Here is a 144,179-nt window from a genome sequence, read left to right on the forward strand (position 1 = left end):
AGGAGTAAATGTCAGTTGGCTTTTCATAGCCGATCATTAAGAGTATCTCTTCCGCTCCTGCTGTCTCTAAAGAGTTGAAAACAGCAGGTCTGGGACAGGTAGCACATCCGGTGAACAGGGTCAGGGTTCCAAAGCCGCAGGCAGAACAGTTGAAACTGGAGCAGCAGCACGACCAGGTGGACTGGGGACAGCAAGGAGTCATCATGCCAGGTAGTCCTGAGGCATGGTCCTATACAAATTGATGGTAAATGGTGTTGGGGGAAAAACATACAACATTATAAAATCCATGTACACAAACAACAAGTGTGCGATTAAAATTGGCAAAAAACACACATTTCTTTCCACAGGGCCGTGCAGTGAGATGGGATAAAGCTTAAACTCCAGCCTCTTCAACATATACATCAACGAATTGGCGCGGGCACTAGAACAGTCTGCAACACCTGGCCTACTAGAATCTGAAGTCAAATGTCTACTGTTTTCTGAAGATCTGGTACTTCTGTCCCCAACCAAGGAGGGCCTATAGCAACACCTATATCTTCTGCACAGATTCTGTCAGACCTGGGCCCTGACAGTAAATCTCAGTAAGACAAAAAATAATGGTCTTCCAAAAAATGTCCAGTTCCCAGGACCATGACACCATGACATCTAGACACCGTTGCCCGAGAAAACTATATGTTGCACAGAAAACTATACATATCTCGGCCTAAACATCAGCACCACAGGTCACTTCCACAAAGCTGTGAACGATCTGAGAGACAAGGCAAGAAGAGCCTTCTATGCCATCAAAACGACCATACAATTCGACATACCAATTAGGATCTGGCTAAAAATACTTGAATCAGTTATAGAACCCATTGCCCTTCATGGTTGTGAGGTCTGGGGTCCGCTCATCAACCAAGAATGGGACAAACACCAAATTGAGACTCTGTATGCAGATTTTTGCAAAAAATATCCTCTGTTACAACGTAAAACACCAAGTAACGCATGCAGAGCAGAATTAGGCCGATACCCCATAATTATTGAAATACAGAAAAGAGCCGTTAAATTCTACAACCACCTAAATTGAAGTGATTCCCAAAACTTCCATAACAAAGCCATCACCTACAGAGAGATGAACCTGGAGAAGAGTCCCCTAATCAAGCTGGTCCTGGGGCTCTGTTCACAAACACACCCAAAAGAGCCCCAGGACAGCAACACAATTAACAAATCATGAGAAAAACTAAAAGATAATTACTTGACACATTGGAAAGAATTAACAAAAAAACAGAGCAAACTAGAATGCTATTTGGCCATAAACAGAGAGTACACAGTGGCAGAATACCTGACCACTGTGACTGACCCAAACTTAAGGAAAGCTTTGACTATGTACAGACTCAGTGAGCATAGCCTTGCTATTGAGAAAGGCCGCCGTAGGCAGACATGGCTCTCAAGAGAAGACAGGCTGTGTGCACACTGCCCACAAAATGAGCTGGAAACTGAGCTGTACTTCCTAACCTCCTGCCAAATGTATGACCATATTAGAGACACATATTTCCCTCAGATTACACAGATCCACAAAGAATTAAAAAACAAACCTGATTTTGACACACTCCCATATCTACTGGGTGAAATACCACAGACCACAGTGTTCCATCACAGCAGCCAGATTTGTGACCTGTTGCCATGAGAAAAGGTCAACCAGTGAAGAACAAACACCATAGTAAATATAACTCAAATTCGTGTTTATTTATTTTCCATTTTGTACTTTAATTTTTGTACATCATTACAACACTGTACATATATATAATATGACATTTGAAATGTCCCTATTATTTTGGAACTTCTGTCAGTGTAATATTTACTATAATTTGTTTTGTTCACTTCACTTTTGTTTGTGATCTACTTCACTTGCTTTGGCAATGTTAACAAATGTTTTCCATGCCAATAAAGCCCTTAAATTGATATGATTTACTAAGGCATGACTATAGAGTATTCATAATGTATGAAGGCTTAAATAGTTGATTCATCATTTATTAAGGAATAACTATAGTTTATTCATCATTTATTCAATTATTAAGGCATAACTATAGTTTATTCATAATTTATTAAGGCATAACTATAGTTTATTCATCATTTCCCAAGACATGAGTATAGTTTATTAATCATTTACTAAGGCATGACAATACAATGGCATTTCAATTGCTATAACAATAAAACAGAACAAGTTTCCCGACACAAAAACACTCCAGATTAGTTTAAAATCTAAATCACAGTCGTAAGAATAGTTGATTAAACGTTGCTGTAGAGAAAGTTCTCCCCACTGGAGAAGAGGGATGTGGTCTCTGTAAAGGCTCTCTGTCCCAGTGAATGATCCCAAGCCCTGCCCATTCCTAGGTTCAGATCACATGAGTCAGAGTCGGATGTCCTGCCTGGAGTGTAGAACCAAGTCAGCTTCAACTTTACAACAGTGAGAAGGCAATGATTTACAATGCGCGCTGTCACTCCTGTTTCATGGCAAAATCGGTCAACTCTCGAAAGTTAATCTGTGCAGTTATTTGAGTTTCGCTCAAGATAAGTTTTTAGCTGTTCTCTTTTTGGAAAAGTTACAGACACAGTTGGGTAGATATGCACGTTGTTATATTAGCTAGTGTGTCTTTCCCGAAACAGCAGAAAGAAGAGTACACTTTTCGGAGATTACAATAGTTATATTGTAATAGTTATAGCCATATTGTTGGGAGAAAATACATTCACAATAATTTAACAACTTCTTCGAAGTTACTTTTGGAAGAATTTACTTTTGGAAGTTGGATGATTTGAGGTTTCAAGTTTCGTTCTGAAGAAAACTTTGCATTGATTTTGGCTCTTTGAATCTTTTATAGACATTTTTTCTCGAGCAAATACGTTTTGTATCGTTTTTGGAATAACCATGGATCCCAGCCAGCACAACCCTCCAGCCGGTCACCAGATAGTCCATGTCCGGGGAGACTCGGAGACGGATCTGGAGGCCCTTTTCAACGCTGTTATGAACCCGAAAAACACAATCGTCCCTGCCTCCGTCCCCATGAGGATGAGAAAGCTCCCCGATTCCTTCTTCAAACCGCCTGAGCCAAAGTCCCACTCCAGACAAGTAGGACGTTAGAGACCACCCTCACACACACAACCCACCTACTAGGCCCCCGACGCTTTACTGACTAGTAGAGGAAAACCTTTTGTGTCGTTTTACTCTTACGCACACATGTTACTACTCGGGAGTGTCCTACAACTCCAGACAAAAGCGGGAGGTTTAAAACGTATTTAATAGTCGCCAAAGTTCAGGAGCATGTCTTTAACTAATTCAACTGATTGAGAAGTTATCTTCTATTTCCTAAATACCGACCAATCAACAACTGAGCATGGTAACCTTTGAGGGAGTTGTTGATTAACGTTTAAAGTGTTATTACTATATTAATATACAGTACCACTATAAAAGATACATGATTCATTTTAAGATTGATTAAAGGTGTAACTTTTGATGTTTGTAAATTTGAACGAAATGTCTGTGATCAAAAAGGGACTGTAGGCTTATATTTACTTCGATAGCAACAGATACGTTTGTGTAGAAGTGGATGCTGCCAGCGCGGTTTGTTAAACAATGTAGCATATTTATCTAGGAATACGGTTACAAAATCATATGCTGGTTTTTGAATCACTCAATCCTATTGACAATTTCTTCTTTTTAGTTTCTGATCTTTAGTCAAAGAGTTGAGCTAACAGTGTGCATTCGCGGTTTGACGGTGTGCATTCGGGGTTTGACTTGCAGACTTGTCGGGGAATGGCTGTCGGGACTCTACAGTTGTTTTTCCTGATTCGCTGTAGCAGCATGTGGCAGCACCCCTCTCCTCCTATGCCTTTATGAGTAGTACCATCAAACGTCTCCTACTTGTTATTCATGTTTATTCAAGCTCATGACCTAACATGTTTATTCTTATTGCATGGAACAACTGCTTCTTTATTAAACTATTTACTATTTAGAAAACTTGGCTATAATTCATTAAAATAATGACTTTGAAGTGAGTAGTGACCTACTTTTAACTATAAATGTAACTACATTTCGCAGTAGCTTGGTGGTAGTTCACTAGTTAATAGCCTTTTTGTTGCCATGGAGTGGTAGAGCTAACTACTGGAACTACAAAACACTTTTTCTTCTCCAAAAATATACCAAAATATTAAAAATATGGGTGAAGTAGGCAGTCATGTCCTTTATTTTCTGTCATCAGACCTGCATAATTCTCACTTGAAACATCCTTGTTGTGTTTAATAAACGACATTATACATTCTGTTAAAAAATAAACCCAAAAGTGATCTCTTCTTTTCAGTTTTTGTCAGTTTTTGTCTAACATGTGCCATGTTAGATCTATATATGATAATAGTGGACTACTTTTCCAAAGTAACTATAGTTCAGTAAACTGTATTCTTGTTATTGGCTTTAGGGGCGGCAGGTTGCCGTGAGGTTAGATTATTGGGCCAGTAATCAAAAGGCTGCTGGTTCGAATACCTGAGCTGACAAGGTGAAACATCTGTCCATGTTCCCGTGAGCAAGGCACTTAACCCTAATTGCTCCAGGGGCACTGTACAATGGTGACCGTGGCTGTGACCCCACTCCCTGTGGATGTCTCAGGGGGAGTTGGGATATGGTGACCGTGGCTGTGACCCCACTCCCTGTGGATGTCTCAGGGGGAGTTGGGATATGGTGACCGTGGCTGTGACCCCACTCCCTGTGGATGTCTCAGGGGGAGTTGGGATATGGTGACCGTGGCTGTGACCCCACTCCCTGTGGATGTCTCAGGGGGAGTTGGGATATGGTGACCGTGGCTGTGACCCCACTCCCTGTGGATGTCTCAGGGGGAGTTGGGATATGGTGACCGTGGCTGTGACCCCACTCCCTGTGGATGTCTCAGGGGGAGTTGGGATATGGTGACCGTGGCTGTGACCCCACTCCCTGTTGATGTCTCAGGGGGAGTTGGGATATGCAAGAAACACATTTCCATTACACACTGTGTGTAACAAGACAATATTAAAGTATATTTATAGTAACTTCTTCCAGTGTGAAGGAACTGGTAGCTTGGTAAACTGTATTCAGAGTAGCTTTGCCAACACTGGTAGCTTGGTAAACTGTATTCTCTTCTCTCCCCCTCCTGTCCTCTCTTCCTCTCCTCTCTCCCCCTCCTCTCTCCCCTCTTCCCCTCCTCTCCCCCTCCTCATCCCCTCTCATCTCCTCTCCTTCCTACCTCCACCCAGGCTAGCACAGATGCAGTTACGGCTGGTGCCCTCGCCCCCCACCATGTGCGTGCCCACTCATCTCCGGCCTCTTTACAGCTAGGGGCAGTGTCACCCCTGTTGGGCATGGTCCCCGCGGGCGCGCCTCCATCAAACCTCCGACAGTCGTCCTATGAGATCCCAGATGACATGCCCTTGCCCCCGGGTTGGGAGGTGGCTCAGACCCCCTCTGGACAGAGATACTTCCTCAAGTAAGTTTAAAAAACACTTTAATAACACACTATGTAGGCTGCATCCTTTCTGGCTGTATCACCGCCTGGTGCGGCAACTGCACTGCCCACAACCACAAGGCTCTCCAGGGGGTGGTGTGGTCTGCCCAACGCATCACTGGGGGCACATTGCCTGCCCTGCAGGACACCTATAGCACCTGATGTCACAGGAAGGCCAAAAGGATCATCAAGGACAACAACCACCCGAGCCACTGCCTGTTCACCCTGCTATCATCCAGAAGGCGAGGTCAGTACAGGTGCATCAAAGCTGGGACCGAGAGACTGAAAAACAGCTACTATCTCAAGGCCATCAGACTGTAAATTAGCCATCACTAGCCGGCCTCCACCCGGTTACTCAACCCTGCACCTTAGAGGCTGCTGCCCCATATCCATAGACATGGAATCACTGGTCACTTTAATAAAGTTAATATGCTGCTTTGCTCATCTCATATGTAAATACTGTCTTCTGTTCAACTGTATTTAGTCAATGCCACTCCAACATGGCTCCTCCTAATATTTATATTTCTTAGCTCCATTATTTTACTTTAGATTTGTGTGTGTTGTTGTGAATTGTTAGATATTACTGCACTGTTGGAGCTAGGAACACACGCATTTAGTTAGATACTACTGCACTGTTGGAACTAGGAACACACGCATTTAGTTAGATACTACTGCACTGTTGGAGCTAGAAACACACGCATTTAGTTAGATACTACTGCACTGTTGGAACTAGGAACACAAGCATCTAGTTAGATATTACTGCACTGTTGGAGCTAGGAACACAAGCATTTAGTTAGATACTACTGCACTGTTGGAGCTAGGAACACACGCATTTAGTTAGATATTACTGCACTGTTGGAACTAGGAACACAAGCATCTAGTTAGATATTACTGCACTGTTGGAGCTAGAAACACACGCATTTAGTTAGATACTACTGCACTGTTGGAACTAGGAACACAAGCATCTAGTTAGATATTACTGCACTGTTGGAGCTAGGAACACAAGCATTTAGTTAGATACTACTGCACTGTTGGAGCTAGGAACACACGCATTTAGTTAGATACTACTGCACTGTTGGAGCTAGGAACACAAGCATTTAGTTAGATATTACTGCACTGTTGGAGCTAGAAACACACGCATTTAGTTAGATATTACTGCACTGTTGGAGCTAGGAACACACGCATTTAGTTAGATATTACTGCACTGTTGGAGCTAGGAACACACGCATTTAGTTAGATACTACTGCACTGTTGGAGCTAGGAACACACGCATTTAGTTAGATATTACTGCACTGTTGGAGCTAGGAACACACGCATTTAGTTAGATATTACTGCACTGTTGGAGCTAGGAACACACGCATTTAGTTAGATATTACTGCACTGTTGGAGCTAGGAACACACGCATTTAGTTAGATATTACTGCACTGTTGGAGCTAGGAACACAAGCATTTAGTTAGATACTACTGCACTGTTGGGAGCTAGGAACACAAGCATTTAGTTAGATATTACTGCACTGTTGGAGTTAGGAACACAAGCATTTAGTTAGATATTACTGCACTGTTGGAGCTAGGAACACAAGCATTTAGTTAGATATTACTGCACTGTTGGAACTAGGAACACAAGCATTTAGTTAGATACTACTGCACTGTTGGGAGCTAGGAACACAAGCATTTAGTTAGATATTACTGCACTGTTGGAGTTAGGAACACACGCATTTAGTTAGATACTACTGCACTGTTGGAACTAGGAACACAAGCATTTAGTTAGATACTACTGCACTGTTGGAGCTATAAACACAAGCATTTAGTTAGATACTACTGCACTGTTGGAGCTGGGAACACAAGCATTTAGTTAGATACTACTGCACTGTTGGAGCTAGGAACACACGCATTTAGTTAGATACTACTGTTAGAACTAGGAACACAAGCATTTAGTTAGATACTACTGCACTGTTGGAGCTAGAAACACAAGCATTTAGTTAGATACTACTGCACTGTTGGAGCTAGAAACACAAGCATTTAGTTAGATACTACTGCACTGTTGGAGCTAGGAACACACGCATTTAGTTAGATACTACTGCACTGTTGGAGCTAGGAACACACGCATTTAGTTAGATACTACTGCACTGTTGGAGCTAGGAACACACGCATTTAGTTAGATATTACTGCACTGTTGGAGCTAGGAACACAAGCATTTAGTTAGATACTACTGCACTGTTGGAGCTAGGAACACACGCATTTAGTTAGATATTACTGCACTGTTGGAGTTAGGAACACACGCATTTAGTTAGATATTACTGCACTGTTGGAGTTAGGAACACACGCATTTAGTTAGATATTACTGCACTGTTGGAGTTAGGAACACAAGCATTTAGTTAGATATTACTGTTGGAGCTAGGAACACAAGCATTTAGTTAGATATTACTGCACTGTTGGAGCTAGGAACACAAGCATTTAGTTAGATATTACTGCACTGTTGGAGCTAGAAACACAAGCATTTAGTTAGATATTACTGCACTGTTGGAGCTAGGAACACAAGCATTTAGTTAGATATTACTGTTGCAGCTAGGAACACAAGCATTTAGTTAGATATTACTGTTGGAGCTAGGAACACAAGCATTTAGTTAGATACTACTGCACTGTTGGAGTTAGAAGCACAAGCATTTAGTTAGATATTACTGTACTGTTGGAGCTAGGAACACAAGCATTTAGTTAGATACTACTGTTGGAGCTAGGAACACAAGCATTTAGTTAGATATTACTGTTGGAGCTAGGAACACAAGCATTTAGTTAGATACTACTGCACTGTTGGAGTTAGAAGCACAAGAATTTAGTTAGATACTCCTGTTGGAGCTAGGAACACAAGCATCTAGTTAGATATTACTGTTGGAGCTAGGAACACAAGCATTTAGTTAGATATTACTGTTGCAGCTAGGAACACAAGCATTTAGTTAGATACTACTGCACTGTTGGAGTTAGAAGCACAAGCATTTAGTTAGATACTACTGTTGGAGCTAGGAACACAAGCATCTAGTTAGATATTACTGTACTGTTGGAGCTAGGAACACAAGCATTTAGTTAGATATTACTGTACTGTTGGAGCTAGGAACACAAGCATTTAGTTAGATATTACTGTTGCAGCTAGGAACACAAGCATTTAGTTAGATAATATGCAAGTAGAGATACTGGGGTGCAAAGGAGCAAGATAAATAAATAAATACAGTATGGGGATGAGGTAGATAGATGGGCTGTTTACAGGTGGGCTATGTACAGGTGCAGTGATCTGTGAGCTGCTCTGACAGCTGGTGCTTAAAGCTAGTGAGGGAGATGTGAGTCTCCAGCTTCAGATATTTTTGCAGTTTGTTCCAGTCATTAGCAGCAGAGAACTGGAAGGAAAGGCGACCAAAGTAGGAATTGGCTTTGGGGGTGACCAGTGAGATATACCTGCTGGAGCGCGTGCTACGAGTGGGTGCTGCTATGTTGACCAGTGAGCTGAGATAAGGCGGGGCTTTACCTAGCAGAGACTTGTAGATGACCTGGAGCCAGTGGGTTTGGCGACGAGTATGAAGAGAGGGCCAACCAACGAGAGTGTACAGGTCGCAATGGTGGGTAGTGTATGGGGCTTTGGTGACAAAACGGATGGCACTGTGATAGACTGCATCCATTTTGTTGAGTAGGGTGTTGGAGGCTATTTTATAGATGACATCGCCGAAGTCGAGGATTGGTAAGATGGTCAGTTTTACGAGGGTTGTTTGGCAGCATGAGTGAAGGATGCTTTGTTGCGATATAGAAAGCCTATTCTAGATTTAATTTTGGATTGGAGATGCTTAATGTGAGTCTGGTAGGAGAGTTTACAGTCTAACCAGACACCCAGGTATTTGTATTTGTAAGACAATGATAGGTTGCTTTAACTTTTATTTACCATGTAGAAGTGTAAAAAGTGTCAAACCTCTTGCATTAGTTTAAAGGTGCAGAAATCGCTGCACCATATCCTGGTTGATTAAATTATAATAGTTCATCATAAGTTCAGTTTGTGTGACTAAACCAGCAAGTAGAGAGTCATTGTACCGTCTAAACCGCTGTGAAATATATTTTCCATTAACACAAATATTGTATTTTCAAGTGTTAAAATCTGATTTAGAAAACTGAAAGTAAAAGATGCAAAAACAACACTTAAGCATAGAAACAGAGCACATAGAACAGACATACCACTTCTTAGACTGGCTTTCAATGAGAGTGACAGATCTATAACAAAACATTTCTATGTGAATTTGGTCGGGTCACCCAGAATGTAGCATATTGCAAATAAATAACAATAGAAATGTGACAATTCTTTCAAAACTTCCTGTTGGTTGTGATGTGTATTGTTGTGATGTACTTTGTTAGAGCCTTCCAGAGAGGGCCCAAGCCATAAACAAAGGATCTTTAAATGGATCGGAAAGAAAGAGAGAACTAGAGAATAGCAGCAGGGTATTCGGTCGTAGCTCAGACAGAGCCTTTGTCCAGCAGGTGAAGCCTTTGTAAATGTGGAACACATGTTGTTGAGGTCTGGGACTGACCTTCCCACCCGCCCTGTGTGTGTGTGTGTGTGTGCGTGTGTGTGTGTGTGTGTGTGTGTGTGTGCGTATGCGCGTGTGCGTCTACAGACACGGCCCGGCCCTGTAAGAAGAGACCAGCACCCTTCATCTGAATCAGCCAACAAATACCAACAACGCTGTAATTATCAATGGCTTCACAATTTGACCTCCCCAACCCAGCCAGTCAGTCAGTCCCCTATCCCCTCACTAGACCAGCCAGTCAGTCAGTCCCCTATCCCCTCACTAGACCAGCTAGTCAGTCAGTCCCCTATCCCCTCACTAGACCAGCCAGTCAGTCAGTCCCCTATCCCCTCACTAGACCAGCCAGTCAGTCAGTCCCCTATCCCCTCCCCAACCCAGCCAGTCAGTCAGTCCCCTATCCCCTCACTAGACCAGCCAGTCAGTCAGTCCCCTATCCCCTCACTAGACCAGCCAGTCAGTCAGTCCCCTATCCCCTCCCCAACCCAGCCAGTCAGTCAGTCCCCTATCCCCTCACTAGACCAGCCAGTCAGTCAGTCCCCTATCCCCTCCCCAACCCAGCCTGTCAGTCAGTCCCCTATCCCCTCACTAGACCAGCCAGTCAGCCAGTCCCCTATCCCCTCACTAGACCAGCTAGTCAGTCAGTCCCCTATCCCCTCACTAGACCAGCCAGTCAGTCAGTCCCCTATCCCCTCACTAGACCAGCCAGTCAGTCAGTCCCCTATCCCCTCCCCAACCCAGCCAGTCAGTCAGTCCCCTATCCCCTCACTAGACCAGCCAGTCAGTCAGTCCCCTATCCCCTCACTAGACCAGCCAGTCAGTCAGTCCCCTATCCCCTCCCCAACCCAGCCAGTCAGTCAGTCCCCTATCCCCTCACTAGACCAGCCAGTCAGTCAGTCCCCTATCCCCTCCCCAACCCAGCCTGTCAGTCAGTCCCCTATCCCCTCACTGGACCAGCCAGTCAGTCAGTCCCCTATCCCCTCCCTGACCCAAATTCAATTTACGTCATTTAGCAGACGCTGTTCAAGAGCACATCGGCAGATTTTTCAATTAGTCAGCTTGGGGATTTAAACCAGTGACCTTTTGGGTACTGGACCAATGCTCTTAACCGCTAGGCTACCTGCCAACGACACTGATGTGTCTTGACATAGAGATCTGTAATTTACATAAGGACACTGATTGGTTCAAGGCAGGCGCTATAGTAATCAACTAAAATGTGTTAATCCATATCTCAATTGGTCCAATTGGTCTGCGTAATTCCTGGGGGACGACATGTTTACTGTTGCCTCGTTTCCCACTGTAAGAGGTATGATATGGCTGGTTGAATTTACACTATTTACAGTTGTGATTATCTGTCTTGAGTTTTAGAGTAAATGAACCAGTATGTTGTAGTTCAGATACACAGGACGGGAGGAGCAGGCAGGAAGGGAGGAGAAGACAGGAAGGGAGGAGAAGACAGGAAGGGAGGAGCAGACAGGAAGGGAGGAGCAGACAGGAAGGGAGGAGCAGGCAGGAAGGGAGGAGCAGGCAGGAAGGGAGGAGCAGACAGGAAGGGAGGAGAAGACAGGAAGGGAGGAGCAGACAGGAAGGGAGGAGCAGACAGGAAGGGAGGAGCAGACAGGAAGGGAGGAGCAGGCAGGAAGGGAGGAGAAGACAGGAAGGGAGGAGAATACAGGAAGGGAGGAGCAGGAAGGAAGGGAGGAGAATACAGGAAGGGAGGAGCAGACAGGAAGGGAGGAGCAGACAGGAAGGGAGGAGCAGGCAGGAAGGGAGGAGCAGACAGGAAGGGAGGAGAATACAGGAAGGGAGGAGCAGACAGGAAGGGAGGAGCAGGAAGGAAGGGAGGAGCAGACAGGAAAGGATGAGCAGACAGGAAGGGAGGGGCAGGAAGGAAGGGAGGAGCAGGGAGCTGTATTGTGATCCTGTCTCTACTCTATAAAAGCTCAGACACACCTGTAGGATTGTCAAATGTTTGCCTGCCAACAGTACTTTGCACCCTTGAACAGTGTCGGCATTCAACCAATCTTTTTTGTGTTCACACAGCAAAGACCTTGAAGTAGTCAGCCTTGTTAAAATACTCCAAACAAGATGGTGAAAGTAGCATTGATTGGCAGTGTTGACCATGTGTGTTGCTTAGTCATGCTATTTTAAAGAAGGCCTTAGTTGATACTAGCCAGATGGCTACAGCTAGATAACTACCTAGCAAGATGACGAAGAAACGATTTAATTCACTTTCTATAATCCCATACTGCCAGTGCCAGACCATAGACAAATGTTTAGCTAGCTAGCTAACATTACCATATTCACCAGCTAGCACAGCATCCTAGCTAGCTAAGTATGGTGCTCGGCAACTAACACAGGAAGCTGTTTCATGGAAACTAATCCATTGTGATTTAATTATGTCAATACTAGCTACAGTGGTTAGCTAGCTTGGAGGAAGTATTTAGTGTTGTGTGCATTGCATCTATGTACTTAGCTAGCTACCATCCCATAGCCTACATTGAATATGAATTGTGACTGGCTCATGACATTTAGCCAAAGACAGTACAGTTTGTTAGATAGGTAGAAACTGATCACACTTGTAGGCAATGTCATGGCGACGTTCGCTAGCTAAGCTAATGCCCGGAAACACGCCATCAGAGGTACGTTCAGTTCGCTTTAATGTTTGCTATGTTCCCCAAAATGTTCTTGTGTGTTCTTGAACAGGGGGTCTGTTTGCTACCGTTTGGTGAGGCGAGGTGTGACTTGATGCAATGAGTGTCGTATTTAAAGGGATTGGCCATGCTGACAGCGTTCCCCAACCCACAACCCAACTCCTCCCAGTTTTTCAACTGGTCATTCATTCCAGAATAAAATAAAGTACTGAACGCATCCCTGATCTAACGGTTGTCTCGCGCTGTTCAATCAAAGGCACTCCTTTGATAAGAAGTTGTTTTTGACGAAAACGTGTCAGTTTGTCATCTTCAAGAGGTTGGATTACTAAAATGTTCAACTAGATAATGACTCTAATCTATAGTCGATTGTATTTAACAACTAAGGAAGACCTTTCCCTTCTCTCATTGACTCCCCAAACCTCGGGCCTGGTCCGCCTGGTCCGCCTGGTCCGCCTGGTCCGCCTGGTCTGCCTGGTTCGCTTGGTCCGCCTGGTCCGCTTGGTCCGCCTGGTTCGCCTGGTCCGCTTGGTCCGCCTGGTCTGCCTGGTTCGCTTGGTCCGCCTGGTCCGCTTGGTCCGCCTGGTTCGCTTGGTCCGCCTGGTCCGCTTGGTCAGCCTGGTCCGCTTGGTCCGCCTGGTCCGCCTGGTCCGCTTGGTCCGCCTGGTTCGCTTGGTCCGCTTGGTCCGCCTGGTCCGCTTGGTCCGCCTGGTCCGCTTGGTCCGCCTGGTTCGCTTGGTCCGCCTGGTCCGCTTGGTCCGCCTGGTCCGCCTGGTCCGCTTGGTCCGCCTGGTCCGCTTGGGCCGCCTGGTCCGCTTGGTCCGCCTGGTTCGCTTGGTCCGCCTGGTTCGCTTGGTCCGCCTGGTCCGCCTGGTCCGCTTGGTCCGCCTGGTCCGCTTGGTCCGCCTGGTCCGCCTGGTCCGCTTGGTCCGCTTGGTCCGCCTGGTCCGCTTGGTCCGCCTGGTTCGCTTGGTCCGCCTGGTCCGCCTGGTCCGCTTGGTCCGCCTGGTCCGCTTTGACGCGTTCCTAGAAGTCTGGTGATGTTGCGCCTCTGGGCTTAGAAACTCTGTGATTTAACCTTCGATTAGTGGAGAAAATGCCCTCTTTTTCCTTTTTGTTGTCACTCCTGTTGGTTCCCCACGTCGGGGTTCATGCTCTCTGATTGGCTCAAAGTCAAGTTGTTGGCTACCAGGATCGAAAACGATGTCACGGGTGAAGACATATTGGTCGCGGGTGACAGGTTTTTGGGCTACTATTAAATTGCACCATGGCCCACGTAAAAATAGAGATATTTAACTGTAACCTGCTGCTGCTGACTATCAGACAGTGAACAGCTTGTTACTGAGTGAGTGAGTGTGAGACTCCTGTTTACCAGCAGACTATTTAGATTGGTCATCATGGAGACTCCTGTTTACCAGTAGACTATTTAGATTGGTCACTATGGAGACTACTGTTTACCAGTAGACTATTTAGATTGGTCACTATGGAGACTCCTGTTTACCAGTAGACTATTTAGATTGGTCACTATGGAGACTCCTGTTTACCAGTAGACTATTTAGATTGGTCACTATGGAGACTCCTGTTTACCAGTAGACTATTTAGATTGGTCACTATGGAGACTACTGTTTACCAGTAGACTATTTAGATTGGTCACTATGGAGACTCCTGTTTACCAGTAGACTATTTAGATTGGTCACTATGGAGACTACTGTTTACCAGTAGACTATTTAGATTGGTCACTATGGAGACTCCTGTTTACCAGTAGACTATTTAGATTGGTCACTATGGAGACTCCTGTTTACCAGTAGACTATTTAGATTGGTCACTATGGAGACTCCTGTTTACCAGTAGACTATTTAGATTGGTCACTATGGAGACTCCTGTTTACCAGTAGACTATTTAGATTGGTCACTATGGAGACTCCTGTTTACCAGTAGACTATTTAGATTGGTCACTATGGAGACTCCTGTTTACCAGTAGACTATTTAGATTGGTCACTATGGAGACTACTGTTTACCAGTAGACTATTTAGATTGGTCACTATGGAGACTCCTGTTTACCAGTAGACTATTTAGATTGGTCACTATGGAGACTCCTGTTTACCAGTAGACTATTTAGATTGGTCACTATGGAGACTCCTGTTTACCAGTAGACTATTTAGATTGGTCACTATGGAGACTCCTGTTTACCAGTAGACTATTTAGATTGGTCACTATGGAGACTCCTGTTTACCAGTTGTAGGTAGACTATTTAGATTGGTCATCATGGAGACTACTGTTTACCAGTAGACTATTTAGATTGGTCACTATGGAGACTCCTGTTTACCAGTAGACTATTTAGATTGGTCACTATGGAGACTACTGTTTACCAGTAGACTATTTAGATTGGTCACTATGGAGACTCCTGTTTACCAGTAGACTATTTAGATTGGTCATCATGGAGACTCCTGTTTACCAGTAGACTATTTAGATTGGTCACTATGGAGACTCCTGTTTACCAGTAGACTATTTAGATTGGTCACTATGGAGACTCCTGTTTACCAGTTGACTATTTAGATTGGTCACTATGGAGACTCCTGTTTACCAGTAGACTATTTAGATTGGTCACTATGGAGACTCCTGTTTACCAGTAGACTATTTAGATTGGTCATCATGGAGACTCCTGTTTACCAGTAGACTATTTAGATTGGTCACTATGGAGACTCCTGTTTACCAGTAGACTATTTAGATTGGTCACTATGGAGACTCCTGTTTACCAGTAGACTATTTAGATTGGTCACTATGGAGACTCCTGTTTACCAGTAGACTATTTAGATTGGTCATCATGGAGACTCCTGTTTACCAGTAGACTATTTAGATTGGTCACTATGGAGACTCCTGTTTACCAGTTGACTATTTAGATTGGTCACTATGGAGACTCCTGTTTACCAGTAGACTATTTAGATTGGTCACTATGGAGACTCCTGTTTACCAGTTGACTATTTAGATTGGTCACTATGGAGACTACTGTTTACCAGTAGACTATTTAGATTGGTCATCATGGAGACTCCTGTTTACCAGTAGACTATTTAGATTGGTCACTATGGAGACTCCTGTTTACCAGTAGACTATTTAGATTGGTCACTATGGAGACTACTGTTTACCAGTAGACTATTTAGATTGGTCACTATGGAGACTCCTGTTTACCAGTAGACTATTTAGATTGGTCACTATGGAGACTCCTGTTTACCAGTAGACTATTTAGATTGGTCACTATGGAGACTCCTGTTTACCAGTAGACTATTTAGATTGGTCACTATGGAGACTCCTGTTTACCAGTAGACTATTTAGATTGGTCACTATGGAGACTCCTGTTTACCAGTAGACTATTTAGATTGGTCACTATGGAGACTCCTGTTTACCAGTAGACTATTTAGATTGGTCATCATGGAGACCCCTGTTTACCAGTAGACTATTTAGATTGGTCACTATGGAGACTCCTGTTTACCAGTAGACTATTTAGATTGGTCACTATGGAGACTGCTGTTTACCAGTAGACTATTTAGATTGGTCACTATGGAGACTCCTGTTTACCAGTAGACTATTTAGATTGGTCACTATGGAGACTCCTGTTTACCAGTAGACTATTTAGATTGGTCACTATGGAGACTCCTGTTTACCAGTAGACTATTTAGATTGGTCACTATGGAGACTCCTGTTTACCAGTGGACTATTTAGATTGGTCACTATGGAGACTCCTGTTTACCAGTAGACTATTTAGATTGGTCACTATGGAGACTGCTGTTTACCAGTTGTAGGTAGACTATTTAGATTGGTCACTATGGAGACTACTGTTTACCAGCAGACTATTTAGATTGGTCATCATGGAGACTCCTGTTTACCAGTAGACTATTTAGATTGGTCACTATGGAGACTCCTGTTTACCAGTAGACTATTTAGATTGGTCACTATGGAGACTCCTGTTTACCAGTAGACTATTTAGATTGGTCACTATGGAGACTCCTGTTTACCAGTAGACTATTTAGATTGGTCATCATGGAGACTCCTGTTTACCAGCAGACTATTTAGATTGGTCATCATGGAGACTCCTGTTTACCAGTAGACTATTTAGATTGGTCACTATGGAGACTCCTGTTTACCAGTAGACTATTTAGATTGGTCACTATGGAGACTCCTGTTTACCAGTAGACTATTTAGATTGGTCATCATGGAGACTCCTGTTTACCAGTAGACTATTTAGATTGGTCACTATGGAGACTCCTGTTTACCAGTAGACTATTTAGATTGGTCACTATGGAGACTACTGTTTACCAGTAGACTATTTAGATTGGTCATCATGGAGACTCCTGTTTACCAGTAGACTATTTAGATTGGTCACTATGGAGACTCCTGTTTACCAGTAGACTATTTAGATTGGTCATCATGGAGACTCCTGTTTACCAGTAGACTATTTAGATTGGTCACTATGGAGACTCCTGTTTACCAGTAGACTATTTAGATTGGTCATCATGGAGACTCCTGTTTACCAGCAGACTATTTAGATTGGTCATCATGGAGACTGCTGTTTACCAGTAGACTATTTAGATTGGTCACTATGGAGACTACTGTTTACCAGTTGACTATTTAGATTGGTCATCATGGAGACTCCTGTTTACCAGTAGACTATTTAGATTGGTCACTATGGAGACTCCTGTTTACCAGTAGACTATTTAGATTGGTCACTATGGAGACTCCTGTTTACCAGTAGACTATTTAGATTGGTCATCATGGAGACTACTGTTTACCAGCAGACTATTTAGATTGGTCATCATGGAGACTGCTGTTTACCAGTAGACTATTTAGATTGGTCACTATGGAGACTCCTGTTTACCAGCAGACTATTTAGATTGGTCACTATGGAGACTCCTGTTTACCAGTAGACTATTTAGATTGGTCACTATGGAGACTCCTGTTTACCAGTAGACTATTTAGATTGGTCACTATGGAGACTCCTGTTTACCAGTAGACTATTTAGATTGGTCACTATGGAGACTCCTGTTTACCAGCAGACTATTTAGATTGGTCATCATGGAGACTCCTGTTTACCAGTAGACTATTTAGATTGGTCACTATGGAGACTCCTGTTTACCAGTAGACTATTTAGATTGGTCATCATGGAGACTCCTGTTTACCAGTAGACTATTTAGATTGGTCATCATGGAGACTCCTGTTTACCAGTAGACTATTTAGATTGGTCACTATGGAGACTCCTGTTTACCAGTAGACTATTTAGATTGGTCACTATGGAGACTCCTGTTTACCAGTAGACTATTTAGATTGGTCACTATGGAGACTCCTGTTTACCAGTAGACTATTTAGATTGGTCACTATGGAGACTCCTGTTTACCAGTAGACTATTTAGATTGGTCACTATGGAGACTCCTGTTTACCAGCAGACTATTTAGATTGGTCATCATGGAGACTCCTGTTTACCAGTAGACTATTTAGATTGGTCACTATGGAGACTCCTGTTTACCAGCAGACTATTTAGATTGGTCACTATGGAGACTCCTGTTTACCAGTAGACTATTTAGATTGGTCACTATGGAGACTCCTGTTTACCAGTAGACTATTTAGATTGGTCACTATGGAGACTCCTGTTTACCAGTAGACTATTTAGATTGGTCATCATGGAGACTCCTGTTTACCAGTAGACTATTTAGATTGGTCACTATGGAGACTCCTGTTTACCAGTAGACTATTTAGATTGGTCATCATGGAGACTCCTGTTTACCAGTAGACTATTTAGATTGGTCACTATGGAGACTCCTGTTTACCAGTAGACTATTTAGATTGGTCATCATGGAGACTCCTGTTTACCAGCAGACTATTTAGATTGGTCACTATGGAGACTCCTGTTTACCAGTAGACTATTTAGATTGGTCATCATGGAGACTACTGTTTACCAGTAGACTATTTAGATTGGTCACTATGGAGACTCCTGTTTACCAGTGGACTATTTAGATTGGTCACTATGGAGACTACTGTTTACCAGCAGACTATTTAGATTGGTCATCATGGAGACTGCTGTTTACCAGTAGACTATTTAGATTGGTCACTATGGAGACTCCTGTTTACCAGTAGACTATTTAGATTGGTCACTATGGAGACTCCTGTTTACCAGTAGACTATTTAGATTGGTCACTATGGAGACTCCTGTTTACCAGTAGACTATTTAGATTGGTCACTATGGAGACTCCTGTTTACCAGCAGACTATTTAGATTGGTCACTATGGAGACTCCTGTTTACCAGTAGACTATTTAGATTGGTCATCATGGAGACTACTGTTTACCAGTAGACTATTTAGATTGGTCACTATGGAGACTCCTGTTTACCAGTGGACTATTTAGATTGGTCACTATGGAGACTACTGTTTACCAGCAGACTATTTAGATTGGTCATCATGGAGACTCCTGTTTACCAGTAGACTATTTAGATTGGTCATCATGGAGACTACTGTTTACCAGTAGACTATTTAGATTGGTCATCATGGAGACTCCTGTTTACCAGTAGACTATTTAGATTGGTTACTATGGAGACTCCTGTTTACCAGTAGACTATTTAGATTGGTCACTATGGAGACTCCTGTTTACCAGTAGACTATTTAGATTGGTCACTATGGAGACTCCTGTTTACCAGCAGACTATTTAGATTGGTCATCATGGAGACTCCTGTTTACCAGTAGACTATTTAGATTGGTCACTATGGAGACTCCTGTTTACCAGCAGACTATTTAGATTGGTCATCATGGAGACTGCTGTTTACCAGTAGACTATTTAGATTGGTCACTATGGAGACTCCTGTTTACCAGTAGACTATTTAGATTGGTCATCATGGAGACTCCTGTTTACCAGTAGACTATTTAGATTGGTCACTATGGAGACTCCTGTTTACCAGTAGACTATTTAGATTGGTCACTATGGAGACTCCTGTTTACCAGCAGACTATTTAGATTGGTCATCATGGAGACTACTGTTTACCAGTAGACTATTTAGATTGGTCACTATGGAGACTCCTGTTTACCAGTAGACTATTTAGATTGGTCACTATGGAGACTCCTGTTTACCAGTAGACTATTTAGATTGGTCATTATGGAGACTCCTGTTTACCAGTAGACTATTTAGATTGGTCACTATGGAGACTCCTGTTTACCAGTAGACTATTTAGATTGGTCACTATGGAGACTCCTGTTTACCAGTAGACTATTTAGATTGGTCATTATGGAGACTCCTGTTTACCAGTAGACTATTTAGATTGGTCACTATGGAGACTCCTGTTTACCAGTAGACTATTTAGATTGGTCACTATGGAGACTGCTGTTTACCAGTAGACTATTTAGATTGGTCATCATGGAGACTCCTGTTTACCAGTAGACTATTTAGATTGGTCACTATGGAGACTCCTGTTTACCAGTAGACTATTTAGATTGGTCACTATGGAGACTCCTGTTTACCAGCAGACTATTTAGATTGGTCACTATGGAGACTCCTGTTTACCAGTAGACTATTTAGATTGGTCACTATGGAGACTCCTGTTTACCAGTTGTAGGTAGACTATTTAGATTGGTCACTATGGAGACTACTGTTTACCAGTAGACTATTTAGATTGGTCACTATGGAGACTCCTGTTTACCAGTAGACTATTTAGATTGGTCACTATGGAGACTCCTGTTTACCAGCAGACTATTTAGATTGGTCATCATGGAGACTCCTGTTTACCAGTAGACTATTTAGATTGGTCACTATGGAGACTCCTGTTTACCAGTAGACTATTTAGATTGGTCATCATGGAGACTCCTGTTTACCAGTAGACTATTTAGATTGGTCACTATGGAGACTCCTGTTTACCAGTAGACTATTTAGATTGGTCACTATGGAGACTCCTGTTTACCAGTAGACTATTTAGATTGGTCACTATGGAGACTCCTGTTTACCAGTAGACTATTTAGATTGGTCACTATGGAGACTCCTGTTTACCAGTAGACTATTTAGATTGGTCACTATGGAGACTCCTGTTTACCAGTAGACTATTTAGATTGGTCACTATGGAGACTACTGTTTACCAGTAGACTATTTAGATTGGTCATCATGGAGACTACTGTTTACCAGTTGTAGGTAGACTATTTAGATTGGTCACTATGGAGACTACTGTTTACCAGTTGTAGGTAGACTATTTAGATTGGTCACTATGGAGACTACTGTTTACCAGTAGACTATTTAGATTGGTCACTATGGAGACTCCTGTTTACCAGTTGACTATTTAGATTGGTCATCATGGAGACTCCTGTTTACCAGTAGACTATTTAGATTGGTCACTATGGAGACTCCTGTTTACCAGTAGACTATTTAGATTGGTCATCATGGAGACTCCTGTTTACCAGTAGACTATTTAGATTGGTCACTATGGAGACTCCTGTTTACCAGTAGACTATTTAGATTGGTCACTATGGAGACTCCTGTTTACCAGTAGACTATTTAGATTGGTCATTATGGAGACTCCTGTTTACCAGTAGACTATTTAGATTGGTCACTATGGAGACTGCTGTTTACCAGTAGACTATTTAGATTGGTCACTATGGAGACTCCTGTTTACCAGTAGACTATTTAGATTGGTCACTATGGAGACTGCTGTTTACCAGTAGACTATTTAGATTGGTCACTATGGAGACTCCTGTTTACCAGTAGACTATTTAGATTGGTCATTATGGAGACTCCTGTTTACCAGTAGACTATTTAGATTGGTCACTATGGAGACTGCTGTTTACCAGTAGACTATTTAGATTGGTCACTATGGAGACTCCTGTTTACCAGTAGACTATTTAGATTGGTCACTATGGAGACTCCTGTTTACCAGCAGACTATTTAGATTGGTCACTATGGAGACTCCTGTTTACCAGTAGACTATTTAGATTGGTCACTATGGAGACTCCTGTTTACCAGTAGACTATTTAGATTGGTCACTATGGAGACTCCTGTTTACCAGTAGACTATTTAGATTGGTCACTATGGAGACTCCTGTTTACCAGCAGACTATTTAGATTGGTCACTATGGAGACTCCTGTTTACCAGTAGACTATTTAGATTGGTCACTATGGAGACTGCTGTTTACCAGTAGACTATTTAGATTGGTCATCATGGAGACTCCTGTTTACCAGTTGACTATTTAGATTGGTCACTATGGAGACTCCTGTTTACCAGTAGACTATTTAGATTGGTCATCATGGAGACTCCTGTTTACCAGTAGACTATTTAGATTGGTTACTATGGAGACTCCTGTTTACCAGTAGACTATTTAGATTGGTCACTATGGAGACTCCTGTTTACCAGCAGACTATTTAGATTGGTCACTATGGAGACTACTGTTTACCAGTGGACTATTTAGATTGGTCACTATGGAGACTACTGTTTACCAGTAGACTATTTAGATTGGTCACTATGGAGACTACTGTTTACCAGTGGACTATTTAGATTGGTCACTATGGAGACTACTGTTTACCAGTAGACTATTTAGATTGGTCACTATGGAGACTCCTGTTTACCAGTAGACTATTTAGATTGGTCACTATGGAGACTCCTGTTTACCAGTAGACTATTTAGATTGGTCACTATGGAGACTCCTGTTTACCAGCAGACTATTTAGATTGGTCACTATGGAGACTACTGTTTACCAGTGGACTATTTAGATTGGTCACTATGGAGACTACTGTTTACCAGTAGACTATTTAGATTGGTCACTATGGAGACTACTGTTTACCAGTGGACTATTTAGATTGGTCACTATGGAGACTACTGTTTACCAGTAGACTATTTAGATTGGTCACTATGGAGACTCCTGTTTACCAGTAGACTATTTAGATTGGTCACTATGGAGACTCCTGTTTACCAGTAGACTATTTAGATTGGTCACTATGGAGACTCCTGTTTACCAGTAGACTATTTAGATTGGTCACTATGGAGACTCCTGTTTACCAGCAGACTATTTAGATTGGTCACTATGGAGACTCCTGTTTACCAGTAGACTATTTAGATTGGTCACTATGGAGACTGCTGTTTACCAGTAGACTATTTAGATTGGTCATCATGGAGACTCCTGTTTACCAGTTGACTATTTAGATTGGTCACTATGGAGACTCCTGTTTACCAGTAGACTATTTAGATTGGTCATCATGGAGACTCCTGTTTACCAGTAGACTATTTAGATTGGTTACTATGGAGACTCCTGTTTACCAGTAGACTATTTAGATTGGTCACTATGGAGACTCCTGTTTACCAGCAGACTATTTAGATTGGTCACTATGGAGACTACTGTTTACCAGTGGACTATTTAGATTGGTCACTATGGAGACTACTGTTTACCAGTAGACTATTTAGATTGGTCACTATGGAGACTACTGTTTACCAGTGGACTATTTAGATTGGTCACTATGGAGACTACTGTTTACCAGTAGACTATTTAGATTGGTCACTATGGAGACTACTGTTTACCAGTGGACTATTTAGATTGGTCACTATGGAGACTACTGTTTACCAGTTGTAGGTAGACTATTTAGATTGGTCACTATGGAGACACCTGTTTACCAGTGGACTATTTAGATTGGTCACTATGGAGACTACTGTTTACCAGTTGTAGGTAGACTATTTAGATTGGTCACTATGGAGACTCCTGTTTACCAGTTGTAGGTAGACTATTTAGATTGGTCACTATGGAGACTACTGTTTACCAGTAGACTATTTAGATTGGTCACTATGGAGACTACTGTTTACCAGTGGACTATTTAGATTGGTCACTATGGAGACTCCTGTTTACCAGTAGACTATTTAGATTGGTCACTATGGAGACTACTGTTTACCAGTAGACTATTTAGATTGGTCATCATGGAGACTCCTGTTTACCAGTAGACTATTTAGATTGGTCACTATGGAGACTCCTGTTTACCAGTAGACTATTTAGATTGGTCACTATGGAGACTGCTGTTTACCAGTAGACTATTTAGATTGGTCATCATGGAGACTCCTGTTTACCAGTAGACTATTTAGATTGGTCACTATGGAGACTCCTGTTTACCAGTAGACTATTTAGATTGGTCACTATGGAGACTCCTGTTTACCAGTAGACTATTTAGATTGGTCACTATGGAGACTCCTGTTTACCAGTAGACTATTTAGATTGGTCACTATGGAGACTCCTGTTTACCAGTAGACTATTTAGATTGGTCATCATGGAGACTCCTGTTTACCAGTAGACCATTTAGATTGGTCACTATGGAGACTCCTGTTTACCAGTAGACTATTTAGATTGGTCACTATGGAGACTACTGTTTACCAGTAGACTATTTAGATTGGTCACTATGGAGACTCCTGTTTACCAGTAGACTATTTAGATTGGTCACTATGGAGACTCCTGTTTACCAGTAGACTATTTAGATTGGTCATCATGGAGACTCCTGTTTACCAGTAGACTATTTAGATTGGTCATCATGGAGACTCCTGTTTACCAGTAGACTATTTAGATTGGTCACTATGGAGACTACTGTTTACCAGTAGACTATTTAGATTGGTCACTATGGAGACTCCTGTTTACCAGTAGACTATTTAGATTGGTCACTATGGAGACTCCTGTTTACCAGCAGACTATTTAGATTGGTCATCATGGAGACTCCTGTTTACCAGTAGACTATTTAGATTGGTCACTATGGAGACTCCTGTTTACCAGTAGACTATTTAGATTGGTCATCATGGAGACTCCTGTTTACCAGTAGACTATTTAGATTGGTCACTATGGAGACTCCTGTTTACCAGTAGACTATTTAGATTGGTCACTATGGAGACTCCTGTTTACCAGTAGACTATTTAGATTGGTCACTATGGAGACTCCTGTTTACCAGCAGACTATTTAGATTGGTCATCATGGAGACTCCTGTTTACCAGTAGACTATTTAGATTGGTCACTATGGAGACTCCTGTTTACCAGTAGACTATTTAGATTGGTCACTATGGAGACTCCTGTTTACCAGTAGACTATTTAGATTGGTCACTATGGAGACTCCTGTTTACCAGTAGACTATTTAGATTGGTCACTATGGAGACTCCTGTTTACCAGTAGACTATTTAGATTGGTCACTATGGAGACTCCTGTTTACCAGTAGACTATTTAGATTGGTCACTATGGAGACTCCTGTTTACCAGTAGACTATTTAGATTGGTCACTATGGAGACTCCTGTTTACCAGTAGACTATTTAGATTGGTCACTATGGAGACTCCTGTTTACCAGTAGACTATTTAGATTGGTCACTATGGAGACTCCTGTTTACCAGTAGACTATTTAGATTGGTCACTATGGAGACTCCTGTTTACCAGTAGACTATTTAGATTGGTCACTATGGAGACTCCTGTTTACCAGTAGACTATTTAGATTGGTCATCTATGGAGACTCCTGTTTACCAGTAGACTATTTAGATTGGTCACTATGGAGACTCCTGTTTACCAGTAGACTATTTAGATTGGTCATTATGGAGACTCCTGTTTACCAGTAGACTATTTAGATTGGTCACTATGGAGACTCCTGTTTACCAGTAGACTATTTAGATTGGTCACTATGGAGACTCCTGTTTACCAGTAGACTATTTAGATTGGTCACTATGGAGACTCCTGTTTACCAGTAGACTATTTAGATTGGTCACTATGGAGACTCCTGTTTACCAGTAGACTATTTAGATTGGTCATCATGGAGACTCCTGTTTACCAGCAGACTATTTAGATTGGTCACTATGGAGACTCCTGTTTACCAGTAGACTATTTAGATTGGTCATCATGGAGACTCCTGTTTACCAGTAGACTATTTAGATTGGTCACTATGGAGACTCCTGTTTACCAGTAGACTATTTAGATTGGTCACTATGGAGACTCCTGTTTACCAGTAGACTATTTAGATTGGTCATCATGGAGACTCCTGTTTACCAGCAGACTATTTAGATTGGTCACTATGGAGACTCCTGTTTACCAGTAGACTATTTAGATTGGTCACTATGGAGACTCCTGTTTACCAGTAGACTATTTAGATTGGTCACTATGGAGACTTCTGTTTACCAGTAGACTATTTAGATTGGTCACTATGGAGACTCCTGTTTACCAGTAGACTATTTAGATTGGTCATCATGGAGACTCCTGTTTACCAGTAGACTATTTAGATTGGTCACTATGGAGACTCCTGTTTACCAGTAGACTATTTAGATTGGTCACTATGGAGACTCCTGTTTACCAGTAGACTATTTAGATTGGTCATCATGGAGACTGCTGTTTACCAGTAGACTATTTAGATTGGTCACTATGGAGACTCCTGTTTACCAGTAGACTATTTAGATTGGTCATCATGGAGACTCCTGTTTACCAGTAGACTATTTAGATTGGTCACTATGGAGACTACTGTTTACCAGTTGACTATTTAGATTGGTCATCATGGAGACTCCTGTTTACCAGTAGACTATTTAGATTGGTCATCATGGAGACTACTGTTTACCAGTAGACTATTTAGATTGGTCACTATGGAGACTCCTGTTTACCAGTAGACTATTTAGATTGGTCACTATGGAGACTCCTGTTTACCAGTAGACTATTTAGATTGGTCACTATGGAGACTCCTGTTTACCAGTAGACTATTTAGATTGGTCATCATGGAGACTCCTGTTTACCAGTAGACTATTTAGATTGGTCACTATGGAGACTCCTGTTTACCAGTAGACTATTTAGATTGGTCACTATGGAGACTCCTGTTTACCAGTAGACTATTTAGATTGGTCATCATGGAGACTCCTGTTTACCAGTAGACTATTTAGATTGGTCACTATGGAGACTACTGTTTACCAGTAGACTATTTAGATTGGTCACTATGGAGACTACTGTTTACCAGTTGACTATTTAGATTGGTTACTATGGAGACTCCTGTTTACCAGCAGACTATTTAGATTGGTCATCATGGAGACTACTGTTTACCAGTAGACTATTTAGATTGGTCACTATGGAGACTCCTGTTTACCAGTAGACTATTTAGATTGGTCACTATGGAGACTCCTGTTTACCAGTAGACTATTTAGATTGGTCATCATGGAGACTACTGTTTACCAGTAGACTATTTAGATTGGTCACTATGGAGACTCCTGTTTACCAGTAGACTATTTAGATTGGTCACTATGGAGACTCCTGTTTACCAGTAGACTATTTAGATTGGTCACTATGGAGACTCCTGTTTACCAGTAGACTATTTAGATTGGTCACTATGGAGACTCCTGTTTACCAGTAGACTATTTAGATTGGTCACTATGGAGACTCCTGTTTACCAGTAGACTATTTAGATTGGTCACTATGGAGACTCCTGTTTACCAGTAGACTATTTAGATTGGTCACTATGGAGACTCCTGTTTACCAGTGGACTATTTAGATTGGTCATCATGGAGACTACTGTTTACCAGTAGACTATTTAGATTGGTCACTATGGAGACTCCTGTTTACCAGTAGACTATTTAGATTGGTCACTATGGAGACTCCTGTTTACCAGTAGACTATTTAGATTGGTCATCATGGAGACTCCTGTTTACCAGTAGACTATTTAGATTGGTCATCATGGAGACTCCTGTTTACCAGTAGACTATTTAGATTGGTCATCATGGAGACTCCTGTTTACCAGTAGACTATTTAGATTGGTCACTATGGAGACTCCTGTTTACCAGTAGACTATTTAGATTGGTCATCATGGAGACTCCTGTTTACCAGTAGACTATTTAGATTGGTCACTATGGAGACTCCTGTTTACCAGTAGACTATTTAGATTGGTCATCATGGAGACTCCTGTTTACCAGTAGACTATTTAGATTGGTCATCATGGAGACTCCTGTTTACCAGTAGACTATTTAGATTGGTCACTATGGAGACTCCTGTTTACCAGTAGACTATTTAGATTGGTCACTATGGAGACTCCTGTTTACCAGCAGACTATTTAGATTGGTCACTATGGAGACTACTGTTTACCAGTAGACTATTTAGATTGGTCACTATGGAGACTCCTGTTTACCAGCAGACTATTTAGATTGGTCACTATGGAGACTCCTGTTTACCAGTAGACTATTTAGATTGGTCACTATGGAGACTACTGTTTACCAGTAGACTATTTAGATTGGTCACTATGGAGACTCCTGTTTACCAGTAGACTATTTAGATTGGTCACTATGGAGACTCCTGTTTACCAGTAGACTATTTAGATTGGTCACTATGGAGACTCCTGTTTACCAGTAGACTATTTAGATTGGTCACTATGGAGACTCCTGTTTACCAGTAGACTATTTAGATTGGTCACTATGGAGACTCCTGTTTACCAGTAGACTATTTAGATTGGTCATCATGGAGACTCCTGTTTACCAGTAGACTATTTAGATTGGTCACTATGGAGACTCCTGTTTACCAGTAGACTATTTAGATTGGTCACTATGGAGACTCCTGTTTACCAGTAGACTATTTAGATTGGTCACTATGGAGACTGCTGTTTACCAGTAGACTATTTAGATTGGTCACTATGGAGACTACTGTTTACCAGTTGTAGGTAGATGTCACGTTCTGACCTTAGTTCCATGAACACCTACCACGCTGCGCGTTGGTCCTCCGATCCTTACCACTTTTGGTTTAATAAAGAGCATGAACACCTACCACGCTGCGCGTTGGTCCTCCGATCCTTACCACTTTTGGTTTAATAAAGAGCATGAACACCTACCACGCTGCGCGTTGGTCCTCCGATCCTTACCACTTTTGGTTTAATAAAGAGCATGAACACCTACCACGCTGCGCGTTGGTCCTCCGATCCTTACCACTTTTGGTTTAATAAAGAGCATGAACACCTACCACGCTGCGCGTTGGTCCTCCGATCCTTACCACTTTTGGTTTAATAAAGAGCATGAACACCTACCACGCTGCGCGTTGGTCCTCCGATCCTTACCACTTTTCCTCTTCAGAGGAAGACAGCCGTTCCAGTAGACTATTTGGATTGGTCTTTACGGGAGACTCCTGTTTACCATAAAACATATTAACTGATATAACGGCTACAAAGCATTGGAAAATGACTTTAGGCGCACTAGAGCTCTTTAGATAAATTATCTCAGAGGTGGTTTAAAGTCAACTACATTCAAATGTTGACTTTTCTTATGGATAACCGCATCAAGTGTGTTTTACTCAGTTGGAGCCCTGCGCGAGTAGAAATTTGAAATGGAAGTTACGGAACTCCCTCGCGTACTTCTGTTATGGGAAAATGTCCACAATTAAAAGGACATTAAATGTGGAGAATCATAGCCAACAGATGCTAATGTAGCCTACAGCAGCGTAACATTTTATACAGTACAATAAATATGTTGAAATGACAATATAGCTGGCAAACAGATTTAATACATAGCATTTGACTCCGTTTTTAGTTGTGGCCTCGTGTTATTATGCCCTTGTTAATGGCCATGTTTAGTTAATGTCAAGGCTCAGGATAAGACCCAGATACAGACTGTATTACAGAAGCAGGGGTCAGGCAAATGACAGGTTGAGATTCCCTGTCCAATTTTCATCACTCAAACTCTCCTGTCAAATGTATCTATAGCACATACAAAATGTATTTACAATTATAAACTGTGTGGTTTGAGCCCTGAATGCTGATTGGTTGAACGCCATGGTATATCAGACTGTGTACCATGGGAATGACAAAAACATGACTTTTTACTATTATAATTACATTGCTAACCAGTTTATAATAGCAGTAAGGCACCTCAGGGGTTTGTGGTATATGTCCAATATACCACGGCTAAGGGCTGTGTTTAAAGAGCAGCCCTTTTCCGTGGTATTATGATATATACCACACCTCCTCTGGACTTATTGTTTAGTCATAGAAGTCAAAACAAGTTAAATCCATTGATCTGGAGAGTTTAATAAGGGCCATTTATCTTTTCTCTTGTGACGTATTCTTAAACATACAATAATTATTATTTGGAAGGAAAACCATATTTAGCTTCTTAGCCTACGTCGTTAAAAATGACGTCGATATTCCTTCTTAATTCGCTTGATAACGTTATGGTAAAAGTGTCTCTTGGATAAATGTGTCAACTCCTCTCTTGCTGAGATTGTTTTTTTTTTGGCTAGTTTTCAGGCCTTGTGGGTAGGTTTTCAGAGGTCATTGGGCAAATTTTCAGGCCTTGCGGGTAGGTTTTCAGAGGTCATTGGGCTAGTTTTCAGGCTTTGCGGGTAGGTTTTCAGAGGTCATTGGGCTAGTTTTCAGAGGTCATTGGGCTAGTTTTCAGGCCTTGTGGGTAGGTTTTCAGAGGTCATTGGGCTAGTTTTCAGGCCTTGTGGGTAGGTTTTCGGAGGTCATTGGGCTAGTTTTCAGGCCTTGTGGGTAGGTTTTCGGAGGTCATTGGGCTAGTTTTCAGGCCTTGTGGGTAGGTTTTCAGAGGTCATTGGGCTAGTTTTCAGGCCTTGTGGGTAGGTTTTCAGAGGTCATTGGGCTAGTTTTCAGGCCTTGTGGGTAGGTGTTCAGAGGTCATTGGGCTAAACATTTTCGCTGGACCTGGCAACACTGTTGGCCACTGACGAGTATTGCGATTCTACAAGTAGAAATGGCAGGTTTGTTGCTGCCTGGCCAGCACGCAGCAGGAACGACCTCCTACTGTGATAAGTACTTATTGGCAGTCTATAGGCAGGGAGCTTCTCGGTCTGTTTTATGCTTAAGGCAGGGACGTGTAGAGAGAGGTGTGTGGTCTGAATAACTGTCAGCAGAAATGGCCTATTTACAATATCTATTACAGGCTGATGATGTTGAGATGTGTTGCTTTCCACTCTTTGTCTCTTTCTGTCATTGTACAGACGGAAAACTCAGCATGGAGCCTCATGTTTGTGTAGTTTTGTTGTTTTCAGATCCTACAGCTATGTTTTAACTCTGGAATATGTCCCAATTGGCACCCTATTCCCTATATAGTGCACTACTTTTGACCAGAAGTAGTGCATTAAATACATAACAGGGTGCCATTTGGGACATATTCTCTGTTTCGTAACGTTATAATAAACTTGTAAATTCCAGTGTGTGGAAGAAAATACAGTAGTTCAGTTTGTGGGGTTCCCTCCCTAAAGGGAAGCTCTATACAGTAGTTCAGTTTGTGGGGTTCCCTCCCTAAAGGGAAGCTCTGTACAGTAGTTCAGTTTGTGGGGTGCCCTCCCTAAAGGGAAGCTCTATACAGTAGTTCAGTTTGTGGGGTTCCCTCCTTAAAGGGAAGCTCTATACAGTAGTTCAGTTTGTGGGGTTCCCTCCCTAAAGGGAAGCTCTTTACAGTAGTTCAGTTTGTGGGGTTCCCTCCCTAAAGGGAAGCTCTATACAGTAGTTCAGTTTGTGGGGTTCCCTCCCTAAAGGGAAGCTCTATACAGTAGTTCAGTTTGTGGGGTGTCCTCCCTAAAGGGAAGCTCTATACAGTAGTTCAGTTTGTGGGGTTCCCTCCCTAAAGGGAAGCTCTATACAGTAGTTCAGTTTGTGGGGTTCCCTCCCTAAAGGGAAGCTCTTTACAGTAGTTCAGTTTGTGGGGTTCCCTCCCTAAAGGGAAGCTCTATACAGTAGTTCAGTTTGTGGGGTTCCCTCCCTAAAGGGAAGCTCTATACAGTTGTTCAGTTTGTGGGGTTCCCTCCCTAAAGGGAAGCTCTATACAGTAGTTCAGTTTGTGGGCCCTGTAGAAGAATCAGCAGATATGTTATGCTCTTAATAACTCTACTCTTCTTGCAGTTTTTGATTCCATTTTCCATGAACGTTTTTAAAAAGTTCATGAAAGTTTCATGACAGTTATTTGTTCATTTCGTTCAGTGATGGACTCTTCTCTTCTCTTTGTGCAGCCATCTGGACCAGTCGACCACCTGGCTGGACCCTCGTAAGGCCCTCCTACAGATGAACCAGGCCCCTCCCACCAGCCCTGTACCAGTCCAGCAGCAGAACATCATGAGCCCAGCTAGTGGTCAGGACACACACACACACACACACACACACACACACACACACACACACACACACACACACACACACACACACACACACACACACACACACACACACACACACACACACACACACGCACGCACGCAGTTGTGTTTATGTTGCACTGACAACATAGGGGGTTCTTTTGGAGCATTCAAGGGCTTAAATCAAATCAAATGTATTTATATAGCCCTTCGTACATCAGCTGATATCTCAAAGTGCTGTACAGAAACCCAGCCTAAAACCTCAAACAGGTTTCTTCCTAGGTTTTGGCCTTTCTAGGGAGTTTTTCCTAGCCACCGTGCTTCTACACCTGCATTGCTTGCTGTTTGGGGTTTTAGGCTGGGTTTCTGTACAGCACTTTGAGATATCAGCTGATGTACAAAGGGCTATATAAATACATTTGATTTGATTTGATTTGAAATAGCAAGCAATGCAGGTGTAGAATGACGGTGGCTAGGAAAAACTCCCTAGAAAGGCCAAAACCTAGGAAGAAACCTAGAGAGGAACCAGGCTATGTGGGGTGGCCAGTCCTCTTCTGGCTGTGCCGGGTGGAGATTATAAATGACCAGCATGATCAAATAATAATAATCACAGGCAGTTGAAACTGGAGCAGCAGCACGGCCAGGTGGACTGGGGACAGCAAGGAGTCATCATGCCAGGTAGTCCTGAGGCATGGTCCTAGGGCTCAGGTCCTCCGAGAGAGAGAGAGAGAGAGAGAGAGAGAGAGAGAGAGAGAGAGAGAGAGAGAGAGAGAGAGAGAGAGAGAAAGATACAATTAGTCTCTAATTAGATTAGAGACAAGTACTCCAGATATAACAAACTGACCCTAGCCCCCCGACACATAAACTACTGCAGCATAAATACTGGAGGCTGAGACAGGAGGGGTCAGGAGACACTGTGGCCCCATCCGATGACACCCCCGGACAGGGCCAAACAGGAAGGATATAACCCCACCCACTTTGCCAAAGCACAGCCCCCACACCACTAGAGGGATATCTTCAACCACCAACTTACCATCCTGAGACAAGGCCGAGTATAGCCCACAAAGATCTCTGCCACGGCACAACCCAAGGGGGGGGGCGCCAACCCAGACAGGAAGATCACATCAGTGACTCAACCCACTCAAGTGACGCACCCCTCCTAGAGACAGTATGAAAGAGCCCTGGTAAGCCAGTGACTCAGCCCCTGTAATAGGGTTAGAGGCAGAGAATCACAGTGGAGAGAGGGGAACCGGCCAGGCAGAGACAGCACGGGCGGTTCGTTGCTCCAGAGCCTTTCCGTTCACCTTCACACTCCTGGGCCAGACTACACTCAATCATATGACCCACTGAAGAGATGAGTCTTCAATAAAGACTTAAAGGTTGAGACTGAGTCTGTGTCTCTCACAAGGGTAGGCAGACCATTCCATAAAAATGTAGCTCTAGAGGAGAAAGCCTTGCCTCCAGCTGTTTGCTTAGAAATTCTAGGGACAGTAAGAAGGCCTGCGTCTTGTGACCGTAGCGAACATGTAGGTATGTACGGCAGGACCAAATCGGAAAGATAGGTAGGAGCAAGCCCATGTAATGCTTTGTATGTTAGCAGTAAAACCTTGAAATCAGCCCTTGACTTAACAGGAAGCCAGTGTAGGGAGGCTAGCACTGGAGTAATATGATCAATTTATTTGGTTCTAGTCAGGATTCTAGCAGCCGTATTTAGCACTAACTGAAGTTTATTTTGTGCTTTATTCGGGTAGCCGGAAAGTAGAGCATTGCAGTAGTCTAACCTAGAAGTAACAAAAGATTGGGGTGTTTGGGGCTTCATCATGTTTCATTGAAATGTACAGATGTGTGTTATCCGCATAGCAGTGAAAGTTAACATTATGTTTTCGAATGACATCCCCAAGAGTTAAAATATATAGTGAAAACAATAGTGGTCCTAAAACGGAACTTTGAGGAACACCGGAATTTACAGTTGATTTGTCAGAGGACAAACCGTTCACAGAGACAAATTGATATCTTTCCGACAGATAAGATCTAAACCAGGCCAGAACTTTTCAATTTTCCAATCTCTCCAAAAGAATGTGTTGATCAGTGGTATCAAAAGCAGCACTAAGGTCTAGGAGCACGAGGACAGATGCAGAGCCTCGGTCTGATGCCATTAAAAGGCCATTTACCACCTTCACAAGTGAAGTCTCAGTGCTATGATGGGGTCTAAAACCAGACTGAAGCATTTCGTATACATTGTTTGTCTTCAGGAAGGCAGTGAGTTGCTGCGCAACAGTTTTTTCAAAAAATTTTGAGAGGAATGGAAGATTCGATAAAGGCTGATAGTTTTTTATATTTTCTGGGTCAAGGTTTGGCTTTTTCAAGAGAGGCTTTATTACTGCCACTTTTAGTGAGTTTGGTACACATCCGGTAGATAGAGAGACGTTTATTATGTTCAACATAGGAGGGCCAAGCACAGGAAGCAGCTCTTTCAGTAGTTTAGTTGGAATAGGTTCCTGTATGCAGCTTGAAGGTTTAGAGGCCATGATTATTTTCATCAATGTGTCAAGTGATATAGTACTAAGTCACTTGAGTGTCTCCCTAAGTCCTGGCAGAGTTGTGCAGACTCAGGACAACTGAGCTTTGGAGGAATACGCAGATTTAAAGAGGAGTCCATAATTTGCTTTCTAATGATCATGATCTTTTCCTCAACGAAGTTAATGAATTTATTACTGCTGAAGTGAAAGCCATCCTCTCTTGGAGAATGCTGCTTTTTAGTTAGCTTTGCGACAGTATCAAAAATACATTTCGGATTGTTCTTATCATCTTCAATTAAGTTGTAAAAATAGGATGATCGAGCAGCAGTGAGGGCTCTTCGATACTGCACGGTACTGTCTTTCCAAGCTAGTCGGAAGACTTCCAGTTTGGTGTGGCGCCATTTCCGTTCCAATTTTCTGGAAGCTTGCTTCAGAGCTCGGGTATTTTCTGTATACCAGGGAGCTAGTTTCTTATGAGAAATGTTTTAGGGGTGCAACTGCATCTAGGGTATTGCACAAGGTTTAATTGAGTTCCTCAGTTAGGGGGTTAACTGATTTTTGTCCTCTGACATCCTTGGGTAGGCAGAGGGAGTCTGGAAGGACATCAAGGAATCTTTGTGTTGTCTCTGAATTTATAGCACAACTTTTGATGGTCCTTGGTTGGGGTCTGAGCAGATTATTTGTTGCGATTGCGAACGTAATAAAATGGTGGTCCGATAGGAAAAACATTAAGATTCACAACATGTATTCCATGGGACAAAACTAGGTCCAGAGTATGACTGTGACAGTGAGTAGGTCCAGAGAAATGTTGGACAAAACCCACTGAGTCGATGATGGCTCCGAAAGCCTTTTGGAGTGGGTCTGTGGACTTTTCCATGTGAATATTAAAGTCACCAAAGATTAGAATATTATCTGCTATGACTAGAAGGTCCGATAGGAATTCAGGGAACTCAATGAGGAACGCTGTATATGGCCCAGGAGGCCTGTAAACAGTAGCTATAAAAAGTGATTGAGTAGGCTGCATAGATTTCATGACTGGAAGCTCAAAAGACGAACATTTTGTTTTCTTTTTTGCAAATTGAAATTTGCTATCATAAATGTTAGCAACACCTCCGCCTTTGCGGGATGCGCAGCGGTTATGGTCACTAGTGTAGCCAGGAGGTGAGGCCTCGTTTAACACAGTAAATTCATCAGGCTTAAGCCATGTTTCAGTCAGGCCAATCACATCAAGATTATGTTCAGTGATTAGTTAATTGACTATAACTGCCTTGGAAGTGAGGGATCTAACATTAAGTAGCCCTATTTTGAGATGTGAGGTATCAGGATCTCTTTCAATAATGGCAGGAATGGAGGAGGTCTTTATTCTAGTGAGATTGCTAAGGCGAACACCGCCATGTTTAGTTTTGCCCAACCTAGGTCGAGGCACAGACACGGTCTCAATGGTGATAGCTGAGCTGACTACACTGACTGTGCTAGTGGCAGACTCCACTATGCTGGCAGGCTGGCTAACAGCCTGCTGCCTGACCTGAACCCTATTTCATTGTGGAGCTAGAGGAGTTAGAGCCCTGTCTACGTTGGTAGATAAGATGAGAGCACCCCTCCAGCTAGGATGGAGTCCGTCACTCCTCAGCAGGTCAGGCTTGGTCCTGTTTGTGGGTGAGTCCCAGAAATAGGGCCAATTATCTACAAATTCTATATTTTGGGAGGGGCAGTCAACCAGCGATTGAGATGTGAGACTCTGCTGTAGAGCTCCTCACTCCCCCTAACTGGGAGGGGGCCAGAGACAATTACTCGATGCCAACACATCTTTCTAGTTGATTTACACGCTGAAGCTATGTTGCGCTTGGTGACCTCTGACTGTTTCATCTTAACATGACTCTAGTCAGTGAGCTGTCTCAGTTGGTGTCCTAGTGGAATTTACCCTAGGTGGGTTGAGAGAGGTAGAATGAGACTATTTCTAGGTGGGTTAAGAGAGAGGTGGAACTAGACTATTCCTATTTGGGGTTAGAGAGAGGTAGAACTAGACTATTCCTATTTGGGGTTAGAGAGAGGTAGAACTAGACTATTCCTATTTGGGGTTAGAGAGAGGTAGAACTAGACTATTCATAGGTGGGGTTAGAGAGAGGCAGAACTAGACTATTCCTATTTGGGGTTAGAGAGAGGTAGAACTAGACTATTCCTATTTGGGGTTAGAGAGAGGCAGAACTAGACTATTCCTATTTGGGGTTAGAGAGAGGTAGAACTAGACTATTCATAGGTGGGGTTAGAGAGAGGCAGAACTAGACTATTCCTATTTGGGGTTAGAGAGAGGTAGAACTAGACTATTCCTATTTGGGGTTAGAGAGAGGTAGAACTAGACTATTCATAGGTGGGGTTAGAGAGAGGCAGAACTAGACTATTCCTATTTGGGGTTAGAGAGAGGTAGAACTAGACTATTCCTATTTGGGGTTAGAGAGAGGCAGAACTAGACTATTCCTATTTGGGGTTAGAGAGAGGCAGAACTAGACTATTCCTATTTGGGGTTAGAGAGAGGCAGAACTAGACTATTCATAGGTGGGGTTAGAGAGAGGTAGAACTAGACTATTCCTATTTGGGGTTAGAGAGAGGTAGAACTAGACTATTCATAGGTGGGGTTAGAGAGAGGCAGAACTAGACGACATAGACAGAAGTCATGTTAGTGAACCAACTGAGACGGCTCACTGACAAGAGTCATGTTAGTGAACCAACTGAGACAGCTCACTGACTAGAGTCATGTTAGTGACCCAACTGAGACAGCTCACTGACTAGAGTCATGTTAGTGACCCAACTGAAACAGCTCACTGACTAGAGTCATGTTAGTGAATCAACTGAGACAGCTCACTGACTAGAGTCATGTTAGTGAACCAACTGAGACAGCTCACTGACTAGAGTCATGTTAGTGACCCAACTGAGACAGCTCACTGACTAGAGTCATGTTAGTGACCCAACTGAGACAGCTCACTGACTAGAGTCATGTTAGTGAATCAACTGAGACAGCTCACTGACTAGAGTCATGTTAGTGAATCAACTGAGACAGCTCACTGACTAGAGTCATGTTAGTGAATCAACTGAGACAGCTCACTGACTAGAGTCATGTTAGTGAATCAACTGAGACAGCTCACTGACTAGAGTCATGTTAGTGAACCAACTGAGACAGCTCACTGACTAGAGTCATGTTAGTGACCCAACTGAGACAGCTCTCTGACTAGAGTCATGTTAGTGACCCAACTGAGACAGCTCACTGACTAGAGTCATGTTAGTGAATCAACTGAGACAGCTCACTGACTAGAGTCATGTTAGTGAACCAACTGAGACAGCTCACTGACTAGAGTCATGTTAGTGACCCAACTGAGACAGCTCACTGACTAGAGTCATGTTAGTGACCCAACTGAGACAGCTCACTGACTAGAGTCATGTTAGTGAATCAACTGAGACAGCTCACTGACTAGAGTCATGTTAGTGAATCAACTGAGACAGCTCACTGACTAGAGTCATGTTAGTGAATCAACTGAGACAGCTCACTGACTAGAGTCATGTTAGTGAATCAACTGAGACAGCTCACTGACTAGAGTCATGTTAGTGAACCAACTGAGACAGCTCACTGACTAGAGTCATGTTAGTGACCCAACTGAGACAGCTCTCTGACTAGAGTCATGTTAGTGAATCAACTGAGACAGCTCACTGACTAGAGTCATGTTAGTGAATCAACTGAGACGGCTCAAATCGAATAATCTGTATATTAATTTAAAATCTGTGACTTTATTCATTCAATAACGGTTGTTATTTGAGCTTCTAATCATCTCTATTTGGTCTGATGGTGACATATTGTTTGGACCCCTTATCGGCTGCTCATAGTTAGGTTTTGAACAGATGTTGAACACACCCATCCAGATGACTTTCTGTCTATATTGGTCGGTTTCCTGAAACTAGCTGTTGCAGATCTATTCAGTATCACTCTGTGATACATCCCTCCTTCTGTTTCCACACGCTGCACAGACAGTATGCCTTAGCAGAATCACCACACACACCCTGCCTGCCCAGCCGCAGCCTAATCTCCCTGTGTATGTGCCTGTCTCTCTCAGGTCCTCTCCCTGATGGCTGGGAACAGGCCGGCACCTCTGAGGGAGAGATCTACTACATCAACCACAAGAACAAAACCACCTCCTGGCTCGACCCACGCCTCGAGCCGTGCTACAGTGAGATAACACACACCTCTCAGTTCTGTCATGTTCACCTCTCAGTTATGTCATGTTCCCCTCTCAGCCTGTCATGTTCCCCTCTCAGCCTGTCATGTTCCCCTCTCAGCCTGTCATATTCACCTCTCAGCCTGTCATGTTCCCCTCTCAGCCTGTCATATTCACCTCTCAGCCTGTCATATTCACCTCTCAGCCTGTCATGTTCACCTCTCAGCCTGTCATGTTCACCTCTCAGCCTGTCATATTCACCTCTCAGCCTGTCATGTTCACCTCTCAGCCTGTCATATTCACCTCTCAGCCTGTCATGTTCACCTCTCAGCCTGTCATATTCACCTCTCAGCCTGTCATGTTCACCTCTCAGCCTGTCATGTTCACCTCTCAGCCTGTCATATTCACCTCTCAGCCTGTCATATTCACCTCTCAGCCTGTCATGTTCCCCTCTCAGCCTGTCATATTCACCTCTCAGCCTGTCATGTTCCCCTCTCAGCCTGTCATATTCACCTCTCAGCCTGTCATATTCACCTCTCAGCCTGTCATGTTCACCTCTCAGCCTGTCATGTTCACCTCTCAGCCTGTCATATTCACCTCTCAGCCTGTCATGTTCACCTCTCAGCCTGTCATATTCACCTCTCAGCCTGTCATGTTCACCTCTCAGCCTGTCATATTCACCTCTCAGCCTGTCATGTTCACCTCTCAGCCTGTCATGTTCACCTCTCAGCCTGTCATGTTCACCTCTCAGCCTGTCATATTCACCTCTCAGCCTGTCATGTTCACCTCTCAGCCTGTCATATTCACCTCTCAGCCTGTCATATTCACCTCTCAGCCTGTCATGTTCACCTCTCAGCCTGTCATATTCACCTCTCAGCCTGTCATATTCACCTCTCAGCCTGTCATATTCACCTCTCAGCCTGTCATGTTCACCTCTCAACCTGTCATATTCACCTCTCAGCCTGTCATGTTCACCTCTCAGCCTGTCATATTCACCTCTCAGCCTGTCATATTCACCTCTCAGCCTGTCATATTCACCTCTCAGCCTGTCATATTCACCTCTCAGCCTGTCATATTCACCTCTCAGCCTGTCATATTCACCTCTCAGCCTGTCATGTTCACCACTCAGCCACTCATACAACAGATGTAGTAGACCTTACAGTGAAATGCTGAATACAACAGGTGTAGTAGACCTTACAGTGAAATGCTGAATACAACAGGTGTAGTAGACCTTACAGTGAAATGCTGAATACAACAGGTGTAGTAGACCTCACAGTGAAATGCTGAATACAACAGGTGTAGTAGACCTTACAGTGAAATGCTGAATACAACAGGTGTAGTAGACCTCACAGTGAAATGCTGAATACAACAGGTGTAGTAGACCTTACAGTGAAATGCTGAATACAACAGGTGTAGGTAGACCTTACAGTGAAATGCTGAATACAACAGGTGTAGTAGACCTTACAGTGAAATGCTGAATACAACAGGTGTAGTAGACCTTGCAGTGAAATGCTGAATACAACAGGTGTAGGTAGACCTTACAGTGAAATGCTGAATACAACAGGTGTAGTAGACCTCGCAGTGAAATGCTGAATACAACAGGTGTAGTAGACCTGACAGTGAAATGCTGAATACAACAGGTGTAGTAGACCTCACAGTGAAATGCTGAATACGACAGGTGTAGTAGACATTACAGTGAAATGCTGAATACAACAGGTGTAGTAGACCTCACAGTGAAATGCTGAATACGACAGGTGTAGTAGACCTTACAGTGAAATGCTGAATACAACAGGTGTAGGAAACCTTACAGTGAAATGCTGAATACAACAGGTGTAGTAGACCTTACAGTGAAATGCTGAATACAACAGGTGTAGGAAACCTTACAGTGAAATGCTGACTACAACAGGTGTAGTAGACCTCACAGTGAAATGCTGAATACAACAGGTGTAGTAGACCTCACAGTGAAATGCTGAATACAACAGGTGTAGTAGACCTTACAGTGAAATGCTTACTACAACAGGTGTAGTAGACCTCACAGTGAAATGCTGAATACAACAGGTGTAGTAGACCTCACAGTGAAATGCTGAATACAACAGGTGTAGTAGACCTTACAGTGAAATGCTGAATACAACAGGTGTAGTAGACCTCACAGTGAAATGCTGAATACAACAGGTGTAGTAGACCTTACAGTGAAATGCTGAATACAACAGGTGTAGTAGACCTCACAGTGAAATGCTGAATACAACAGGTGTAGTAGACCTTACAGTGAAATGCTGAATACAACAGGTGTAGTAGACCTTACAGTGAAATGCTTACTTACAAGACCTTAACCAACAATGCAGAGTTAAGAAAATATTTACTAAATAAACTAAAGTAAATAAAGTTACACAATAATAAAAAGTTTCACAATAAAATAACAACATCATATACATCATAAACAGATAGTAACAGCAGTGTACATGTAGGTTGAGTAAAGGGACTATGAGTACATCATAAACAGATAGTAACAGCAGTGTACATATAGGTTGAGTAAAGGGACTATGAGTACATCATAAACAGATAGTAACAGCAGTGTACATGTAGGTTGGGTAAAGGGACTATGAGTACATCATAAACAGATAGTAACAGCAGTGTACATGTAGGTTGGGTAAAGGGACTATGAGTACATCATAAACAGATAGTAACAGCAGTGTACATGTAGGTTGGGTAAAGGGACTATGAGTACATCATAAACAGATAGTAACAGCAGTGTACATGTAGGTTGGGGTAAAGGGACTATGAGTACATCATAAACAGATAGTAACAGCAGTGTACATGTAGGTTGGGTAAAGGGACTATGAGTACATCATAAACAGATAGTAACAGCAGTGTACATGTAGGTTGGGTAAAGGGACTATGAGTACATCATAAACAGATAGTAACAGCAGTGTACATGTAGGTTGGGTAAAGGGACTATGAGTACATCATAAACAGATAGTAACAGCAGTGTACATGTAGGTTGGGTAAAGGGACTATGAGTACATCATAAACAGATAGTAACAGCAGTGTACATGTAGGTTGGGGTAAAGGGACTATGAGTACATCATAAACAGATAGTAACAGCAGTGTACATGTAGGTTGGGTAAAGGGACTATGAGTACATCATAAACAGATAGTAACAGCAGTGTACATGTAGGTTGGGGTAAAGGGACTATGAGTACATCATAAACAGATAGTAACAGCAGTGTACATGTAGGTTGGGTAAAGGGACTATGAGTACATCATAAACAGATAGTAACAGCAGTGTACATGTAGGTTGGGTAAAGGGACTATGAGTACATCATAAACAGATAGTAACAGCAGTGTACATGTAGGTTGGGGTAAAGGGACTATGAGTACATCATAAACAGATAGTAACAGCAGTGTACATGTAGGTTGGGTAAAGGGACTATGAGTACATCATAAACAGATAGTAACAGCAGTGTACATGTAGGTTGGGTAAAGGGACTATGAGTACATCATAAACAGATAGTAACAGCAGTGTACATGTAGGTTGGGTAAAGGGACTATGAGTACATCATAAACAGATAGTAACAGCAGTGTACATGTAGGTTGGGTAAAGGGACTATGAGTACATCATAAACAGATAGTAACAGCAGTGTACATGTAGGTTGGGTAAAGGGACTATGAGTACATCATAAACAGATAGTAACAGCAGTGTACATGTAGGTTGGGTAAAGTGACTATGAGTACATCATAAACAGATAGTAACAGCAGTGTACATGTAGGTTGGGTAAAGGGACTATGAGTACATCATAAACAGATAGTAACAGCAGTGTACATGTAGGTTGGGTAAAGGGACTATGAGTACATCATAAACAGATAGTAACAGCAGTGTACATGTAGGTTGGGTAAAGGGACTATGAGTACATCATAAACAGATAGTAACAGCAGTGTACATGTAGGTTGGGTAAAGGGACTATGAGTACATCATAAACAGATAGTAACAGCAGTGTACATGTAGGTTGGGTAAAGGGACTATGAGTACATCATAAACAGATAGTAACAGCAGTGTACATGTAGGTTGGGTAAAGGGACTATGAGTACATCATAAACAGATAGTAACAGCAGTGTACATGTAGGTTGGGTAAAGGAACTATGAGTACATCATAAACAGATAGTAACAGCAGTGTACATGTAGGTTGGGTAAAGGGACTATGAGTACATCATAAACAGATAGTAACAGCAGTGTACATGTAGGTTGGGTAAAGGGACTATGAGTACATCATAAACAGATAGTAACAGCAGTGTACATGTAGGTTGGGTAAAGGGACTATGAGTACATCATAAACAGATAGTAACAGCAGTGTACATGTAGGTTGGGTAAAGGGACTATGAGTACATCATAAACAGATAGTAACAGCAGTGTACATGTAGGTTGGGTAAAGTGACTATGAGTACATCATAAACAGATAGTAACAGCAGTGTACATGTAGGTTGGGGTAAAGGGACTATGAGTACATCATAAACAGATAGTAACAGCAGTGTACATGTAGGTTGGGTAAAGGGACTATGAGTACATCATAAACAGATAGTAACAGCAGTGTACATGTAGGTTGGGGTAAAGGGACTATGAGTACATCATAAACAGATAGTAACAGCAGTGTACATGTAGGTTGGGTAAAGGGACTATGAGTACATCATAAACAGATAGTAACAGCAGTGTACATATAGGTTGAGTAAAGGGACTATGAGTACATCATAAACAGATAGTAACAGCAGTGTACATGTAGGTTGGGGTAAAGGGACTATGAGTACATCATAAACAGATAGTAACAGCAGTGTACATGTAGGTTGGGTAAAGGGACTATGAGTACATCATAAACAGATAGTAACAGCAGTGTACATGTAGGTTGGGTAAAGGGACTATGAGTACATCATAAACAGATAGTAACAGCAGTGTACATGTAGGTTGGGGTAAAGGGACTATGAGTACATCATAAACAGATAGTAACAGCAGTGTACATGTAGGTTGGGTAAAGGGACTATGAGTACATCATAAACAGATAGTAACAGCAGTGTACATGTAGGTTGGGTAAAGGGACTATGAGTACATCATAAACAGATAGTAACAGCAGTGTACATGTAGGTTGGGTAAAGGGACTATGAGTACATCATAAACAGATAGTAACAGCAGTGTACATGTAGGTTGGGTAAAGGGACTATGAGTACATCATAAACAGATAGTAACAGCAGTGTACATGTAGGTTGGGTAAAGGGACTATGAGTACATCATAAACAGATAGTAACAGCAGTGTACATGTAGGTTGGGGTAAAGGGACTATGAGTACATCATAACAGATAGTAACAGCAGTGTACATGTAGGTTGGGTAAAGGGACTATGAGTACATCATAAACAGATAGTAACAGCAGTGTACATGTAGGTTGGGTAAAGGAACTATGAGTACATCATAAACAGATAGTAACAGCAGTGTACATGTAGGTTGGGTAAAGGGACTATGAGTACATCATAAACAGATAGTAACAGCAGTGTACATGTAGGTTGGGGTAAAGGGACTATGAGTACATCATAAACAGATAGTAACAGCAGTGTACATGTAGGTTGGGTAAAGGGACTATGAGTACATCATAAACAGATAGTAACAGCAGTGTACATGTAGGTTGGGTAAAGGGACTATGAGTACATCATAAACAGATAGTAACAGCAGTGTACATGTAGGTTGGGTAAAGGGACTATGAGTACATCATAAACAGATAGTAACAGCAGTGTACATGTAGGTTGGGGTAAAGGGACTATGAGTACATCATAAACAGATAGTAACAGCAGTGTACATGTAGGTTGGGTAAAGGGACTATGAGTACATCATAAACAGATAGTAACAGCAGTGTACATGTAGGTTGGGTAAAGGGACTATGAGTACATCATAAACAGATAGTAACAGCAGTGTACATGTAGGTTGGGTAAAGGGACTATGAGTACATCATAAACAGATAGTAACAGCAGTGTACATGTAGGTTGGGTAAAGGGACTATGAGTACATCATAAACAGATAGTAACAGCAGTGTACATGTAGGTTGGGTAAAGGGACTATGAGTACATCATAAACAGATAGTAACAGCAGTGTACATGTAGGTTGGGTAAAGTGACTATGAGTACATCATAAACAGATAGTAACAGCAGTGTACATGTAGGTTGGGTAAAGGGACTATGAGTACATCATAAACAGATAGTAACAGCAGTGTACATGTAGGTTGGGTAAAGGGACTATGAGTACATCATAAACAGATAGTAACAGCAGTGTACATGTAGGTTGGGTAAAGGGACTATGAGTACATCATAAACAGATAGTAACAGCAGTGTACATGTAGGTTGGGTAAAGGGACTATGAGTACATCATAAACAGATAGTAACAGCAGTGTACATGTAGGTTGGGTAAGGGACTATGAGTACATCATAAACAGATAGTAACAGCAGTGTACATGTAGGTTGGGGTAAAGGGACTATGAGTACATCATAACAGATAGTAAACAGCAGTGTACATGTAGGTTGGGTAAAGGGACTATGAGTACATCATAACAGATAGTAACAGCAGTGTACATGTAGGTTGGGTAAAGGGACTATGAGTCATCATAAACAGATAGTAACAGCAGTGTACATGTAGGTTGGGTAAAGGGACTATGAGTACATCATAAACAGATAGTAACAGCAGTGTACATGTAGGTTGGGTAAAGGGACTATGAGTACATCATAAACAGATAGTAACAGCAGTGTACATGTAGGTTGGGGTAAAGGGACTATGAGTACATCATAAACAGATAGTAACAGCAGTGTACATGTAGGTTGGGTAAAGGGACTATGAGTACATCATAAACAGATAGTAACAGCAGTGTACATGTAGGTTGGGTAAAGGGACTATGAGTACATCATAAACAGATAGTAACAGCAGTGTACATGTAGGTTGGGGTAAAGGGACTATGAGTACATCATAAACAGATAGTAACAGCAGTGTACATGTAGGTTGGGTAAAGGGACTATGAGTACATCATAAACAGATAGTAACAGCAGTGTACATGTAGGTTGGGGTAAAGGGACTATGAGTACATCATAAACAGATAGTAACAGCAGTGTACATGTAGGTTGGGTAAAGGGACTATGAGTACATCATAAACAGATAGTAACAGCAGTGTACATGTAGGTTGGGTAAAGGGACTATGAGTACATCATAAACAGATAGTAACAGCAGTGTACATGTAGGTTGGGTAAAGGGACTATGAGTACATCATAAACAGATAGTAACAGCAGTGTACATGTAGGTTGGGTAAAGGGACTATGAGTACATCATAAACAGATAGTAACAGCAGTGTACATGTAGGTTGGGTAAAGGGACTATGAGTACATCATAAACAGATAGTAACAGCAGTGTACATGTAGGTTGGGTAAAGGGACTATGAGTACATCATAAACAGATAGTAACAGCAGTGTACATGTAGGTTGGGTAAAGGGACTATGAGTACATCATAAACAGATAGTAACAGCAGTGTACATGTAGGTTGGGTAAAGGGACTATGAGTACATCATAAACAGATAGTAACAGCAGTGTACATGTAGGTTGGGTAAAGGGACTATGAGTACATCATAAACAGATAGTAACAGCAGTGTACATGTAGGTTGGGGTAAAGGGACTATGAGTACATCATAAACAGATAGTAACAGCAGTGTACATGTAGGTTGGGTAAAGGGACTATGAGTACATCATAAACAGATAGTACAGCAGTGTACATGTAGGTTGGGGTAAAGGGACTATGAGTACATCATAAACAGATAGTAACAGCAGTGTACATGTAGGTTGGGTAAAGGGACTATGAGTACATCATAAACAGATAGTAACAGCAGTGTACATGTAGGTTGGGTAAAGGGACTATGAGTACATCATAAACAGATAGTAACAGCAGTGTACATGTAGGTTGGGGTAAAGGGACTATGAGTACATCATAAACAGATAGTAACAGCAGTGTACATGTAGGTTGGGTAAAGGGACTATGAGTACATCATAAACAGATAGTAACAGCAGTGTACATGTAGGTTGGGTAAAGGGACTATGAGTACATCATAAACAGATAGTAACAGCAGTGTACATGTAGGTTGGGTAAAGGGACTATGAGTACATCATAAACAGATAGTAACAGCAGTGTACATGTAGGTTGGGTAAAGGGACTATGAGTACATCATAAACAGATAGTAACAGCAGTGTACATGTAGGTTGGGTAAAGGGACTATGAGTACATCATAAACAGATAGTAACAGCAGTGTACATGTAGGTTGGGTAAAGGGACTATGAGTACATCATAAACAGATAGTAACAGCAGTGTACATGTAGGTTGGGTAAAGGGACTATGAGTACATCATAAACAGATAGTAACAGCAGTGTACATGTAGGTTGGGTAAAGGGACTATGAGTACATCATAAACAGATAGTAACAGCAGTGTACATGTAGGTTGGGTAAAGGGACTATGAGTACATCATAAACAGATAGTAACAGCAGTGTACATGTAGGTTGGGTAAAGGGACTATGAGTACATCATAAACAGATAGTAACAGCAGTGTACATGTAGGTTGGGTAAAGGGACTATGAGTACATCATAAACAGATAGTAACAGCAGTGTACATGTAGGTTGGGTAAAGGGACTATGAGTACATCATAAACAGATAGTAACAGCAGTGTACATGTAGGTTGGGTAAAGGGACTATGAGTACATCATAAACAGATAGTAACAGCAGTGTACATGTAGGTTGGGTAAAGGGACTATGAGTACATCATAAACAGATAGTAACAGCAGTGTACATGTAGGTTGGGTAAAGGGACTATGAGTACATCATAAACAGATAGTAACAGCAGTGTACATGTAGGTTGGGTAAAGGGACTATGAGTACATCATAAACAGATAGTAACAGCAGTGTACATGTAGGTTGGGTAAAGGGACTATGAGTACATCATAAACAGATAGTAACAGCAGTGTACATGTAGGTTGGGTAAAGGGACTATGAGTACATCATAAACAGATAGTAACAGCAGTGTACATGTAGGTTGGGTAAAGGGACTATGAGTACATCATAAACAGATAGTAACAGCAGTGTACATGTAGGTTGGGTAAAGGGACTATGAGTACATCATAAACAGATAGTAACAGCAGTGTACATGTAGGTTGGGTAAAGGGACTATGAGTACATCATAAACAGATAGTAACAGCAGTGTACATGTAGGTTGGGTAAAGGGACTATGAGTACATCATAAACAGATAGTAACAGCAGTGTACATGTAGGTTGGGTAAAGGGACTATGAGTACATCATAAACAGATAGTAACAGCAGTGTACATGTAGGTTGGGTAAAGGGACTATGAGTACATCATAAACAGATAGTAACAGCAGTGTACATGTAGGTTGGGTAAAGGGACTATGAGTACATCATAAACAGATAGTAACAGCAGTGTACATGTAGGTTGGGTAAAGGGACTATGAGTACATCATAAACAGATAGTAACAGCAGTGTACATGTAGGTTGGGTAAAGGGACTATGAGTACATCATAAACAGATAGTAACAGCAGTGTACATGTAGGTTGGGTAAAGGGACTATGAGTACATCATAAACAGATAGTAACAGCAGTGTACATGTAGGTTGGGTAAAGGGACTATGAGTACATCATAAACAGATAGTAACAGCAGTGTACATGTAGGTTGGGTAAAGGGACTATGAGTACATCATAAACAGATAGTAACAGCAGTGTACATGTAGGTTGGGTAAAGGGACTATGAGTACATCATAAACAGATAGTAACAGCAGTGTACATGTAGGTTGGGTAAAGGGACTATGAGTACATCATAAACAGATAGTAACAGCAGTGTACATGTAGGTTGGGTAAAGGGACTATGAGTACATCATAAACAGATAGTACAGCAGTGTACATGTAGGTTGGGTAAAGGGACTATGAGTACATCATAAACAGATAGTAACAGCAGTGTACATGTAGGTTGGGGTAAAGGGACTATGAGTACATCATAAACAGATAGTAACAGCAGTGTACATGTAGGTTGGGTAAAGGGACTATGAGTACATCATAAACAGATAGTAACAGCAGTGTACATGTAGGTTGGGTAAAGGGACTATGAGTACATCATAAACAGATAGTAACAGCAGTGTACATGTAGGTTGGGTAAAGGGACTATGAGTACATCATAAACAGATAGTAACAGCAGTGTACATGTAGGTTGGGTAAAGGGACTATGAGTACATCATAAACAGATAGTAACAGCAGTGTACATGTAGGTTGGGTAAAGGGACTATGAGTACATCATAAACAGATAGTAACAGCAGTGTACATGTAGGTTGGGTAAAGGGACTATGAGTACATCATAAACAGATAGTAACAGCAGTGTACATGTAGGTTGGGTAAAGGGACTATGAGTACATCATAAACAGATAGTAACAGCAGTGTACATGTAGGTTGGGGTAAAGGGACTATGAGTACATCATAAACAGATAGTAACAGCAGTGTACATGTAGGTTGGGGTAAAGGGACTATGAGTACATCATAAACAGATAGTAACAGCAGTGTACATGTAGGTTGGGTAAAGGGACTATGAGTACATCATAAACAGATAGTAACAGCAGTGTACATGTAGGTTGGGTAAAGGGACTATGAGTACATCATAAACAGATAGTAACAGCAGTGTACATGTAGGTTGGGTAAAGGGACTATGAGTACATCATAAACAGATAGTAACAGCAGTGTACATGTAGGTTGGGTAAAGGGACTATGAGTACATCATAAACAGATAGTAACAGCAGTGTACATGTAGGTTGGGTAAAGGGACTATGAGTACATCATAAACAGATAGTAACAGCAGTGTACATGTAGGTTGGGTAAAGGGACTATGAGTACATCATAAACAGATAGTAACAGCAGTGTACATGTAGGTTGGGTAAAGGGACTATGAGTACATCATAAACAGATAGTAACAGCAGTGTACATGTAGGTTGGGTAAAGGGACTATGAGTACATCATAAACAGATAGTAACAGCAGTGTACATGTAGGTTGGGTAAAGGGACTATGAGTACATCATAAACAGATAGTAACAGCAGTGTACATGTAGGTTGGGTAAAGGGACTATGAGTACATCATAAACAGATAGTAACAGCAGTGTACATGTAGGTTGGGTAAAGGGACTATGAGTACATCATAAACAGATAGTAACAGCAGTGTACATGTAGGTTGGGTAAAGGGACTATGAGTACATCATAAACAGATAGTAACAGCAGTGTACATGTAGGTTGGGTAAAGGGACTATGAGTACATCATAAACAGATAGTAACAGCAGTGTACATGTAGGTTGGGTAAAGGGACTATGAGTACATCATAAACAGATAGTAACAGCAGTGTACATGTAGGTTGGGTAAAGGGACTATGAGTACATCATAAACAGATAGTAACAGCAGTGTACATGTAGGTTGGGTAAAGGGACTATGAGTACATCATAAACAGATAGTAACAGCAGTGTACATGTAGGTTGGGTAAAGGGACTATGAGTACATCATAAACAGATAGTAACAGCAGTGTACATGTAGGTTGGGTAAAGGGACTATGAGTACATCATAAACAGATAGTAACAGCAGTGTACATGTAGGTTGGGTAAAGGGACTATGAGTACATCATAAACAGATAGTAACAGCAGTGTACATGTAGGTTGGGTAAAGGGACTATGAGTACATCATAAACAGATAGTAACAGCAGTGTACATGTAGGTTGGGGTAAAGGGACTATGAGTACATCATAAACAGATAGTAACAGCAGTGTACATGTAGGTTGGGTAAAGGGACTATGAGTACATCATAAACAGATAGTAACAGCAGTGTACATGTAGGTTGGGTAAAGGGACTATGAGTACATCATAAACAGATAGTAACAGCAGTGTACATGTAGGTTGGGGTAAAGGGACTATGAGTACATCATAAACAGATAGTAACAGCAGTGTACATGTAGGTTGGGTAAAGGGACTATGAGTACATCATAAACAGATAGTAACAGCAGTGTACATGTAGGTTGGGTAAAGGGACTATGAGTACATCATAAACAGATAGTAACAGCAGTGTACATGTAGGTTGGGGTAAAGGGACTATGAGTACATCATAAACATATAGTAACAGCAGTGTACATGTAGGTTGGGTAAAGGGACTATGAGTACATCATAAACAGATAGTAACAGCAGTGTACATGTAGGTTGGGTAAAGGGACTATGAGTACATCATAAACAGATAGTAACAGCAGTGTACATGTAGGTTGGGTAAAGGGACTATGAGTACATCATAAACAGATAGTAACAGCAGTGTACATGTAGGTTGGGGTAAAGGGACTATGAGTACATCATAAACAGATAGTAACAGCAGTGTACATATAGGTTGGGTAAAGGGACTATGAGTACATCATAAACAGATAGTAACAGCAGTGTACATGTAGGTTGGGTAAAGGGACTATGAGTACATCATAAACAGATAGTAACAGCAGTGTACATGTAGGTTGGGGTAAAGGGACTATGAGTACATCATAAACATATAGTAACAGCAGTGTACATGTAGGTTGGGTAAAGGGACTATGAGTACATCATAAACAGATAGTAACAGCAGTGTACATGTAGGTTGGGTAAAGGGACTATGAGTACATCATAAACAGATAGTAACAGCAGTGTACATATAGGTTGGGTAAAGGGACTATGAGTACATCATAAACAGATAGTAACAGCAGTGTACATGTAGGTTGGGTAAAGGGACTATGAGTACATCATAAACAGATAGTAACAGCAGTGTACATGTAGGTTGGGGTAAAGGGACTATGAGTACATCATAAACATATAGTAACAGCAGTGTACATGTAGGTTGGGTAAAGGGACTATGAGTACATCATAAACAGATAGTAACAGCAGTGTACATGTAGGTTGGGTAAAGGGACTATGAGTACATCATAAACAGATAGTAACAGCAGTGTACATGTAGGTTGGGTAAAGGGACTATGAGTACATCATAAACAGATAGTAACAGCAGTGTACATGTAGGTTGGGGTAAAGGAACTATGAGTACATCATAAACAGATAGTAACAGCAGTGTACATGTAGGTTGGGTAAAGGGACTATGAGTACATCATAAACAGATAGTAACAGCAGTGTACATGTAGGTTGGGTAAAGGGACTATGAGTACATCATAAACAGATAGTAACAGCAGTGTACATGTAGGTTGGGGTAAAGGGACTATGAGTACATCATAAACAGATAGTAACAGCAGTGTACATGTAGGTTGGGGTAAAGGAACTATGAGTACATCATAAACAGATAGTAACAGCAGTGTACATGTAGGTTGGGGTAAAGGGACTATGAGTACATCATAAACATATAGTAACAGCAGTGTACATGTAGGTTGGGTAAAGGGACTATGAGTACATCATAAACAGATAGTAACAGCAGTGTACATGTAGGTTGGGGTAAAGGAACTATGAGTACATCATAAACAGATAGTAACAGCAGTGTACATGTAGGTTGGGTAAAGGGACTATGAGTACATCATAAACAGATAGTAACAGCAGTGTACATGTAGGTTGGGTAAAGGGACTATGAGTACATCATAAACAGATAGTAACAGCAGTGTACATGTAGGTTGGGTAAAGGGACTATGAGTACATCATAAACAGATAGTAACAGCAGTGTACATGTAGGTTGGGTAAAGGGACTTTGAGTACATCATAAACAGATAGTAACAGCAGTGTACATGTAGGTTGGGGTAAAGGGACTATGAGTACATCATAAACAGATAGTAACAGCAGTGTACATGTAGGTTGGGGTAAAGGGACTATGAGTACATCATAAACAGATAGTAACAGCAGTGTACATGTAGGTTGGGGTAAAGGGACTATGAGTACATCATAAACAGATAGTAACAGCAGTGTACATATAGGTTGGGTAAAGGGACTATGAGTACATCATAAACAGATAGTAACAGCAGTGTACATGTAGGTTGGGGTAAAGGGACTATGAGTACATCATAAACAGATAGTAACAGCAGTGTACATGTAGGTTGGGGTAAAGGGACTATGAGTACATCATAAACAGATAGTAACAGCAGTGTACATGTAGGTTGGGTAAAGGGACTATGAGTACATCATAAACAGATAGTAACAGCAGTGTACATGTAGGTTGGGTAAAGGGACTATGAGTACATCATAAACAGATAGTAACAGCAGTTTACATGTAGGTTGGGTAAAGGGACTATGAGTACATCATAAACAGATAGTAACAGCAGTGTACATGTAGGTTGGGTAAAGGGACTATGAGTACATCATAAACAGATAGTAACAGCAGTGTACATGTAGGTTGGGTAAAGGGACTATGAGTACATCATAAACAGATAGTAACATCAGTGTACATGTAGGTTGGGTAAAGGGACTATGAGTACATCATAAACAGATAGTAACAGCAGTGTACATGTAGGTTGGGTAAAGGGACTATGAGTACATCATAAACAGATAGTAACAGCAGTGTACATGTAGGTTGGGTAAAGGGACTATGAGTACATCATAAACAGATAGTAACAGCAGTGTACATGTAGGTTGGGGTAAAGGGACTATGAGTACATCATAAACAGATAGTAACAGCAGTGTACATGTAGGTTGGGGTAAAGGGACTATGAGTACATCATAAACAGATAGTAACAGCAGTGTACATGTAGGTTGGGGTAAAGGGACTATGAGTACATCATAAACAGATAGTAACAGCAGTGTACATATAGGTTGAGTAAAGGGACTATGAGTACATCATAAACAGATAGTAACAGCAGTGTACATGTAGGTTGGGTAAAGGGACTATGAGTACATCATAAACAGATAGTAACAGCAGTGTACATGTAGGTTGGGTAAAGGGACTATGAGTACATCATAAACAGATAGTAACAGCAGTGTACATGTAGGTTGGGTAAAGGGACTATGAGTACATCATAAACAGATAGTAACAGCAGTGTACATGTAGGTTGGGGTAAAGGGACTATGAGTACATCATAAACAGATAGTAACAGCAGTGTACATGTAGGTTGGGTAAAGGGACTATGAGTACATCATAAACAGATAGTAACAGCAGTGTACATGTAGGTTGGGTAAAGGGACTATGAGTACATCATAAACAGATAGTAACAGCAGTGTACATGTAGGTTGGGTAAAGGGACTATGAGTACATCATAAACATATAGTAACAGCAGTGTACATGTAGGTTGGGTAAAGGGACTATGAGTACATCATAAACAGATAGTAACAGCAGTGTACATGTAGGTTGGGTAAAGGGACTATGAGTACATCATAAACAGATAGTAACAGCAGTGTACATGTAGGTTGGGTAAAGGGACTATGAGTACATCATAAACAGATAGTAACAGCAGTGTACATGTAGGTTGGGTAAAGGGACTATGAGTACATCATAAACAGATAGTAACAGCAGTGTACATGTAGGTTGGGTAAAGGGACTATGAGTACATCATAAACAGATAGTAACAGCAGTGTACATGTAGGTTGGGTAAAGGGACTATGAGTACATCATAAACAGATAGTAACAGCAGTGTACATGTAGGTTGGGTAAAGGGACTATGAGTACATCATAAACAGATAGTAACAGCAGTGTACATGTAGGTTGGGTAAAGGGACTATGAGTACATCATAAACAGATAGTAACAGCAGTGTACATGTAGGTTGGGTAAAGGGACTATGAGTACATCATAAACAGATAGTAACAGCAGTGTACATGTAGGTTGGGTAAAGGGACTATGAGTACATCATAAACAGATAGTAACAGCAGTGTACATGTAGGTTGGGTAAAGTGACTATGAGTACATCATAAACAGATAGTAACAGCAGTGTACATGTAGGTTGGGTAAAGGGTCTATGAGTACATCATAAACAGATAGTAACAGCAGTGTACATGTAGGTTGGGTAAAGGGACTATGAGTACATCATAAACAGATAGTAACAGCAGTGTACATGTAGGTTGGGTAAAGGGACTATGAGTACATCATAAACAGATAGTAACAGCAGTGTACATGTAGGTTGGGTAAAGGGACTATGAGTACATCATAAACAGATAGTAACAGCAGTGTACATGTAGGTTGGGGTAAAGGGACTATGAGTACATCATAAACAGATAGTAACAGCAGTGTACATGTAGGTTGGGTAAAGGGACTATGAGTACATCATAAACAGATAGTAACAGCAGTGTACATGTAGGTTGGGTAAAGGGACTATGAGTACATCATAAACAGATAGTAACAGCAGTGTACATGTAGGTTGGGTAAAGGGACTATGAGTACATCATAAACAGATAGTAACAGCAGTGTACATGTAGGTTGGGTAAAGGGAGTATGAGTACATCATAAACAGATAGTAACAGCAGTGTACATGTAGGTTGGGTAAAGGGACTATGAGTACATCATAAACATATAGTAACAGCAGTGTACATGTAGGTTGGGTAAAGGGACTATGAGTACATCATAAACAGATAGTAACAGCAGTGTACATGTAGGTTGGGTAAAGGGACTATGAGTACATCATAAACAGATAGTAACAGCAGTGTACATGTAGATTAGGTAAAGGGACTATGAGTACATCATAAACAGATAGTAACAGCAGTGTACATGTAGGTTGGGTAAAGGGACTATGAGTACATCATAAACAGATAGTAACAGCAGTGTACATGTAGGTTGGGTAAAGGGACTATGAGCACATCATAAACATATAGTAACAGCAGTGTACATGTAGGTTGGGTAAAGGGACTATGAGTACATCATAAACAGATAGTAACAGCAGTGTAAAAACTAAGGAGGGGGGGGGGTCAATGCAAATAGTCTGGTGGCCATTTGATTAGCTGTTCGAGAGTCTTATGTCTGGGGGATAGAAGCTGTCAAGGAGCCTTTTGGTCCTAGACTTGGTGCTCAGCGTACCGCTTGCCGTGCGGTAGCGGAGAGAACAGTGTATGACTGGGGTGGCTGGGGTCTTTGACAATTTTTAGGGCCTTCCACCTGGTATAGAGGTCCTGGATGGCAGGAAGCTTGGCCCCAGTAATGTACTGGGCTGTTCGCACTACCCTCTGAAGTGCCTTACAGTCTGAGGCCGAGAAATTGCCATACCAGGCGGTGTTGCAACCGGGCAGGATGCTCTCGATGGTGCAGCTGTGGATCTGGGTCCCATGCCAAAACCTCTCCTGAGGGGGAAAATGCATTGTTGTGCCCTCTTCACGACTGTCTTGGTAATAGAGTTTAGTTGTTTTTTAGGTTAGCCCGTAGTTCATGCTGGACTCATGAGTAAACTCACTTTAATTCAATATCCAGTGATGAGTCAGACTATGCCATCTTTCTAATCACATGTCAACATCTTCTCTGGGTTCACTGCTACTACAGGACTTTACAGAGTCTGGAAGAAGAAAGGTAGCAGCAATAACAACGACACGTTTTACAGGAGAGCCATTTTCAAGTCATTCCCAAGGGATTCCATATACTTAATCCTGTTCGGAGTGGTTTGGACAACACACACAGCTAACCCTATAGTCCAGAATTCGGACCTTGGCTAAGTCTTGGTGTTAGGACTAGCCGTTAGCCATTTTAGTGTTTCAGCAACAGCTGAGTTAGCCGTTAGCTAATCCTTTGGACTGTTCATGTGAGAGGTCAGTAGTGCTGCTGTAGCCATTGGTGGGCTGGCGTTGGACTGGTGATCTGGTGAAAGGTACCTGTGTGTTTGTATGTACCTGGTGTGTATGTACCTGGTGTGTATGTACCTGTGCGTGTGTATGTACCTGGTGTGTATGTACCCGATGGATATGTACCCGGTGTGTATGTACCCGTGTGTGTGTATGCACATGTGTGTGTGTATGTACCTGTTGTATATGTACCCGGTGAATATGCACCTGGTGTGTATCCACCTGGTATGTATGTACCAGTGTGTGTATGTGCCAGGTGTATATGCACCTGGTGTGTATGTACCTGGTGTGTATGTACATGCTGTGTATGTACCTGGTGTGTATGTACCTGTTGTATATGTACCTTGTGTGTATGCACCTGTATGTGTGTATGTACCCGGTGTATATGTACCTGGTGTGTATGTACCTGTGTGTGTGTATGTACATGGTGTGTATGTACCCGGTGTATATGTACCCGGTGTGTATGTACCCGTGTGTGTGTGTATGTACCTGGTGTGTATGTACCTGGTGTATATATACCTGGTGTGTATGTAACTGGTGTGTATGTACCTGGTGTGCATGTACCTGGTGTGTATGTACCTGTGTGTGTATGTACATGGTGTGTATGTACCTGGTGTATATGTACCTGGTGTGTATGTACCCGTGTGTGTGTATGTACCTGGTGTATGTGTACCCGGTGTATATGCACCTGGTGTGTATGTACCTGTGTGTGTATGTACCTGATGTATATGTACATGTGTGCATGTACCTGCCGTGCATGTACCTGGTGTATATGTACCTGGTGTGTATGTACCTGGTGTGTATGTACCTGATGTATATGTACCTGGTGTGTATGTACCTGGTGTGTATGCACCTGGTGTGTATGCACCTGCTGTGTATGTACCTGGTGTGTATGTGCCTGGTGTGTATGCACCTGTGCCTGGTGTATATGTACCTGGTTTGTATGTACCTGGTGTGTATGTACCTGGTGTGTATGCACCTGTACCTGGTGTATATGTACCTGGTGTGTATGTACCTGTACCTGATGTATATGTACCTGGTGTGTATGTACCCGGTGTATATGTACCTGGTGTGTATGTACCTGGTTTGTATGTACCTGGTGTGTATGTACCTGGTGTGTATGCACCTGTACCTGGTGTATATGTACCTGGTGTGTATGTACCTGGTGTATATGTACCTGGTTTGTATGTACCTGGTTTGTATGTACCTGGTGTGTATGTACCTGGTGTGTATGTACCTGGTGTGTATGTACCTGGTGTGTATGTACTAGAGTTGGACCGATTATGATTTTTCAAGATGTGACCGACCAGACACTAATCCAATACCCAGATTCTATCACATATTCCTAACCCTTTCTATCACATGTTCCTAACCCTTTCTATCACATGTTCCTAACCCTTTCTATCACATGTTCCTAACCCTTTCTATCACATGTTCCTAACCCTTTCTATCACATGTAGTTGTGTCTTTCTTTTTTCTTATCTCAACCCAGGAAATGCAACACCCTGGACATGCAACACCCTGGCAATAACCTCCCTGTTAAATTGACAGCTGACAAATATTGACCTAACCTTCAAAGAACAGAAAGCTGCAGATCATTTGAATAGTTCTCAGCTGGCACACCCTTCCTAGAGTGTGTGTTTGTGTGCGTGTCTGTGTGCATGTGTGTCCTTATGAGTAATTCACACTGCAACAATGTAGTAAACTAACAGAGTCTGCCTGTCTGCCTGTCTGCCTGTCTGTCTGTCTGTATGACAGACAGACAGACACAATTTCTGCAAAAGAGAGTCCAATGCACAAGATGTAATAGTTTCACTTTGATTGTAACTTGATTGTAGGAATGAATGGTAGTGTGTAGAGAATGGTCATGGCTGACTGTAGCATACAAAATACAAATACATCATATACACAGTACACCGTATACACAGTACACCAAATACACCTAATACACAATACACCTGATACACAATACACCTGATACACAGTACACCAAATACACAGTACATCAAATACACCTAATACACAATACACCTGATACACAATACACCTGATACACAGTACACCAAATACACAGTACATCAAATACACCTAATACACAATACACCTGATACACAGTACACCAAATACACAGTACATCAAATACACCTAATACACAATACACCTGATACACAATACACCTGATACACAGTACACCAAATACACAGTACATCAAATACACCTAATACACAATACACCTGATACACAGTACATCAAATACACCTAATACACATTACACCAAATACACAGTACATCAAATACACCTAATACACATTACACCAAATACACAGTACATCAAATACACCTAACACACAGTACACCTAATACACAGTACATCAAATACACCTAACACACAGTACATCATATACACAGTACACCGTATACACAGTACACCAAATGCACAGTACACCAAATACACCTAATACACATTACACCAAATACACAGTACATCATATACACAGTCAACAGTATACACAATACACCAAATACACCTAATACACAGTACACCCAATACACATTACACCAAATACACAGTACATCAAATACACAGTACACCAACAATGCTGGATGATTTGTGTGTTGTAAAATCTGATAATTAACCTCTCACCCCTCTCTCCCTCTGGAGGCCTGAACCAGCAGCGTATCACCCAGAGTGCTCCTGGTAAGCAGGGGAGCCAGCTGCCTTCCAGCCCACAAAGTGGAGGAGTCATGGGGGGCAGCAACCAGATAAAGCTCCAGCAGCTGCAGATGGAGAAGGAGAGGTTGAGACTGAAACACCAGGAGCTGCTCCGCACCAGACCACAGGTCAGCAGAAATCCATATGTCTATATAAACGAACCTGAATCCCAACTCAGATCCATGTCTATATAAACGAACCTGAATCCCAACTCAGATCCATGTCTATATAAACTAACCTGAATCCCAACTCAGATCCATGTCTATATAAACTAACCTGAATCCCAACTCAGATCCATGTCTATATAAACTAACCTGAATCCCAACTCAGATCCATGTCTATATAAACTAACCTGAATCCCAACTCAGATCCATGTCTATATAAACTAACTTGTTCCAACACACATTATCCTAGTTCCACTACACAGTATCTCTCTCTCTTTCTCTCTCTCTCTCTCTCTCTCTCTCTCTCTCTCTCTCTCTCTCTCTCTCTCTCTCTCGCTGTCTCTCTCTCTCTCCCTCTCTCTGTCTCTCCCTGTCTCTCTGTCTGTCTCTCTGTCTCTTCTTACTCAAGTGGAAGGATCACGTAGCTGTGTGATGTCTGTCTGTTTAATCCTAGATTTAACTTGATATACAGTGGATAGAACGCAAATGAACTCTGACACAGACAGACAGACAGACAGACAGACAGACAGACAGACAGACAGACAGACAGACAGACAGACAGACAGACAGACAGACAGACAGACAGACAGACAGACAGACAGACAGACAGACAGACAGACAGGTAAAAAGAGAGTGAAGGAGAGACTACCATGTGTAATGTGTATATGCTCCACTAACATGTGTAATGTGTATATGCTCCACTAACATGTGTAATGTGTATATGCTCCACTAACATGTGGTGTAATGTGTATGTTGTGTGTTGAAGGAGCTTGCTTTGAGGAACCAACTGCCCACCAGTATGGAGCAGGATGGGGGAACCCTTAATCCTGTGTCGTCCCCTGGGATGGGCCAGGACGCCAGAATCATGACCACCAACAGCAATGACCCATTCCTCAACAGGTACGCCTACCTCTTTGTCTGGAACTTATTTGTTGTCTTAGGCCAGAATTCTGATTGTGCTTTGTCTGCTATGCACCTTTAAAAAGGCAATGCTCCCACGTTCACAGAAACCACATTCACCGTAAACACTGCATATGTAGGCCCAATCGGATGTCACCTTTAAAAAGGCAATGCTCCCACGTTCACAGAAACCACATTCACCGTAAACACTGCATATGTAGGCCCAATCGGATGTCACGGATGTCACCTTTAAATGGCATTGTCCAAATCCGCAGTCAAATCCTGGCTTGAGTTTAGCTAAATCTGTGTCCAGGAAACCAGCTCTGAGTGTTCTAGATTGGCTAGACTTGACCTATATTTAAAACAATAGATTTTACCTTTACCTGGGTCAACTGCCTTGTTCAGGTGCAGAATGACAGATGTTTACCTTGTCAGCTCAGGGATTCGATCCAGCAACCTTTCGGTTACTAGTCCAACACACTAACCGGTAGGCTAACTGCCGCCCCAACACACAGATAGGCAAAGTGACTCATGATTTGTGAAATAGTGTTTGAAGTATTAGTTACTTCAGAAAGCATTCAACCCCCTTGACTTATCCCCAGTTCAACATGGATTACATATCTGTTTTCTCACCCATCTACACACAATGACAATAATGATGACATGTTTTTAGAAATGTTTGGGAAAAAAATCTAAATGAAATACATAAATATCTCATTTACATATTATTATTCACACCCCTTTGTCAACACTTTGGCAGCAATTACAGATGAGAGTCTTTCTCTATAAAACTCTAAGAGGTTTCCACACATTTGCCCATTATTCTTAAAAACAATATTCAAGCTCTGTCAAGTTGGTTGTTGATCATTACTAGACAGCCATTTTCAGGCCTTGCTGTAGATTTTCAGGTAGATTTAAGTCAAAACTAGCTTGGCCTCTCAGGAACATTCACTGTCTTCTTGCTAAGCAACTCCAGTGTAGATTTAGCCTATATAAGGTCCCACAGTTGACAGTGCAAAAACCAAGAGGTATTTTTTTACCTTTATTTTACTAGGCAAGTCAGTTAAGAACAAATTCTTATTTTCAATGACGGACTGGGAACGGTGGGTTAAACTGCCTGTTCAGGGGCAGAACGACAGATTTGTACCTTGTCAGCTCAGGGGTTTGAACTTGCAACCTTCCGGTTACTAGTCCAACACTCTAACCACTAGGCTACCCTGCCACCCCTACACTCTAACCACTAGGCTACCCTGCCTCCTCTACACTCTAACCACTAGGCTACCCTGCCCCCTCTACACTCTAACCACTAGGCTACCCTGCCGCCTCTACACTCTAACCACTAGGCTACCCTGCCCCCTCTACACTCTAACCACTAGGCTACCCTGCCGCCTCTACACTCTAACCACTAGGCTACCCTGCCCCCTCTACACTCTAACCACTAGGCTACCTGCCACCTCTACACTCTAACCACTAGGCTACCCTGCCTACCCCTACACTCTAACCACTAGGCTACCCTGCCGCCTCCACACTCTAACCACTAGGCTACCCTGCCACCTCCACACTCTAACCACTAGGCTACCCTGCCTCCTCTACACTCTAACCACTAGGCTACCCTGCCACCTCTACACTCTAACCACTAGGCTACCCTGCACCTCTACACTCTAACCACTAGGCTACCCTGCCCCCTCTACACTCTAACCACTAGGCTACCCTGCCGCCTCTACACTCTAACCACTAGGCTACCCTGCCCCCTCTACACTCTAACCACTAGGCTACCCTGCCGCCTCTACACTCTAACCACTAGGCTACCCTGCCGCCTCTACACTCTAACCACTAGGCTACCCTGCCGCCTCCACACTCTAACCACTAGGCTACCCTGCCGCCTCTACACTCTAACCACTAGGCTACCCTGCCGCCTCTACACTCTAACCACTAGGCTACCCTGCCCCCTCTACACTCTAACCACTAGGCTACCCTGCCGCCTCTACACTCTAACCACTAGGCTACCCTGCCGCCTCTACACTCTAACCACTAGGCTACCCTGCCGCCTCCACACTCTAACCACTAGGCTACCCTGCCGCCTCTACACTCTATCCACTAGGCTACCCTGCCGCCTCCACACTCTAACCACTAGGCTACCCTGCACCCTCTACACTCTAACCACTAGGCTACCCTGCACCTCCACACTCTAACCACTAGGCTACCCTGCCGCCTCTACACTCTAACCACTAGGCTACCCTGCCGCCCCAGGTTGTAATGTGAATAAAGGGAAAAAGGCTATTTTTGAACATGGGGTATTCTTACTAATCTGGTAGAGAACCAGTTTGGATTTAATTATAACTTTTTTTAGTTAGAGGTTTTTAGTGAGAGGTCTAATGTTTTAATATTGAAACATTTCTGCCCTCTGAATTCATATTTGTTATATAAATAGGCCTGTTGAATGTTGTCTGGCTTGCCATTCCAAATCAAATTGAATCTTTTTTTCTAATATAATTTCAAAGCAGGTTGCTAGGTGTAGGCAAAACCATAAGCCAATAGATCAATTGGGAAATGACTAAAGAGTTATTCAGGGTAAACTGGGATATGACTAAAGAGTTAATCAGGGTAAACTGGGATATGACTAAAGAGTTAATCAGGGTAAACTGGGATATGACTAAAGAGTTAATCAGGGTAAACTGGGATATGACTAAAGAGTTAATCAGGGTAAACTGGGATATGACTAAAGAGTTAATCAGGGTAAACTGGGATATGACTAAAGAGTAAATCAGGGTAAACTGGGATATGACTAAAGAGTTAATCAGGGTAAACTGGGATATGACTAAAGAGTAAATCAGGGTAAACTGGGATATGACTAAAGAGTAAATCAGGGTAAACTGGGATATGACTAAAGAGTTAATCAGGGTAAACTGGGATATGACTAAAGAGTAAATCAGGGTAAACTGGGATATGACTAAAGAGTAAATCAGGGTAAACTGGGATATGACTAAAGAGTAAATCAGGGTAAACTGGGATATGACTAAAGAGTTAATCAGGGTAAACTGGGATATGACTAAAGAGTAAATCAGGGTAAACTGGGATATGACTAAAGAGTAAATCAGGGTAAACTGGGATATGACTAAAGAGTTAATCAGGGTAAACTGGGATATGACTAAAGAGTAAATCAGGGTAAACTGGGATATGACTAAAGAGTTATTCAGGGTAAACTGGGATATGAATAAAGAGTTAATCAGGGTAAACTGGGATATGACTAAAGAGTTATTCAGGGTAAACTGGGATATGACTAAAGAGTTATTCAGGGTAAACTGGGATATGACTAAAGAGTTAATCAGGGTAAACTGGGATATGACTAAATGACTATATGACTATGGTACCAAAATCATGTGGAGACGCAGGGCGTTAGGAAGCAGGTGCAGTTGTAGAGTTTAGTGTAAATGAACCCATAATGATACAAAACCAAGAGAAGCATCTACACATGACGGGAAATGACAGAGTGCAATATATATATATATATATATATATATATATAGGGGGCGTAATCAGGGAAGTGATAAGGTCCAGGTGTGCCTAATAATGAAGGGTTGCCAGGTGTGTGTAGGGATGGGTTGCCAGGTGTGCCTAATAATGAAGGGTTGCCAGGTGTTTGTAGGGATGGGTTGCCAGGTTTGCCTAATAATGAAGGGTTACCAGGTGTGCCTAATAATGAAGGGTTGCCAGGTGTGTGTAGGGAGGGGTTGCCAGGACCTGTGGTTAGAAGACAGTCGCCGTCGAGCGCCGGAGAGGTGGAGTGGGAGTAGACGTGGCAATATGGACTCTTTTGACCTAAATTGCTTTTGTTTTAGAGATGAGTATTGCATTAAATGGCCTCTAAAGGCACAGTTAAAAGTGTCCCATACAATAAGGGTATCTGCTGTACATATGTTATGTTGTAAAAATTCAGTTATAAATTGTTTTTAACCAGGAGAGAAGAATTTATCATCCAATAGGCTTTGAAAAAATTTCTGATATCCTCATGTACGTGAACATTCTGTAAGAGTAATGTCCCCTCTCAAACTTTTGCTGCCAGTGAGAATGACATAAGAAAGGAGTCAAGACGACTAGCTTGATTGATTCTCCTCCATGTAAATCTCACTAGGTCAGGATATTAAACCTCCATGTATATCTCACTAGGTCAGGATATTAAACCTCCTCGATGTATATCACACTAGGTCAGGATATTAAACCTCCATGTATATCTCACTAGGTCAGGATATTAAACCTCCTCCATGTATATCTCACTAGGTCAGGATATTAAATCTCCATGTATATCACACTAGGTCAGGATATTAAATCTCCATGTATATCTCACTAGGTCAGGATATTAAATCTCCATGTATATCACACTAGGTCAGGATATTAAACCTCCATGTATATCTCACTAGGTCAGGGTATTAAACCTCCATGTATATCTCACTAGGTCAGGATATTAAACCTCCATGTATATCTCACTAGGTCAGGATATTAAACCTCCATGTATATCTCACTAGGTCAGGGTATTAAACCTCCTCCATGTATATCTCACTAGGTCAGGATATTAAACCTCCATGTATATCTCACTAGGTCAGGATATTAAACCTCCATGTATATCTCACTAGGTCAGGATATTAAACCTCCATGTATATCTCACTAGGTCAGGATATTAAACCTCCATGTATATCTCACTAGGTCAGGATATTAAACCTCCATGTATATCTCACTAGGTCAGGATATTAAACCTCCATGTATATCTCACTAGGTCAGGATATTAAACCTCCTCCATGTATATCTCACTAGGTCAGGATATTAAACCTCCTCCATGTATATCTCACTAGGTCAGGATATTAAACCTCCTCCATGTATATCTCACTAGGTCAGGATATTAAACCTCCATGTATATCTCACTAGGTCAGGATATTAAACCTCCATGTATATCTCACTAGGTCAGGATATTAAACCTCCATGTATATCTCACTAGGTCAGGATATTAAACCTCCATGTATATCTCACTAGGTCAGGATATTAAACCTCCATGTATATCTCACTAGGTCAGGATATTAAACCTCCATGTATATCTCACTAGGTCAGGATGTTAAACCTCCATGTATATCTCACTGGGTCAGGATATTAAACCTCCTCCATGTATATCTCACTAGGTCAGGATATTAAACCTCCATGTATATCTCACTAGGTCAGGATGTTAAACCTCCTCCATATATATCTCACTAGGTCAGGATATTAAACCTCCATGTATATCTCACTAGGTCAGGATATTAAACCTCCTCCATATATATCTCACTAGGTCAGGATATTAAACCTCCATGTATATCTCACTAGGTCAGGATATTAAACCTCCATGTATATCTCACTAGGTCAGGATGTTAAACCTCCTCCATATATATCTCACTAGGTCAGGATATTAAACCTCCATGTATATCTCACTAGGTCAGGATGTTAAACCTCCTCCATGTATATCTCACTAGGTCAGGATGTTAAACCTCCTCCATGTATATCTCACTAGGTCAGGATGTTAAACCTCCATGTATATCTCACTGGGTCAGGATATTAAACCTCCATGTATATCTCACTAGGTCAGGGTATTAAACCTCCTCCATGTATATCTCACTAGGTCAGGATATTAAACCTCCTCCATGTATATCTCACTAGGTCAGGATATTAAACCTCCTCCATGTATATCTCACTAGGTCAGGATATTAAACCATCTCCATGTATATCTCACTAGGTCAGGATATTAAACCTCCATATATCCACTAGTTCCAATATATCCATGATATTCGTGGTTTCCTTAAGAGCCTGAGTGTGATAGTTTGTAGTGTGATTTCCTTAAGAGCCCGAGGGTGATAGTTTGTAGTGTGATTTTCCTTTAGAGCCTGAGGGTGATAGTTTGTAGTGTGATTTCCTTAAGAGCCTGAGGGTGATAGTTTGTAGTGTGACTTCCTTAAGAGCCTGAGGGTGATAGTTTGTAGTGTGATTTTCCTTTAGAGCCTGAGGGTGATAGTTTGTAGTGTGATTTCCTTAAGAGCCTGAGGGTGATAGTTTGTAGTGTGATTTCCTTAAGAGCCTGAGGGTGATAGTTTGTAGTGTGATTTCCTTAAGAGCCTGAGGGTGATAGTTTGTAGTGTGATTTCCTTTAAGAGCCTGAGGGTGATAGTTTGTAGTGTGATTTCCTTAAGAGCCTGAGTGTGATAGTTTGTAGTGTGATTTCCTTAAGAGCCTGAGGGTGATAGTTTGTAGTGTGATTTCCTTAAGAGCCTGAGGGTGATAGTTTGTAGTGTGATTTCCTTAAGAGCCTGAGTGTGATAGTTTGTAGTGTGATTTCCTTAAGAGCCTGAGGGTGATAGTTTGTAGTGTTATTTCCTTAAGAGCAAGAGGGTGATAGTTTGTAGTGTGATTTCCTTAAGAGCCTGAGGGTGATAGTTTGTAGTGTGATTTCCTTAAGAGCAAGAGGGTGATAGTTTGTAGTGTGATTTCCTTTAAGAGCCTGAGGGTGATAGTTTGTAGTGTGATTTCCTTAAGAGCCTGAGGGTGATAGTTTGTAGTGTGATTTCCTTAAGAGCCTGAGGGTGATAGTTTGTAGTGTGATTTCCTTAAGAGCCTGAGGGTGATAGTTTGTAGTGTGATTTCCTTTAAGAGCCTGAGGGTGATAGTTTGTAGTGTGATTTCCTTAAGAGCCTGAGTGTGATAGTTTGTAGTGTGATTTCCTTAAGAGCCTGAGGGTGATAGTTTGTAGTGTGATTTCCTTAAGAGCCTGAGGGTGATAGTTTGTAGTGTGATTTCCTTAAGAGCCTGAGTGTGATAGTTTGTAGTGTGATTTCCTTAAGAGCCTGAGGGTGATAGTTTGTAGTGTTATTTCCTTAAGAGCAAGAGGGTGATAGTTTGTAGTGTGATTTCCTTAAGAGCCTGAGGGTGATAGTTTGTAGTGTGATTTCCTTAAGAGCCTGAGTGTGATAGTTTGTAGTGTGATTTCCTTTACGGTCCATTAAGGTATTTAAAACCGTATTATAATCTCCCATCATAATAATATAGTCTAGTGTTGCTTGCAGGGTTGATTATATATTTTCAAGAAGCGTGGATCATAGTAATTTGGACCATATAGATTAATGAGCCATATCTTTTTATGGTCCAATAATATATTTCAAATAATCCATCTACCTTGATGATCTGTTTGGACAATTTGCACATTCGGATCAAAATTACTGTCAATTAATATCATCACCCCTTCTGAGTTTCTTTGCCCAACAGTAGTATCTAACTAAATGCTTGTTTTTATAGCACCAACAGTGCAGTAATACCTAACTAAATGCTTGTGTTTCTTGCTCCAACAGTCCAGTAGTATCTAACTAAATGCTTCTACACCTGCATTGCTTGCTGTTTGGGGTTTTAGGCTGGGTTTCTGTACAGCACTGTACATACATTTGATTTGATTTGATTTGATTTGTGTTTCTAGCTCCAACAGTGCAGTAGTATCTAACTAAATGCTTGTGTTCCTAGTTCCAACAGTAATATCTAACTAAATGCTTGTGTTCCTAGTTCCAACAGTGCAGTAGTATCTAACTAAATGCTTGTGTTTCTAGCTCCAACAGTCCAGTAGTATCTAACTAAATGCTTGTGTTTCTAGCTCCAACAGTGCAGTAGTATCTAACTAAATGCTTGTGTTCCTAGTTCCAACAGTGCAGTAGTATCTAACTAAATGCTTGTGTTTCTAGCTCCAAAAGTCCAGTAGTATCTAACTAAATGCTTGTGTTTCTAGCTCCAACAGTGCAGTAGTATCTAACTAAATGCTTGTGTTCCTAGTTCCAACAGTGCAGTAGTATCTAACTAAATGCTTGTGTTCCTAGTTCCAACAGTGCAGTAATATCTAACTAAATGCTTGTGTTCCTAGTTCCAACAGTGCAGTAGTATGTAACTAAATGCTTGTGTTCCTAGTTCCAACAGTGCAGTAATATCTAACTAAATGCTTGTGTTCCTAGTTCCAACAGTGCAGTAGTATCTAACTAAATGCTTGTGTTTCTAGCTCCAACAGTGCAGTAGTATCTAACTAAATGCTTGTGTTCCTAGTTCCAACAGTGCAGTAATATCTAACTAAATGCTTGTGTTCCTAGTTCCAACAGTGCAGTAGTATCTAACTAAATGCTTGTGTTTCTAGTTCCAACAGTGCAGTAATATCTAACTAGATGCTTGTGTTCCTAGCTCCAACAGTGCAGTAATATCTAACTAAATGCTTGTGTTTCTAGTTCCAACAGTGCAGTAATATCTAACTAAATGCTTGTGTTTCTAGCTCCATCAGTGCAGTAGTATCTAACTAAATGCTTGTGTTCCTAGTTCCAACAGTGCAGTAGTATCTAACTAAATGCTTGTGTTCCTAGTTCCAACAGTGCAGTAGTATCTAACTAAATGCTTGTGTTTCTAGCTCCAACAGTGCAGTAGTATCTAACTAAATGCTTGTGTTTCTAGCTCCAACAGTGCAGTAGTATCTAACTAAATGCTTGTGTTTCTAGCTCCAACAGTGCAGTAGTATCTAACTAAATGCTTGTGTTCCTAGTTCCAACAGTGCAGTAGTATCTAACTAAATGCTTGTGTTCCTAGTTTCAACAGTGCAGTAGTATCTAACTAAATGCTTGTGTTCCTAGTTCCAACAGTGCAGTAGTATCTAACTAAATGCTTGTGTTCCTAGTTCCAACAGTGCAGTAGTATCTAACTAAATGCTTGTGTTCCTAGTTCCAACAGTGCAGTAGTATCTAACTAAATGCTTGTGTTCCTAGTTCCAACAGTGCAGTAGTATCTAACTAAATGCTTGTGTTCCTAGTTCCAACAGTGCAGTAGTATCTAACTAAATGCTTGTGTTCCTAGTTCCAACAGTGCAGTAGTATGTAACTAAATGCGTGTGTTCCTAGTTCCAACAGTGCAGTAATATCTAACTAAATGCTTGTGTTCCTAGCTCCAACAGTAGTATCTAACTAAATGCTTGTGTTCCTAGCTCCAACAGTAATATCTAACTAAATGCTTGTGTTCCTAGCTCCAACAGTAATATCTAACTAAATGCTTGTGTTCCTAGTTCCAACAGTGCAGTAGTATCTAACTAAATGCGTGTGTTCCTAGTTCCAACAGTGCAGTAATATCTAACTAAATGCTTGTGTTCCTAGCTCCAACAGTAGTATCTAACTAAATGCTTGTGTTCCTAGTTCCAACAGTAATATCTAACTAAATGCTTGTGTTCCTAGCTCCAACAGTGCAGTAGTATCTAACTAAATGCGTGTGTTCCTAGTTCCAACAGTGCAGTAGTATCTAACTAAATGCTTGTGTTTCTAGTTCCAACAGTGCAGTAATATCTAACTAAATGCTTGTGTTCCTAGTTCCAACAGTAATATCTAACTAAATGCTTGTGTTCCTAGTTCCAACAGTGCAGTAGTATCTAACTAAATGCTTGTGTTTCTAGTTCCAACAGTGCAGTAATATCTAACTAAATGCTTGTGTTCCTAGCTCCAACAGTGCAGTAATATCTAACTAAATGCGTGTGTTCCTAGTTCCAACAGTGCAGTAATATCTAACTAAATGCTTGTGTTTCTAGTTCCAACAGTGCAGTAATATCTAACTAAATGCTTGTGTTCCTAGCTCCAACAGTGCAGTAGTATCTAACTAAATGTGTGTGTTCCTAGTTCCAACAGTGCAGTAATATCTAACTAAATGCTTGTGTTCCTAGCTCCAACAGTGCAGTAATATCTAACTAAATGCTTGTGTTCCTAGCTCCAACAGTGCAGTAATATCTAACTAAATGCTTGTGTTCCTAGTTCCAACAGTGCAGTAGTATCTAACTAAATGCTTGTGTTCCTAGTTCCAACAGTGCAGTAGTATCTAACTAAATGCTTGTGTTCCTAGTTCCAACAGTGCAGTAATATCTAACTAAATGCTTGTGTTCCTAGCTCCAACAGTGCAGTAGTATCTAACTAAATGCGTGTGTTCCTAGTTCCAACAGTGCAGTAATATCTAACTAAATGCTTGTGTTTCTAGTTCCAACAGTGCAGTAATATCTAACTAAATGCTTGTGTTCCTAGCTCCAACAGTGCAGTAGTATCTAACTAAATGCGTGTGTTCCTAGTTCCAACAGTGCAGTAATATCTAACTAAATGCTTGTGTTCCTAGCTCCAACAGTGCAGTAATATCTAACTAAATGCTTGTGTTCCTAGCTCCAACAGTGCAGTAATATCTAACTAAATGCTTGTGTTCCTAGTTCCAACAGTGCAGTAGTATCTAACTAAATGCTTGTGTTCCTAGTTCCAACAGTGCAGTAGTATCTAACTAAATGCTTGTGTTCCTAGTTCCAACAGTGCAGTAATATCTAACTAAATGCTTGTGTTCCTAGCTCCAACAGTGCAGTAGTATCTAACTAAATGTGTGTGTTCCTAGTTCCAACAGTGCAGTAATATCTAACTAAATGCTTGTGTTTCTAGTTCCAACAGTGCAGTAATATCTAACTAAATGCTTGTGTTCCTAGCTCCAACAGTGCAGTAGTATCTAACTAAATGCGTGTGTTCCTAGTTCCAACAGTGCAGTAATATCTAACTAAATGCTTGTGTTCCTAGCTCCAACAGTGCAGTAATATCTAACTAAATGCTTGTGTTCCTAGCTCCAACAGTGCAGTAATATCTAACTAAATGCTTGTGTTCCTAGTTCCAACAGTGCAGTAGTATCTAACTAAATGCTTGTGTTCCTAGTTCCAACAGTGCAGTAGTATCTAACTAAATGCTTGTGTTCCTAGCTCCAACAGTGCAGTAGTATCTAACTAAATGCTTGTGTTCCTAGCTCCAACAGTGCAGTAGTATCTAACTAAATGCGTGTGTTTCTAGTTCCAACAGTGCAGTAGTATCTAACTAAATGCTTGTGTTCCTAGCTCCAACAGTGCAGTAGTATCTAACTAAATGCGTGTGTTCCTAGTTCCAACAGTGCAGTAATATCTAACTAAATGCTTGTGTTTCTAGTTCCAACAGTGCAGTAATATCTAACTAAATGCTTGTGTTCCTAGCTCCAACAGTGCAGTAGTATCTAACTAAATGCGTGTGTTCCTAGTTCCAACAGTGCAGTAATATCTAACTAAATGCTTGTGTTCCTAGCTCCAACAGTGCAGTAATATCTAACTAAATGCTTGTGTTCCTAGCTCCAACAGTGCAGTAATATCTAACTAAATGCTTGTGTTCCTAGTTCCAACAGTGCAGTAGTATCTAACTAAATGCTTGTGTTCCTAGTTCCAACAGTGCAGTAGTATCTAACTAAATGCTTGTGTTCCTAGTTCCAACAGTGCAGTAATATCTAACTAAATGCTTGTGTTCCTAGCTCCAACAGTGCAGTAGTATCTAACTAAATGTGTGTGTTCCTAGTTCCAACAGTGCAGTAATATCTAACTAAATGCTTGTGTTTCTAGTTCCAACAGTGCAGTAATATCTAACTAAATGCTTGTGTTCCTAGCTCCAACAGTGCAGTAGTATCTAACTAAATGCGTGTGTTCCTAGTTCCAACAGTGCAGTAATATCTAACTAAATGCTTGTGTTCCTAGCTCCAACAGTGCAGTAATATCTAACTAAATGCTTGTGTTCCTAGCTCCAACAGTGCAGTAATATCTAACTAAATGCTTGTGTTCCTAGTTCCAACAGTGCAGTAGTATCTAACTAAATGCTTGTGTTCCTAGTTCCAACAGTGCAGTAGTATCTAACTAAATGCTTGTGTTCCTAGCTCCAACAGTGCAGTAGTATCTAACTAAATGCTTGTGTTCCTAGCTCCAACAGTGCAGTAGTATCTAACTAAATGCGTGTGTTTCTAGTTCCAACAGTGCAGTAGTATCTAACTAAATGCTTGTGTTCCTAGTTCCAACAGTGCAGTAATATCTAACTAAATGCTTGTGTTCCTAGCTCCAACAGTGCAGTAATATCTAACTAAATGCTTGTGTTCCTAGTTCCAACAGTGCAGTAATATCTAACTAAATGCTTGTGTTCCTAGTTCCAACAGTGCAGTAGTATCTAACTAAATGCGTGTGTTTCTAGTTCCAACAGTGCAGTAGTATCTAACTAAATGCGTGTGTTCCTAGTTCCAACAGTGCAGTAGTATCTAACTAAATGCTTGTGCTTCTAGTTCCAACAGTGCAGTAGTATCTAACTAAATGCTTGTGTTCCTAGTTCCAACAGTGCAGTAATATCTAACTAAATGCTTGTGTTCCTAGCTCCAACAGTGCAGTAATATCTAACTAAATGCTTGTGTTCCTAGTTCCAACAGTGCAGTAATATCTAACTAAATGCTTGTGTTCCTAGTTCCAACAGTGCAGTAGTATCTAACTAAATGCGTGTGTTTCTAGTTCCAACAGTGCAGTAGTATCTAACTAAATGCGTGTGTTCCTAGTTCCAACAGTGCAGTAATATCTAACTAAATGCTTGTGTTTCTAGCTCCATCAGTGCAGTAGTATCTAACTAAATGCTTGTGTTCCTAGTTCCAACAGTGCAGTAGTATCTAACTAAATGCTTGTGTTCCTAGTTCCAACAGTGCAGTAGTATCTAACTAAATGCTTGTGTTTCTAGCTCCAACAGTGCAGTAGTATCTAACTAAATGCTTGTGTTTCTAGCTCCAACAGTGCAGTAGTATCTAACTAAATGCTTGTGTTTCTAGCTCCAACAGTGCAGTAGTATCTAACTAAATGCTTGTGTTCCTAGTTCCAACAGTGCAGTAGTATCTAACTAAATGCTTGTGTTCCTAGTTCCAACAGTGCAGTAGTATCTAACTAAATGCTTGTGTTCCTAGTTCCAACAGTGCAGTAGTATCTAACTAAATGCTTGTGTTCCTAGTTCCAACAGTGCAGTAGTATCTAACTAAATGCTTGTGTTCCTAGTTCCAACAGTGCAGTAGTATCTAACTAAATGCTTGTGGTCCTAGTTCCAACAGTGCAGTAGTATCTAACTAAATGCTTGTGTTCCTAGTTCCAACAGTGCAGTAGTATCTAACTAAATGCTTGTGTTCCTAGTTCCAACAGTGCAGTAGTATCTAACTAAATGCTTGTGTTCCTAGTTCCAACAGTGCAGTAGTATCTAACTAAATGCTTGTGTTCCTAGTACCAACAGTGCAGTAGTATCTAACTAAATGCGTGTGTTCCTAGTTCCAACAGTGCAGTAATATCTAACTAAATGCTTGTGTTCCTAGCTCCAACAGTAGTATCTAACTAAATGCTTGTGTTCCTAGCTCCAACAGTGCAGTAGTATCTAACTAAATGCTTGTGTTCCTAGTTCCAACAGTGCAGTAGTATCTAACTAAATGCGTGTGTTCCTAGTTCCAACAGTGCAGTAATATCTAACTAAATGCTTGTGTTCCTAGCTCCAACAGTAGTATCTAACTAAATGCTTGTGTTCCTAGTTCCAACAGTAATATCTAACTAAATGCTTGTGTTCCTAGCTCCAACAGTAATATCTAACTAAATGCTTGTGTTCCTAGCTCCAACAGTAATATCTAACTAAATGCTTGTGTTCCTAGTTCCAACAGTGCAGTAGTATCTAACTAAATGCGTGTGTTCCTAGTTCCAACAGTGCAGTAATATCTAACTAAATGCTTGTGTTCCTAGCTCCAACAGTAGTATCTAACTAAATGCTTGTGTTCCTAGTTCCAACAGTAATATCTAACTAAATGCTTGTGTTCCTAGCTCCAACAGTGCAGTAGTATCTAACTAAATGCGTGTGTTCCTAGTTCCAACAGTGCAGTAGTATCTAACTAAATGCTTGTGTTTCTAGTTCCAACAGTGCAGTAATATCTAACTAAATGCTTGTGTTCCTAGTTCCAACAGTAATATCTAACTAAATGCTTGTGTTCCTAGTTCCAACAGTGCAGTAGTATCTAACTAAATGCGTGTGTTCCTAGTTCCAACAGTGCAGTAATATCTAACTAAATGCTTGTGTTTCTAGTTCCAACAGTGCAGTAGTATCTAACTAAATGCTTGTGTTCCTAGTTCCAACAGTGCAGTAATATCTAACTAAATGCTTGTGTTCCTAGCTCCAACAGTGCAGTAATATCTAACTAAATGCTTGTGTTCCTAGTTCCAACAGTGCAGTAATATCTAACTAAATGCTTGTGTTCCTAGTTCCAACAGTGCAGTAGTATCTAACTAAATGCGTGTGTTTCTAGTTCCAACAGTGCAGTAGTATCTAACTAAATGCGTGTGTTCCTAGTTCCAACAGTGCAGTAGTATCTAACTAAATGCTTGTGCTTCTAGTTCCAACAGTGCAGTAGTATCTAACTAAATGCTTGTGTTCCTAGTTCCAACAGTGCAGTAATATCTAACTAAATGCTTGTGTTCCTAGCTCCAACAGTGCAGTAATATCTAACTAAATGCTTGTGTTCCTAGTTCCAACAGTGCAGTAATATCTAACTAAATGCTTGTGTTCCTAGTTCCAACAGTGCAGTAGTATCTAACTAAATGCGTGTGTTTCTAGTTCCAACAGTGCAGTAGTATCTAACTAAATGCGTGTGTTCCTAGTTCCAACAGTGCAGTAATATCTAACTAAATGCTTGTGTTTCTAGCTCCATCAGTGCAGTAGTATCTAACTAAATGCTTGTGTTCCTAGTTCCAACAGTGCAGTAGTATCTAACTAAATGCTTGTGTTCCTAGTTCCAACAGTGCAGTAGTATCTAACTAAATGCTTGTGTTTCTAGCTCCAACAGTGCAGTAGTATCTAACTAAATGCTTGTGTTTCTAGCTCCAACAGTGCAGTAGTATCTAACTAAATGCTTGTGTTCCTAGTTCCAACAGTGCAGTAGTATCTAACTAAATGCTTGTGTTCCTAGTTCCAACAGTGCAGTAGTATCTAACTAAATGCTTGTGTTCCTAGTTCCAACAGTGCAGTAGTATCTCACTAAATGCTTGTGTTCCTAGTTCCAACAGTGCAGTAGTATCTAACTAAATGCTTGTGTTCCTAGTTCCAACAGTGCAGTAGTATCTAACTAAATGCTTGTGGTCCTAGTTCCAACAGTGCAGTAGTATCTAACTAAATGCTTGTGTTCCTAGTTCCAACAGTGCAGTAGTATCTAACTAAATGCTTGTGTTCCTAGTTCCAACAGTGCAGTAGTATCTAACTAAATGCTTGTGTTCCTAGTTCCAACAGTGCAGTAGTATCTAACTAAATGCTTGTGTTCCTAGTACCAACAGTGCAGTAGTATCTAACTAAATGCGTGTGTTCCTAGTTCCAACAGTGCAGTAATATCTAACTAAATGCTTGTGTTCCTAGCTCCAACAGTAGTATCTAACTAAATGCTTGTGTTCCTAGCTCCAACAGTGCAGTAGTATCTAACTAAATGCTTGTGTTCCTAGTTCCAACAGTGCAGTAGTATCTAACTAAATGCGTGTGTTCCTAGTTCCAACAGTGCAGTAATATCTAACTAAATGCTTGTGTTCCTAGCTCCAACAGTAGTATCTAACTAAATGCTTGTGTTCCTAGTTCCAACAGTAATATCTAACTAAATGCTTGTGTTCCTAGCTCCAACAGTAATATCTAACTAAATGCTTGTGTTCCTAGCTCCAACAGTAATATCTAACTAAATGCTTGTGTTCCTAGTTCCAACAGTGCAGTAGTATCTAACTAAATGCGTGTGTTCCTAGTTCCAACAGTGCAGTAATATCTAACTAAATGCTTGTGTTCCTAGCTCCAACAGTAGTATCTAACTAAATGCTTGTGTTCCTAGTTCCAACAGTAATATCTAACTAAATGCTTGTGTTCCTAGCTCCAACAGTGCAGTAGTATCTAACTAAATGCGTGTGTTCCTAGTTCCAACAGTGCAGTAGTATCTAACTAAATGCTTGTGTTTCTAGTTCCAACAGTGCAGTAATATCTAACTAAATGCTTGTGTTCCTAGTTCCAACAGTAATATCTAACTAAATGCTTGTGTTCCTAGTTCCAACAGTGCAGTAGTATCTAACTAAATGCGTGTGTTCCTAGTTCCAACAGTGCAGTAATATCTAACTAAATGCTTGTGTTTCTAGTTCCAACAGTGCAGTAATATCTAACTAAATGCTTGTGTTCCTAGCTCCAACAGTGCAGTAGTATCTAACTAAATGCGTGTGTTCCTAGTTCCAACAGTGCAGTAATATCTAACTAAATGCTTGTGTTCCTAGCTCCAACAGTGCAGTAATATCTAACTAAATGCTTGTGTTCCTAGCTCCAACAGTGCAGTAATATCTAACTAAATGCTTGTGTTCCTAGTTCCAACAGTGCAGTAGTATCTAACTAAATGCTTGTGTTCCTAGTTCCAACAGTGCAGTAGTATCTAACTAAATGCTTGTGTTCCTAGTTCCAACAGTGCAGTAATATCTAACTAAATGCTTGTGTTCCTAGCTCCAACAGTGCAGTAGTATCTAACTAAATGCGTGTGTTCCTAGTTCCAACAGTGCAGTAATATCTAACTAAATGCTTGTGTTTCTAGTTCCAACAGTGCAGTAATATCTAACTAAATGCTTGTGTTCCTAGCTCCAACAGTGCAGTAGTATCTAACTAAATGCGTGTGTTCCTAGTTCCAACAGTGCAGTAATATCTAACTAAATGCTTGTGTTCCTAGCTCCAACAGTGCAGTAATATCTAACTAAATGCTTGTGTTCCTAGCTCCAACAGTGCAGTAATATCTAACTAAATGCTTGTGTTCCTAGTTCCAACAGTGCAGTAGTATCTAACTAAATGCTTGTGTTCCTAGTTCCAACAGTGCAGTAGTATCTAACTAAATGCTTGTGTTCCTAGTTCCAACAGTGCAGTAGTATCTAACTAAATGCTTGTGTTCCTAGCTCCAACAGTGCAGTAGTATCTAACTAAATGCTTGTGTTCCTAGCTCCAACAGTGCAGTAGTATCTAACTAAATGCGTGTGTTTCTAGTTCCAACAGTGCAGTAGTATCTAACTAAATGCTTGTGTTCCTAGTTCCAACAGTGCAGTAATATCTAACTAAATGCTTGTGTTCCTAGCTCCAACAGTGCAGTAATATCTAACTAAATGCTTGTGTTCCTAGTTCCAACAGTGCAGTAATATCTAACTAAATGCTTGTGTTCCTAGTTCCAACAGTGCAGTAGTATCTAACTAAATGCGTGTGTTTCTAGTTCCAACAGTGCAGTAGTATCTAACTAAATGCGTGTGTTCCTAGTTCCAACAGTGCAGTAGTATCTAACTAAATGCTTGTGTTCCTAGCTCCAACAGTGCAGTAATATCTAACTAAATGCTTGTGTTCCTAGTTCCAACAGTGCAGTAATATCTAACTAAATGCTTGTGTTCCTAGTTCCAACAGTGCAGTAGTATCTAACTAAATGCGTGTGTTCCTAGTTCCAACAGTGCAGTAGTATCTAACTAAATGCTTGTGTTCCTAGTTCCAACAGTGCAGTAGTATCTAACTAAATGCGTGTGTTCCTAGTTCCAACAGTGCAGTAGTATCTAACTAAATGCTTGTGTTCCTAGTTCCAACAGTGCAGTAGTATCTAACTTAATGCTTGTGTTCCTAGTTCCAACAGTGCAGTAATATCTAACTAAATGCTTGTGTTCCTAGTTCCAACAGTGCAGTAATATCTAACTAGATGCTTGTGTTCCTAGTTCCAACAGTGCAGTAATATCTAACTAGATGCTTGTGTTCCTAGTTCCAACAGTGCAGTAATATCTAACTAAATGCTTGTGTTCCTAGTTCCAACAGTGCAGTAGTATCTAACTAAATGCGTGTGTTCCTAGTTCCAACAGTGCAGTAGTATCTAACTAAATGCTTGTGTTCCTAGTTCCAACAGTAATATCTAACTAAATGCTTGTGTTCCTAGTTCCAACAGTAGTATCTAACTTAATGCTTGTGTTCCTAGTTCCAACAGTGCAGTAATATCTAACTAAATGCTTGTGTTCCTAGCTCCAACAGTGCAGTAGTATCTAACTAAATGCTTGTGTTCCTAGTTCCAACAGTAATATCTAACTAAATGCTTGTGTTCCTAGTTCCAACAGTGCAGTAGTATCTAACTAAATGCTTGTGTTCCTAGTTCCAACAGTAATATCTAACTAAATGCTTGTGTTCCTAGTTCCAACAGTAATATCTAAGTATCTAACAATTTACAACAATACAAACAAATCTAAAAGTAAAATGAATGGAATATTTAAATATTAGGAGTGTTGGAGTGGCATTGACTAAATACAGTTGAACAGAAGACAGTATTTACATATGAGATGAGCAAAGCAGCATATTAACTTTATTAAAGTGACCAGTGATTCCATGTCTATGGATATGGGGCAGCAGCCTCTAAGGTGCAGGGTTGAGTAACCGGGTGGAGGCCGGCTGGTGATGGCTAATTAACAGTCTGATGGCCTTGAGATAGTAGCTGTTTTTCAGTCTCTTGGTCCTTGCTTTGATGCACCTGTACTGACCTCACCTTCTGGGTGATAGGAGTGAACAGGCCATGGCTCGGGTGGTTGATATCGTTGATGATCTTTTTGGCCTTTCTGTGACATCAGGTGCTATAGGTGTCCTGGAGAGCATGCAGTGTACCATGATGATTGGGTGTCCATATAGCTGTACCGTAGTAAACCTCAAATTGTTCTCCACTAATCCACCCGCTAAAACCTCCACCTTCCCAGTTGGGTTGTCGTCCCAGTGACTGGCAGACCACCCCTTTCCAGCTGGATCCCAGGTTGTCCCAGTGACTGGCAGACCACCCCTTTCCAGCTGGATCCCAGGTCGTCCCAGTGACTGGCAGTCCATCCCTGTCCAGCTGGATCCCAGGTCGTCCCAGTGACTGGCAGACCACCCCTGTCCAGCCGGATCCCAGGTTGTCCCGGTGACTGGCAGACCACCCCTGTCCACCTGGATCCCAGGTCGTCCCAGTGACTGGCAGACCACCCCTGTCCACCTGGATCCCAGGTCGTCCCAGTGACTGGCAGACCACCCCTGTCCCACCTGGATCCCAGGTCGTCCCAGTGACTGGCAGACCACCCATGTCCAGCTGGATCCCAGGTCATCCCAGTGACTGGCAGACCACCCATGTCCAGCTGGATCCCAGGTCGTCCCAGTGACTGGCAGACCACCCTGTCCAGCTGGATCCCTGGCCTCTGAGTGATGGGGACCCATCCTTTATAAAGAGCTCCCAGTGACTGGCAGACCACCCTGTCCAGCTGGATCCCTGGCCTCTGAGTGATGGGGACCCATCCTTTATAAAGAGCTCCCAGTGACTGGCAGACCACCCTGTCCAGCTGGATCCCTGGCCTCTGAGTGATGGGGGGACCCATCCTTTATAAAGAGCTCCCAGTGACTGGCAGACCACCCTGTCCAGCTGGATCCCTGGCCTCTGAGTGATGGGGACCCATCCTTTATAAAGAGCTCCCAGTGACTGGCAGACCACCCTGTCCAGCTGGATCCCTGGCCTCTGAGTGATGGGGACCCATCCTTTATAAAGAGCTCCCAGTGACTGGCAGACCACCCTGTCCAGCTGGATCCCTGGCCTCTGAGTGATGGGGACCCATCCTTTATAAAGAGCTCCCAGTGACTGGCAGACCACCCTGTCCAGCTGGATCCCTGGCCTCTGAGTGATGGGGACCCATCCTTTATAAAGAGCTCCCAGTGACTGGCAGACCACCCTGTCCAGCTGGATCCCTGGCCTCTGAGTGATGGGGACCCATCCTTTATAAAGAGCTCCCAGTGACTGGCAGACCACCCTGTCCAGCTGGATCCCTGGCCTCTGAGTGATGGGGACCCATCCTTTATAAAGAGCTCCCAGTGACTGGCAGACCACCCTGTCCAGCTGGATCCCTGGCCTCTGAGTGATGGGGGGACCCATCCTTTATAAAGAGCTCCCAGTGACTGGCAGACCACCCTGTCCAGCTGGATCCCTGGCCTCTGAGTGATGGGGACCCATCCTTTATAAAGAGCTCCCAGTGACTGGCAGACCACCCTGTCCAGCTGGATCCCTGGCCTCTGAGTGATGGGGACCCATCCTTTATAAAGAGCTCCCAGTGACTGGCAGACCACCCTGTCCAGCTGGATCCCTGGCCTCTGAGTGATGGGGGGACCCATCCTTTATAAAGAGCTCCCAGTGACTGGCAGACCACCCTGTCCAGCTGGATCCCTGGCCTCTGAGTGATGGTGACCCATCCTTTATAAAGAGCTCCCAGTGACTGGCAGACCACCCTGTCCAGCTGGATCCCTGGCCTCTGAGTGATGGGGACCCATCCTTTATAAAGAGCTCCCAGTGCCTGGCAGACCACCCTGTCCAGCTGGATCCCTGGCCTCTGAGTGATGGGGACCCATCCTTTATAAAGAGCTCCCAGTGACTGGCAGACCACCCTGTCCAGCTGGATCCCAGGTCGTCCCAGTGACTGGCAGACCACCCTGTCCAGCTGGATCCCTGGCCTCTGAGTGATGGGGACCCATCCTTTATAAAGAGCTCCCAGTGACTGGCAGACCACCCTGTCCAGCTGGATCCCAGGTCGTCCCAGTGACTGGCAGACCACCCTGTCCAGCTGGATCCCAGTGCCACCCACATAACAGAAGCACATTAACTGCCACAAGCATTTCCAGCGCCCTCACCTCCATTGTATTGTATATAGTTATTCAAAAGTATATATAAAAAAATGTTGTATATCTTAATTTATTTCCACAATTAATTAATAATATGCGCAATAATTTTGGCAGTTCATGTGAAGGATTGTTACCTATAACCAGGATTGGTATTACAAAAATTAAATTTTTAGCAAGCATTCACAATTATTGTGATTCATCCTATATTTATCCCTAACATCATTACCTCATAGCAACAGATGTGGGAAACATACACACACAATTTCCCCACAAACAACCACAAGCTCAGATGTTCAACAGATGTTCCATCCCCAAGCCTCAAGAGATAAGTTGTTTGAAAAGTCATGCAAAATTGAGGAAGAATGTGGAGATTTGATTAACCAATATGAAGTCCTAGGTGATGGAGATCAGATACACCCCATTCCCCTGAAACACAGACACGCTGGTCCCCCGTTGTGACCATTTCCCCAAGCATCTCTGCAGTCAGACCTTTTAATGATTTTGTGCCACCGGGGCCACAATAGCTTGCCCCTTCTCTGATTGTCCGAGTGTGAACCTCTCCCCATGGGTTACTGCAGCTAGTGTTGTCAGCACTGCCTGGATGGGGGCCCCCCACCGGAATCCCCACCGGCTCGGTACAAGGTCGTCATGGTTCTCATTAGCAGCTTTGAGAATTTCCTTGTATATTATGCTCTCCCATCAGGGGGCTCTGGCTTTGTAGAACCAACCCTGTCAGGCAGGCTCAGAACCACCAACCCTGTCAGGCAGGCTCAGAACCACTGTTGGACCAACCCTGTCAGGCAGGCTCAGAACCACTGTTGGACCAACCCTGTCAGGCAGGCTCAGAACCACCAACCCTGTCAGGCAGGCTCAGAACCACCAACCCTGTCAGGCAGGCTCAGAACCACTGTTGGACCAACCCTGTCAGGCAGGTTCAGAACCACTGTCGGACCAACCCTATCAGGCAGGCTCAGAACCACCAACCCTGTCAGGCAGGCTCAGAACCACTGTCGGACCAACCCTGTCAGGCAGGCTCAGAACCACTGTCGGACCAACCCTGTCAGGCAGGCTCAGAACCACTGTCGGACCAACCCTGTCAGGCAGGCTCAGAACCACTGTCGGACCAACCCTGTCAGGCAGGCTCAGAACCACCAACCCTGTCAGGCAGGCTCAGAACCACTGTCGGACCAACCCTGTCAGGCAGGCTCAGAACCACTGTCGGACCAACCCTGTCAGGCAGGCTCAGAACCACCAACCCTGTCAGGCAGGCTCAGAACCACTGTCGGACCAACCCTGTCAGGCAGGCTCAGAACCACTGTCGGACCAACCCTGTCAGGCAGGCTCAGAACCACTGTCGGACCAACCCTATCAGGCAGGCTCAGAACCACCAACCCTGTCAGGCAGGCTCAGAACCACTGTCGGACCAACCCTGTCAGGCAGGCTCAGAACCACTGTCGGACCAACCCTGTCAGGCAGGCTCAGAACCACCAACCCTGTCAGGCAGGCTCAGAACCACCAACCCTGTCAGGCAGGCTCATAACCACTAACCCTGTCAGGCAGACTCAGAACCACTGTCGGACCAACCCTGTCAGGCAGGCTCAGAACCACTGTCGGACCAACCCTGTCAGGCAGGCTCAGAATCTTGAGAGGGCGGTGCTATTTTATCAGATCTCTGACCGCATTCATCTTTCTGTCCTGGCTGCATATAGGCTACTTACAGCAGGCCTATAATACAGATAAGAACTTCTGCTTAGTGTGTGGGTCCATCAGGTGGGTGTCTAGGGTATATGGTTGGAGACCGCTCCATCATGATAGGACAATAAATAAACTATATTTAGAATCTATTTTAAAATGCATATCCCATATCTGCACAAAATTGAAAGCTCTCTCTTTTACAACTCCTGCTCACAGACACACAAGGGCTCTGGGATTTGCAACTATTTCCCTTTTTTGCTCACTTAACTCCAGAATTTTCCAAACACAAAAACACACCTCCCACCTTCTGTCACAATACACCCACACATACCCACATACTATGTCCTCTGTTTGCTGTGTTTTTATCCGAACCATGTTGATTCCTACCTCATTTCAGGCTTTTGTGTTTCAGTTCTATATTTGAAGAGGTATTATTTCAATAATGATATTTTCTTCCAATGCTGTCTTTTATCGATTTATAAATACTTTGGATAGAAAGTTGAATACTAATTATTTTACAACATTCACTATCTTGAATGTATTTCTTTATCCTGGCAGCAGAGTGTGCAGTTTATAGAAGGTTTAACATAACCTAATGTGACTAGCCTCTGGAACCTCTAATTAAAGAGGACCAGGTACAACTCTGGGCTCTAGAGCCTCTACTTAAAGAGGACCAGGAACAACTCTGGGCTCTAGAGCCTCTACATATAGAGGACCAGGAACAACTCTGGGCTCTAGAGCCTCTACTTAAAGAGCAGGAACAACCCTGGGCTCTAGAGCCTCTACATATAGAGGACCAGGAACAACTCTGGGCTCTAGAGCCTCTACTTAAAGAGCAGGAACAACTCTGGGCTCTAGAGCCTCTACATATAGAGGAGCAGGTACAACCCTGGGCTCTAGAGCCTCTACTTAAAGAGCAGGAACAACTCTGGGCTCTAGAGCCTCTACATATAGAGGAGCAGGTACAACCCTGGGCTCTAGAGCCTCTACTTAAAGAGCAGGTACAACCCTGGGCTCTAGAGCCTCTACATATAGAGGAGCAGGTACAACCCTGGGCTCTAGAGCCTCTACATATAGAGGAGCAGGAACAACCCTGGGCTCTAGAGCCTCTACTTAAAGAGCAGGTACAACCCTGGGCTCTAGAGCCTCTACATATAGAGGCGCAGGTACAACCCTGGGCTCTAGAGCCTCTACATATAGAGGAGCAGGTACAACCCTGGGCTCTAGAGCCTCTACATATAGAGGAGCAGGAACAACCCTGGGCTCTAGAGCCTCTATATATAGAGGAGCAGGAACAACCCTGGGCTCTAGAGCCTCTACATATAGAGGAGCGGGTACAACTCTGGACTCTAGAGCCTCTACATATAGAGGAGCAGGAACAACCCTGGGCTCTAGAGCCTCTACATATAGAGGAGCAGGTACAACCCTGGGCTCTAGAGCCTCTACATATAGAGGAGCAGGTACAACCCTGGGCTCTAGAGCCTCTACATATAGAGGAGCAGGTACAACCCTGGGCTCTAGAGCCTCTACATATAGAGGAGCAGGTACAACCCTGGGCTCTAGAGCCTATACATATAGAGGAGCAGGTACAACCCTGGGCTCTAGAGCCTCTACTTAAAGAGCAGGAACAACCCTGGGCTCTAGAGCCTCTACTTAAAGAGCAGGAACAACCCTGGGCTCTAGAGTCTCTACTTAAAGAGCAGGAAAAACTCTTGGATCTAAAGCCTCTACATATAGAGGAGCAGGTACAACTCTGGGCTCTAGAGCCGCTACATATAGAGGAGCAGGTACAACCCTGGGCTCTAGAGCCTCTACATATAGAGGAGCAGGTACAACCCTGGGCTCTAGAGCCTCTACATATAGAGGAGCAGGTACAACCCTGGGCTCTAGAGCCTCTACATATAGAGGAGCAGGTACAACCCTGGGCTCTAGAGCCTCTACATATAGAGGAGCAGGTACAACCCTGGGCTCTAGAGCCTCTACTTAAAGAGCGGGAACAACTCTGGGCTCTAGAGCCTCTACATATAGAGGAGCAGGTACAACCCTGGGCTCTAGAGCCTCTACATATAGAGGAGCAGGAACAACTCTGGACTCTAGAGCCTCTACATATAGAGGAGCAGGAACAACCCTGGGCTCTAGAACCTCTACATATAGAGGAGCAGGTACAACTCTGGGCTCTAGAGCCTCTACATATAGAGGAGCAGGTACAACCCTGGGCTCTAGAGCCTCTACTTAAAGAGCAGGAACAGCTCTGGGCTCTAGAGCCTCTACATATAGAGGAGCAGGAACAACTCTGGGCTCTAGAGCCTCTACTTAAAGAGCAGGAACAACTCTGGGCTCTAGAGCCTCTACATATAGAGGACCAGGAACAACCTTGGGCTCTAGAGCCTCTACTTAAAGAGCAGGAAAAACTCTTGGATCTAAAGCCTCTACATATAGAGGCCCAGGAACAACTCTGGGCTCTAGAGCCTCTACTTAAAGAGCAGGAAAAACTCTTGGATCTAAAGCCTCTACATATAGAGGACCAGGAACAACTCTGGACTCTAGAGCCTCTACATATAGAGGAGCAGGAACAACTCTGGACTCTAGAGCCTCTACTTAAAGAGCAGGTACAACCCTGGGCTCTAGAGCCTCTACATATAGAGGAGCAGGTACAACCCTGTGCTCAAGAGCCTCTACATATAGAGGAGCAGGTACAACTCTGGACTCTAGAGCCTCTACATATAGAGGAGCAGGAACAACTCTGGGCTCTAGAGCCTCTACATATAGAGGAGCAGGTACAACCCTGGGCTCTAGAGCCTCTACATATAGAGGAGCAGGAACAACTCTGGGCTCTAGAGCCTCTACTTAAAGAGCAGGAAAAATTCTTGGATCTAAGCCTCTGCATATAGAGGAGCAGGTACAACCCTGGGCTCTAGAGCCTCTACATATAGAGGACCAGGAACAACTCTGGGCTCTAGAACCTCTACATATAGAGGAGGAGGTACAACCCTGGGCTCTAGAGCCTCTACTTAAAGAGCAGGAACAACCCTGGGCTCTAGAGCCTCTACATATAGAGGAGCAGGAACAACCCTGGGCTCTAGAGCCTCTACATATAGAGGAGCAGGAACAACCCTGGGCTCTAGATCCTCTACATATAGAGGAGCAGGTACAACTCTGGGCTCTAGAGCCTCTACATATAGAGGAGCAGGTACAACTCTGGGCTCTAGAGCCTCTACATATAGAGGAGCAGGTACAACTCTGGGCTCTAGATCCTCTACTTAAAGAGCAGGAACAACTCTGGGCTCTAGAGTCTCTACATATAGAGGAGCAGGTACAACCCTGGGCTCTAGAGCCTCTACTTAAAGAGCAGGAACAGCTCTGGGCTCTAGAGCCTCTACATATAGAGGAGCAGGAACAACCCTGGGCTCTAGAGCCTATACTTAAAGAGCAGGAACTACCCTGGGCTCTAGAGCCTCTACTTAAAGAGCAGGAACAACCCTGGGCTCTATAGCCTCTACTTAAAGAGCAGGAACAACCCTGGGCTCTAGAGCCTATACTTAAAGAGCAGGAACAACCCTGGGCTCTAGAGCCTATACTTAAAGAGCAGGAACTACCCTGGGCTCTAGAGCCTCTACTTAAAGAGCAGGAACAACCCTGGGCTCTAAATCAAATCAAATCAAATGTATTTATATAGCCCTTCGTACATCAGCTGATATCTCATAGTGCTGTACAGAAACCCAGCCTAAAACCCCAAACAGCAAGCAATGCAGGTGTAGAAGCACGGAGCCCTAGAGCTCTAGCTCTAGAGCCTATACTTAAAGAGCAGGAACAACCCTGGGCTCTAGAGCCTCTACTTAAAGAGCAGGAACTACCCTGGGCTCTAGAGCCTCTACTTAAAGAGCAGGAACTACCCTGGGATCTAGAGCCTCTACTTAAGGAGCAGGAACTACCCTGGGCTCTATAGCCTCTACTTAAAGAGCAGGAACAACCCTGGGCTCTAGAGCCTATACTTAAAGAGCAGGTACAACCCTGGGCTCTAGAGCCTCTACTTAAAGAGCAGGTACAACCCTGGGCTCTAGAGCCTCTACTTAAAGGGCAGGAACTACCCTGGACTCTAGAGCCTCTACTTAAAGGGCAGGAACTACCCTGGACTCTAGAGCCTCTACTTAAAGGGCAGGAACACCTCTGGACTCTAAAGCCTCTACTTAAAGAGCAGGAACAACCCTGGGCTCCCCTCTCTCAGCAGATTTTATTATAGAAATGACTATAAGGTTTAACAGTAATTACATGATAAAATAATAACATTTGATGTGTCCTGTCTCTTGTCTCCACAGTGGGACCTACCACTCCAGGGATGAGAGCACAGACAGCGGTCTGAGTATGAGCAGCTACAGTGTCCCCCGTACCCCCGACGACTTCCTCAACAGTGTGGACAGTGTCCCCCGTACCCCCGACGACTTCCTCAACAGTGTGGACGGTGTGGACGAGATGGACACAGGTGAGACATACTAGCTCCAGTTAGCAGCATGGACCTGATGTTGAGATGGTCTGGTATCAGTCAGTATGTCTGATGATGTGATTCACTCACAGTGTTGTCAATACACTTCCAGTATCAGTGGTTTGTTAATAAGTTATTCAATGGACTGGGCTGTTATTTAGTCAGGATCATTATGGGACAATACTAGGACATTACATCATAATACACTAGACCAACATCATATTACATTATTACAACATCATATTACATTATAACAACATCATATTACATTATTACAACATCATAATACATTATAACATAATACATTATAACAACATCATAATACACTAGACCAACATCATATTACATTATTACAACATCATAATACATTATAACAACATCATAATACATTATAACAACATCATAATACATTATTACAACATCATAATACATTATAACATAATACATTATTACAACATCATAATACATTATTACAACATCATAATACATTATAACAACATCATAATACATTATTACAACATCATAATACATTATTACAACATCATAATACATTATAACATAATACATTATAACAACATCATAATACATTATTACAACATCATAATACATTATAACATAATACATTATTATAACATCATAATACATTATAACAACATCATAACACATTATTACAACATCATAATACATTATAACATAATACATTATAACAACATCATAATACATTATTACAACATCATAATACATTATAACAACATCATAATACATTATTACAACATCATAATACATTATAACAACATCATAATACATTATTACAACATCATAATACATTATTACAACATCATAATACATTATTACAACATCATAATACATTATTACAACATCATATTACATTATAACATAATACATTATTACAACATCATATTACATTATAACAACATCATATTACATTGATGTTGTAATAATGTATTATGATGTTGTAATAATGTATTAATAACAACATCATATTACATTATAACATAATACATTATAACAACATCATAATACATTATAACAACATCATAATACATTATAACAACATCATAATACATTATTACAACATCATAATGCATTATAACATAATACATTATAACATAATACATTATAACATAATACATTATAACATAATACATTATAACAACATCATAATACATTATAACATAATACATTATAACAACATCATAATACATTATAACAACATCATAATACATTATAACAACATCATATTACATTATAACAACATCATATTACATTATAACAACATCATATTACATTATTACAACATCATAATACATTATTACATAATACATTATAACAACATCATAATACATTATAACAACATCATAACACATTATTACAACATCATAATGCATTATAACATAATACATTATAACAACATCATAATACATTATAACAACATCATAATACATTATAACAACATCATAATACATTATAACAACATCATATTACATTATAACAACATCATATTACATTATAACAACATCATATTACATTATAACATAATACATTATAACAACATCATAATACATTATTACAACATCATATTACATTATAACAACATCATATTACATTATAACAACATGATAATGCTTCATAACTTTACATAACACATCCATGTGGTTGTTTTGTCATAATCAGGGGACTCCCTGCCGGTCTCCATGGGAACACAGCCCAGTCGTTTCCCTGACTACCTGGACGTCATCCCGGGGACAGATGTAGACCTTGGCACGCTGGAGAACAAGAGCATGGCCGTGGAGGGGGAAGAGCTAATGCCTAGTCTACAGGAAGCCTTGAGCTCCGACATCCTAAACGACATGGAGTCAGTTCTGGCAGCCACCAAGATGGACAAGGAGAACTTCCTCACATGGTTATAGACCAAGCCGTACCTGGGCCTGCTCACTGATAAGCTATAGTATACAACATCGGTTTACAAACTTTTTTTGCTTCTTGACCCACCAATTGAGGTGGGTGTTTAGTCATGACCCACCAATTGAGGTGGGTATTTAGTCATGACCCACCACACGATTTGAGCAGTGGAACAACATGCTCTGACCCGCAGGTATATAGGAGAGAGGAGAGGAGCCTGGGATGAGCTCCTATGGGCTCTATAGGAGAGACACTGCTCTTCACTCCTTTAGTCCACACGTTTACCTGCTGCCTAGTCAAACTCTCAGACCAGTGAACGATGTGTAGTTGCCTTGATTAAAACAATCATATTTTCCTCCTTCCTGGATATGAATGATATCTGTCAATCAGGCAGCATACATGTTAACATGGCCGACTGAGGCACTGCTATTCTGTTGTTTCTATATCTTTATTTTTGTTGTCTGTGTCTTCAAGGCTGGCCTGCGAACACACAGTTTATTCAAAGGTCCCCGAATCTTTTCACACGGCTGGCATTCTCAATCTGTCCATCATCTTTACCTGGTGCTTGTTTGTTTCTCTACCACGCCTTTACATCTAGGGTGTCTTACCTGCTGGCCGGCAAGGCAAGGGGCTTGCTGCTCTCCTTATCCCCCAACCCCCACATCTGATCTGGGTGGCTGCCTGCCTGTACTCCTCTCACCTCGGCCCCAGGCTTCCTGACAATAGCATTCAAGCATTGTATTATCCTGCCTTGTTTTCTTTTAATTCATGTATTTTATAAATGATATATCTGAAGTTGTGTAAAGAACTGTATTGATTTGGAAGGTTAGTTTAGGTACGTTAGGTTAGGGCTTTGCCCCAAATGGCACATATTCCTGACATAGTACACTACTATGGCCCCTGGTAGTAGTGCACTAGATAAGGTATAGGGTGCTATTTGGGACCTAGGTTACACAAGCTGAAGTCCCAGTTAGGACATGTTAGCTCTGTGTGGTGGTGATGGGGGATGGGCTGGAGCCTGGGCCGGGGACCTCATATACTATACTATACTCAGTGGTGGAAAAAGGACCCAATTGTCATACTTGAGTAAAAAGTAAAGATACCTTAATAGAAAATATCTCAAGTAAAAGTGAAAGTCACCCAGTAAAATACTACCTGAGTAAAAGTCTAAACGTGTTTGTTTTTAAATCAACTTTAGTATCAAAAGTAAAAGTATAAATCACTTAAAATTCCTTACATTAAACAAACCAGACCTCACCATTTTCTTGTTTTTTAATTTACAGATAGCCAGGGGTACACGCCAACATAATTTACAAAAGATGCATGCGTGTTTACTGAGTCTGAAATGTGGGGTTTGCTGAGAGGAAGGTTACCACTGCCTCAAAATGAGCAATATCTAGTAACAAACAGGAAAAAGCGAAGCATTAGTGTTTACTCCGCCCAAAATCTTCTTCTATGGTATAATGGCGGTGCGCAAAACATACAAATCATTAAAATCCACACAGAAAATATTTACACAAGAAGCAATCTAATATCACACAGTCAAAACTCTCCGTCGTTTAGTTAAGTTCACCATTCTGCGATTCTCAAATCAGAGGCAGTAGGGACGACCAGGGATGTTCTCTGTTTAGTGAGTCCTCCAGATCAGAGGCAGTAGGAATGACCAGGGATGTTCTCTGTTTAGTGAGTCCGCCAGATCAGAGGCAGTAGGAATGACCAGGGATGTTCTCTGTTTAGTGAGTCCTCCAGATCAGAGGCAGTAGGAATGACCAGGGATGTTCTCTGTTTAGTGAGTCCTCCAGATCAGAGATGGTAGAGATGACCAGGGATGTTCTCTGTTTAGTGAGTCCTCCAGATCAGAGATGGTAGAGATGACCAGGGATGTTATCTGTTTAGTGAGTCCTCCAGATCAGAGGCAGTAGGGATGACCAGGGATGTTCTCTGTTTAGTGAGTCCTCCAGATCAGAGGCAGTAGGGACGACCAGGGATGTTATCTGTTTAGTGAGTCCTCCAGATCAGAGGCAGTAGGGATGACCAGGGATGTTCTCTGTTTAGTGAGTCCTCCAGATCAGAGATGGTAGAGATGACCAGGGATGTTCTCTGTTTAGTGAGTCCTCCAGATCAGAGATGGTAGAGATGACCAGGGATGTTCTCTGTTTAGTGAGTCCTCCAGATCAGAGATGGTAGAGATGACCAGGGATGTTCTCTGTTTAGTGAGTCCTCCAGATCAGAGGCAGTAGGGATGACCAGGGATGTTCTCTGTTTAATGAGTCCTCCAGATCAGAGATGGTAGAGATGACCAGGGATGTTCTCTGTTTAGTGAGTCCTCCAGATCAGAGATGGTAGAGATGACCAGGGATGTTCTCTGTTTAGTGAGTCCTCCAGATCAGAGATGGTAGGGATGACCAGGGATGTTCTCTGTTTAGAGAGTCCTCCAGATCAGAGGCAGTAGGGATGACCAGGGATGTTCTCTGTTTAGTGAGTCCTCCAGATCAGAGATGGTAGAGATGACCAGGGATGTTCTCTGTTTAGTGAGTCCTCCAGATCAGAGATGGTAGGGATGACCAGGGATGCTCTCTGTTTAGAGAGTCCTCCAGATCAGAGGCAGTAGGGATGACCAGGGATGTTCTCTGTTTAATGAGTCCTCCAGATCAGAGATGGTAGAGATGACCAGGGATGTTCTCTGTTTAGTGAGTCCTCCAGATCAGAGATGGTAGGGACGACCAGGGATGTTCTCTGTTTAGTGAGTCCACCAGATCAGAGATGGTAGAGATGACCAGGGATGTTCTCTGTTTAGTGAGTCCTCCAGATCAGAGATGGTAGAGATGACCAGGGATGTTCTCTGTTTAGTGAGTCCTCCAGATCAGAGATGGTAGGGATGACCAGGGATGTTCTCTGTTTAGTGAGTCCTCCAGATCAGAGATGGTAGAGATGACCAGGGATGTTCTCTTGATAAGTTTGTGAATTAGACTATTTTCCTGTCCTGCTAAGAATTCCAAATGTAAGGTGCTTTTGGGTGTCAGGGAAAATGTATGGATTAAAAAGGACATTATTTTATTTAGGAATATAGTGAAGTAAAAGTAAGTTGTCAAAAAAGTAAATAATAAAGTACAGATACCCCCAAAAATGACTTAAGTAGTACTTTAAAGTATTTTTACTGAAGTACTTTACACCACTGACTATACTATACAATATGATACATACGTACTGCTGCTTGGCTCTGCCAGCATGTTTATATGTTTTTGTCAAATCAAGTGCCTTCACTTGTATTGAGAGACGAAGAGCAAGAAGATCTACACCAAGTAATAATACTAAATAATGTGTCTAAGAAGTTGTGTTATTGCCAAACAAACATCAAAAATACTCTCCTCTACTTACGTTAATGTCCAATAATCAACAGTATATTTCTGTTTTTATAAAAACGTGTTATTATTATGGGATTTCAGTAACACTTTACCCAGCGTCATAACACGATCATAACCATGTCATAATATGTCTTAACAGCTGACATAACTTGTTATTACCTGTCATAACACTATCATGACCGATATATTTACACCTGTTGTGACATATTGTCTTATTTTATGGCTGGTTATGAACCCTATATGCTGTAAGTTTGTTGTTGTTGTTGTAATGAATTGTTAACAGTCATCATATTTTAAATAACTTTTAGAAAATACACTTTATAACACTGTCAAGAAGCATTATGACCATCATAATCAGATAGGCTTTTCACGTACACCCCCTTATTTCAGTCATTATTCAAAAAGATGGTGTCTTGTCCTGCTCCTGTCCTCCTGTGTCTTGTCCTGCTCTTGTCCTTCTCCTGTCCTCCTGTGTCTTGTCCTGCTCCTGTCCTCCTGTGTGTTGTCCTGCTCCTGTCCTCCTGTGTCTTGTCCTGCTCCTGTTCTCTTGTGTCTTGTCCTGCTCTTGTCCTCCTGTGTCTTGTCCTGCTCTTGTCCTCCTGTGTCTTGTCCTGCTCTTGTCCTCCTGTGTCTTGTCCTGCTCTTGTCCTCCTGTGTCTTGTCCTGCTCCTGTCCTCCTGTGTCCTGCTCTTGTCTTGTCCTGCTCCTGTCCTCCTGTGTCTTGTCCTGCTCTTGTCCTCCTGTGTCTTGTCCTGCTCCTGTCCTGCTCCTGTCCTCCTGTGTCTTGTCCTGCTCCTGTCCTCCTGTGTCTTGTCTTGTCCTGCTCCTGTCCTCCTGTGTCTTGTCCTGCTCTTGTCCTCCTGCTCTTGTCCTGCTCCTGTCCTCCTGTGTCTTGTCTTGTCCTGCTCCTGTCCTCCTGTGTCTTGTCCTGCTCCTGTCCTCCTGTGTCTTGTCCTGCTCTGTCCTCCTGTGTCTTGTCCTGCTCCTGTCCTCCTGTGTCTTGTCCTGCTCCTGTCCTCCTGTGTCTTGTCTTGTCCTGCTCCTGTCCTCCTGTGTCTTGTCCTGCTCCTGTCCTCCTGTGTCTTGTCTTGTCCTGCTCCTGTCCTCCGGTGTCTTGTCCTGCTCCTGTCCTCCTGTGTCTTGTCTTGTCCTGCTCCTGTCCTCCTGTGTCTTGTCCTGCTCCTGTCCTCCTGTGTCTTGTCCTGCTCCTGTCCTCCTGTGTCTTGTCCTGCTCCTGTCCTCCTGTGTCTTGTCTTGTCCTGCTCCTGTCCTCCTGTGTCTTGTCCTGCTCTTGTCCTCCTGTGTCTTGTCCTGCTCCTGTCCTCCTGTGTCTTGTCCTGCTCCTGTCCTCCTGTGTCTTGTCCTGCTCCTGTCCTCCTGTGTCTTGTCTTGTCCTGCTCCTGTCCTCCTGTGTCTTGTCCTGCTCCTGTCCTCCTGTGTCTTGTCTTGTCCTGCTCCTGTCCTCCTGTGTCTTGTCCTGCTCCTGTCCTCCTGTGTCTTGTCTTGTCCTGCTCCTGTCCTCCTGTGTTTGTCCTGCTCTTGTCCTCCTGTGTCTTGTCTTGTCCTGCTCCTGTCCTCCTGTGTCTTGTCCTGCTCCTGTCCTCCTGTGTCTTGTCCTCTTCCTGTCCACCTGTGTCTTGTCCTGCTCCTGAAATCTGCTCATGCATTTGCCCCAGGCACTGGGGGGGCCACGGGGACGGGGTGCATGTGTGACATCAATGTGTGCACAATTACAATGATAATCGAATATGGTCAATTTCAGAACATTTTAAATGACATAAACATACTGTTGACAAGTAGGCTATGGTGTAATGTGTAATGGAATGCTTTGCCTTGTGTTTATATTCTTATGTATGTGTCATAACCAGCCCTAAAATAACTACTGTGGTAGGTTTTGGGGTTTTGACACTATTATTTTTTAAACCTTTATTTAACTAGGCAAGTCAGTTAAGAACAAATTCATATTTTCAATGACGGCCTAGGAACAGTGGGTTAACTGCCTGTTCAGGGGCAGAACGACACATTCGTACCTTGTTAGCTCAGGGTTTTTACTAGTACAATGCTCTAACCACTAGGCTACCCTGCCGCCCCTGTGTAGATGTACATACATGGGCGGCAGTCATAGCCAGCCATATAATAACACAATGTCACAGGTGTAAATATATGTTTCATGACTGTTAAGACCATATTATGACAGGTTACAGGTTGATATTACATTACATGTTTTGATGCTTGGTGTCATGTAAAGTGTTACTGGGATATCTTATATTTAATGAAGCCTAGCTTCTTTATATTTCTTTTAATCATCTTCTAAGTTAATTAGGTTATTATTTTGTGGTGTATTATAGACTGCTTTTTAGTTTTTACTTTATCGTGATGTTTTATAGGTAGATTTTATAGGTAGATTGATACATTTTAACCGGGTCACCTTTCAGCACATCACTGCAACAGATCCAACTGACATGGGGCTTTTCAGAACCAAAACCAGAATCCGTTACAAGTTCCCTCTTTCACCAGGTCATAATATCAGGTTGGCAGATTGGTTATGATTTTATCATGGTTAGGGTTATTGTATCCTTATCAATCACACTCAGCTTTCATTCTTTCCCTATTACCTGAGGATATTCTTAATCAATAACCCTCCCCCAAAAAAGGAACAGTTTGAAGAAAACAAGAAAACAAAAGGCACTTTGGATCAATAAGAACTGGTTTGATGTAGTGTCCCAAATGGCACCCTATTCCCTACATAGTTCACTACTCAATACATGTCAAAAGTAGTGCACCTTTTAGGGAATAGGGTGTCATTTAGGAGACAGTGATTGTCTCCATGTCTGAAAGGCAGTCTATGGACTTACTGCCCTCGTATAGACCTGCTGTTTTGTGCTGTGCTGAAACAGATGGTGGTTAGGACATGTTTTAGCTGACTAGAAAAGCATTTTTGTGAGGTTCCAGCCGGGGCTTGATTTGATCAATGGTAAATGTGAGTTACAGCATGGGGACTCTAGTTGGTGTACAGTTAGAATTTCTCCTCATGAACAAAAACAACAAAAATCAATCAGCTATGATTTTACTAAAGTCAGGAATTGTTGTGATGAGTTATTTTGTATTTATTTTTTTAAACATTTCCTAATAATTCTTCTTCCAAATGATACTGAATCTGCCTTCACGGGTGACAAAAATGATGAAAAGGATTTGTTATTATCACCCGCTATCTGTCTAACTACACATGTATAAGTGACTTCGTGTTTGAGGTAACAGAGATTTCTGAGTAGTCATAGAGACAAAATGCCATCTCTAGACATGGTGGCCATTTTGATTGACTAACCCTGTGAGGATGCTAGGAGTTCTAGAATAGAACAAAAACATGTTTTTCTTATTTTATTTTACATTTTTGTTATGAGTTTGTTTCCATTCTTCCAGAACAAGAGAACACTACAGCAACATTATGTTATTGCTATATTTCTTCCTTTATGATCAGAATCGCTGCTTTCTCAGATGTTTAAATGTTGATGACACCTAGGGCTCTATTCAATCCGTATCGCGGAATTTAAAGGCAATGCCTTCGCGTTAGCAGAGACTGCATTGACGGTAAAAGCTGCAAATGTCGGCTCAATAGGAAATTACCTTTACATTTCTAGTGTAACACTTCAGCGATCCAGATTGAATAGAGCCCTAACACATTATCCAGACTGAGCAGAGCCCTAACACATTATCCAGACTGAACAGAGCCCTAACACATTATCCAGACTGAATAGAGCCCTACACATTATCCAGACTGAACAGAGCCCTAACACATTATCCAGACTGAACAGAGCCCTAACACATTATCCAGACTGAATAGAGCCCTAACACATTATCCAGACTGAATAGAGCCCTAACACATTATCCAGACTGAATAGAGCCCTAACACATTATCCAGACCGAATAGAGCCCTAACACATTATCCAGACTAAATAGAGCCCTGACACATTATCCAGACTGAACAGAGCCCTAACACATTTTCCAGACTGAATAGAGCCCTAACACATTATCCAGACTGAATAGAGCCCTAACACATTATCCAGACTGAACAGAGCCCTAACACATTATCCAGACTGAATAGAGCCCTACACATTATCCAGACTGAACAGAGCCCTAACACATTATCCAGACTGAATAGAGCCCTAACACATTATCCAGACTGAATAGAGCCCTACACATTATCCAGACTGAACAGAGCCCTAACACATTATCCAGACTGAACAGAGCCCTAACACATTATCCAGACTGAATAGAGCCCTAACACATTATCCAGACTGAACAGAGCCCTAACACATGATCCAGACTGAATAGAGCCCTACACATTATCCAGACTGAACAGAGCCCTAACACATTATCCAGACTGAATAGAGCCCTAACACATTATCCAGACTGAACAGAGCCCTAACACATTATCCAGACTGAATAGAGCCCTAACACATTATCCAGACTGAACAGAGCCCTAACACATGATCCAGACTGAATAGAGCCCTACACATTATCCAGACTGAACAGAGCCCTAACACATTATCCAGACTGAATAGAGCCCTACACATTATTCACTCATAACGTCGCTCAGTTCCTTTAATGATCTATCAGCCTGTCTACCGTAAAGGAAGGACATTTGGACGACTGATGATATATTGCTAGCTACACTAAAAAGCCAAGATACCAAATTGGCAGTATTTAACTTTTTACAGAACAAATGTTTTACATTGTTACCATGTACATTTTGAGTGTGGATTATGTTTTCAGTCATTTCCATTCAGTTGATTGATTATCTGATTATCATGTATAGCACTGATGGTGGCTGTTGGATGGATGTGTTAAACAGTGAGAGAGACAGAACAATGCAACTAAAGTGACTTTTCTTGTCATCGTTGGTGGTCCGCTACTCTACCGTGCTTGTATTGCACATAAACAGAATGTTGGCAGAAATGATTTATTTGTCACAGAAGTGTGACATTGTCCATAGCTAGTTTGTGTAATTGTCAGACTGAATAGAGCCCTTTTGTCACATGCGCCGAATACAACAGGTGTAGACCTTACAGTGAAATGCTGAATACAACAGGTGTAGACCTTACAGTGTAATGCTGAATACAACAGGTGTAGACCTTACAGTGAAATGCTGAATACAACAGGTGTAGACCTTACAGTGAAATGCTGAATACAACAGGTGTAGACCTTACAGTGAAATGCTGAATACAACAGGTGTAGACCTTACAGTGAAATGCTGAATACAACAGGTGTAGACCTTACAGTGAAATGCTGAATACAACAGGTGTAGTAGACCTTACAGTGAAATTCTGAATACAACAGGTGTAGTAGACCTCACAGTGAAATGCTGAATACAACAGGTGTAGTAGACCTTACAGTGAAATGCTGAATACAACAGGTGTAGTAGACCTTACAGTGAAATGCTGAATACAACAGGTGTAGTAGACCTTACAGTGAAATGCTGAATACAACAGGTGTAGACCTTACAGTGAAATGCTGAATACAACAGGTGTAGACCTTACAGTGAAATGCTGAATACAACAGGTGTAGTAGACCTTACAGTGAAATGCTGAATACAACAGGTGTAGTAGACCTTACAGTGAAATGCTGAATACAACAGGTGTAGACCTTACAGTGAAATGCTGAATACAACAGGTGTAGTAGACCTTACAGTGAAATGCTGAATACAACAGGTGTAGTAGACCTTACAGTGAAATGCTGAATACAACAGGTGTAGACCTCACAGTGAATTGCTTACTTACATGCTCTAACCAATAATGCAACAAATGTTTTAGGTGAACAAGTAAGTAAAGAAATAAAACAGTAAAAAGACAGGCTATATAAAGTAGCGAGGCTACATACAGACACCAGTTAGACTGATTGAGGTGACTATAGTTAACTGTTGACTGTCTTTGGATCGTAGTACTAACCACTGTCAGACTACAGTTAACTGTTGACTGTCTTTGGATCGTAGTACTAACCACTGTCAGACTACAGTTAACAGTTGACTGTCTTTGGATCATAGTACTAACCACTGTCAGACTACAGTTAACTGTTGACTGTCTTTGGATCGTAGTACTAACCACTGTCAGACTACAGTTAACTGTTGACTGTCTTTGGATCGTAGTACTAACCACTGTCAGACTACAGTTAACTGTTGACTGTCTTTGGATCGTAGTACTAACCACTGTCAGACTACAGTTAACTGTTGACTGTCTTTGGAGCAGGACTAACCACTGTCAGACTACAGTTAACTGTTGACTGTCTTTGGAGCAGGACTAACCACTGTCAGAAAACAGTTAACTGTTGACTGTCTTTGGAGCAGGACTAACCACTGTCAGACTACAGTTAACTGTTGACTGTCTTTGGAACAGGACTAACCACTGTCAGACTACAGTTAACTGTTGACTGTCTTTGGAGCAGGACTAACCACTGTCAGACTACAGTTAACTGTTGACTGTCTTTGGAGCAGGACTAACCACTGCCAGACTACAGTTAACTGTTGACTGTCTTTGGAGCAGGACTAACCACTGTCAGACTACAGTTAACTGTTGACTGTCTTTGGAGCAGGACTAACCACTGCCAGACTACAGTTAACTGTTGACTGTCTTTGGAGCAGGACTAACCACTGTCAGACTACAGTTAACTGTTGACTGTCTTTGGAGCAGGACTAACCACTCACGTTTAAAGGATTGGTATTTAGACATTATCGAAATGCACACAACAAAAATGAGACTATATTCAGTAACTGTGATCATGTTATAGATATTATTTGCATGTATTTTATCTTTATCTCCTTCTATAATACTTTGAATTGGAATAAAGTATATATCTTCTGGTAATGTCTCGAGTTATTTTCCTTCCTATGATCAGATAGAGGTTCTACTCAAACACGGACACACACACCCATTAACTCATAACTGTCATCTATTCTGTAGGAGAGATACGCCCTGACCATAGATATCTCTGTTTACATTATATTTTGGTTAGGTCAGGGTGTGACTCGGGTTGGTACGCTAGTTTTTATATTGTCTAGGGTTTTTGTATGTCTAGGGTTGTTGTAGTTCTAGTGGTTTTTGTATTTTTCTATGTTGGCCTGATATGGTTCTCAATCAGAGACAGCTGTTTATCGTTGTATCTAATTGGGGATCATATTTAGGTAGCCATTTTCCCTTTTTTGTTGGTGGGATCTTGTCTATGTGTAGTTGCCTGTTCAGCACTAGTTTGTGTAGCTTCACGGTTCGTTTGGTTATTTTGTTGGTTTATTCAGTGTTCATTCTGTTAATAAAAAGAATGCACGCATACAACGCTGCGCCTTGGTCCGATCCTTATAACGAACGTAACAGAAGATCCCACCAAAAATCGACCAAGCAGCGCGTTCAGGAGGAATGGACCTGGGAGGAGATCCTGGATGGAGCAGGACCCTGGACGCAGGCTGGGGAGTAATGCCGTCCTAAGGATGAGATAGAGGCATGAAAGCTGAACGGCGATATTAGTATAATACATCTCTTTACCAGTATAATACATATCTTTACCAGTATGATACATCTCTTTACTAGTATAATACATCTCTTTACCAGTATAATACATATCTTTACCAGTATAATACATCTCTTTACCAGTATAATACATCTCTTTACCAGTATGATACATCTCTTTACCAGTATGATACATCTCTTTACCAGTATAATACATCTCTTTACCAGTATAATACATCTCTTTACCAGTATAATACATATGTTTACCAGTATAATACATCTCTTTACCAGTATAATACATCTCTTTACCAGTATAATACATCTCTTTACCAGTATAATACATATGTGTACCAGTATAATACATCTCTTTACCAGTATAATACATCTCTTTACCAGTATAATACATCTCTTTACCAGTATAATACATATCTTTACCAGTATATCTTTACCAGTATAATACATATCTTTACCAGTATAATACATCTCTTTACCAGTATGATACATCTCTTTACCAGTATGATACATCTCTTTACCAGTATAATACATCTCTTTACCAGTATAATACATCTCTTTACCAGTATAATACATATGTTTACCAGTATAATACATCTCTTTACCAGTATAATACATCTCTTTACCAGTATAATACATCTCTTTACCAGTATAATACATCTCTTTACCAGTATGATACATCTCTTTACCAGTATAATACATCTCTTTACCAGTATACTACATATCTTTACCAGTATAATACATCTCTTTACCAGTATAATACATCTCTTTACCAGTATAATACATATGTTTACCAGTATAATACATCTCTTTACCAGTATAATACATCTCTTTACCAGTATAATACATCTCTTTACCAGTATAATACATATGTGTACCAGTATAATACATCTCTTTACCAGGATAATACATCTCTTTACCAGTATAATACATCTCTTTACCAGTATAATACATCTCTTTACCAGTATAATACATATCTTTACCAGTATCTCTTTACCAGTATAATACATCTCTTTACCAGTATAATACATCTCTTTACCAGTATGATACATCTCTTTACCAGTATGATACATCTCTTTACCAGTATAATACATCTCTTTACCAGTATAATACATCTCTTTACCAGTATAATACATATGTTTACCAGTATAATACATCTCTTTACCAGTATAATACATCTCTTTACCAGTATAATACATCTCTTTACCAGTATAATACATCTCTTTACCAGTATAATACATCTCTTTACCAGTATGATACATCTCTTTACCAGTATATCTTTACCAGTATAATACATATCTTTACCAGTATAATACATCTCTTTACCAGTATGATACATCTCTTTACCAGTATGATACATCTCTTTACCAGTATAATACATCTCTTTACCAGTATAATACATCTCTTTACCAGTATAATACATATGTTTACCAGTATAATACATCTCTTTACCAGTATAATACATCTCTTTACCAGTATAATACATCTCTTTACCAGTATGATACATCTCTTTACCAGTATAATACATCTCTTTACCAGTATAATACATCTCTTTACCAGTATAATACATCTCTTTACCAGTATAATACATATGTTTACCAGTATAATACATCTCTTTACCAGTATAATACATCTCTTTACCAGTATAATACATCTCTTTACCAGTATAATACATCTCTTTACCAGTATGATACATCTCTTTACCAGTATAATACATATGTTTACCAGTATAATACATCTCTTTACCAGTATAATACATATGTTTACCAGTATAATACATATGTTTACCAGTATAATACATCTCTTTACCAGTATAATACATCTCTTTACCAGTATAATACATCTCTTTACCAGTATAATACATCTCTTTACCAGTATAATACATATCTTTACCAGTATATCTTTACCAGTATAATACATATCTTTACCAGTATAATACATATGTTTACCAGTATAATACATCTCTTTACCAGTATAATACATCTCTTTACCAGTATGATACATCTCTTTACCAGTATGATACATCTCTTTACCAGTATAATACATCTCATTACCAGTATAATACATCTCTTTACCAGTATAATACATCTCTTTACCAGTATAATACATCTCTTTACCAGTATGATACATCTCTTTACCAGTATAATACCTCTCTTTACCAGTATAATACATCTCTTTACCAGTATGATACATCTCTTTACCAGTATCTCTTTACCAGTATAATACATCTCTTTACCAGTATAATACATCTCTTTACCAGTATAATACATCTCTTTACCAGTATCTCTTTACCAGTATAATACATCTCTTTACCAGTATAATACATCTCTTTACCAGTATGATACATCTCTTTACCAGTATGATACATCTCTTTACCAGTATAATACATCTCTTTACCAGTATAATACATCTCTTTACCAGTATAATACATCTCTTTACCAGTATAATACATCTCTTTACCAGTAACTCTTTACCAGTATAATACATCTCTTTACCAGTATGATACATCTCTTTACCAGTATAATACATCTCTTTACCAGTATAATACATGTCTTTACCAGTATACTACATATCTTTACCAGTATAATACATCTCTTTACCAGTATAATACATCTCTTTACCAGTATGATACATCTCTTTACCATATAATACATCTCTTTAACAGTATGATACATCTCTTTACCAGTATAATACATATGTTTACCAGTATAATACATCTCTTTACCAGTATAATACATATGTTTACCAGTATAATACATCTCTTTACCAGTATAATACATCTCTTTACCAGTATAATACATCTCTTTACCAGTATGATACATCTCTTTACCAGTATAATACATCTCTTTACCAGTATAATACATCTCTTTACCAGTATAATACATCTCTTTACCAGTATAATACATATGTTTACCAGTATAATACATCTCTTTACCAGTATAATACATCTCTTTACCAGTATAATACATCTCTTTACCAGTATAATACATATGTGTACCAGTATAATACATCTCTTTACCAGTATAATACATCTCTTTACCAGTATAATACATCTCTTTACCAGTATGATACATCTCTTTACCAGTATAATACATCTCTTTACCAGTATAATACATCTCTTTACCAGTATATCTTTACCAGTATAATACATATCTTTACCAGTATAATACATCTCTTTACCAGTATAATACATATGTTCACCAGTATAATACATCTCTTTACCAGTATGATACATCTCTTTACCAGTATGATACATCTCTTTACCAGTATAATACATCTCTTTACCAGTATGATACATCTCTTTACCAGTATAATACATATCTTTACCAGTATATCTTTACCAGTATAATACATATCTTTACCAGTATGATACATCTCTTTACCAGTATGATACATCTCTTTACCAGTATGATACATCTCTTTACCAGTATAATACATCTCTTTACCAGTATAATACATCTCTTTACCAGTATAATACATATGTTTACCAGTATAATACATCTCTTTACCAGTATAATACATCTCTTTACCAGTATAATACATCTCTTTACCAGTATAATACCTCTCTTTACCAGTATAATACATCTCTTTACCAGTATGATACATCTCTTTACCAGTATCTCTTTACCAGTATAATACATCTCTTTACCAGTATAATACATCTCTTTACCAGTATAATACATCTCTTTACCAGTATCTCTTACCAGTATAATACATCTCTTTACCAGTATAATACATCTCTTTACCAGTATGATACATCTCTTTACCAGTATGATACATCTCTTTACCAGTATAATACATCTCTTTACCAGTATAATACATCTCTTTACCAGTATAATACATCTCTTTACCAGTATAATACATCTCTTTACCAGTAACTCTTTACCAGTATAATACATCTCTTTACCAGTATGATACATCTCTTTACCTGTATAATACATATGTTTACCAGTATAATACATCTCTTTACCAGTATAATACATCTCTTTACCAGTATGATACATCTCTTTACCAGTATAATACATATCTTTACCAGTATAATACATATCTTTACCAGTATAATACATATATTTACCAGTATAATACATCTCTTTACCAGTATAATACATCTCTTTACCAGTATAATACATCTCTTTACCAGTATAATACATCTCTTTACCAGTATAATACATATCTTTACCAGTATCTCTTTACCAGTATAATACATATCTTTACCAGTATAATACATCTCTTTACCAGTATGATACATCTCTTTACCAGTATGATACATATCTTTACCAGTATAATAAATCTCTTTACCAGTATAATACATCTCTTTACCAGTATTATACATCTCTTTACCAGTATAATACATCTCTTTACCAGTATGATACATCTCTTTACCAGTATGATACATCTCTTTACCAGTATGATACATCTCTTTTCCAGTATAATACATATGTTTACCAGTATAATACATCTCTTTACCAGTATAATACATCTCTTTACCAGTATAATACATCTCTTTACCAGTATAATACATATGTTTACCAGTATAATACATCTCTTTACCAGTATAATACATCTCTTTACCAGTATGATACATCTCTTTACCAGTACACTATATATATTACCAGTATAATACATCTCTTTACCAGTATAATACATCTCTTTACCAGTATGATACATCTCTTTACCAGTATAATACATCTCTATACCAGTATGATACATCTCTTTACCAGTATCTCTTTACCAGTATAATACATATGATTACCAGTATAATACATCTCTTTACCAGTATAATACATATCTTTACCAGTATGATACATCTCTTTACCAGTATGATACATCTCTTTACCAGTATGATACATCTCTTTACCAGTATAATACATATGTTTACCAGTATAATACATCTCTTTACCAGTATAATACATCTCTTTACCAGTATAATACATCTCTTTACCAGTATAATACATCTCTTTACCAGTATGATACATCTCTTTACCAGTATAATACATCTCTTTACCAGTATGATACATCTCTTTACCAGTATAATACATCTCTTTACCAGTATAATACATCTCTTTACCAGTATAATACATCTCTTTACCAGTATAATACATCTCTTTACCAGTATAATACATCTCTTTACCAGTATGATACAACTCTTTACCAGTATAATACATCTCTTTACCAGTATAATACATCTCTTTACCAGTATGATACATCTCTTTACCAGTATCTCTTTACCAGTATAATACATCTCTTTACCAGTATAATACATCTCTTTACCAGTATAATACATCTCTTTACCAGTATAATACATCTCTTTACCAGTATAATACATCTCTTTACCAGTATCCGGTTTTTCGGATGACTGCCTCGCCTGGTTCACCAATTACTTTGCAGACAGAGTTCAGTGTGTCAAATCGGAGGGCATGCTGTCCGGTCCTCTGGCAGTCTCTATGGGGGTGCCACAGGGTTCAATTCTCGGGCCGACTCTTTTCTCTGTGTATATCAATGATGTTGCTCTTGCTGCGGGCGATTCCCTGATCCACCTCTACGCAGACGACACCATTCTATATACTTTCGGCCCGTCTTTGGACACTGTGCTATCTAACCTCCAAACAAGCTTCAATGCCATACAACACTCCTTCCGTGGCCTCCAACTGCTCTTAAACGCTAGTAAAACCAAATGCATGCTTTTCAACCGGTCGCTGCCTGCACCTGCATGCCCGACTAGCATCACCACCCTGGATGGTTCCGACCTAGAATATGTGGACGTCTATAAGTACCTAGGTGTCTGGCTAGACTGCAAACTCTCCTTCCAGACTCATATCAAACATCTCCAATCGAAAATCAAATCAAGAGTCGGCTTTCTATTCCGCAACAAAGCCTCCTTCACTCAAGCCGCCAAGCTTACCCTAGTAAAACTGACTATCCTACCGATCCTCGACTTCGGCGATGTCATCTACAAAATGGCTTCCAACACTCTACTCAGCAAACTGGATGCAGTCTATCACAGTGCCATCCGTTTTGTCACTAAAGCACCTTATACTACCCACCACTGCGACTTGTATGCTCTAGTCGGCTGGCCCTCGCTACATATTCGTCGCCAGACCCACTGGCTCCAGGTCATCTACAAGTCTATGCTAGGTAAAGCTCCGCCTTATCTCAGCTCACTGGTCACGATGGCAACACCCATCCGTAGCACGCGCTCCAGCAGGTGTATCTCACTGATCATCCCTAAAGCCAACACCTCATTTGGCCGCCTTTCGTTCCAGTACTCTGCTGCCTGTGACTGGAACGAATTGCAAAAATCGCTGAAGTTGGAGACTTTCATCTCCCTCACCAACTTCAAACATCAGCTATCTGAGCAGCTAACCGATCGCTGCAGCTGTACATAGTCTATTGGTAAATAGCCCACCCTTTTCACCTACCTCATCCCCGTACTGTTTTTATTTATTTACTTTTCTGCTCTTCTGCACACCAATATCTCTACCTGTACATGACCATCTGATCTTTTATCACTCCAGTGTTAATTTGCAAAATTGTAATTATTTGCCTACCTCCTCATGCCTTTTGCACACATTGTATATAGACCCCCCCTTCGTTTTCTACTGTGTTATTGACTTGTTAATTGTTTACTCCATGTGTAACTCTTTGTTGTATGCTCACACTGCTATGCTTTATCTTGGCCAGGTCGCAGTTGCAAATGAGAACTTGTTCTCAACTAGCCTACCTGGTTAAATAAAGGTGAAATAAAAAATAAATAAAAAAATATCTCTTTACCAGTATAATACATCTCTTTACCTGTATAATACATCTCTTTACCAGTATGATACATCTCTTTACCAGTATGATACATCTCTTTACCAGTATAATACATCTCTTTACCAGTATAATACATCTCTTTACCAGTATAATACATATCTTTACCAGTATAATACATCTCTATACCAGTATGATACATCTCTTTACCAGTATCTATTTACCAGTATAATACATATGATTACCAGTATAATACATATGTTTACCAGTATAATACATCTCTTTACCAGTATAATACATCTCTTTACCAGTATAATACATCTCTTTACCAGTATAATACATATCTTTACCAGTATCTCTTTCCCAGTATAATACATCTCTTTACCAGTATAATACATCTCTTTACCAGTATGATACATCTCTTTACCAGTATGATACATATCTTTACCAGTATAATACATCTCTTTACCAGTATAATACATCTCTTTACCAGTATAATACATCTCTTTACCAGTATAATACATATGTTTACCAGTATAATACATCTCTTTACCAGTATAATACATCTCTTTACCAGTATAATACATCTCTTTACCAGTATGATACATCTCTTTACCATATAATACATCTCTTTACCTGTATGATACATCTCTTTACCAGTATAATACATATCTTTACCAGTATAATACATCTCTTTACCAGTATAATACATATCTTTACCAGTATCTCTTTACCAGTATAATACATCTCTTTACCAGTATAATACATCTCTTTACCAGTATGATACATCTCTTTACCAGTATGATACATCTCTTTACCAGTATAATACATCTCTTTACCAGTATAATACATCTCTTTACCAGTATAATACATCTCTTTACCAGTATAATACATCTCTTTACCAGTATAATACATAAGTTTACCAGTATAATACATCTCTTTACCAGTATGATACATATCTTTACCAGTATAATACATCTCTTTACCAGTATGATACATCTCTTTACCAGTACACTATATATATTACCAGTATAATACATCTCTTTACCAGTATAATACATATCTTTACCAGTATAATACATAAGTTTACCAGTATAATACATCTCTTTACCAGTATGATACATATCTTTACCAGTATAATACATCTCTTTACCAGTATGATACATCTCTTTACCAGTACACTATATATATTACCAGTATAATACATCTCTTTACCAGTATAATACATCTCTTTACCAGTATGATACATCTCTTTACCAGTATAATACATCTCTATACCAGTATGATACATCTCTTTACCAGTATCTCTTTACCAGTATAATACATATGTTTTCCAGTATGATACATATGTTTACCAGTATGATACATCTCTTTACCAGTATGATACATCTCTTTACCAGTATGATACATCTCTTTACCAGTATAATACATCTCTTTACCAGTATAATACATCTCTTTACCAGTATACTACATATCTTTACCAGTATAATACATCTCTTTACCAGTATAATACATCTCTTTACCAGTATGATACATCTCTTTACCAGTATAATTGTGTTAATTTCACTTGTAGTAAAACATTTGTTTTTAATGAGGTACTTCAAATAGACAAGTCGCTTAAATATCTTAATAGTTTAATGAGGTATTACTCCCTCATGACTACATTAAACAACATCAACCAGACAATAGCTACATCTTTGTAGTTTAGTTGTGGTAGTAAAGGCAAGTTCCTCTCTTATTTGTAATGAATGCGATGAGAGACAGAGAGCTGTTTTCATTCGCAGGGCGCAGCAGGTGTTTATTCGTAAGGGACCACAGGAGGAGGCAGGCAGCTGGGTCCAGGGGCAGGCAGAAGGTCATACACAGGGGGTCCAAAAAGTTTAAACTACGGGCAGGGAAATTGCTAGTAACGTAGTCCGGGAGATCAGGCAAGAGGTTGATGACAGGAAATCCGATAGGCAAAAGTACAGGCAGGGAATTGGCAAAAAGCCGTCGTTAATGAGGACTGCCAAAAACTACGATACACAGGAGGACTAATACTGGGAAACCAAAAGCTCTAAATAGAATGTGTATCAAAACAAACAACACCTCACAATGATGTGGTGCAATGAACTGATCTAAATAGACTGTGATAATGACATACGGGTGTGTGAACAGGTGACCAGAATTCAGGTGATTGGGATCTGGAGAGTGAGCTGCGTTCAGGGGATCTATGTGTTTGAGAGTGTGAGTTGGAAAGTGGGCTACCTACTACCTACTCTACTGTCACTCCCATAGGCTACTACTGTGCTTACAAATGAAGTGCTTATTGACAGATGTAACATTCCGGCTGCAGAGAACTTTGCCATATCCTATGAGGTGTATGTTAACGAGACGTTGCATTTGTCAATATATGTTTCATTTTCAATAATACACAATGTGTTTGAGTCCTTCTAATTATTTATCCTGTAATATACTGTAGACTTCATATCTCCTGATATATAGACTTTATTTCTCCTGTTATATAGACTTTATATCTCCTGTTATATAGACTGTATTTATCCTGTTATATAGACTTTATTTATCCTGTTATATAGACTTTATTTATCCTGTTATATAGACTTTATTTATCCTGTTATATAGACTTTATATCTCCTCTTATATAGACTTTATTTATCCTGTTATATAGACTTTATATCTCCTGTTATATAGACTTTATATCTCCTGTTATATAGACTTTATTTATCCTGTTATATAGACTTTATATCTCCTGTTATATAGACTTTATTTCCACTGTGCAAAGGTGTTGTATTTAGGGCTCTAGCTTTACAGGGTGATAGAAATTTAAAGGCAATGTTCCCGCTTTAGCTGAGACTGCATTAAACGGTAAAACGCTTCATGTTTCGGTTCAATCTGAAAGGACCTTGACATTTCATACAGACTGAATAGAGCACTAGTTGCTTTCATCAGAAACCGTTGGAACACATTTTCCATGAATAATGGCATTCGTCATTAATGAAATGTTACAAAATGATTTGTCTGCTTGACAAATCATTTGTCTGGCCACAATTCACAGGTTACTAAGGACATCCTCCTTCCTCTCCCACTCCGATCTCAAATAACAACATCACGCTGAACGTGAACAAACACAAATACTGGAAGTGTAAATGAAGGGGAGGAGACGAGGGCTGGGATCCAATCAGATCAAATGTTAACCGGCGATAACCAACTCCCTCACCGTTGGTGTTTTGACGGTGTCGGATGTTTTTAGGTTTTATTTATTCGCCCCAAAGAAAAGAAGTGAAAGACAAAACAGTAGAAAGTGGTCAACATGGTGTGCAGGTGAGGTTGAAAGACCAAAATGGCTTATATAAAAACCACACCACTGATAAATGTAAAAAAGAAATCACTTAAACAAAGCATATTAATTATAATTGTACATGATATACTCAGAATACAAGAAAAAACATGTTTGATTATGTGTGTGTGTGAGAGAGAGTTAGGCTTCATGGAGGGAATTATTGCGTAGTTTGGTTCATCAAACTGACCCCCAGTGTCACGAGTCCGACCGAGGGTGTTTCCCCTTCCCGGGCGGGTGGCGCTCGGCGGTCTTCGTCACCGGCCTATTAGCTGCCACTGATTGTTTTTCCTCCCCCTCCTTGTATGTTTAGTGGTAGCACCTGTGTATGGTTAATTAGTTTGTCTTTATTAGACAGCCGGCCCGCCTGGTTGTTGTGCGGGATTATTTCAATGTAACCTTCGGCTCTGTTGTAGAGGTACGTGTTTGTGCCTGGTCGTGATTTGTTCCATTGTACATTTTGATTCCCTGTGTTTGGGAACGTAACTTTTGTGAGCACCCTGTGGTGCGTTAGGTGCTATTAAAAGACGCACAGCATTGAACTCTCTGTCTCCTGCATTTGACTCCACACCCACGACACCCGGAGCATTACACCCAGTCTTCATGGTGGGGATTATTGCGTAGTTTGGTTCATCAGGCTGACCGCCAGTCTATGCTTGAAGTTATTGAGGGATGATGAAGTTTTGGCAATGTGAAGATAAGAATTATGGATGCTTAGCTAAAAATGGCAACATCGATATCGGCCCGATGTCTAGTTTAACGCCAATGTGCAAAACCGATGTCAAAGCTGACGAGCATACCTATATAACGTAAGTACGTGACGTAATGACGCTACGTAAAATTTTACATGCAACACAGCATTCCTAACCTAGCCCACAATGTCTGCTGTGCGGATGAGCAGTCATCTGAAAGAGTGAGAACATTTCAGCAAGACAACTCACAGGAGAAATTACTTAAAGCCAACATAATGGAATTCATTGTCCTTGACAATTAAACGTTCTCTGCCGTGGGTGATGCTAGCTTTCGCGACTGGTCGAGCACCTCGAGCACCGGTACACACTACCAGATGCTCTATTTTTCAGATGTAGCCCTACCAGAGTTACACAGTAATAGCGTCACTGCTATTAGCTTCACGACATACTATGGAATGCTTTTGGGACTTTGTGCGTCAAAAAAAGATACACATCAAATAATAACACAATTTGCTGGTGGTAGCTAACTAGATTTAGCTTAGTACCTAGCTAGCACCAATACAACCATCACAATACAACTGCAAAATACAGGAAAAAAATGACTAACTACGTTTATTTCCAGAAAAAAAACTAAGAAGGATTTGAGTGGTAAGTCAGTGCAGACAGCCTAGCCAATTTAGCTAGCTTGATAGCTTGCTAGCTACAGGTAGCTGCCTATGGTGGACTCACTCGGCTCGGTCAGAGCAGTAATTATTCAAAACGCACTCGCACATCTGAGCAAACGTATTTGCAGGTGCATGGCAACAACTGAACAAGATGAAGGAAAAAGGAAACCGCACACTGCTCTTGATAGTATCACTGATATTTAATAAGCTTTACGTATCGGCCTCACGGTCTTCGTCAGACCTAGCCCCTCCCACATCCGTTCCATCGAAAGGGGTTGGAGGCAAAAGGAAAAACAGTGCTACCAAATATAACAATAATATATTCATAAATATTACAAAAGGGTATAAAAAAGACGTATGAAACACATCTGTAAAACCACAATGAGGACATAGCAGGTTTTCATGAGTCATTGGGTGAAAATCCAAAAATATTATCTTACTCAGAGTATTATTAATATCACCTCCCCCTGGTCTGATATCTTAACTTTCTCTATGCCACAAAATCTAAAGGTAGAAATGTCATGCTTCAGGTCATTGAAATGTACTGCGACTGGATAATCCCTGTCGCTTCTCCTGATTGAACTTTTATGTTCACTAATTCTCTGTTTGAGAGAAGGAGAGGTTTTAGCGAGACACATGGACATGTAATAAGGTAAATAACATGGGTGGTGGAACACGTAATAATGTCATGTATTTGGAACCGTATATGGATACTATTAAAACAGATTTTCTTTCAGTAGTAGATGTTTAGTACGGTAACCTTTGTAGGAGTGAACATTAAACCTACAATTCCCTTTGTTTACTCACCTCCTAGTGCCTGGAGAGTCCCAGGTAGGCTGAATCTCAGCAGAAAGCTGTCAGACAGACTCTGATGCAGGGAGGGGGAGTTAACGAATAGCAGCAGTGCCAGTGAAGGAGTGACTGAAGTGATTGAACAAGCAAATCGAAGTGAGGAATATGAGGTTGTAAATGATCCAGCACTGTGGCCAGAGAAAGTATAAGACCACAAAAGATAATCTATTGTTCACAGACTAGGAAACAGGTGTGGTGAGGAGACATAACTATATGAAATTATGCCCCCAGACTCAGAAGGCAAGCCATTCCGCAACTATTTTCTTGGGATTTCACGATATATCGGTGAACATATCAGAATTGGCCAATATTAGCTAAAAATGCCAACATCGGTATCGGCCGATGTCATGTTTAAGTAAGTTAACCCCAATGTGCAAAACCGATGTCAAAGCTGAAGTACCTATATAATGTAGGAACATGACGTAATGACGCCACGTAAACTTTTGCGCTATACGTGCAACACAGAATTCCTGAAAGCCAATATAATGGAATTAATTTCCCTTGACAATCAACTGTTCTCTGTCGTGGGTGATGTTGGGTTTTTGCGCTATTTTTCAGCTGTTGCCCTAGCGGAGTCACATGGTAATAGTGTCACTGCTATTAGCTTCACAACATACATACTATGGAATGCTGTTTCGGACTTTGCATGTCAAAAAAGGATACAGTAGCGCTGTCAAAGATGTACAAAAAAGTCTGCAAACACCGGCCACGAACAGTGTGTTTACAATACCGTGTTGGTAATAAATCATTGTTTCTTGGACCGCATCTTCTGTGGTAGCTAGCTTTAGCTTGGTACCTAGTTAGCACCAATACAACTAGCCTGAAAACAATGACCAGTAGAAAATTGTTTTCATTATTTTCATTATTCTTCGCAATGATTTAGGAATCCTTCTGAGTAAGTATTAGCTATGTTGCCACTTGTTGTTGCCACTTGTTGTTCGCCTATTGAAATTGAACTTCAGTTCATGAAAAAAGCTAGTGAGCAACTTAACTCTGTTGCCCAAAGCTAACGTTATAAGCAGCCAGCTAGCTTCATCTGGCTAGGGATGCTTGACCGGACCAGGTTATGTGTGGTGAAGCTAGCCACAATAAGGATTAGGCACAATAGTGGAATTTGCGGTTTGCCTTCAAAATAAAAGTATGTCAATGACAGTAATGCAAATGAATACAAATAGTAGAATTGTGCCATACTTTTATTTTAATACCAATACTTACATTTAGGAAAATGACTGAAAACCAAATTTGTGTATCTTGCCACAAATTGTGAAACAAGTACTCCAAAAGATCTCACATATAGATTTGAAAATGAAGTGTGACATCTAAAGACGATATATGGTGCCACTTTTTCAGATGGTCTTTCTCCTGTAGAGATCCTAAATGCCATTCACAAGATGCAGCTAAAGAGCATTTTTGGAGAGGTGTGCATTGCACTGGGAATCTCTGTACAATGCCTGTAACAGTTTCTGGAGGTGAACATGCATTCAGTAAGCTGAAACTTATAATGAACTATCTAAGATCTACAATGTGCCAAGACAGGTTGAACAGCCTTGCCATCCTTTCAATTGAAAAACAGTTAGTGAGAAAATGTCACTTTAAAGACATTATAAATTAGTTTGCTCACAAGAAGGCTCGACACTGAGCTCTTGGTGCAGTGTAACCTCTGAATTTTGTTTACAGGGAACAAACACAAGGACAGATGCCTTAACCTGTTCTACCAAGCCTGCCAGGGGATGGGCAAAATACTGTTTCAGAGTACTTTCCGCTATGGTTTATCTCCTGTTGAACTTACTCAGGAATGCCCACATAATGTCTTGACACTACAGTTGCAGTTTCACAGATGCTTGTTCTCTGTAGGTACCACATTTATGCCTGTAGTCCACATAGTTCAGGATTTGTATTTATTTTGGGTATGTTTTTTTAGGCATATATTTAGGAATTATGCATAAGGCGGAAGAGGGTTAGCCTTGTGTATAAGAATTGGTAGTACATTCTTTAATCTGAAACATGGATCATTTGTAGTTTCTTCATTAAAACTACAATGCCATATATTAAAAATAAGTCACCAATAGTTATTTATAAACTCAGCAAAAGAAGAAACGTCCCTTTTTCAGGACCCTGTCTTTCAAAGATAATTCGTAAATCTCAAAACTAACAGCTTACAGACGGTAGGCTAAGGTCACAGTTATAAAAACATAGGACACTAAAGAGGCCTTTCTACTGACTCTGAAAAACACCAAAAGAAAGATGCCCAGGGTCCCTGCTCATCTGCATGAACATGCCTTAGGCATGCTGCAAGGAGGCATGAGGACTGCAGATGTGGCCAGGGCAATAAATTGCAATGTCCGTACTGTGAGATGCCTGGGACAGCGCCACAGGGAGACAGGACGGACAGCTGATCATCCTCACAGTGGCAGACCACGTGTAACAACACTTACACAGGATCGGTACATCCTAACATCACACCTGCGGGACAGGTACAGGATGGCAGCAACAACTACCCGAGTTACACCAGGAACACAACTTCCCTCCATCCGTGCTCAGACTGTCCGCAGGCTGAGAGAGGCTGGACTGAGGGCTTGTAGGCCTGTTGTAAGGCAGGTCCTCACCAGACATCACCGGCAACAACATCACCTATGGGCACAAACCCACCGCCGCTGGACCAAAGTGCTCTTCACTGACGAGTCACGTTTTTGTCTCACCAGAGGTGATGGTCGGATTTGCCTTTATTGTCAAATGAATGAGCCTTACACCGAAGCCTATAATCTGGAGCGGGATTGATTTGCAGGGGGAGGGTCTGTCATGGATGGTATAATGGTGAAGGCTAAGTTATGTGACTTCAAAATGTTTAAGAATCCCCTGAATTCAGAGGTGGAGCCTCCCCACAGTCCAAAAATATCATCCAAATACCTAAGGTACAGCAGCAATAAGGTCTTACATTGAAATAAATCAGTTTCTTCCCAAAAACGCATGTACAAATTTGCAAAACTTTCCATTTGCTGTACTGTGTATAGTACTGCCCATTGAACTCAGTCGTTTCTAGTAAGCCTCAACTCCAACAAATCTTGGGTTAGGGTTAAGGGTTTGGGGTTTTAGGGTTATGTTTAGTGGTTAGGGTTAAATTTTGGGTTGGGGTGAGGTTATGGTTAGGGTTGGGGGTGGATTAGGATTGGGGTTAGGGTTGGGTTGGGGTGGGCTAAGGTTTGGGGTGAGGGTTTGCGGTTAGTGTTAAGGGGGGTTGGGGTTGGGGTTAGGGTGCGACAAGGGGTGTTCCTCCTGTGCAGCGGCGGCAAGGAGTGCGGAATAGGCCATTTCTAGAGGGATGCGACTCCTGTTTGGGACTGCCACTCCTTGCACCAGGTCACCCTGCGGCTGTGTCTACTTGTCCAGTAGTTGAGCGTTGTTCAGCATGGGTGGGGCGTGGTCGAGAACCCGACCCTCCCAAGTCAGTGCGTTGGGCCTGCAATCCCGCCAGTCCGCATGTGGTGTACCCTTGAGGTACCAAGGTCCCAGCCGTGAGCCGCCGCACCGAGCAACCACAAGCCCATTTCACCAAAACTCCATTGTAGCCACCAAGTTCTGCAAAGCCATGCTTGTGCAAATCCCGCAGGAGCTATTCTCAACTGGGGCGTAGTCTGACGGTCGCGAGGATTGAAAGTGTGTCGTTGGCCACTTACCAAGCCCTGCTACCCTTCTTGTATGTACAAGTTATATGGGTATGAACATTTTTTTTTTTTACTCTGATTGCGTAGGGCATCGCCATTTTTGGGCCGTCTTATCCCAGCCTCTAGTGGTAACAGGGACGAGGTTCAAAAATAGGAGAGAGGGAGAAGGGGAGACCATCCGTCCGCGTCCCACAGGCTGCTGGATATATCTTGAATACCGTAGGGTGAGCCCAGTGTTTGGAGCGACGGATGGTCCTATGTTGCTAGTGGCGTGTTCCTTCATAGTGTCGGCTCAGATAGGAGACCGATGGTCGAGTCACTGGTTGCAGACCGGGAGAAGCATCCGGTGTTCCATCGTAGCGTCATCTTAGATAGGAGATCGACGGTCAGGTCACTGGTGCCATTGTAGCGGTGGTGGAGTCAGTAGAGGGCATAGAGAGCGTTGAAGTACCCGGAGTCCAGTTCCAGGCTGTCATATCCCTTGCCATCATGTTAAAGTGCAAAACAAAAAATAAGGTAGGGGAAAGTACAACCAAGGAAAAAAGTTGCCAAAAGGAGACCTTTCCGAAGCCCGGGTGGAACCTAGCTTCCTTACGGCATCACCACAGGTCTAGAAAGGCCCAAGCCATGACGCGTTTCTGCCTACTCCGCTTCATCAGGAGGACAACATTTTTTAAAACTTCTTGGATAAAAGTTTTAAAAAACTGGGAAAATGCAGCAAATTCAAATAATGATATAAAACATTCATTAAATCACACATGTAAGATACTCAATTAAAGCTACACTCGTTGTGAATCCAGCCAACATGTCAGATTTAAAAAAGCTTTTTGGTGAAAGCATTAAGAAGCTATTATCTGATGATAGCACAATGTCAATAAAGAGGGTAGTATATTTCAAACCTGCAGGCGCGACACAAAACGCTGAAATAAAATATAAAACATGCATTACCTTTGGCACTCCAATATGTCCCATAAACATCATAATTGGTTCTTTTTTTTCTTGATTAATTCCGTCCATATATACCCAAAATGTCAATTTATAAAGCGCGTTTGATCCAGAAAAAAACAGCTTACAAAAACACAACGTCATTACAAAACGTTTCAAAAGTTGCCTATAAACTTTGGCAAAATATTTCAAACTACTTGTGTAATACAACTTTAGGTATTTTTAAACGTTAATAATCGATCAAATTGTAGACGGGGCAATCTGTATTCAATAGAGCAAGTAAACAAACCATGCTCCTTTTTGCGTCTTGCGCAACTCTCAATAGTGTAATGTTGTTCCAGGATGTGCTTCTTCTTCGTTGCACAAATGAATAACCTCAACCAAATTCCAAAGACTGGTGACATCCGGTGGAAGTGGTAGGAACTGAAAAATGGTTCCTATCAAATATCCCTTGGCAAAGACAACTGAGGGAACGGTCAGAGGCAAAAAAGAGTCCTCTGGGTTTTGGAGTATTGAAATAATTCCGCTGAGGTCCCAGGTGACCCCGAGATCGGCAGATAGGTGTCGTGCCTTAGCCTCCGTTTTCCCATTGACTTTCATGTTATAGAAGAGAGAGGTATTCTCATACTATGTTCATTTTGATCCGACTTCCATTGTGAGGTAGCGACAGACTCAGGAAGTGTCGGAGGCAGTTATTACCCCTCTAGGGGTTCTAACCAATCCGAGGGACAGCCTCTGAGAGGCGTTTTGTGGCCTCACGGTGTCTCCCTAGTTGTGCGTCTTGACCTCCATTTTCCTATTGACTTGTGCTTCTACACCTGCATTGCTTGCTGTTTGGGGTTTTAGGCTGGGTTTCTGTACAGCACTTTGAGATATCAGCTGATGTACGAAGGGCTATATAAATACATTTGATTTGATTTGATTTGATATAAATAAATTTGATTTGATTTGATTTGTATGTAGCGGTTGGGAGCGGTGTGCTCCTGCTGTGTTCTTTTGGACCAGAATCACGTTGTGTTGGAGCGACCGGCTCGAGGAGTATTGGAGACAGTTGTCCACCCTCCTGGGGTTCTAACTAGCCCTAGGGGCAGCCTCTATGGGGTGTTTTGTTGCCTCACGGTGACCTACATATAGCGAACAGTGTGAACCGTTGCTCCCACTTTGTGTTCAGTCTTCACCACTCGGTAGCCACTATGAGCACGCCACCCTCCTTGTGTAACACCTGTGTTGAGACGACACTTAACCGGGTGGATCCTCCTGTTAGGATGATACTTACCTGAATTGATACTTCTGTTTTATTTTTCGTGTTGCTGCCCTTGACTTGCAAGCCTATTGAGTGTAGGAACCTGTGTGTTAGTTGAGGTTCCTTCGTAGGTTTAGGAGTTGTCTCCTTTCCTGTGTGTTCTAGGTGACCATGATGAGTGAGGGCTCCAGCACCAAGCTCACTCCACCACAGCTCTCTGTCTTTCCTCCCTGAACCACATAGAGCCACCTGTCGTTGTGTGTTGCACCTTGTGTTGGACACGTATGCGTCCTGGGTGATTCCCTTGTCAGGTGTCGGACTGTGTGTCCTGTTGGACACGTGTTGGACACGTACAGTATGTCACACATGCAGCTAACAAAATATATAGTTACAGCCAACTGATTGCAGCATTACCGCAAAAATGGATGAGGCAAGTAATTTAGAAGGAGGAAAAAGTAAGGAATTGTCTGTTGGCCGTGCATTAAAGACCATCATCTGTTAAACAGAAATTATGATAAATAAATAAGTATGCCAGTTTAATTTAAGGACCAAAAAATTGACAGCTGTGCCATACAGATGGGAAGATATGTTCAATGTACCAATTCCATGGCACATGGTTTGTGAACTGATACACATGAACCTGGAGCTAACTATGCAGATAGCAATACTGATACACAAAACGCCGGATTCAAAACTTAGAACTTTTCAAATTAAATTGTAAAATGAATGTTATATATATATATGGGGGATACATCCATCACAGCTCTGCAGATTTTCCTGAGACAGAATCATTAGATCATTTGTCTTGGTACTGTCCATATGTAGCTTGTTTTTGGTCACAGGTCAGGAATGGTTGAAGAAGTACAACATTTACCTGGAGCTAACTCTGCAGATAGCAATACTGTGTGACATTAACCTGGAGCTAACTCTGCAGATAGCACTACTGGGTGACATTAACCTAACTCTGCAGATAGCAATACTGGGTGACATTAACCTGGAGCTAACTCTGCAGATAGCACTACTGGGTGACATTAAACTAACTCTGCAGATAGCAATACTGGTTGACTTTAACTTGGAGCTAACTCTGCAGATAGCACTACTGGGTGACATTAACCTAACTCTGCAGATAACACTACTGGGTGACATTAACCTAACTCTGCAGATAGCACTAATGGGTGACATTAACCTGGAGCTAACTCTGCGGATAGCACTACTGGGTGACATTAACCTAACTCTGCAGATAGCACTACTGGGTGACATTAACCTGGAGCTAACTCTGCAGATAGCAATACTGGGTGACATTAACCTAACTCTGCAGATAGCACTACTGGGTGACATTAACCTAACTCTGCAGATAGCACTACTGGGTGACATTAACCTGGAGCTAACTCTGCAGATAGCAATACTGGGTGACATTAACCTAACTCTGCAGATAGCACTACTGGGTGACATTAACCTGGAGCTAACTACGCAGATAGCACTAATGGGTGACATTAACCTGGAGCTAACTCTGCAGATAGCACTACTGGGTGACATTAACCTAACTCTGCAGATAACACTACTGGGTGACATTAACCTAACTCTGCAGATAGCACTAATGGGTGACATTAACCTGGAGCTAACTCTGCAGATAGCAATACTGGGTGACATTAACCTGGAGCTAACTATGCAGATAGCAATACTGGGTGACATTAACCTGGAGCTAACTATGCTAACTATAGTGTTTACGGACATATTCAATCAATCCCTATACCAGTCTGCTGTTCCCACATGCTTCAAGAGGGCCACCATTGTTCTTGTTCCCAAGAAAGCTAAGGTAACTGAGCTAAACGACTACCGCCCCGTAGCACTCACTTCCGTCATCATGAAGTGCTTTGAGAGACTAGTCAAGGACCATATCACCTCCACCCTACCTGACACCCTAGACCCACTCCAATTTGCTTACCGCCCAAATAGGTCCACAGACGATGCAATCTCAACCACACTGCACACTGCCCTAACCCATCTGGACAAGAGAAATACCTATGTGAGAATGCTGTTCATCAACTACAGCTCGGCATTCAACACCATAGTACCCTCCAAGCTCGTCTTCAAGCTCGAGACCCTGGGTCTCGACCTCGCCCTGTGCAACTGGGTACTGGACTTCCTGACGGGCCGCCCCCAGGTGGTGAGGGTAGGCAACAACATCTCCACCCCGCTGATCCTCAACACTGGGGCCCCACAAGGGTGCGTTCTGAGCCCTCTCCTGTACTCCCTGTTCACCCACGACTGCGTGGCCACGCACGCCTCCAACTCAATCATCAAGTTTGCGGACGACACAACAGTGGTAGGCTTGATTACCAACAATGACGAGACGTCCTACAGGGAGGAGGTGAGGGCCCTCGGAGTGTGGTGTCAGGAAAATAACCTCACACTCAACGTCAACAAAACTAAGGAGATGATTGTGGACTTCAGGAAACAGCAGAGGGAACACCCCCCTATCCACATCGATGGAACAGTAGTGGAGAGGGTAGCAAGTTTTAAGTTCCTCGGCATACACATCACAGACAAACTGAATTGGTCCACTCACACAGACAGCATCGTGAAGAAGGCGCAGCAGCGCCTCTTCAACCTCAGGAGGCTGAAGAAATTCGGCTTGTCACCAAAAGCACTCACAAACTTCTACAGATGCACAATCGAGAGCATCCTGGCGGGCTGTATCACCGCCTGGTACGGCAACTGCTCCGCCCTCAACCATAAGGCTCTCCAGAGGGTAGTGAGGTCTGCACAACGCATCACCGGGGGCAAACTACTTGCCCTCCAGGACACCTACACCACCCGATGTTACAGGAAGGCCATAAAGATCATCAAGGACATCAACCACCCGAGCCACTGCCTGTTCACCCCGCTATCATCCAGAAGGCGAGGTCAGTACAGGTGCATCAAAGCTGGGACCGAGAGACTGAAAAACAGCTTCTATCTCAAGGCCATCAGACTGTTAAACAGCCACCACTAACATTGAGTGGCTGCTGCCAACACACTGACAATGACACTGACTCAACTCCAGCCACTTTAATAATGGGAATTGATGGGAAATGATGTAAATGTATCACTAGCCACTTTAACTATGCCACTTTGTTTACATACTCATCTCATATGTATATACTGTACTCGATATCATGTACTGTATCTTGCCTATGCTGCTCTGTACCATCACTCATTCATATATCCTTATGTACAAATTCTTTATCCCCTTACACTGTGTATAAGACAGTAGTTTTGGAATTGTTATTTAGATTACTTGTTGGTTATTACTGCATTGTCGGAACTAGAAGCACAAGCATTTCGCTACACTCGCATTAACATCTGCTAACCATGTGTATGTGACAAAAAAATGTTTGATTTGATTTGATGTCTGTGTCCTGGTTAAGAGAACATGTCCTGGATAAGAGAACATGTCTGTGTCCTGGTTAAGAGAACATGTCTGTGTCCTGGTTAAGATAACATGTCCTGGTTAAGAGAACATGTCCTGGTTAAGAGAACATGTCTGTGTCCTGGTTAAGAGAACATGTCTGTGTCCTGGTTTAGAGAACATGTCTGTGTCCTGGTTAAGAGAATATGTCTGTGTCCTGGTTAAGAGAACATGTCTGTGTCCTGGATAAGAGAACATGTCCTGGTTAAGAGAACATGCCCTGGATAAGAGAACATGTCTGTGTCCTGGATAAGAGAACATGTCCTGGATAAGAGAACATGTCTCTGTCCTGGTTATGGATAAGAGAACATGTCTGTGTCCTCGTTAAGAGAACACATCCATGCATTACATTTGACACGGCCCATGGGGCATGATAAATGGTAAGGTGCCATTTGGGACTCAGGCAATTAGGTGTTTGGTAAATAAAGTATAGAATAAGTGTGCTTTATGTTTTACTCAAGGAGGAAGTTAACTTTAGTTCCGTCTCTAGTTCCATTTTGAATGAATGAGTTAAACATGCAGACACCAGACAGAATATCACTCCGTTGGCTTATTCTTCTTCTTTTCGTGAATTCAGTGGGGCTCTAAATCCTTACTGAATATTTCTATGTGCAAATGAACCTCAATCACTCATACCACGCCACTCCTCTATCTCTTCCTGCCTCCCTTCTCTTCTTTCTCTGACATTTTCTCCTCAGTTCTGTCGCCTTAATTGACACCCGGTCGGTGGTGAGAAAAGAGACTTGGATATAATAATCCCTCTGAGAAAGAGAGCGAAAGAGAGAGAGAGACAGAGAGAGAGAGAGTAGATAGAGAGAGAGTAGAGAGAGAGTGAGAGTAGAGAGAGAGAGAAAAAGAGAGAGAAAGAGAGAGAGAGGAGAGAGAGAGAGTAGAGAGCGAGGAGAGAGGAATGAGAGAGAGAGTGAGAGTAGATTTAGCTCTTTCCCTACTGTGTGTGGATCTGACATCAAAGACTGGTTGTAATCCTCCTGGAGATAAACATGAAGACAGGTTGGTAGGCTGGGAGGGATGGGAGGCTGGGAGGGATGGGAGGTTTGGAGGCTGGGAGGTTGGGAGGCTGTAAGGGATTGGAGGCTGGGAGGGTTTGGAGGCTGTAAGGGATGGGAGGCTGGGACGGTTTGGAGGCTGGGAGGGTTGGGAGGGATGGGAGGGTTGGGAGGGTGACAGGATTGGTAGGCTGGGAGGGTGACAGTCTGGGAGGCTGGGAGGGTGACAGTCTGGGAGGCTGGGAGGGTTCAATAAATCAAATGTATATATAAAGCCATTTTGACATCAGTCGATGTCACAAAGTGCTGTACAGAAACCCAGCCTAAAACCCCAAACAGCAAGCAACACAGATGTAGAAGCACGGTGGATAGGAAAAACTCCCTAGAAAGGCTGGAACCTAGGAAGAAACCTAGAGAGGAACCAGGCTCTGAGGGGTGGCCTGTCCTCTTGTGGCTGTGCCAGGTGGAGTTATTAACAGTACATGGCCAAGATGTTCAAATGTTCATAGATGACCAGCAGAGTCGTGTAATAATAATAATCACAGTAGTTGTCGAGTGTGCAGCAGGTAAGTAACTCAGGAATAAATGTCAGTTGGCTTTTCATAACCGATCATTCAGAGTTAGAGACAGCAGGTGCAGTAGAGAGAGAGTCTAAAACAGCAGGTCCAGGACAGGTAGCACGTCGGGTGATCAGGTCAGGGTTCCATAGCCGCAGACAGAACAGTTGAAACTGGAGCAGCAGCACAACCAGGTGGACTGGGGACAGCAAGGAGTCATCAGTGCTAAGGTTCTCAGAGAGAAAGAGAGAGATATAATTAGAGGGAGCATACTTAAATTCACACAGGACACCTGGCAAGACAGGAAAAATACTCCAGATATAATACTCCAGACACGATTAAAAGGTAATTTACCACCTTCACGAGTGCAGTCTCAGCACTATGATGGGGTCTATAACCAGACTGAAGCGTTTCATACACATTATTTGTCTTGAGGCAGTGAGTTGCTGCTTTTATATATTTTTTGAAGAATGCTTGATTCGATACAGGCCAATAGTTTTTTATACTGTCTTCGTCAAGGTTGTTGCAAAATTGCAAGATTGTTACAATACCTTTGTTGCATTAAATGGTTGTTTTATGTAACAGAATAAGGGGTTGTTAGAACACTCATCTGTGTGTATTCTACTGAGGATGGGCCTCTGTGTCACGTTCGCCATCCTCAAACTCCCTGTCATAAATCGACCAAGGCGCAGCGTGCATGTAGTTCCACATGTTTTAATGAAAGTGAAACCAAAACAACCAAAAAAACAAACAGTTAAACAGCAAAGACGTAACCGAGGTGCACACAAGCACACACGGAAAATAATTACCCACAAAACACAGGTGGGAAAAGGCTACCTAAGTATGGTTCTCAATCACAGACAACGATTGACAGCTGCCTCTGATTGGGAACCATACCAGGCCAAACACATAGAAATAGAAAACATAGAAAAAACACAGAATGCCCACCCCAACTCACGCCCTGACCAAACCAAAAGGAAGATGGAAGATGTACAATATCGTTGGGTGATACCGCATTCCAGAGCATGGGTTAATGTTTCTGTTCTATACAGTACAGAGAGATGACCCCAGGGCCATACCTTGGTATCTACACAAAGATAACAGTTTTTACAGCAGATACTGTCTGCTATGAGTTATATGAGTTAGAAGTATATTTCATAGGAATCTTAACCCTGTGACTCATTCCATACATCTGTTGTTCATCATGTAGGTTGAAAGGGGTATATCTTGGCTATAAAAGACCTTTGTACTTTTGCCTCGGGGCTCTCAATGAATCATCTGAGGGCGAGGATATGTGTTTACTTTCAGCTTCCTGTGGCAACCGAAAGTGCCTTAAATAAATATTGTTCGTGATAGGGGGCAGTATTCGGAATTTTGGATGACTGAGGTGTCCAAAGTTAACTGCCTGTTACTCAGGCCCAGAAGCTAGGATATGCATATGCATGGTAGTATTGAATAGAAAACTCTATAGTTTCTAAAACTGTTGAAATTATGTCTGTGAGTATAACAGAACTGATTTGGCAGGCAAAAACCAAAGACTAATTTTATTTCTGTTGACCTGCCAGCCAATTCCAAGATTAAGCTATTGAAACCAAAGTCTTCTGCCTCCCAAATTGCAGTTCCTATGGCTTCCACTAGATGTCAACAGTCTTTATACATGGTTTCAGGCGTGTATTCTGAAAAACCAACGAGGAATAGTTGTTTATCCTCAGGAAGTCCCGAGGCAAACTAGTCTCAGTGCTCGCGTGACCGAGGGAGTGTGCTTCTAGAGCTCTGAAACTTTAGAAACCTGTTCTAGAGCTCAAGTCGATAGTACACAGTGAGTTATGTGGCTCTAGAAGGTTATCAGACCGAGAAACAGCCTCGTACATTTGCATTAACTTCAATTCATTTTGAACGTTGCAAAAATTATGACATTTAGAAAAGTACCAGAAGACTAGGTGCATTGAAACCACCTTGGCCCATAGAGACGGACCCTACACATTTCTGGCCTATAGCTCATTCAAGGACCCCGTAGCAACCCTGAAATAAGTGCATTTTCAGCACTAATTAAGGTCACTGCTTGGGCTCCGAATGACCTATCGAGCTGAAACTCAGCTAGGCCTACACATAATGTCAGAACTGTACACGCAGCTATACATATATATATGCAACCATGTTTTCGATTATTTTTAATGGTTTTAACAGATGGCAAAATTAATTGTGGGCCGGCTCTGAAATATGTGAGAGTTGGCTTTTGAAAGATTTGGACAAAGTGAGTTTGGTGTCAGTATGTGTAAGTTTTGTGTCAGTATGATATCTTATTGACTAATGAGTGACTTGATGGCAGTATAATATATTGGCATTGTACATTTTATATCACAAATGGACAGTGTAGATTTCCAATGTATTTAATGAGGGATTACCATCACCAAATGGACAGGCTGAAATCAACACCAATGAGCGATGGAGAGGACCCACTATCACTGCTTGGCCATCCCAAGTTGAACGAGCCAGTCAATTGGGCATGTCTGCAGTATATTAGAGCATGTCCAATTTGTGTTGGTAAATGGCCATTGTAATACATTGCAAATGGACAGTGTACATTTGTCCATTTCCAGTGTATTTAATGACGGATTTTCCATCACCAAATGGACAGGCTGAAATCAACACCAACGAACGATTGGATAGTGTCCATTACCAATATGCTATATTGTCAGTGTGAACATGCTATTCTGCAAGTTGACAGCATCCATTGCCAATGTTTTTCCATAAGGATTTCCCATTACAAATGGAACATGCTGAATCAACATCAACAAGAAATTCATACTTCCTATGGCTTTCTATGATCGAACATGACAAATAGACCTTCTAGGTTGATTAAGGGCTTAACATAGTGATATATATAATTTGGGCAGTATAAATGCCATTTGGACATGGTTCACTGACTTTTGGGTTCGGAAGCAGACTTCCTATGATCATATATGGCAAATGGACATAACATCCTGATTTGGTACTTTCAATACATATATGCCATTTGGACATTTCTTATGCCATTTGAACATGGTTCACTAACTTTTGGGTTCGGAAGCCGACTTTCTATGGTCATATATGGCAAATGGACAAAACATAGGCCTTACTACGGACAAACTCAATAAAATAAGACCAATGTATATCCATACGGTTACGAAAGATGTATTATTGCCCCCCAAAAAAATGGTCCAAAACGCACATTTTATGAGGTTTGAAAATGTTAATTTGTTTTTGAGATTTTGAAAATTTCACCATTTGGGCCTGACTTTGTGCCCATTTCCCATATGAAAACCTACGGTGGAGCACTCTCTAGCCCTATTGGATTTTTGGTTTATTAAACTTGGCGTTTGTAATTGTCCGGTTGCAATATGGTTTTGATGAACTGCCGTCCATTTTGAGTGGTATTTGCGATTGTGTATATGGTTTGACCAATGCCAATAAGTTGCCATTCATTTTTGTCCATTTCATGGGGGTCTTCCCTTACTGTTCCAATTTTCTGGAAGCTTGCTTCATGGCTCTGGTATTTTCTGTATACCAGATAGCTAGTTTCTTATGGCAAATTATTTTTGTTTTTACAGGTGCGACTGCATCTAGGGTATTACGCAAGGTTCAATTTAGTTCTTCAGTTGGGTTGTTAACCGATTGTTGTACTCTGACATCCTAGGGTAGGAGGAGGGAGTCTGGAAGGTCATCTAGATTTTTTGGGGATGAAAGATGGGCTGTGTACAGCTGCAGTGATTGGTAAGCTGCTCTGACAGCCCCATATGTACTACCTACCACTGCTGCCCACTGCACTGCGACTAGGAAACAATATTACCACAGATAAATCTACGATAACCAAGAATTTCAATAAGCATTTCTCTACGGCTCACCCAAATCCAGGCAGATGTTCTGAAAGAGCTGAAAAATCTGGACTCAACAAATCAGTTATCTGAGCAGCTTACCGACCATTGCAGCGTACACAGCCCATCTGTAAATAGCCCATCCAACTACCTCATCCCCATATTGTTTTTATTTACTTTTTTGCTCTTTTGCACACTAGTATTTCTACTTGCACATCATCATCTGCACATCTATCACGTCTATCACTTAAATTGCTAAATTGTAATTACTTCGCTACTATGGCCTATTTATTGCCTTATCTCCTTACTCCATTTGCACACACTGTATATAGATTTTTCTATTGTGTTATTGACTGTACTTTTGTTTATCCCATGTGTACCTCTGTGTAGTTTGTAGGGTATTGCTCTGCTTTATCTTGGCCAGGTCGCAGATGTAAATGAGAATTGTTCCTACCTGGTGAAAGAAAATAAAGGTAAAAAGTACTGCAGCATATACAGTGCCTTGCGAAAGTATTCGGCCCCCTTGAACTTTGCGACCTTTTGCCACATTTCAGGCTTCAAACATAAAGATATAAAACTGTATTTTTTGTGAAGAATCAACAACAAGTGGGACACAATCATGAAGTGGAACGACATTTATTGGATATTTCAAACTTTTTTAACAAATAAAAAACTGAAAAATAATTCAGCCCCTTTACTTTCAGTGCAGCAAACTCTCTCCAGAAGTTCAGTGAGGATCTCTGAATGATCCAATGTTTCCCAAGCTTTAAACATCCCAAGGAGCACTGTGCAAGCGATAATATTGAAATGGAAGGAGTATCAGACCATTGCAAATCTACCAAGACCTGGCCGTCCCTCTAAACTTTCAGCTCATACAAGGAGAAGACTGATCAGAGATGCAGCCAAGAGGCCCATGATCACTCTGGATGAACTGCAGAGATCTACAGCTGAGGTGGGAGACTCTGTCCATAGGACAACAATCAGTCGTATATTGCACAAATCTGGCCTTTATGGAAGAGTGGCAAGAAGAAAGCCATTTCTTAAAGATATCCATAAAAAGTGTTGTTTAAAGTTTGCCACAAGCCACCTGCGAGACACACCAAACATGTGGAAGAAGGTGCTCTGGTCAGCACCTTATACCACCCACCACTGCGACTTGTATGCTCTAGTCGGCTGGCCCTCGCTACATATTCGTCGCCAGACCCACTGGCTCCAGGTCATCTACAAGTCTATGCTAGGTAAAGCTCCGCCTTATCTCAGCTCACTGGTCACGATGGCAACACCCATCCGTAGCACGCGCTCCAGCAGGTGTATCTCACTGATCATCCCTAAAGCCAACACCTCATTTGGCCGCCTTTCGTTCCAGTACTCTGCTGCCTGTGACTGGAACGAATTGCAAAAATCGCTGAAGTTGGAGACTTTTATCTCCCTCACCAACTTCAAACATCAGCTATCTGAGCAGCTAACCGATCGCTGCAGCTGTACATAGTCTATTGGTAAATAGCCCACCCTTTTCACCTACCTCATCCCCATACTGTTTTTATTTATTTACTTTTCTGCTCTTCTGCACACCAATATCTCTACCTGTACATGACCATCTGATCTTTTATCACTCCAGTGTTAATCTGCAAAATTGTAATTATTTGCCTACCTCCTCATGCCTTTTGCACACATTGTATATAGACCCCCCCTTTGTTTTCTACTGTGTTATTGACTTGTTAATTGTTTACTCCATGTGTAACTCTTTGTTGTATGCTCACACTGCTATGCTTTATCTTGGCCAGGTCGCAGTTGCAAATGAGAACTTGTTCTCAACTAGCCTACCTGGTTAAATGAAGGTGAAATAAAAAATAAAAAAATAAAAAAAGATGAAACCAAAATTGAACTTTTTGGCAACAATGCAAAACGTTATGTTTGGCGTAAAAGCAACACAGCTCATCACCCTGAACACACCATCCCCACTGTCAAACATGGTGGTGGCAGCATCATGGTTTGGGCCTGCTTTTCTTCAGCAGGGACAGGGAAGAGGGTTAAAAATGATGGGAAGATGGATGGAGCCAAATACAGGACCATTCTGGAAGAAAACCTGATGGAGTCTGCAAAAGACCTGAGACTGGGACGGAGATTTGTCTTCCAACAAGACAATGATCCAAAACATAAAGCAAAATCTACAATGGAATGGTTCAAAAAATAAACATATCCAGGTGTTAGAATGGCCAAGTCAAAGTCCAGACCTGAATCCAATCGAGAATCTGTGGAAAGAACTGAAAACTGCTGTTCACAAATGCTCTCCATCCAACCTCACTGAGCTCGAGCTGTTTTGCAAGGAGGAATGGGAAAAAATTTCAGTCTCTCGATGTGCAAAACTGATAGAGACATACCCCAAGCGACTTACAGCTGTAATCGCAGCAAAAGGTGGCGCTACAAAGTATTAACCTAAGGGTTAATACTAATTCCACTTCATGATTGTGTCCCACTTGTTGTTGATTCTTCACAGAAAAATACAGTTTTATATCTTTATGTTTGAAGCCTGAAATGTGGCAAAAGGTCGCAAAGTTCAAGGGGGCCGAATACTTTCGCAAGGCACTGTATGCAGGTATAGTACTGCAGCATATATGCAGGTATAGTACTGCAGCATATATGCAGGTATATTACTGCAGCAGGTACGCAGGTATATTACTGCAGCAGGCATGCAGGTATATTACTGCAGCAGGCATGCAGGTATATTACTGCAGCAGGTACGCAGGTATATTACTGCAGCAGGCATGCAGGTATAGTACTGCAGCAGGCATGCAGGTATAGTACTGCAGCAGGCATGCAGGTATATTACTGCAGCAGGCATGCAGGTATATTACTGCAGCAGGCATGCAGGTATAGTACTGCAGCGGGTACGCAGGTATATTACTGCAGCAGGCATGCAGATATAGTACTGCAGCGGGTACGCAGGTATATTACTGCAGCAGGCATGCAGGTATAGTACTGCGGCAGGTACGCAGGTATATTACTGCAGCAGGCATGCAGGTATAGTAATGCAGCGGGTACGCAGGTATATTACTGCAGCGGGCATGCAGGTATAGTACTGCAGCAGGTACGCAGGTATATTACTGCAGCAGGTATGCAGGTATATTACTGCAGCAGGTACGCATGTATATTACTGCAGCGGGTATATTACTGCAGCAGGTATGCAGGTATATTACTGCAGCAGGTACGCATGTATATTACTGCAGCGGGTATGCAGGTATATTACTGCGGCAGGTATATTACTGCAGCAGGTATGCAGGTATATTACTGCAGCAGGTACATTACTGCAGCAGGCATGCAGGTATAGTACTGCAGCAGGTATATTACTGCAGCAGGTACGCAGGTATAGTACTGCAGCAGGCATGCAGGTACAGTACTGCAGCAGGTATATTACTGCAGCAGGTACGCAGGTATAGTACTGCAGCAGACATGCAGGTATAGTACTGCAGCAGGCATGCAGGTATAGTACTGCAGCAGGTATATTACTGCAGCAGGTACGCAGATATAGTACTGCAGCAGACATGCAGGTATAGTACTGCAGCAGGCATGCAGGTATAGTACTGCAGCAGGTATATTACTGCAGCAGGTACGCATGTATATTACTGCAGCGGGTATGCATGTATATCACTGAAGCGGGTACTCGTGTATATTACTGCAGCAGGTACGCAGGTATATTACTGCAGCGGGTACGCGGGTATATTACTGCAGCATATATGCAGGTATACTACTGCAACAGGTACACAGGTATAGTACTGCAGCGGGTACGCAGGTATAGTACTGCAGCAGGTATGTAGGTGTAGTACTGAAGCAGGTACGCAGGTATAGTACTGCAGCAGTTATGCAGGTATATTACTGCAGCAGGTACACATGTATATTACCGCAGCAGGTACGCAGGTATAGTACTGAAGCGGGTACACTGGTATAGTACTGAAGCGGGTGCGTGGGTGTAGTACTGCAGCAGGTATATTACTGCAGCAGGTATATTACTGCAGCAGGTACGCAGGTATATTACTGCAGCATATATGCAGGTACAGTACTGCAGCAGGTACGCAGGTATAGTACTGCAGCAGGTACACCGGTATAGTACTGCAGCAGGTATGCAGACATAGTCCTGCAGCAGGTATACAGACACAGTCCTGCAGCAGGTATACAGACATAGTTCTGCAGCAGGTATGCAGGTTTAGTTCCACAGAGGGTATGCAGGTTTATTTCTGCAGCAGGTATGCAGGTGTATTACTGCAGCAGGTATACAGACATAGTTCTGCAGCAGGTATACAGACATAGTACTGCAGCAGGTAAACAGACATAGTACTGCATCAGGTATGCAGGTATACAGACATAGTTCTGCAGCAGATTTACAGGTGTAGTTCTGCAGCAGGTAAACAGACATAGTTCTGCAGCAGGTATGCAGGTTTAGTTCTGCAGCAGGTATGCAGGTTTAGTACTACAGCAGGTATACAGACATAGTTCTGCAGCAGGTATGCAGACATAGTTCTGCAGCAGGTAAACAGACATAGGTCTGCAGCAGGTAAACAGACAAAGGTCTGCAGTGGGTAAACAGACATAGGTCTGCAGTAGGTAAACAGACATAGTTCTGCAGCAGGTAAACAGACATAGGTCTGCAGCAGGTTAATGGACATAGTTCTGCAGCAGGTATGCAGGTTTAGTTCTGCAGCAGGTAAACAGACATAGTACTGCAGCAGGTATGCAGGTATAGTACTGCAGCAGGTTCTGGTACTGCAGCAGTTACACAGGTATAGTACTGCAGCAGGTAGCAGGTATAGTACTGCAGTAGGTACGCAGGTATTTTACCGCAGCAGGTATAGTACTGCAGCAGGTATGCAGGTATAGTACTGCAGCAGGTATGCAGGTATAGTACTGCAGCAGGTACGCAGGTTTAGTTCTGCAGCAGGCATGCAGGTTTAGTACTGCAGCAGGTATGCAGACATAGTCCTGCAGCAGGTAAACAGACATAGTTCTGCCGCAGGTAAATAGACAAAGGTCTGCAGCAGGTAAATAGACAAAGGTCTGCAGCAGGTATGCAGGTTTAGTTCAGCAGCAGGTATGCAGGTTTAGTTATGCAGCAGGTATACAGACATGGTTCTGCAGCAGGTAAACATACATAGTTCTACAGCAGGTAAACAGACATAGTTCTGCAGCAGGTAAACAGACATAGGTCTGCAGCAGATAAACAGAAATAGTTCTACAGCAGGTAAACAGACATAGGTCTGCAACAGGTATACAGACATAGTTCTGCAGCAGGTAAACATAGTTCTGCAGCAGGTAAACATACATAGTTCTGCAGCAGGTAAACAGACATAGGTCTGCAGCAGGTAAACAGAAATAGTTCTGCAGCAGATAAACAGAAATAGTTCTACAGCAGGTAAACAGACATAGTTCTGCTACAGGTAAACAGACATAGTTCTGCAGCAGGTAAACAGACAAAGGTCTGCAGCAGATAAACAGAAATAGTTATACAGCAGGTTAACAGACATAGTTCTGCAGCAGGTAAACAGAAATAGTTCTGCAGCAGATAAACAGAAATAGTTCTACAGCAGGTAAACAGACATAGGTCTGCAACAGGTATACAGACATAGTTCTGCAGCAGGTAAACAGACATAGGTCTGCAGCAGGTATACAGGTATACATACATTGTTCTGCAGCAGGTATACAGACATAGTTCTGCAGCAGGTATACAGACATAGTTCTGCAGCGGGTATACAGACATAGTTCTGCAGCAGGTATACAGATATAGTTCTGCAGCAGGTATACAGACATAGTGCTGCAGCAGGTATACAGACATAGTTCTGCAGCGGGTATACAGACATAGTTCTGCAGCAGGTATACATACATAGTTCTGCAGCAGGTAAGCAGCCATTGTTCTGCAGTAGGTATACAGACATTGTTCTGCAGCAGGTATACATACATTGTTCTGCAGCAGATAAACAGACATTGTTCTGCAGTGGGTATACAGACATAGTTCTGCAGCAGGTAAACAGACATAGTTCTGCAGCAGGTAAACATACATAGGTCTGCAGCAGGTATGCAGGTTTAGTTCTGCAGCAGGTATGCAGGTTTAGTCCTTCAGCAGGTATGCAGACATAGTTCTGAAGCAGGTAAACAGACATAGGTCTGCAGCAGGTAAACAGACATAGTTCTGAAGCATGTATGTAGATATGCGGCCCTAGAGCTCAACGGCTAGTTTTATTACCAATTTGTGTATCCAAGGCAACATAATTTAAAAAAATAAAACCTTACACCTGACAAAACATTTATTAGGCTTCCGTTTTACATTTGCCAAAGATAACATGATGCAGAGGAGAGGTCATAGCCCAACCTAGATCCAATTGACAGAGAGGTCATAGCCCAAGCTAGATCCAACTGACAGAGAGGTCATAGCCCAAGCGAGATCCAACAGACAGAGAAAATGATAACAATTACCATAGTTATAAATGCAATGCATTTATTCACTTTCCTCACTGAAGACATAGCAAAGAAATACATTCAATAATGGCCTCTCATGTAAAAATGACATCTTCAGTCACAACATTTGTAATAGGTAATGCTTATTATAAAAAATTAGATATTCTCAAATAACTTGTTTTTGCAAATACTACTTAAAGGAGCATCCAAATTAGCATTGTGGTAAATCAACCTGCATACTGAGTACCACAGAGCTGTCTCTAATCAACCTGCATACTGAGTATCACAGAGCTGTCTCTAATCAACCTGCATACTGAGTACCACAGAGCTGTCTCTAATCAACCTGCATACTGAGTACCACAGAGCTGTCTCTAATCAACCTGCATACTGAGTACCACAGAGCTGTCTCTAATCAACCTGCATACTGAGTACCACAGAGCTGTCTCTAATCAACCTGCATACTGAGTACCACAGAGCTGTCTCTAATCAACCTGCATACTGAGTACCACAGAGCTGTCTAATCAACCTGCATACTGAGTACCACAGAGCTGTCTCTAATCAACCTGCATACTGAGTACCACAGAGCTGTCTCTAATCAACCTGCATACTGAGTATCACAGAGCTGTCTCTAATCAACCTGCATACTGAGTACCACAGAGCTGTCTCTAATCAACCTGCATACTGAGTATCACAGAGCTGTCTCTCTAATGCAGAAACCTCCATGTATGCCCTCTGCAGATGTGGTTTTGAACACAGTAATCTAGAAAACACTTTGCACATAGGCAGATGTTTGTTGTTATAAAAAAATGAAGTAATATATTATTCACATCTCATCACCTGTTTGTGTATGTCTTGTGATTGAAATCCTGTTTAGGGTTGTGATGGTCTTAGAATAGACTTGCTGTAATATATACAGTTAACTGCCAAAATAAAGGAAACACAAGTAAATGAGGGATAGAAAGTGGATTGAAAGCAGGCGATTCCACACAGGTGTGGTTCCTAAGTTAATTAAACAACAAATGTAACCTTTATTTAACTAGGCAAGTCAGTTAAGAACAAATTCTTATTTTCAATGACAGCCTAGGAACATTGGGTTAACTGCCTTGTTCAGGGGCAGAACGACAGGTTTTTACCTTGTCAGCTTGGGGATTTGATCTTTCAACCTTTCGGTTACTAGTCCAATAATCTTACCACTAGGCTACCTGCCCCCCCTAACATCCCACCATGCTTAGGGTCATGCATAAAAATGCTGGGCAGGTCATTATTTTGGCTCCCATGGCTATACCCCCATAGGATGACAATGCCCCCATCCATAGCCTCACAAGTAGTCACTGGATGGTTTTGATGAGGATGAAAACAATGTAAACCATATGCAAGGCTGACTCAGACACCGGATCTCAACCCATTTGATCACCTATGGGAGGTTCTGGAGCGGCACCGGGGACAACATTTTCCACCACCAACAACAAAACACCAAAGTATGGAATTTAGAACAATGGTAACAAGAACAATGTCAAATCTAATTATATTTGTCACATACTTTGTAAAAACATTAAATCAAATCAACTTTGTCACATGCATTGTATACAACAGGTGTCGATCTTACCGTGAAATGCTTAGTTAGAAGCCCTTAAACAACAATGCAGTTTGAAGAAAATAGAGTTAAGAAAATACTTACCAAACAGGTGTAGACTGATAGTGAAATGCTGACTTACAGGTCCTTCCCAACAATGCAGAGAAACCTAATAATAAATTATAACACAAGGATTAAATAGACAAGGAGTAACAATAACATGGCTATATACAGGAATTACCTGGAGGTATTCATACCTGGTAATAACATACTGCCCTGGTTGTATTCATACCTGGTAATAACATACTGCCCAGGTTGTATTCATACCTGGTAATAACATACTGCCCTGGTTGTATTCATACCTGGTAATAACATACTGCCCTGGTTGGATTCATACCTGGTAATAACATACTGCCCTGGTTGTATTCATACCTGGTAATAACATACTGCCCTGGTTGTATTCATACCTGGTAATAACATACTGCCCTGGTTGTATTCATACCTGGTAATAACATACTGCCCTGGTTGTATTCATACCTGGAAATAACATACTGCCCTGGTTGTATTCATACCTGGTAATAACATACTACCCTGGTTGTATTCATACCTGGTAATAACATACTGCCCTGGTTGTATTCATACCTGGTAATAACATACTGCCCTGGTTGTATTCATACCTGGTAATAACATACTGCCCTGGTTGTATTCATACCTGGTAATAACATACTGCCCTGGTTGTATTCATACCTGGTAATAACATACTGCCCTGGTTGTATTCATATCTGGTAATAACATACTGCCCTGGTTGTATTCATACCTGGTAATAACATACTGCCCTGGTTGTATTCATACCTGGTAATAACATACTGCCCTGGTTGTATTCATACCTGGTAATAACATACTGCCCTGGTTGTATTCATACCTGGTAATTACATACTGCCCTGGTTGTATTCATACCTGGTAATAACATACTGCCCTGGTTGTATTCATACCTGGTAATTACATACAGCCCTGGTTGTATTCATACCTGGTAATAACATACTGCCCTGGTTGTATTCATACCTGGTAATAACATACTGCCCTGGTTGTATTCATACCTGAAAAACAGATAGGCTTCCCTCCTCCTACATCTCATGTATTTTTTAGAGTGGACTGTTCTCATGCCAGGATACCCTCCAGAGACCCTATCTGGTCACGGCAAAGAGCTCTGAATGTTTTTAAAGTCCTGCATTATGAAGTTAAATGAGCAACACATAATAACCCAGAGACCGTTAACCTGCTCGGCGGTAGAAAATACAATTTTTATGGTGCAGCAGATTTAACCATGGCTGTGGCTAAGTAGAATGCATAGCCGGGGTCTGAAGGCTTATTTAACAGTAGAGGTCGAGCGGCTACCTCATTGGTGCAGCGGCTACCTCATTGGTGCAGACGGTACAACTCGTTTGGAAAATGTGAAGTTCTCTGAAATGATGTGGGCTGCATGGTGAGATCTGCAGAATGGTAGGGGCTGTAGAGTAGCCATGTCTGTCACACTCAGTCCCAGGGATGTTTAAAGTCTGTAGTGTTTTTACATTAGACCGAGAGATGGAGGTGACAGGTTTACATAAATGGCCATTCATCATGTCATAACAGGGAGAAGTGGTTCTCCTGTTATTTAAAGAGTGTTCCCACCAAGGACCATCTAGGTTTGATCAAACTGACAAAGTGGCAAACAAGGACATTAAAGACAAAACAACAACAACTTAGTTTTGATAAACTGGCTTCAGGTATTACTCTAGGGACAGGAGTGTCTCCTGAACACGTGACTCTGTGCTCTAGTAATATGCAGTACTATTTATGGTCAGATGACATGGAAGTAGGTCCAATCCATAATGCCGTTAATCAACAGTCTCATGAAAATAGAGCTCTTTGGTGACGCACACCAGTGGCGGATTTGGTGTCAAAAACCTGAAGCATATGCAGAAGAAGTACCTCATACCTGCTGTAGAATATGGTGGTGGATCTTTGATGTTATGGGTCTATTTTGCTTCCACTGGTCCTGGGGCTCTTGTTAAGGTCAACGACATGAACTTTACTAAGTTTCAGCACATTTTAACGAAAAACCTGGTTGCCTCTGCCAGGAGGCTGACACTTGGCCACAAGTGACATTAACCCCAAGCACAAATCAAATGCACATTTGTTTAGCAAATTGACCCCCAAAAAATCTACATTTTGCAGTGGCCATCTCAGTCTCCGTACTTGAACCCCGTTGAAAACCTGTGGTTTCAATTGAAGAGGACAGTTTTTAAGAGCAGATGAAAGGATCTGGACAGATTCTGTATGGAGGAATGGTCTAAGATCCCTCCCAATGTGTTCTCCAATATCATAAAACATTTTAGAAAAGTACTCTGTCGTTATCCTCATAAGGGGAGGGTGCTGGAGTATTAAAAACAGGGGGGTCAATCATTTTGACCAGGACTGTGTCGTTATCCTCATAAGGGGAGGGTGCTGGAGTATTGAAAACAGGGGGGTCAATCATTTTGACCAGGACTGTGTCGTTATCCTCATAAGGAGAGGGTGCTGGAGTATTGAAAACAGGGGGGTCAATCATTTTGACCAGGACTGTGTCGTTATCCTCATAAGGGGAGGGTGCTGGAGTATTGAAAACAGGGGGGTCAATCATTTTGACCAGGACTGTGTCATTATCCTCATAAGGGGAGGGTGCTGGAGTATTAAAAACAGGGGGGTCAATCATTTTGACCAGGACTGTGTCGTTATCCTCATAAGGGGAGGGTGCTGGAGTATTGAAAACAGTGTGGTCAATCATTTTGACCAGGACTGTGTCGTTATCCTCATAAGGAGAGGGTGCTGGAGTATTGAAAACAGGGGGGTCAATCATTTTGACCAGGACTGTGTCGTTATCCTCATTAGGAGAGGGTGCTGGAGTATTGAAAACAGGGGGGTCAATCATTTTGACCAGGACTGTGTCGTTATCCTCATAAGGGGAGGGTGCTGGAGTATTGAAAACAGGGGGGTCAATCATTTTGACCAGGACTGTGTCGTTATCCTCATAAGGGGAGGGTGCTGGAGTATTGAAAACAGGGGGGTCAATCATTTTGACCAGGACTGTGTCGTTATCCTCATAAGGAGAGGGTGCTGGAGTATTGAAAACAGGGGGGTCAATCATTTTGACCAGGACTGTGTCGTTATCCTCATAAGAGGAGGGTGCTGGAGTATTGAAAACAGGGGGGTCAATCATTTTGACCAGGACTGTGTCGTTATCCTCATAAGGGGAGGGTGCTGGAGTATTGAAAACAGGGGGGTCAATCATTTTGACCAGGACTGTGTCGTTATCCTCATAAGGAGAGGGTGCTGGAGTATTGAAAACAGGGGGGTCAATCATTTTGACCAGGACTATGTCGTTATCCTCATAAGGAGAGGGTGCTGGAGTATTGAAAACAGGGGGGTCAATCATTTTGACCAGGACTGTGTCGTTATCCTCATAAGGGGAGGGTGCTGGAGTATTGAAAACAATCCTTTTGACATCTATTTTTTTGATAATTATGTTTATTACTTGTAAAAGCTGCGATATTTGACTTTTTGGGCGAACTGACCAAATTCACATAGACATGTGAGTTATAGATCTGTCATTTTCATTGAAAGCCAGTCTAAGAAGCAGTATGTCTGTTCTATGTGCTCTGTTTCTATGCTTTCCGTTCTTAAGTGTTTTTCTTTTAGTTTTGTTTGAATGCGTGAAAATATATTTCACAGCAGTTTAGATGGTACAATGATTCTTTACACTATACTTGCTGGTTTTGTCCCATACATATTAGCAACCAGGATCTGTAGATGTAGTAAATGTAGTAGTATATATTTCACAGCAGTTTAGATGGTACAATGATTCTTTACACTATACTTGCTGGTTTTGTCCCATACATATTAGCAACCAGGATCTGTAGATGTAGTAAATGTAGTAGTATATATTTCACAGCAGTTTAGATGGTACAATGATTCTTTACACTATACTTGCTGGTTTTGTCCCATACATATTAGCAACCAGGATCTGTAGATGTAGTAAATGTAGTAGTATATATTTCACAGCAGTTTAGATGGTACAATGATTCTTTACACTATACTTGCTGGTTTTGTCCCATACATATTAGCAACCAGGATCTGTAGATGTAGTAAATGTAGTAGTATATATTTCACAGCAGTTTAGATGGTACAATGATTCTTTACACTATACTTGCTGGTTTTGTCCCATACATATTAGCAACCAGGATCTGTAGATGTAGTAAATGTAGTAGTATATATTTCACAGCAGTTTAGATGGTACAATGATTCTTTACACTATACTTGCTGGTTTTGTCCCATACATATTAGCAACCAGGATCTGTAGATGTAGTAAATGTAGTAGTATATATTTCACAGCAGTTTAGATGGTACAATGATTCTTTACACTATACTTGCTGGTTTTGTCCCATACATATTAGCAACCAGGATCTGTAGATGTAGTAAATGTAGTAGTATATATTTCACAGCAGTTTAGATGGTACAATGATTCTTTACACTATACTTGCTGGTTTTGTCCCATACATATTAGCAACCAGGATCTGTAGATGTAGTAAATGTAGTAGTATATATTTCACAGCAGTTTAGATGGTACAATGATTCTTTACACTATACTTGCTGGTTTTGTCCCATACATATTAGCAACCAGGATCTGTAGATGTAGTAAATGTAGTAGTATATATTTCACAGCAGTTTAGATGGTACAATGATTCTTTACACTATACTTGCTGGTTTTGTCCCATACATATTAGCAACCAGGATCTGTAGATGTAGTAAATGTAGTAGTATATATTTCACAGCAGTTTAGATGGTACAATGATTCTTTACACTATACTTGCTGGTTTTGTCCCATACATATTAGCAACCAGGATCTGTAGATGTAGTAAATGTAGTAGTATATATTTCACAGCAGTTTAGATGGTACAATGATTCTTTACACTATACTTGCTGGTTTTGTCCCATACATATTAGCAACCAGGATCTGTAGATGTAGTAAATGTAGTAGTATATATTTCACAGCAGTTTAGATGGTACAATGATTCTTTACACTATACTTGCTGGTTTTGTCCCATACATATTAGCAACCAGGATCTGTAGATGTAGTAAATGTAGTAGTATATATTTCACAGCAGTTTAGATGGTACAATGATTCTTTACACTATACTTGCTGGTTTTGTCCCATACATATTAGCAACCAGGATCTGTAGATGTAGTAAATGTAGTAGTATATATTTCACAGCAGTTTAGATGGTACAATGATTCTTTACACTATACTTGCTGGTTTTGTCCCATACATATTAGCAACCAGGATCTGTAGATGTAGTAAATGTAGTAGTATATATTTCACAGCAGTTTAGATGGTACAATGATTCTTTACACTATACTTGCTGGTTTTGTCCCATACATATTAGCAACCAGGATCTGTAGATGTAGTAAATGTAGTAGTATATATTTCACAGCAGTTTAGATGGTACAATGATTCTTTACACTATACTTGCTGGTTTTGTCCCATACATATTAGCAACCAGGATCTGTAGATGTAGTAAATGTAGTAGTATATATTTCACAGCAGTTTAGATGGTACAATGATTCTTTACACTATACTTGCTGGTTTTGTCCCATACATATTAGCAACCAGGATCTGTAGATGTAGTAAATGTAGTAGTATATATTTCACAGCAGTTTAGATGGTACAATGATTCTTTACACTATACTTGCTGGTTTTGTCCCATACATATTAGCAACCAGGATCTCAGTAAATGTAGTAGTATATATTTTTTGGGGGCATTCTGTACAATATAGCTCAGTATTTATAGTATTTACTTTGTTGTCTTTTTTGCTTATCTTTATCCATGGTGCCAATACTTTGGATATGACTGTACCTCAGATGTGTTATTATTGTTGTAGTGATTCATTAACACCAAGGGGTGGAGCCAAAACACAGCCCAAAGTGAGGTCTGTTCTCCTGCAGCTCTGCACTGGGGTAATCCCTGGCTCTAAGAGAGGTCTGTTCTCCTGCAGCTCTGTACTGGAGGATCCCTGGCTCTAAGAGAGGTCTGTTCTCCTGCAGCTCTGTACTGGGGTAATCCCTGGCTCTAAGAGAGGTCTGTTCTCCTGCAGCTCTGTACTGGAGGATCCCTGGCTCTAAGAGAGGTCTGTTCTCCTGTACCTCTGCACTGGGGTAATCCCTGGCTCTAAGAGAGGTCTGTTCTCCTGCAGCTCTGTACTGGAGGATCCCTGGCTCTAAGAGAGGTCTGTTCTCCTGCACCTCTGCACTGGGAGTAATCCTGGCTCTAAGAGAGGTCTGTTCTCCTGCAGCTCTGCACTGGAGGATCCCTGGCTCTAAGAGAGGTCTGTTCTCCTGCAGCTCTGTACTGGAGGATCCCTGGCTCTAAGAGAGGTCTGTTCTCCTGCAGCTCTGTACTGGAGGATCCCTGGCTCTAAGAGAGGTCTGTTCTCCTGCAGCTCTGTACTGGAGGATCCCTGGCTCTAAGAGAGGTCTGTTCTCCTGCACCTCTGCACGGGGAGTAATCCTGGCTCTAAGAGAGGTCTGTTCTCCTGCAGCTCTGCACTGGAGGATCCCTGGCTCTAAGAGAGGTCTGTTCTCCTGCAGCTCTGTACTGGAGGATCCCTGGCTCTAAGAGAGGTCTGTTCTCCTGCAGCTCTGTACTGGAGGATCCCTGGCTCTAAGAGAGGTCTGTTCTCCTGCAGCTCTTTACTGGTGTAATCCCTGGCTCTAAGAGAGGTCTGTTCTCCTGCAGCTCTGTACTGGAGGATCCCTGGCTCTAAGAGAGGTCTGTTCTCCTGTACCTCTGCACTGGGGTAATCCCTGGCTCTAAGAGAGGTCTGTTCTCCTGCAGCTCTGTACTGGAGGATCCCTGGCTCTAAGAGAGGTCTGTTCTCCTGCACCTCTGCACTGGGAGTAATCCTGGCTCTAAGAGAGGTCTGTTCTCCTGCATATCTGCACTGGGAGGAATCCTGGCTCTAAGAGAGGTCTGTTCTCCTGCAGCACCTCTGCACTGGGGTAATCCTGGCTCTAAGAGAGGTCTGTTCTCCTGTACCTCTGCACTGGGAGGAATCCTGGCTCTAAGAGAGGTCTGTTCTCCTGCATATCTGCACTGGGAGGAATCCTGGCTCTAAGAGAGGTCTGTTCTCCTGCAGCACCTCTGCACTGGGGTAATCCTGGCTCTAAGAGAGGTCTGTTCTCCTGTACCTCTGCACTGGGAGGAATCCTGGCTCTAAGAGAGGTCTGTTCTCCTGTACCTCTGCACTGGGAGGAATCCTGGCTCTAAGAGAGGTCTGTTCTCCTGTACCTCTGCACTGAGAGGAATCCTGGCTCTAAGAGAGGTCTGTTCTCCTGTACTTCTGCACTGGGGTAATCCTGGCTCTAAGAGAGGTCTGTTCTCCTGCAGCTCTGTACTGGAGGATCCCTGGCTCTAAGAGAGGTCTGTTCTCCTGTACCTCTGCACTGGGGTAATCCCTGGCTCTAAGAGAGGTCTGTTCTCCTGCAGCTCTGTACTGGAGGATCCCTGGCTCTAAGAGAGGTCTGTTCTCCTGCACCTCTGCACTGGGAGTAATCCTGGCTCTAAGAGAGGTCTGTTCTCCTGCAGCTCTGTACTGGAGGATCCCTGGCTCTAAGAGAGGTCTGTTCTCCTGCAGCTCTGTACTGGAGGATCCCTGGCTCTAAGAGAAGTCTGTTCTCCTGCAGTTCTGTACTGGAGGATCCCTGGCTCTAAGAGAGGTCTGTTCTCCTGCACCTCTGCACTGGGAGTAATCCTGGCTCTAAGAGAGGTCTGTTCTCCTGCAGCTCTGCACTGGAGGATCCCTGGCTCTAAGAGAGGTCTGTTCTCCTGCAGCTCTGTACTGGAGGATCCTTGGCTCTAAGAGAGGTCTGTTCTCCTGCAGCTCTGTACTGGAGGATCCCTGGCTCTAAGAGAGGTCTGTTCTCCTGCAGCTCTGTACTGGAGGATCCCTGGCTCTAAGAGAGGTCTGTTCTCCTGCACCTCTGCACTGGGGTAATCCCTGGCTCTAATAGAGGTCTGTTCTCCTGCAGCTCTGTACTGGAGGATCCCTGGCTCTAAGAGAGGTCTGTTCTCCTGCACCTCTGCACTGGGAGTAATCCTGGCTCTAAGAGAGGTCTGTTCTCCTGCAGCTCTGCACTGGAGGATCCCTGGCTCTAAGAGAGGTCTGTTCTCCTGCAGCTCTGTACTGGAGGATCCCTGGCTCTAAGAGAGGTCTGTTCTCCTGCAGCTCTGTACTGGAGGATCCCTGGCTCTAAGAGAGGTCTGTTCTCCTGCAGCTCTGTACTGGAGGATCCCTGGCTCTAAGAGAGGTCTGTTCTCCTGCACCTCTGCACTGGGAGTAATCCTGGCTCTAAGAGAGGTCTGTTCTCCTGCAGCTCTGCACTGGAGGATCCCTGGCTCTAAGAGAGGTCTGTTCTCCTGCAGCTCTGTACTGGAGGATCCCTGGCTCTAAGAGAGGTCTGTTATCCTGCAGCTCTGTACTGGAGGATCCCTGGCTCTAAGAGAGGTCTGTTCTCCTGCACCTCTGCACTGGGAGGAATCCTGGCTCTAAGAGAGGTCTGTTCTCCTGCAGCACCTCTGCACTGGGGTAATCCTGGCTCTAAGAGAGGTCTGTTCTCCTGTACCTCTGCACTGGGAGGAATCCTGGCTCTAAGTGAGGTCTGTTCTCCTGTACCTCTGCACTGGGGTAATCCTGGCTCTAAGAGAGGTCTGTTCTCCTGCAGCACCTCTGCACTGGGGTAATCCTGGCTCTAAGAGAGGTCTGTTCTCCTGCATATCTGCACTGGGAGGAATCATGGCTCTAAGAGAGGTCTGTTCTCCTGCAGCACCTCTGCACTGGGGTAATCCTGGCTCTAAGAGAGGTCTGTTCTCCTGTACCTCTGCACTGGGAGGAATCCTGGCTCTAAGAGAGGTCTGTTCTCCTGTACCTCTGCACTGGGAGGAATCCTGGCTCTAAGAGAGGTCTGTTCTCCTGTACCTCTGCACTGAGAGGAATCCTGGCTCTAAGAGAGGTCTGTTCTCCTGTACTTCTGCACTGGGGTAATCCTGGCTCTAAGAGAGGTCTGTTCTCCTGCACCTCTGCACTGGGAGGAATGCTGGCTCTAAGAGAGGTCTGTTCTCCTACACCTCTGCACTGGGGTAATCCTGGCTCTAAGAGAGGTCTGTTCTCCTGCAGCAGCTCTGCACTGGGAGTAATCCTGGCTCTAAGAGAGGTCTGTTCTCCTGTACCTCTGCACTGGGAGTAATCCTGGCTCTAAGAGAGGTCTGTTCTCCTGCACCTCTGCACTGGGAGGAATCCTGGCTCTAAGAGAGGTCTGTTCTCCTGTACTTCTGCACTGGGGTAATCCTGGCTCTAAGAGAGGTCTGTTCTGCTGCACCTCTGCACTGGGAGGAATCCTGGCTCTAAGAGAGGTCTGTTCTCCTACACCTCTGCACTGGGGTAATCCTGGCTCTAAGAGAGGTCTGTTCTCCTGCAGCAGCTCTGCACTGGGAGTAATCCTGGCTC

General features: G+C 41.9%; 1 protein-coding gene across 1 annotated transcript; it reads left to right on the plus strand.

Moving 5' to 3' along the window:
- The first annotated feature begins 2,401 nt into the window (after positions 1–2,401).
- LOC109886300 (transcriptional coactivator YAP1-like) lies at positions 2,402–89,828 on the plus strand. Its single transcript, XM_031796903.1, has 8 exons — positions 2,402–3,106; positions 5,257–5,486; positions 31,638–31,756; positions 38,380–38,493; positions 58,916–59,094; positions 59,897–60,030; positions 86,612–86,775; positions 88,471–89,828. Exons 1-8 carry the CDS (start codon positions 2,906–2,908, stop codon positions 88,704–88,706), a joined length of 1,377 nt encoding a protein of 458 aa, XP_031652763.1. The 5' UTR covers positions 2,402–2,905; the 3' UTR covers positions 88,707–89,828.
- The last annotated feature ends 54,351 nt before the right edge of the window (positions 89,829–144,179 follow it).

Source organism: Oncorhynchus kisutch, linkage group LG18 (assembly GCF_002021735.2).
Source record: "Oncorhynchus kisutch isolate 150728-3 linkage group LG18, Okis_V2, whole genome shotgun sequence".
NCBI lineage: Eukaryota > Metazoa > Chordata > Actinopteri > Salmoniformes > Salmonidae > Oncorhynchus > Oncorhynchus kisutch.

Excerpts from the sequence above, each read along its gene's own strand:
- LOC109886300 (XM_031796903.1), top strand. The coding sequence starts at position 2,906 with ATGGATCCCAGCCAGCACAACCCTCCAGCCGGTCACCAGATAGTCCAT. Across the intron at positions 3,107-5,256 it reads CAAAGTCCCACTCCAGACAA|GCTAGCACAGATGCAGTTAC; the intron begins GTAGGACGTTAG and ends ACCTCCACCCAG. Across the intron at positions 86,776-88,470 it reads TGTGGACGAGATGGACACAG|GGGACTCCCTGCCGGTCTCC; the intron begins GTGAGACATACT and ends TGTCATAATCAG.